This window comes from Phocoena sinus, chromosome 8, assembly GCF_008692025.1.
Source record: "Phocoena sinus isolate mPhoSin1 chromosome 8, mPhoSin1.pri, whole genome shotgun sequence".
Lineage (NCBI taxonomy): Eukaryota > Metazoa > Chordata > Mammalia > Artiodactyla > Phocoenidae > Phocoena > Phocoena sinus.
In genome coordinates, this window is record NC_045770.1 from 100,313,039 (window position 1) to 100,438,821 (window position 125,783).

Sequence of the window (125,783 nt, forward strand, 5' to 3'; positions counted from 1 at the left end):
GTGAGCTCTTCCTACCCAATGCCCCAGGTCTTCCCAATGTCACTTATACCCTATCTAGCTGCACAATCTTTTTAAATCATAAATTTGATCACAACCCTCCCTTGCTTCAAACCTTTCATTAATGCTTTGCAATTGCACTTGGAATAAGACATTATATCCTTGGTGTGGCTTCAAGGCCCTGCATGCTCTGGTCCCCATGGACCTTCCCTGTGTCACCTTAATCCCTCTTACCCTGAGCTCCCACCTCCCTGGCCTTCGCCCACCTCCACAAATACCCAAGTTCTTCCCCACCTCCAGGCCTTTGCACACACTGTTCCCTTTGCTTGCTGTTCCCTTTTTCTTGACCTGCTAACTCCTAGCATCCTGCAGGTGTCAGCTTACACATCAATTCCCTGTGAAGCCCTCCCTGACCACCCTCTCATGGGGTGGCCCTGCTTTCCTTTATGGCACTGGGCACAGCTGGAGATGATGACTCAGTGGGAGTGTTTGTGTCAGATCCACCAAGGCAGAGACTGTGATCATTTAACTGTTGAAGCCCCAGCAGCAAGAGCGGGGCCTGGCACATTGGAGGTGCTCAATAGATATTTGCTGACTGAATGATGAATTCAAAAAAAAAATTTTTTTTTTGACCGCACCGCGCAGCTTGTGGGATCTTAGTTCCCTGACAAGGGATTGAACCTGTGCCCTCAGCAGTGAAAGCGTGGAGTCCTAACCACTGGACCTCCAGGGGATTCCCTCAAGATAATTTTTTAAAAGGAAACAACTAGGATAAGATGAAAGAGTGGATCTGATTTGAGAGAGGCCATGGTTAAGACCACAGATGGGGGACTTCCCTGGTGGCTCAGTGGTTAAGAACCCGCCTGCCAATGCAGCAGACACAGGTTGAAGCCCTGGTCTGGGAAGATTCCACATGCTTCAGAGCAACTAAGCCCGTGCACCACAACTACTGAAGCCCGCGCGCCTAGAGCCCGTGCTCCACAACAAGAGAAGCCACCACAATGAGAAGCCTGCACACCGCAACAAAGAGTAGCCCCTGGTCTCCGCAACTAGAGAAAAGCCCACGCGCAGCAACGAAGACCCAACGCAGCCAAAAATTAATTGATTGATTTTTTTTAAAAAAAGACCACAGATGGGTACACTGTCACCCCCACTCACATTCTGTCCTAGTCATACTTGGTCATGGGACCAGCAGGTGGATTCTCAGGCTTCTGGGGATGAATTCCATGATGTCCTGGCTCTTTGCTGTGTTTGTGTTTCTGCTGTTTCCCCGAGCACCTCCCGTGCCCCAGGCAGTATTCTAGGCTCCAGGGATGCACCATCCCCTCCCCCGACCCCGTGTTTCCCCCTTCTCAGCCCCTCAACCCTGGGATTCTTGGATCCAGACAGAATCTAAAAAGAATCCCCACTAGACAGCTCATTTATGCTAGAAAACTGCATGCTAACATATCTGATCTGACACTTTGCTCCACAAGATAAGGTGGATTCACATTCCTTCTCCACGGTCTCAGGCCTCTTCCCCACCCATCTTTCCCCCATTTCCTGAGGGCCTCAGGGGTCTAAGCTCAGTTCAATCCATCTTTTCCACTCATACTTGTCCAGGAGTCGGTTTAGTGTTTTTGGGGTTTTTTTGCTGCACCACACAGCTTGCAAGATCTTAGTTCCCCAACCAGGGATCGAACCCCGGCCCGCGGCAATGAAAGCGCCGAGTCCTAAGCACTGGACCGCCGGGGAATTCCCCAGGAGTGTTATTTTCTTTTGTGGGGGGGCGGGTACGCGGGCCTCTCACTGTCGTGGCCCCTCCCGTTGCGGAGCACAGGCTCCGGACGCGCAGGCTCAGCGGCCACGGCTCACGGGCCCAGCCGCTCCGCGGCACGTGGGATCTTCCCGGACCGGGGCACGAACCCGCGTCCCCTGCATCGGCAGGCGGACTCTCAACCACTGCGCCACCAGGGAAGCCCCCCAGGAGTGTTATTTTCATCTCATATGTCTCTGCTCTGATCTGTGGAACCCAGGCCCTCCCGAACATGGACTCTTGTACATCGCTGGAGGGGGCATCCATTGGTACAACCCCTAAGGAGCGCCATTTGGCACTATCCATCAAAACGAGAAATGTGTATACCTTTTGGCCCAGTAACTTCACTTCTGGGAATTTATCTTCAAGATAGACTTGCACACGTGCAAAATGGTGTAAGGCCGAGGTTACTCTTTGTAGCATCTTTTGTGAGAGCAAGATTTGAAATGACCCAAATGTCCGCCCCCAGGGGACGGTTAAATGACTTCTGCTGTGTGCACACAGGAGCCTCTGTGCAGTTGTAAAGAGCAAAGAAATGAAGATGCTCGCTAAGGACTGCGACAGAAAGATCTTGAGAAGAGACTGTTAGGTGTAAAACCACAAACTGAAAAACAGGTGATAACAGAGCCTATGCTATTTTATCTTTGAATTATAAAGAAAATAAGATTTGCCTGCACATACATAAAGAAACAGAGAAAGGGTACCCAAGAACCAGACACCACAAAAGTGGTGGGGAGGGAAGGGGGAGCCTTGGTGGATGTGGGGATGGGGAGACTCCTCACTAAAACAATTTTATATATCTTTATTTCTAGTGATGGGATGTACTACACATTCAAAATAAGTTAATGAAAGGCATTTTTAAACCTTTGAAAGTTTATCCTAACTTGAAACCTACTGTGGTTTGTCCTCAAGCCTGTTTATCTGATAAACTCCAAAAGCAGGTCTCTTGAACCGGGTCCGATCATTTGGCCCGTCGGGAATCTCCTAGGTCCCGTGAAACTGACCCTGTGGAACAGGCTCCAGCTCACCGTCCCCGTCCTCTACTGCAGGGGTCCCCAACCCCTGGACCACGGACCGTAGCGCACGGCAGGAGGCGAGCGGCAGGCAAGCAAGCAAAGCCTCATCTTCTGCTCCCCATCGCGCCCGTCACCGCCTGAACCAACCCTCCTCTACCCCGTGGAAAAACCGTCTTCCACGAAACCGGTCCCTGGTGCCAAACTGCTGGGGACCACTGCTCTCGTGCTTCCTAGAACCCGACATATGGACTCCTAGCTAGGGGGAAATGCAGGGTGTACTTCCCCAAGAACAAACACCCGGCACACACACACCTGCTTGTCGGAACCCAGGCTGCTAAGAATTCAGACCAGCTCATGCATTCGTTAAAAGCACTCTGTGCCCGGGAATTCCCTGGCGGTCCAGCGGTTAGGACGCGGTGCTTTCACTGCCATGAACCAGGATTCGATCCCTGGTCAGGGAACTAAGATCCCACAAGCCGAGTGGTGTGGAAAAAAAAAAAAAAAAAAGCACTCTGTGCCCATCTAGGGTCTTGAAGGTGGTCCTCTGGCCTCCTGGTGCCAGTCAGTGCTGGGCAGGGGGGCGTCACACTGGGGCTTATCACAGGCAGAACACGTTCTTACCAAGTTGGATCCCACCAAGGCCTCCCAACGTGTCACAATGGCACTGCCTACCCACAGGGTGGGGGGTCAGGGGGGTGGGGAGAGGGGCAGGAGGAGAGCTCCGAGCTCCCCTCAATGGTCCTGAGAAGGGCCTGCGGTGACCACGGTGTGGTGGTGAGAGCCCTGGCCCGGCCACGGGGTGCTCTGGAGGCAGCCCCTGCACCTCCTTTCCAACCCCATGCCCCAGGTCTTCTTATGCCCAGAGAGAGCAGACAGGAGGCAGGCACGATCCTTGGGTGAGGCCAGCTGGACATGCTGGAGAGCCGACAGGAGCCCATGAGCAAGAGAGGGACAAGAGTGGCGTCCTCAGGCCTTCGGGGGACAATTCCGAGGTGTGTGCCCCATGACCTCCCAGAGGGTCCGCAGGAGGAAGGGGTGCCAGTTGCCCGTGGCAGGGACCCACTCTTTAACCAAAGCTGATTGGTTTTCTTCCCTTCTCTGTCTCCCTTCGCCCTCCCTCACCGTGCTCTCTGGGTTCACCTTGCGGGGCAGCGACTCTCACCCAAATCTCTCTCTCCGGGTCTGCCCTTGGGGAGCCCAAACTAAGATACGGCGGTCTTGGCACCTTGAATAAACTGCAGCCATCAAGTGTCTCTCTGCAACTCCAACGGAACAAGCCAACCAAATGCGACTTGAAGGGGAGAAGCCCAGACCGGAAGTCCAAAGCCCAGAGCCCTCCTCCCAGATCAGCCTTCCTAGTCTGTGCAAACTTCGGACACTCTCCTGACCTCTCTGGGCTTCTGCGGTCTCAGCTGTAAGCGGGGGATGGGAGTGTCTCAGATAGTCATGTTTTTATACTTGGACCGACTTAAGGGAAGTGTCTACAGCTGTCCTCCCACCCCCCACCCCTCAGCCTCTTTTTTTTTTTTTTTTTTTTTATGGCCGCGCCGCGTTGCTTGCAGGATCTCGGTTCCCCGACCAGGGATTGAACCCAGGCTCTGGCAGTGAGAGTGCGGAGTCCTAATCACTAGGCCACCAGGGAACTCCCCACCCCAGCCTTTTATTTTTTTTAATGTTCAAAATGAACACATTTACCTGAGTTCTGTGGAGAGGGGAGACTAGTATTAAAACTTGAATTGCATCCTTTATTGAACAGAGGGATAGCGGTGAGAAAACTGGCACTGACTCTGAGCCTCTACCATGTTGAGAGCTGGCTTGTTTGAGGAGCAGAGCCAGTCAGTGTTCTACACTTTCATTCTGAAGCTAGATCCCAAGTGGCATCGTGAAGCTGGGCGGGCTGCACAAGGTCACAAGCACAAAGCCCCGAGGCTTATGGAGTCTGTATGATATGCTATCATCTCAACTCCATGAGGAAGGACCGTTGTGATCCCATTATACAGATGAGGGAACCAAGACCTAAGGTCTCACGGCTAGTCACAGCGGAGTAGGGCTCAAACATGGGTTTCATGGCACCACCCCAGCCCTCATTCAACCACACCCTTTGTGTCTTAACTGGTCTCTAAGTAAGATGGTCTCTAAGTCCTTTGCATCCCTAAAGTCTTTGGTTTTCATACTCCTAATTCCAAATTCATTATTCCTGCCATCCTGCTTGGATTAGGACCCCTCCCTACACTGACACCTGGGGCGGATAACCCAGATGGCCTTTGCAGCCAGTGCCCACTGGGGACACTCCCCGCCGGGATACATGGTGAGCATCAGGGCAGAGAAGAGGCAAGGGGAGGATGGCCTGGGCCAGGGTAGGCACAGGTTACTCTGCAGCCCCCTTGGGTTTCAGGGATAGCAAGTTGGTGACACGGTGACAGCATAGCTCTCTGCCTTCCACCGCCATCTCACTTTCCCCCATCAATGCTAGCACTGTCCTCTTTCCAGCTGTCATGGAAACTGGGCCACACCGTCCAGATGCCCCCTTCAGGATAGACGCATTTATTATTACCCCAGCCGCAGGGAAGGTTGTTGACTGACAGCTCTCAGCCACCAGCCCTCACAGGGAACTGCCTTGGCTGACACCCCTTTCCTGGGCCCGCTCCCCACAGACAGAATTACTGGCCAACATGGGGGCACAAAGCCCTGCCCCCTTGCCCCAACTCGGGCTGACTCTGAAGGCCAGCCCAGCCTCAGAGCTCCACAGGGGGTTGGCTGAGACCGTGCCACTGCCGGGCCTCACCCCTGCCTCCTGCTTGCCTCCCTTGGCCCACAAATGTTAAAGCTAAGCACAGGCCCTAAGACTCCACCTGCCTACTATTCCCTCCCAGGGAACCCAACCTGCAAAGGCCTCTCCAACCGTCTTTTCCGCCCCCTCACTTTAGAAGTCTCCTAGCATCAAAGGCCACCAGGTACTTACCTAAGATCCCTCCCAATCTAGCCCCAGGTCTGTGCAGGCTTTTATCCCGAGCTGGGGGTTGAGGTGGGCACTAGCTCATCACCTGTGGGCTTGCAGTGACGTTTTCCCACCTTCCCAAAGGCGAGAAGTGAATGAGCAGGGCAGCCTGGGGGAGACCGAGACAGATTTTAATCAGGAAACCTCGGGTGAGGACACATGACAGCTGGTGGCACAATCTCAGTGGAATCCCAGGCCCCTCGGACCCTCCTGCTCCAGAGGAGGGACTCAGCTGCCCCAACCTTTCTCAGAAGACAGGCGGCCCACGCAGTCCAGGGAGGATGCTGACGGTGGAGAACGTGTTGCTGGAGTCTCACAACACATCCCAGATGCTTCTTGGGAGCAAGGCTACATCGGGCCCTGAGGGTTTTCCGTCCCCGCCAGGGGTCCTGAAGGAGTCGGCAGCCTCACTGGCCCCCAGAGCCGCCCTGCGAGCTCCCAGGGCCTCTGGCAGAGCCTTCTCTGTCTGGCGTCTCCCGGGCACAGCCCTGCAACGGAGGCCTGCTTACACCGTGGACTCCTCCTGTGAGGGCCCCATGGTGGGCTCCTGGGGGCCAGGGCTGGCCGTGGCTGCAAGGGCTGCAGAGAGTCTGGAGGTGGCTGGAGAGAGTCTGCGAGGCCTGAGGATGGTGACGGGGGCCTCTGAGGGGCTGGGGCCCATCGTGGAAAGGGCTGAGGCTCTACGCCGGATGGTGGCAGGCAGAGAAGGCTGTCTGGATGCTGTGTGGGCCCCGGAGGCCGAGGACGAGGGCTCTGGAGTAACAGGAGGTGGCCCGGGAGCCCCGGGAGAGGCCGGAGGTAGAGAGGAGGCTCCTGGAGGGATTGAAGGCCCTGGTGAGGGCCGAGGGGGCTGGGAGGCCCCGGGCTCCCCTGGGAACATGCCCCCTGGCCCCAAAGGGGGTGAGGGTAAGGCCTGGGCTCCTGAGGGGCTCACGGGTATAGTCTGCATGTCAGACAGGTTCGTTCTCAGGAGGAGCTGGAGGAGCTGCAGCGCTGGCCTCCGAGGCAACACCGCTGGGGGCCCCGGGCAGGAGCTGCAGTTGGGCAGGGCCTTGGGGTCTCCACGGGGGGTCCGGGCCACTTTGCTGAGCTCAACGTCTCCACGAGGGGAGAGACCCCGGCTTTCTTCCAGGGAATCTAGAGAGGGGGCGGGGCAAGAAGATGCACAATGGTTCTCCCCTACGACTGAGGCAGGTCTGAGATGAGCTGCACCGAGAACAGTGCCCCAGCTCTGGCCCTTAAGGGTCCCTGTGCACCGGCCGTTGGGGTTGGGGGATCCCGCCGGCTCCTGCCTCCAGGAAAGGGAAGACCCAAGAGGAACCATGAGCAGAGAGGGACAGTTCACCAGGGCACTGGCTGTGTGACCTTGTGTGAGGCACGTAACTCCCCTGGGCCTCCATTTCCCCATCTGTAAAATGGGCATCACAATAACAGTGATGACCACATAGGCCACGCAATGAGGACTGAATGAAATGGAGCCTGAGAGGTCTCAGCCTAAACCCAAATGTAAACTCTGGACTTTGGGTGACAATCACGTGTCAGAGTAGGTTCATTGATTGTAGCAAATGTACCATCTGGTGGGGGATGTTGACAGCAGGGGGCGCTGTGCGTGGGGCGGGGGCAGGGGGATTCGGGGAGCTATCCGTACCTTCTGCTCGATTTTGCTGTGAACCTAAAAATGCTTTAAAAAAAAAAAAGTCTATTGAAAAAATTTGTTTTTAAGTCTCAGCCTGGAGGCCGGCGCATCATAAGGGCTTAATCCACGGCGGGAGAACAAGGGAAGGAAGGAAGAATATTGGAGAAAGGTATGATCAGGGAGGAGACGGAGGCTGGTAAACACATTACAAACTGGAATGATTACATTTTAAAAATCATCAAAAGATAACCTATAACTTTTTAAAAAATTGTGAATCACCCTGCTGTACACCTGAAAGTTATATAATATTGTACATCAAATATACCTCAATTGAAATATATATATAAACCATCAAAAGGATAATCACAAAAACCACTTTACCAAAAACCACTGAATTGTGTACTTTGAGCGTGTGACTTACAGGGTGGGTGGATTATATCTCAAGAAAGCTGTTCTTTTTTTTCTTTTAATTATCAAAAGGAAACAATTCACCTCGCATTTCAGTAAAAAGCATTTCTTCTTAAAACAAGTTCGCACATGGTGAACGCAGCTGAGGCAGGTGCCCCAGGAGAAGGAGGTGGGCTCTGCATCTCATCTCTTTGGGCCTCAGTTTCCCCATCAGGAGGCAGGAGAGCAGAATGGAAACGAGCATGGGGTGAGGAATCAGAGGGACCTGGTCCTGAGTCCGATGACACTACCACCTAGAACGTGGCCTTAAAGACAGAAACTTGGGAATTCCCTGGCGGCCCAGTGGTTAGGAATTGGCACTTCCACTGCATGGGGCCCGGGTTCCATCCCTGGTTGGGGAACTAAGATCCCATAAGCTGTGCGGCACGGCCAAAAAAATTTTTTAAATAAATAAATTCTTTTTAAAAAGACAGAAACTTAACTTCTCTGAGCCTCCATTTCCCCATCTGCAAAATGGAGACAATAAGAGCACCCATGCATAAACATTCCTGGGGCATTTAAATGAGACAATACAGGTAAAAGGCTCCATACACTGCCTGGCACCTTAGCTAACGATTAGTCTCTAGAAAGCAGGGGAATACTATCCATCAGCTTGCAGAGGGTTTTGTGCTGGTTAAGGTCGAATCTATAATCACTCCACAGTTCCCAACATAATGACTGTACGGGCTCAGGATGTTTCCAGCCCCAGCAGTCCTGACAGCCTCTCTCCACCCACAGAACTGAAGAGCTGCCCTAAATACAGGATGTCCTCTTCAAAAGGTCAAAGGAGTTAAAGAGGTATTTTATACAAGAGGAAATTCAGGCCACAAATCCGTGGAAAAATTCACTGTCTTCCTGGAAGTTTAAAAAATGTACAATAGCCACCGGTAAGGTACTTTATGGACATGTTAACCTGGAAAAATTAAATTCAAAACGCACAGTGTAGAGTTGGTGGCCATATGGGGCACCAGCTACGTCTCTGTAAGTTTCCCCTTTCTCTAGGACCCCATCTGGTAACCCGCTGTCATTCGCTAGGAGTCACCAAACCACTCCCGACACCCTGTGACCTAGTTACTGCACCTATTAACCACAGGGTCTGAATGCAACTCACAAAATTTGAAAACAAAAGTTGTCTGACCAAAGATTTTTCACAGTGGGTCCACTATGGATGGAAAAAAAAAAAAAAAGAAGAGGAAAAAAGAAACCACCTAAATGTCAACCAAAAAGGGAAGGGGTAAGCAAACCATAATATTTGGGAGCTTTTTTAAATGACCAGCTGTGGGCTACATCAATATTTTGAAACTGTGTGTTACAGTAGGTTGTCCATGTCCTGTTTATACCTCTGCAAAAAGATCCACATGAACAAACACTCACGATGGAGAAAGACAAACAGATGTGAATCATTTTCAGGAGTCAATGTAGCAGAGTAGCTAAAAGCATTGACTCTGGGCTCAAATCCTGGTTCTACTGCCAACCAGCTGTGTGACCTTGAGCACCTCACTTCACCTCTCTGTGCCTCAGTTTCCCCACCTGGAAAATGGGGATGCTAACAGTATCTATCACAAAGAGTTGCTGTGAAAATGAAATAAAACATATGAAAACAAACAGATGGCCAACGGGGACACGAAAAGATGCTCAACATCACTAATCATCACGGAAATGCAAATCAAAACCACAATGAGATACCACCTCACAGCCGTCAGAATGGCTATCATCACAAAGACAAGACACAGCAACTGTTGGTAAGGAAGTAGAGAAAAGGGAACCCTTGTGCACTGTTGGTGGGAATGTAAACTGGTGCAGCCACGGTGGAAAACAGTATGGAGGTTTCTCAAAAAACTAAAAATAGAACTACCATATGATCCAGCAATTCCACTACAGGGTATATATCCAAAAAAAAATGAAAATACTAATTCCAAAAGATATATGCACCCCAAGGTTCATTGCAGCATTATTTACGACAGCCATGACATGGGGAAAACCTAAGTGTCGATCGACAGATGAAGATGGATAAACATGCGGTGTGTGTATATATATGCAATGGAATGTTATCCAACCACAAAAAAGAATGAAACCTTACCGTTTGCGATAACGTGGATGGACCTAGAGGGTATTATGCTAAGTGAATAAATCAGAGGAAGATAAGTACCATATGATCTCACTTATATGTGGAATCGTTTTTTTTTAAAAAAAAAAAAAACTGAGCACACAGATATTGAGAACAGATTGGTGGTTGCCAGAGGTGGGAGGAGAGGGGTGGGCAAAATGGCTGAAGGGTCAAAAGGCACAAATTTTCAGTTACAGAATAAATAAGTCATTGGGATATAATGTACAGCATGGTGACTACTGTTAATGATACTGTATTGAAATACTATACCTGAAAGTTGCTAAGAGATTAGATCATAGAAGTTCTCATCACAGGAAAAAAATATTTTGTAACTATGTGGGGTGACAGATGTTAACTAGACTTACTGTGGTGATCATTTTGCAATATATACAAGTTTGAATCTTTATGTTGTACACCTGAAACCAATATAATGTTACATGTCAATTACACCACAATTAATGGATACTCAATACATATTAGCAATTATTCTTCTGCAAAGTTGATTCAGTTCCTAAATTCTAATTTTTAAAAAAGGAAGAAAGCAGAGGGAGAGATTCAGAAAGGAGGAAATGAAGAAGAAAAAGGAACAGTAAACAGACTCGTCAGACGGCACGGCGCATCGTGGCATAGCACTGACGAAGGTCAGCAAGCCCAGGCTTGGGCCTGGGCGCACCACGTGCTGGCTGTGTGACCTTGAGCAGGCCACGTGCCCTCTCTGAGCCTGGGTTTCTCACATCCAGCCCTGTACAAGTGCTGTGTTTCTGGGCAGAAAAGCAAAGTGGGAAAGGACGGTGGTGAGGCTCCAGGATGCAGAGGCCGCTTACCTGGACAGAAGGAGCAGCAGTCCCTGGGGGGCGTGAAGGGGTCCGAGCAGGCCTGCTGGCAGGGCATCTTCTCGCAGCTCACCTCTCCCAGCTGGGGAAGCAGAAGGAGACACGTGAGGAAGCCCGGAGCATCTCACCCCTCCCCAGCAGCGCCCTCAAGGACATATTACACCAGCAGTTGGACCCACGGAAAGATGTGGGGCAGAAGCTGCAGGGCCTGACCCTCACCTGAACAACAGGTGAAGCCAAACACAGTGGGGCTGCCTTAAGGAAACAACAAAGGTAGAGGACAGCATCAAATCCGAAGGTATCCCCGCAGGTAACTGAAGTTGAAGAATGGCAGGTGGAAGACGGGCGTACACTGGCTAAGGGGCTCCAAGTTTCACAAAGGGACAAAAGGCCAGAAGCAGCCCCTGGGTCGACAGGTCCAGGGTCCCCAGGCCCAGCTCACCTGGCATATGCACTGGGTACAGGGCTCATCGTCCAAGGTGAACACCTGGCCATTCCCCACCTTCCTCCCCTCGTAGTTGCAGTCTGCAGGGGCAGAGGAGACAGGGGCCGTGAGAGCCAAGGCCCACTCAGGAGCCTTGCACGAGGGGTGGCTGGTCCCACTCACCTCGGCACACTGGACAGCACTCCCCGTCAGGGTGGAAAGGGTAGGAGCAGGTGATGGGGCAGTCCACGGGCGAGCAGGCCACCGAACCCAGCTGCAGGACACAGAAAACACTGAAGGCCCTTTGTTCTGGGGGGCGGATGGGTCACTCGTGAAGGACACATCACATAGCCGCTGAGTGCCCATCGGAGCCATCAAGGTCAGGTGAGAGGTCCATGGTGAGGTAACAGACTGAGTTAGAGTCTGTCCTCCCACTAGAACGCAAGCCCCCCAGGCCCAGCCTTGTCCTCAGAGCTCAACTGTCAACAGCTACCTGTCAAACAAATCCATGAACTTCCCAGGAAAGCTGAGCACCAAAAACTTAGGGGGAAGGACCCAGAAGCCAAAGCTCCCCAAAGCACATGGCTGTGAACGAACAGGGCCACCCAGAGGCCAGAGATGTTCACCCCAAGCTGCTCGATCTTTCTGCAGACCCATCCCTTTTCACCCACCGCCAGCAAAGAAGCCCCCTAGGCATGAAACACTTCTAGCATGACAAGCAATAAGGACTTATTTTTTCCATTTTCCAAATACTAAATGATATTCCTGTCATTTAGACTGAGAGGCAGTATGGCTTAGGGGTAAAAGTGTGCCGTCTGAGGCAGACTCAGGATACTAGAATTGATTCTTGGCACTTCACTTGACTAGTTGCGGGGTCTCTGCGCCCGGCTGTCTCACCTAGCAGCTGGGGATGGAGGTACCCACCTCATAGGATTCCCCGTGAATTAACAGGTCCTGCTGAGATCAGGGACTGGCACATGGCAGGGGCTCGAGAACGTGAGCATATTAAAGATTCTGTACAGAGTCCTGGGTTTGTGTTCCTCACCTCCACTCTCAGGGAGAATCCCTGGGCCATATTTTATACCGTAAGGCCCCCAAGACCCTCCCTGGTCACCCAGAAGCAGAGGACTTTTGCCAGGCAGGGTTCAAAGTATTTCTCTGGCCCTGGGTAAAGAATCACCCCGGGGCAGGGCTGAAGGAAGCCGGCTTTCACCATGATCCAGAAGTGACCATTCTCTTGGAGGTCTCTGGATTTTGCCTGCAGGGTTCAGGAGCTGGTGGCTATTTCTGGGGAGTTTCCGCAGACAGGGGTCAGGTCTGGGTGGTCGTACCAGGCAGATGCAGCTCAGACACGGGTCCAGCACGGACGGGAAGGTCTGGTTATTGTAGAAGATTCTACCTGTGTAGGTGCAGCCTGCCAGAGAGAGCATGTGCTGAGGGCCAGCCAGGGGATGGCTGGCCTTTGCCAGGAAGAAAGTCCAAGGTGTTTCTAGGCAGCAAAGGTCAGGCGAATGGCCTCTCTAGACACTTGCCCGGGGGGCTGGGGAAGGGACAGAACATATGTCTGGATTGGGCACTGACTTTTTTCTCGCTGGATTCAGCAAAGGGATCATAGTGTCTTCACTTCGAGGTTCTCCCCCAGGGAAGGGAGCCGTTCCTCCTACCCCCTCACTTGGCAGGATCAGGATGAGGGACCCGGAGACTCAACCCGGGTGCCAAGCACCACGGCCATCCTCTCTGCTCCTCTCCACTCAGTCGAATCCCAAACCCCTCCTTCCAGGAGGCTCCCCTACAGCTCCGCTCTCTGCTTCCCGAAGCCCACAGAGGCCCCATCTGAGTGCTGCCACCTCGATGATATTTATCACATACTGGTACGTATAAAAGCAGGTGATGGTGGGCTTCCCTGGTGGAGCAGTGGTTAAGAATCCGCCTGCCAATGCAGGGGGCACAGGTTCAAGACCTGGTCCAGGAAGATCCCACATGCCGCGGAGCAACTAAGCCCGTGTGCCACGACTACTGAGCCTGCACTCTAGAGCCCGCGAGCCACAACTACTGAGCCCACATGCCACAACTACTGAAGCCCACGCACCTAGAGCCCATGCTCTACAACAAGAGAAGCCACCGCAATGAGAAGCCTGCGCACTGCAGTGAAGAGTGGCCCCCGCTCGCTGCAACTAGAGGAAGACCGCACACAGCAGCAAGGACCCAGTGCAGCTAAAATTAAAAAATAAATAAATAAATGTATTAAAAAAAAAAAAAAAAAAGCAGGTGATGGGAGAGTAGAGAAACATTTTATAAGAAAAAATATACAGGGAATTCCCTGGCAGTCCAGTGGTTAGGACTCCACACTTTCACTGCCAAGGGTGCGGGTTCCATCCCTAGTCAGGGAGCTAAGATCCCCCAAGCCGTGTGTCTCGGCCAAAAAAGAAGAAAAAAGATAATAACATACAACTATGATATGCTATATATCTATGACATGATAGATATATAGATATAGATGTATGTTACAGATATGCTATAGAGATAGACGTTATATCACAAAAAGAGACTAGGAAGATAAAACCATGAAGTTAACAGTGATAATGGGTCCTTTTTAATTTTTTTCTTTGCTTTCTGTATTTTCTAAATGTTCTATAATAAAATATCACTCTTGAAATAATGGAAAAGGTGAAAATTACTATTAAAACATAAAGGATCACTTTAATTTCCTCTCCCTGTTCTCTAATTGTCTCACAGGTATGTTCCTTTATCACCCCACCTAGGCTGCAAGCTCTGCATATCTTCATATCTGCTTCCAGCACCCAGACAGGGCCTCCCTTGAGCAAACTGCTTTCCGTCCCTGAGCCTCAGTTTCCTCATCTCTAAAACGGGGTTGCCCCATGGGGTTGTCGCGAGGATAAGCAGAGATGAAGCATGTGTGGTGCTTTGCACAGAGAAGCCTGATACAGGGTGACCCCAGATGTGGGGGCCAGGGGTGCTATGCCATCCCCGGCCCCCCAGGCAGGACCTTACCTGCCGAACAGTCAGGGCAGCACTGCCCGGGGATCCGAATCGGGTGAGGGCAGGAGTCCACACAGTCTGTCCTCTTGCAGCTCACTGAACCATCTGCCTGAAGGGAGGAAGAACTTCACCAAGACCCCACCTGCCATGCCAGTCCCCACCTCCCCACCCCACAGGCCCCCAAAAGAAAGGACGGTGCTGCAAACTGGCCGGAGCCTGCCCTAAGAGGTGCCATGATGCAGCTGGGAAGTGGCAGGGGTCCCCCCAAAGAGGACTGGCTACTTGGGAAAGGGGGTGTGAGCCTTCCAGAAAAAAGCCTTCCCATATCCCAGAGCTGGGGTTTTGGTCTCCTCGGCTTCCCGTCCCTTCCCCGCAGCAGCCAAGGCTGCACCACAACCTCATCCAAACTCTTCTCAGAGTTTCCCTGAAACCCTGGCTCACCCCAAATCTATGGAGTCCAATAAAATCCTATTTTTATAGAAAGCCTATTCCACCGGAAATGTCTTTCAGAAGATGAAAGCGCATATACAGTTTCTCTTTTTTTTTTTTTTGTAAGAAGCTGAAGTTTTGTGTTATTTTCTTGTAATATGAGTGCCCTAGATCAGTCCTGAAGGAGAAAAAAGGCAGCGGATGTACTCTGCTCCGCACTCTAATTCCAATGAAAACGTTTCCAAGTTTCTAAGGGTCTAAGGCTTTTTAACAAATGGTGCATCGAAGGGACTTGAAGGTCGCGCTTCTCACGCGCTCTTGTGCACGCAAGTCACCAGGGGATCACAATGCAGGTTCTGCGTCCGAGCCCTGGGCAGCCCTTCAGGTTCTACCTAGGCTCCCCTGGTGATGCCAATGAGGTTCCAGTGCAGGAACCTCATTCTGAGAAATAAAGCTCTAAGCTCAAGCGACTAAAAACTCTCTTAAAGTAGAAAGGAAAGCCAACCGTACTTAAACATGAGCTAAAACGATCACGTTTCTTGGTAAATAGCTGTGCTTGCACGTCTGTCAATCTGACTCTCAAAACTCAGGCACCCTCACCCACTTCTGATGAGGTGAGGTCACGTGACTCACATTAATGGAGGAAGCCTCGCAACTTCACAGAAAAGGCCTTAACTACTAGGCCTCGGGCTGCCCAGCTCCCTCTGTTACCCGTGCCCCGCGAAAACCTGCTCCTGGGAATCCTGTTTCCGGCTCCTTAGGCCAGCAGCTCCCCGCACACGCACAGTGGGTCACACAGCACTCTTACGACAGACAGACTGCCAAGCTCTGTCATCCTGAAAATCTACCGAGGACAGAAGAACCTGGATCCCAGCCCCTTCTGTAAAAACGGGATGTGATAGCATGCAAGCGAGGCTGGGACAGGCCTGAGGTGGCCCCGCTTCTGCAGGGGCAGGGGTGCCCGGCCCGGGACGCGGAAGGGCGGGGGAAGCAGCTGAAGGCGCGCAGGTTGTCATTCACCTGGCAGATGCATAACTCACAGGGGTCACCGGGAGACCAGATCTGTCCGACCGGAAACTCAACCCCGTTGTCGTCCAGAGAGCAGCCTGGCCAGGGGACAGCGGGGGAGAAAGGACGAGTGGGCAGAAGTGCCGAGGAGGGTCCTGAATGCCCGCGGGACCTACAGCGCCACCCAGCAAGGACAGACAGACACCTCTGCTCACTCACACTGAGTCCACGCAGCCACCCACTGGGCCCAGAGCTGCCTGCGGCTGCCGCCTGGCTCCCTCAGGTAGTGAATTTCCCTGCCTAACAAGAGCCTGGTACACACAGGCACGCTCACACAAACGTCCACGTCCACACAAGCACAGCCATTCACACACACAGAAACCATTCCCACACAGACACACGCACACAGATACAACAGACACACAACAGAAACACACGGACACACTCAAAAACACACACACAGACACGTGTACACAAACTCACACACAGATGTCACTCACATACAAACTTAAAACACACCAACAGACACACACACAGACACAACACACATAGAGACCACTCACGCACACACACACAGAGTCTCAGCGGGTGAAGCTCAGCCTCCCCCAGCTCGGGCATCCAGGCCTGGTGCTGGGTGCAGCCTGGGATGCAGGGCTAAGCGGCCTCACCTGTCGTGGGTGCGGGTTCCCTGCAGGTGAAGCAGCACTGCCCAGGGCCCAGCCACCACTCCTCGCGGGGGCAATCCAGTTCTGGACATGGCGTGAAGGAACATTCCACCTCCCCGTTCTGGAAGAGAGCCAGGGGGCACAAACCAGTGAGGGCCAAAGAGGAGGCTGGCAGGCTGCCATCACCCCCCTAAAAGTGACAGATCTCGGGCTTCCCTGGTGGCGCAGTGGTTGAGAGTCCGCCGGCCGATGCAGGGCACACGGGTTCGTGCCCCGGTCCGGGAAGATCCCACATGCCGCGGAGCGGCTGGGCCCGTGAGCCATGGCCGCTGAGCCTGCGCGTCCGGAGCCTGTGCTCCGCAACGGGAGAGGCCGCAACAGTGAGAGGCCCGCGTACAGCAAAAAAAAAAAAAAAAAAAGTGACAGATTTCCAGGGAGCAAGAGTGGAAGGAACGGTGAGTCCTTCCCTGGGGGCTGGGGTGAGGCTGGGAGAGGGTCCCAGGAATACGGTGGCTGCGTGGCTGCTGGGTCCCCGGCTGCCCTAGCTTAAGCCTCCAGAATCTCTTCCTCTCACCTCTGCAACAGCTTTCTGCTCTCGCTGCAGTCCACTGTCACCTGCAGCCAGAGAACTTTCTCAGGCACCAGTCCGATCACAACACTCCACCACTTCAAACCCTGGGCAGCTCGCCAAGTCCAAACCCTCTGCCTGGCTGGCAAAGCCCTTCGTGACTGAGACTGACGCACAGGTTGCCGCCGCCCCCTCGCAGACCCCTTCCCCTAAGCACGGCCCCTTGGCTGATGAGGGTCACGTCCTCCAGGTGCCTGGATGGTTCGTTCACCCCCACTCCCCGGGGAGCAAGGAAGTACCTACAACCACCTGATGCTGGGGGCAGAAGAGCCCAGCTCCCTGGCCTCTGGACACACCCACCTCTGCGGTGCAACTCACACTGCAGAGCTCCCCATGGCATCAGCCCGAGACCCCTCTTCTCGTGGCCCCTCCCCCTGCCTGACCTGCTTCCCCAGCCAGTCTCTCCTGAGAGCACTCCTTCAGAAAACCACTTACACGAGAAGCCCACCCCAGGCCCTGTTCTTGGAACTCAGCCCAAACAGGATCCCCGCCTCAGCCGCATTTCCAGTCCCTCTCGCGGTCTGGGCTCCAGCCGGAATGCACACCCCAGGCCTTAGAACATGCCCTGCTCTCTCCCGCCTCCCGCCTTCTGTTCACGCAGTGCCTTCTGCCGGGAACATCTGTCTCAGCTCCTCACCGGGTTGTCCTAGTTATCCTTCAGGTCTCAGCTTAGCATCCCTCCCTCCAATTAGGCTTCCCTGAAGCCCACAATCTGGTTAAGAGCCCCGCTCCCCTGTCCATTGCCCACCTAGCTGTGGGCCCCTGACAGAGGGGGCTGGGGCTGTCTTGTGCTCAACTGTGTCCCCAGCACCCAGCATTGTCCCAGGCACACAGTAGGTGCTCTATAAATAGCAATGCTGAAGGACGAACTTCAAGGAGACTGTGGGAAGGCCTTGGTGAATGCTAAGGCCCCTTTAGTCTCTTTCTCGCCTCAGTTTCCCTTTTGCTGCATGGCAGCTCCTTTTCTCCTGGTCAAGGCATCCTGAGAGTGTCGTGTGCCCTGCCCCTCCCCAGCACCCACCCACTCAGCCCCCTACCTGGCAGACACAGGTGGTACACTCATCACCACCACCACTGAACACAGCCCCGTCTGCATACCACTGGCCATGGAAATAGCATCTCACTGCGGAGGAGAAAGGAAGAGGCAGCTCAAGGTCTTTGGGCAGCTAAAGAAAAGGGGGAGCAAATGGGTGGGGGGGTCTCTGGGAAGAAAACACACCCCCACAATACTCCACGGCACACCCACACCCAACAGCCCAATCGCTGCTCCCCTCCAAACCCTCACCTAAAGGTACACCAGTAGTTAAAAACTGACAGAGAGGGACTTCTCTGGCCGTCCAGTGGTTAAGACTCTGAGCTCCCAATGCAGGAGGAACGGGTTCAATCCCTGCTCAGGGAACTAAGATCCCACATGCCTAACGGTGCGGCCAAAAAAAAAAAGAAAAAGAGAAAAAAAAAAAAACTGACAGAGAATGAACCACATGCAAAATAAGGTCCTTAACCAAGAAGGATGGGAAGCCCAGAATAACTAAAGAGTAAGAGAAAAGAAGAAATGAAAAATGATGGCCCCAGACACCTACGGGAAGGTCTGGGAAAGCTGCCAGCCCCTGGAGGCAGGGAGGATTCAGTGAGAGCCTCTCATCTGAAGATTCCCCCATCCCTGCTGGCAAAAACAACCTTAAAAACCTGCCGGGGGCTTCCCTGGTGGCGCACTGGTTGAGAGTCCACCTGCCGATGCAGGGGACACGGGTTCGTGCCCCGGTCCGGGAGGATCCCACATGCCGCGGAGCAGCTGGGCCCGTGAGCCATGGCCGCTGAGCCTGCGCGTCCGGAGCCTGTGCTCCGCAACGGGAGAGGCCACAGCAGCGAGAGGCCCGCGTACCGCAAAAAAAAAAAAAAAACCTGCCGGGGCCCACCTAACTTTAATCAGAGAGCACTGGGTTCAAATCCCAGCCACACAACTCACTACGGGCAAGATACTTAAACTCTCCTAAGCCTCAGTTTTCTCATCTGTAGAATGGGATTAACAATTCCTACCTCACAGGGAGTATATTGCCTGTTCAAAAAATGTTTTAACTAAAACTAGTATAACATTCGGGACTTCCCTGGTGGTCCAGTGGTTAAGACTCTGCGCTTCCAATGCATGGGCGCAGGTTCGATCCCTGGTCGGGGAACTAAGATCTCACATGCCGTGCAGCGTGGCAAAAATAAATAAATAAATAAAATTAAAATAGCATTCAAAAGTCAGGGAAAAATAGTATTTATAGAACACTAGCTTTGAAATCAGATAAGCTTGAGTTCAAGCTCTGCTCCTTTACTCACTGGTGTGTGTCTTTGGCAGTGATGACCTCTCTGAGCCTCAGTTTCCTCATCTATAAAATGGGGCTATGATAGTACTCCCTCAGGGCTGCACCACACAGATTCAGTGAGATCAGGACTGGCAAGGGCCCCACAGAACAACGGCCCAGAGCCAGCAGTGACGGCCGTGAGGTCATCTCAGGAAAGAGAACCACATTTTAACAAAAGACTAACTCATTAGTGGGGCAGGGGAGACACCCTCCCAGTCTCGGGACAGAGCCACGCCAAGGGTGGACCCAAATCCCTTCCTGTCTGTGTTAAAAGGCACCAACCCTGCAGGGGGCAGGCTGGGCTGTGAGCCCAATCTAGCACCCAAACCACTATGCACACAGTAGGTGCTCAATTAAAACGGGCACTTTGAAATGCTTCATTTGATCTGAGTTTTCTAAAGCAGAAATCAACCTCCTTCCTCTCTCCTCCACTCACCACCCCCCCAAAAAAAAACATACTCGAAAGGAACACCGCTCCACCCCCGTCATTTTTTACGAAAAAGCTAAATTCACCCTGTGCGCTCCCCACAAAGAGTCCCTTACCTGGCACACAAGTACAGCAATCCGACTTCAGGGAGGCCTACAGGGGCCGGGAGGACACTCGGGGGGAGATGCAGGACACATTTCCAGCCTGAGGAGGTGAGAGGTGGTGCAGGTGGGGGAGGGTAGACCGTCAGGACCGTCAGGCCCAACAGAACCAGCTTGTTCCCTATTTCACACCACCCTCAGGATTCCTGTCCCACATGAAAAGCCTCCTAAAGGAAGCTATCCTGGGACTTCCCTGGTGTCCAGTGGTTAAGACTCCACACTCCCAATGCAGGGGGCCCCAGTTCGATCCCTGGTCAGGGCTATATCCCGCATGCCACAACGAAGATCCCGCATGGCACAAGTAAGACCCGGCGCAGCCAAATAAATAAATAAATAAATATTTTTTTTAAAAAAATAAAAGGGAAGCCATTCAAGACCTTTAAATGCCACCATGGTCACACAAGGATACGGTGCTGGGGCCCAGTACCTGGGTGTATTATGGTGTAGTTTTCCAACATCCCCTTTCCAAGACGAGGGGCAGACCAGAGAGGCAGAGGCACGCTGCCTTCCTCATGAAAATGGAACGAGCCTAGCCTCCCATGGCACTGCCCCCCATGGCATTGCCCCCACCATGGCATTCCCTCCCATGGCAGACAGAAGCTCCGGAAGGATGCTGAGAAGTGGAGAACGGAGGTTCCTCCACCAGAGGCACCTTCCCGTGCATCTGAGTTTTGAACCAAGTGACTAATACCGGCCAAGGAGTTAAATTTAAAACTCAATTTTTAAAAATTGAAGTTAAGACAAAAAAGCCCCCAGCTTTGGAGTCAGCCAGACCTGAGGTCCAGGGTCTGCCCCTCCAAGTCGTGTGACTTTGGGCAAAGTATGTCACCTCTCTGAGCCTCCGTCTCCCTATCTGTGAGATGAGCTGGAAAGGGCACCTCTGCTGGGGTTGCCGAGGATTGAGTGAAATGTGAACAGGCACGAAAACGCTTGGCCACTTCACAAGTGTGGCGCACAGGAAGGGCTCAATAATGGTGGCGGTAGCGATCTACATGCCCCCGCCCCTTTACATTGCAGCTTCCGCCATCACTGCCAGACCAGGGCTGCTTTTAAAGATGAGAGGCAGTGAGGGTTGGTGGGCAGAGCCTGGGCTTTGGATGCAGAAAGGCCACGGCTCAAATCCCAGCTCTGCCACCTCAAATCCCAGCTCTGCCACCTCCCAGCCTCAGTCTTTTCACCTGTAGAATGGGGACTGTAAAGCCGACCCGGAAGAGCCACCAGGAGCCTCGGGTGAGGAACTAGATGGAAAATACCAAGCCCCTGCCTGGTATGCACCGGGTGCTCACGACCCAATCCAAGGGACAGCCTCTGGCTGGGTCTGGCACATGGTAGGAACTTAATAACTATTCTTGGAGGAGTGAATTTGCCTCAAGCAAAATACTCTTAACAAGCTGAGTCTGGTAATGAGCCTTCTCCCTCCCAACGCGGCTACCTTTATTGTGCCGGCAAATATTTTGCCTGGAGAGAAAAACGGCCTCCCTGGTAGGAAGTTTCCGAGGGAGTTGCATCCCCTCCCCTTCCTAGACAGATGGACCCTGTTTGCATGTTGGCTCTTTTCTGCTCAGCAAAACCTCCCTGACTCCACACACTACAGGCTTCCCACCCCCCACGCTTTTAAATTCCACAGCTTGCGACCAAAATCCACAACCTGAGAACTCTCCTCCATTCAACGAGCTCACCTTTAACATCCGTCTTTCCCCCTTCCTCTAAAAGCCCCAACGGTTAAGAAAACACCCACGAGGCTTCAGGGATCTTGTGATGCTCACCAGACAGACACAGACAGTGCAGTTCTGGTTGGGAGGTGAAAACACGTCCCCTTCAGCCCGGATGACGCCACTGTGAAAACAGCCTTTGAAAGACAAACAGGAGTGGAGACATCAGACCTCTTAAAGTAGAGGAAGCTTGAGGTCTCATTACTTTTCCAGGCATAATGTACCTGGAACCTTCTCTCACTGGCTCGGATGCCCCAGGAGTGACAGATCTAGGTACTCAGAACGGTGTGGTCCCAAGACCCCTGGAGAACTACAGGAGACACCCACACAGGGTGCCCTGGGAGGGTCCCATTTATGTCTGATAAACCCAGAACTGTGTTGAAAGCATGGCATTTTATTGCCATAAGGCAGGAAAGGCAGCCAGACAGCCCCAGGTTCCAAACCTGGCCTGTCACCTGAGTGGCTTTGGACCCAGATGTGTCACTCAACCTCTCTGGGACTCAGCTGTCTTTACTGTAAAATGGAAATACCACCACATGCCCTGCAGGGGACTTGGAAGGATGTACAACCTCAGACGGAATGTACCCAGCAAGTTACACTCAGGGCTTAGTACACAGTAGGGACACAGTAAAAAATCACAATTATCATTAAGAAAATCAGCAAGTTGCCTTTTCATTCTAACCCTTAGGAAGATTTTTTCACTGCTGCTTGGAGTGCAGCAACCTCAACACCTTTACCACCAGGAGCTTCATAGAAATGCAGCCGCTCAGGCCCCTCCCCACAGCTACCGGATGAGAACGTGCATTTTAACAGGACTCCCAGCGACTCGCGCGCAGGGTGAGTGTGACGGAGCTCTGCTGAAGGACTGGGTAAGATTTGAGGTCTTTATCCTGACAGCAATGGGAAGCAGATGAAAAATTGTCAGCAGATTGTGGGAGGGAATCAGAACAGGGGTAGAATTTATAAACGATTACTCCTGCAGTAGGAGGGGGACAGGGGCAGGGGAGGGGACTGCAGAGTGGGTCTGGAGAAACTTGCTGAATGAAGGAATAAGTGAAAGAACGAAGCTCAAAAAGGATCCCCGGAAGGTCAAAAGTTCCCCTTGAGAGCACAGACCAGTGGTTCTCAAAGTGTGGTCCCCGAAGCAGCAGCGTCAACATCACCTGGGAACTTGTTAGAAATGCAAATTCCCGGGCCTTACCCAGCACCTGCTAAATCAGAAGCTCTGGGGGCTAGGCCCAGGGATCACCCTTCAGGTGACACACGGAAGTTGGAGAACAGCCTTTCAGCTGCAGAAAGGCTAGGAAAGGGAAGAGGCAGTACCATGTGAGAAACTCACAGCCTTCCCCAGACCAGCTCCCACCTGTACACAATGGGCAGCATCCCCCATCTCCGGAGGGAATCGGGTGAGAACAAGCAGCTTCACACGTCACCTTTTCACAGGTCACCTCCCCATCCTAGAAGCAGAAACTGGAGTTCCAGCCACCACAATGCCCCAGACACCAGACCAGGGAAGCCCGGGGGGACCCCTCACACCCACCTCGCACCAGCACTGGGAACAGCCAGGCTCTGTCCAGCGGCTCCCGGACTCATGCATGGCTCCCAGGTGCCAACAGGCAGAGGGCCCTGGTGCCAGCTGCGTGGCCTCAGGGCCCCTGGGCAAGGAAGGGGTCACCACCACCTTCTCCTGGATTCGTGAGGGAGGTCTGAGGGTCCCCAACGGAGAGGGACTAGGCACTGGGGTGGCCATTGGGGCGGACAGCAGCTGCGTCAGGGCAGAAGCAGAGGACGTGGGTAGTGCAGGTGTGGGAGATGGCAGTCGTGTGGTCCTGACTCCAGTTGGGGGCCCTGGAGCCCCAGAAGGAGGGCTGTGCCCTGGGGAGAGGGCGGGCCGGCCTGCCTCCGGAAGCAGCAGTAGCATCTTAGGGGGGTGCTGCAGGGGCCGCAGGATGGCAGATGGGGCCAGCACGGCTTTGGGGAAAGCTGAAACGGAAACACAGAGGTGTCTGCAGGGAGGCAGCGGGGGCAGGAGGCGAGATTCGAGGGGCGTGGACTCAGGCGCACCACCACAAATCACTGAATGTGTCTGGGCCAGTTTCTTCAACAACATGATAGATCTAATATCACCAGTTCAACCTCAAACTAATGGGGCTGCGGTGACGATCGGGGAAGAAGATTGATGAAAAAGTACCACGAGCAGCCCGAAGTTACACGCTGGCGATGCGGGAGGCCCAGCCGCTTCTCGTGCAGCAAAATCCCTTCCCTCCCTCGCCGGCCGCAAAGGAGACTCGGGCTTTCCTGAACCACGCAGACCTTCTCTAAGCCCTCAGGGATCCGACCTGGGAGTGTCAGGAGTGTGTCCCCGACCCTCCCATCCAGCTGTGGCTTCCCAGGAGGAGATGCAGAGGCTCAGGGGGAGGAAGGGCCCAGGGTCCTCTCTGGGCCCATGGCAGACAGGCCAGCTTCCAAGAGGATGCCTCCCCTGAGACACACACACACACTCAAACACACACACACTTAGGAACAGTGCACATTTTCCCTGCAGATGGACAGCAACTGCCCAACAGTGTGAAAGACAGAAAGACAAGAGGGCGGGGTTTCCCTGGTGGCGCAGCGGTTGAGAGTCCGCCTGCCGATGCAGGGGACACGGGTTCGTTCCCTGGTCCGGGAAGATCCCACATGCCGCGGAGCGGCTGGGCCCGTGAGCCATGGCCGCTGAGCCTGCGCGTCCGGAGCCTGTGCTCCGCAACGGGAGAGGCCACAACAGTCAGAGGCCCGCGTACCGCAAAAAAAAGAAAAAAAAAAAAGAATGGGAAAAGAAGTGGAAGGAGACAGAAAGGATGAAAGGGGGATGTTGGAAATAACAAACGAGATGAACTGAAAAAAAATTCAGGGGGAAGGAAGAGGGCCCGGTCCGGGAGGGTGGGGCCTGGGGCCCAGAGGCGGGGCCCAGCGCCGGGTGGCGGGGCCCAGCGCTCACCTTCACACGACACTCGGTCAGCTCGGAGCCTGAAGCCAGGTCGGCAGGTGCACAGGAAGCTGCCCACGGTGTTATGGCAAGAATGGTGACAGACTCGCCTCTCCAGTGGCCTCCGACACTCGTTTACATCTGCGGGAGAGCCTCGCTACCGACGGCTGCCTTATCGGGGCTACCGAGTCCTTCTTCCCCCATCCCTCACCCCAAAAGGCTGGGGGAGTCTCCCTGCCATGTTCTTATGGGGTCCTTCCCTGCCCCAGGGTGCCAGTGTGACTCAGATGTCTGGGAGTGGGGCTGAAGTCTAGTGCTAGTCTCCTTAATGAAGGCACCAGTGACTCATACCCCAGCACTGTGCAGCAATGATTAAGTGCTGGCTGGTGGGGATGGGCCCCACTGGGAATCTCACCTCCAAACCTTCCACCAACCCACTGTTGGGCATCAGGTGCTATGGGCCCTTCTGAAAAAAGAGTCTCAAAAATCACCACACTGCTCAGGGCAGGCTTCAGGACAAACACCCAACTCTGCTAGAACAAGGTCTTTTTTCAGGCCCATGGGACCCCACCTTCAACCCATGAGCCAAGCTCAAGCCAAACATGCCAATCCCTTTCTGGAAATTTCTGCAATGGGCTGGGAAAACAGGGGTCTCCTTCTAAACCAGAGGAACCAAGACATAACGTGCTTTATTTACCAAGGGGAGCTAAGGCAGCCAAGAAAATGGGTGAGCAGAGAGGAATCCTTGGGGTGTATCTGGGAGAGGGTGGAAGAGAAACATAACAGGATGAAAGTGGCACGTGGCCAGGAAAAGTCCAAGACGGGGTCTTCCATTAGGAGCCACGCCAACCCCAGGGAAAGGCAGGCTCTGAGCAAAGGCTCAAGCACTTGCGGGCTCCAGGGAACCAGGAGGTCCAGACTGTTGACCTTTCCCTGTCCCTGGGCTCGCCCTGTCCGTCCTCCTGATTGGCAGCCTAAGTGTGAAGACAACAGGGTCCCCTGCCTTACCTACACAGGAGTGCCGGTTGCCGTGCAGATGGAAGCCAGTTCTACAGGAACACCTGTAGCTGCCAATGCTGTTTTTACATCTCTGCTGGCAGGGGGTCCCAAGGCATTCATCAGTGTCTGGAAGGGAACAGGACACAGCTGGAGCTCATTTCCGCGTGGAGTTTTGGAAATAGGTGGCCCTCTCTTCCTACCTCTCTCATCACTATCTCCTACCCGACTCGTAACCCCTCTCCTTCTCACCACCCACATTCAGTCTATCAACTCCTAAGTCCTCCCTGGACCAGCCCACTTCTCTCCACCCTCATTGCCATACCCTAGCCCAGATGCCCTGGGCTTTGTCTCTGGCCTGGAGGATAACAGCCTTGTGTGTCTCTCTGCCCCTCCTGTGCTCCTCCCAAGCCACCCTCTACAGAGCCCCCAGGATGTTCTGACCAAAGGGCACCTCTGATCAGGCCACTTTCTGCTTAAAATCCCTCCAAGGCTCCCACAAGCACCAGTGCAGCACCACGAGTCCTGGGCTGCCTTTCCCACCTCTCTCCTTGCCTCTCACCTTTACTCTGGCCCAAATTCTTGCCATCTTCCAAAGGCACCATACTCTTGTGGCCCTCCCCCTTTGCCCATGTTCTCCTATCTGCTTGGAATACCTTCCCATCTTGTCTGGCTGGAAAACTCCTACTCATACCTCAAAACTCAGCTTCTATACTACCTCCTCTGTCAAAGCTTCCCCAAGCCATTGTTTGAAATTGGGAAAAAGCTGGAAATGATCTGCATGTTCATCAGTAAGAGAAGAGTGAGTAAACTACGGGATATCTGCACTGCGAAGTACCAGGTAGTAGCTGAAAAGGATAAAGCAAGTCTATTGACCCTGATGTGAAGAGGTTTTCATGACAGATTGTTGAAGGGAAAAAAGCAGGCAGAAGAATGACTGGGTTCACATTGAAGCCCTAATGTGATCTTGCGAAAGTTAACTTCTTTAAGCCTCAGTACTCCTACCAGGAAAATGGAAATAAACAGTACCAACTTCATAGGACAATTTTGAGGACAAAATTGAGAAAATGCATGTTAAATGCTTAGCATGGTGCCAGGAATACAGGAGTTCAACAACTGTAAGCCACCCATCTCTTATCGTCATATCTCTGTAAGTGCACATGTGTGTACGTACACGTACTGGGGAGAGGCAGACAGGGCACTCATCAGATTGATAACTTAGTGCTATGGATGAACTGCATTCCCTCCAAATTCATAAATGGAAGCCCTAACCCCCAATGTGATGACATTAGGAGGTGGGGCCTTTGGGACATAATTAGGTTTGGATGAGGTCTTGAGGGTGGGGCTCTCATGATGGGATTACTGCCCTTAGAAGAAGAGCCATGAGAGAGCTTGCTCTCTCTCTGCCTTGTGAGGACACAAAGAGAAGGTAGCTGTCTGCAAGGCAGGAAGACAGCCCTCACCAGTAACTGAGTGGGCCAACACTGTGATCTTGTACTTCCCAGCCTCCAGAACTGTGAGAATAAATTTTTGTTGTTTAAGCCACCCAGTTTGTGCTATTTTGTTATAGCAGCCCAAGCAGATACTAAGACACCAGGGCTATTCTCTAGGGAGCACGGAGGTTGGGCGTGGGAGAGATGGCCTGGGGCTAGGGCCATGACTTTTAAAACTTTTAAAGAGCTTCCCTCGTGGCACAGTGGTTGAGAGTCCACCTGCCGATGCAGGGGATGCGGGTTCGTGCCCCGGTCCGGGAGGATCCCACGTGCCGCGAAGTGGCTGGGCCCGTGAGCCACGGCCGCTGAGCCTGCGCGTCCGGAGCCCGTGCTCCGCAACGGGAGAGGCCACAGCAGTGAGAGGCCCGCGTATCGAAGAAAAAAAAAAACTTTTAAAATAATTTATGAAAATTTCAAACACCCAGAAAATGATACCACAGTATCAAGGGGAGCTTCTGTCTTAGTTGCCTTGTTAAAGAGAGAATGTTTCCTGACATAATTTCTGTAAATAAAAATCATTTTTAAGGAATGAGTCATTATTTGAAAAGGTCTCGCTCATCCTGTTCACTTTGGAGAAAAGATTCCTTCTCTCCCCTGGGCTCCCACAGCACTTAGCCCCTCGACCCGACCGTATTGTTCTTCCCCTCCCACCAGACCGGGGGTGGGGGGAGTGGGGAGGTCGCTGGGGGGCAGGATGTTTTCTTCCTGGCCGTGTGTCTCCAGAGCCCGGCCCAGCACCCCGGCAGGTGGCTGAGGTGACTGTCGCAGCACGGCTCTCCCACAGAGCCCCCGAGACGTGTCAGCCGCCCCCTCAGCCTTCCCCCAGCTCAGTGGCCTCCTCCTTCTGGTGAGTCTCGGCCGCTCCCTCGCCCCCACCACCCCCCTACCCTACAGTGATGGCAGCAGCAGCTTCTACTGAGTCGTGGTCCAGAGCAAAGGCCCTGGCGTCAGACACACCCGCATACAAGCCGACTCCTTCTGCCCCTACTGACAGAAGGGCCTTGGGCAAGCCTCATCCAGAAAGTGAGGATGAGAACAGCATCTCCCTCAGAGGACCGTGGTGAAGCTGAAACGCAATCATGCCTGGAGAGCACGCGTTGGGCCTGGCAGGGCCGTGAGTTCAGCATCAGAGCCTAGCGGCGGTGGCAACGACACCATCATTACCCCTTGCAGAGCCACTCACCTTGGCAGCTGTGGCGGTCAGCAGACAGCTGCAGGCCCGGCCCACACTCGCACACGAACCCGCCTTCTGTGTTCACGCAGTGGCCCTCACAAGAGGAGCTTAAACATTCATCGATGTCTGAGGAGCGAGGAAACACTCTTGCATAGCTCACGCTGAACGTGGTTCGGGTGTGGGGAGAATATGCACCCCACGAGGACCCTGTGCCCACACGGGGCCTGCCCTCAGCAGGGTGGAACCCACCCCCACCCCAGGAAGAAAGAAGGCACCAGGTAAGTCATACAGCTTTAGGGATGCCCCCAGAAAGAAGAGGCCGAGGGGCCAGGTCTCTTTTTGACCCACGCAGAACAGACACGGAGAGGCTGGCTGAGACAGAACTATTTCCAGTGGTCCCACCTGCAGGGCAACCCCAAAAGGGCAGGGGGAATGGGCAGGAAGGCTGATTAAATTCCCTTAAATGCTTATTGAGCACCGCCTGCGTGCAGCAGACCTGGAAGGGGGCTGCCGAGGACACAAATGTCACTAAGACACAGTGCTGACTCTCCAGATGGCTGCAGCCTGAGAACGTAGGAGCCACAACATACAACCACGACACACACCCACGAGAGGCCGGCGTGCGGCCGGCGGTATGCGCCCTACCAGGGACCGCCCGGCCACGGCAGGTGTGTGCTGGAAGGGAGGTGGACTGAGAGGACCAAGAGGCATCAGGAGGGGGGCCCATAGAGCACAGAGTGTCCGAGAAGCTTCTGGGAAGCACAGGGACCGCCGGGAGCCCAGTCTGGCTGAAGCTCAGGTTCCCGCCGGGGCAGCGTGAGGCCGAGCTGGAGAGGTGGTGGGTAAAGGCTCAGCGATAGAGCGCAAAGGAGTCCCGAAGCTTCTGCCCGGGGTGGGGTGACTGGATCCAAGTAGTGCTTCAGGCCTGAGGGGGGAGGGGGCTGGGAGACAGATCTCCCCAGCCCCGCTTCAAGGCAGCCCTTCCTATCTCAGAACCATGAGAACCTATGAGGTCAGCTCCGCCCACTCCAGTCTACTCTGCCCACTTGAGCCTCCCTCCCACCCCCTGGCCCCCATGCCTGCTGGTCACCTCCGTTCTTTCTTGCTCTTCCCACAGCAGGTACTTTTGGGACCACACCCACCGCTTCTAAGAAGCCCACCTTGATTCACCCGATCCCACTGGGCCCCTTGTGATGGTGGCCAGGGCCCCACTTCCCTGCACTTGCTTTGACGTTGGTCTCTGGCTTTTCCTTGGTCCAGTTTGCCTCTGCAATGAGAAGTGTGTCTGGAAAGTACTTCAACCTTCTGGAAGGGGTGCGGTGGGGGGGGGGGCGAGCACCAAAACTCCTTCATGGGACCCTTGACCCAATAGTTCTCTTTCTGGGAATAGTCAGAGGGGCTGACAAAAGCCTCTTTATCGCAGCATTATTTGTAGCAGTGAAACACTGCAGACAAGCTAAGGATGGATAGCACAGAACTGGGTACTTAGATTATAGCAGCTACATCTGCATGTAGATGAAGGAGTTCCATGAAGGAGTTCAAAATGATGTTGTAGGCTGAGCAGCAGGGACCGTCATCCTGCCCTGCCACTACCCCCGGGCTTCCATCCCCACCCCGGGCCCAACTACCCTTCCTGCCCGACCAGATGCAGCCGCAGGTCCCACCACTCCATTACCAAGAGCTCATGCCACCCAGCTCCTGCATGCTGGAGGAGCCCAAGCCAAAGAGGGGGAGAAGGTCGTGGCCCCGGAAAAGTTCTCATTTCAAGGCACACCTGCGAACCCACACAGGTGAGAAACCTTACCACTGTGACTGGGACGGCCGTGGGTGGAAATCTGCCCGCTCAGATGAACTGACCAGGCACTACGGCAAACACACTGGGCACCGCCCCTTCCAGTGCCATTAGTGCGACCGGGCATTTTCGAGGTCGGACCACCTCGCCTTACACATGAAGAGGCACTTTAAAATCCCCAAACAGTGGATATGACCCACCCTGGCAGACGAGAATTCAGTATTTTTTACCTTTCACACTGTCTTCCCGGTGAGGGGAGGAACCCAGTTGGAAAGCACTACAATCATGGTCAAGTTCCCAACAAGTCAACTTGTGAATGGATAATCAGGAGACATGAGGAAACCAAATGACAAAGAACAGATGGGGTCTGTGACTGGATCTTCTATCGTTCCAATTCTAAATCCAACTTGAATATATATTCCTGGACTTACAAAACGCCAAGGGGGTGACTGGAAGTTGTGGATATCAGGGTATAAATTAGATCCCTGAGCTGGGGGGAGGGAAGACCAGAATCCCCTGAATTGTTTCGATGCAATGTAAGCATAAAGATCACCTTGTATTCTCTTTGCCTTCTAAAAGCCATTATTACGATCTTAGAAGAAGAAGAAATTCAGGTACAGAAAATGTGTTTTAATAGCCTAAACGATGGCGCTTGGTGAGCCTTGGTTCTAAAGGTACCAAATGAGGCCAAAGTTCTCAAACTGCTGCATACTTTGACAAGGAAAATCTATTTTTGTCTTCCGATCTACATTTATGACCTAAGTCAGGTAAATACACATGGTTTACTTTAACCTTTTTATGCAGACGGTCTGTTATGCACTGTGGTTTCAGATGTGCAATAATTTGTACAATGGTTTATTCCCAAGTGTGCCTTAAGCAGAACAAATGTTTTTTTCTATATAGTTCCTTGCCTTAATAAATACGTAATATAGGGCTTCCCTGGTGGCGCAGTGGTTGAGAGTCCGCCTGCCGATGCAGGGGACGCGGGTTCGTGCCCCGGTCCGGGAGGATCCCACATGCCGCGGAGCGGCTGGGCCCGTGAGCCATGGCCGCGGAGCCTGCGCGTCCGGAGCCTGTGCTCCGCAACGGGAGAGGCCACAACAGTGAGAGGCCCGCGTACAGCAAAAAAAAAAAAAAAAAAATAAAATAAATACGTAATATAAATTTAAGCAAACATCTGTTTTGCATATTTGTAAACTACAAAGTAAAAAAGTGAACATTTTGTGGAGTTTGTATTTTGCATACTCAAGGTGAGAATTAAGTTTTAAATAAACCTATAATATTTTATCTGAAAAAAAATGATGCTGTAAGGACTATTTCCTACTCGCAAGACAAAGTTAAGTGAGAAAAATAATGAAGGAAAACTATAGATAAGGTATGATCCCAATTTTATAAAACAGACAGATGGGCACGCCTGACACACATATACCCACAGTCATACACACTCACAAACACCTACACACCCAGGGGACAGGGCAGGGAAAAAAATAACTTCATTTTCTAACAAACATCTCTGGGTAGGGACTTCTGGGACAGGTTTATTTTCACCTTTCTACCCTTCTTTTACTTTCCAGATGTTCCAAAAGAAGTTATTTTTTACTTTTATATTCAGGGGAAGAAAGGTTATTTTTACAAAATCCAAATTAAAAAAATTAAAAAGGGCTTTCAAGCTCTCCGGAAAGATAGGTAAGAAACTGGTCACGGTGGCTGCCTCTGGGGACAGTAACAGACTGTGCACGGGGAATTTTTTAAATGCTGAACCAATAATACTTTTACAGAATAACTACTGAGTTTCTCTTGGCTCATCTTTCAAATGTCACTTTCCTGAGGGAGGCTTTTTGCGGTCATGCCCACCTCCAGTCCGGTTCCCTGTGCCCCTGTGGGCCCTGGCACTGTGCACTCCACAGGTGATGGCCCCATTATGGGGGGGGGACTGTCATTGTCCTTACTTGTCTCCCTGCCTCACATTCTGAAGCAACATAAGAGCAGGGATGGCCCTCGTAACCCCAGCCCCAGCTCAGTCCCCGGTCCACGAGGTGTGCTCAATAAGTATTCGTGAGATAGCAGAAGGGGCATATTTCTTGTGTTTGCCTGCCTGCCTGCTCACTCTTAAACTTCAGAGCTGCTCGTGGCTCAGCTTTGCTCTGGCATCTCTCCGGAGACCGTCCTGGGGGGACAGGGAAGGGACCTCATTCCCGCCCGCCCCCTCCCCGCTGCTCCCACGCCTCTCACCAGTACACCTGATGCCGATAGCTGTCTCTGTCATCGAGAAGCCCACGGGACACACTCGGGCCACCTCCTGACAGCCACCATGGTTACAGGTGAGGTCACAGCCGTACTCCCCACAGGGTCCGTGGGCTTCTGAAACAGGCACCGCACCTGTGAGCACGTACCACTTCACAGTCCCAGCCGCCCCGCCTTCCCCGGCTCCTCCTAAATTCTGCTGGGAAGGGGGCTCTGGAGGCAAACAGGCCTGCGTTTAAATTCAGCTCTGCCACTTACTGGCCGTGTAACCCTGGGTGAGACACTAGCTTCCGTGCCTCAGTTTCATCACCTATACAATGAGAATGCCTACCTAATAGGGTTGTTTGAGAATGATATGCTAGGGCACAACTGCCCAGTGCCTGGTACATTCTCAGCGTAAATAGAGTTCTTCCCATCAGCCATTGCCCGCCCCCAGTTACCTGGGCAGGTGGGCCCTTGCTCTCCATCCTGGCAGGAGCAGACATTGGGAGCGATGCAGATGCCACTCCCGCAGCCAAAGGAGCAGAGGGCTGAGAGGATAAAGACAGGTGAGGGATTGGGGACTGGGGCCCCCAATCTGTCCCTCAGGCAAGCCCAGGGAATGAGCGCCCTGCTGTGGAGGATGTTTGGGGCATGGGGACAGGCACTTACGAAGGGTGCAGTGTCCACTGCCCATGGAGGGCGCCCAGCCAGGGCAGCAGCCACTCCCGAACCCCGAGAGGCAGACGTGGGGGCCCAGCCGGCGTCTGCAAGAGAGGAGAGAGCACCTTCCACATTCTGTACCAAGGGGAGGATTCATCTACTAGGCAGTGAAAGCCTCCCAGCCAGTCAGTACGTCAGTCAACAAACAGTTCTGGAGACCTCCTCCACCCCCACTCCTCGGGAGGACAATGGGAAGTTTCCATAGAAAAATGACTCAGACGGTCAGTCCCTTCTGGAGGCAGGACAAAGACAAAGGTATAAGAGAACAGACACTAGTCTCCTACAGATGCCTGCCACGTGGACACAGAGCAAAGAGGGTCTAAGAGCTGAGGACAGAAGACCGCAATGGATGAAGAGCCGCAGGGATGGCTACCTCAGGGTCTTTGCACTTGCAGTCCCCTCTGTCAGGAACGTTCTTCCCCAGACACACACAGCTCCCCCACTCCTGTAAAAGGTCTCTCTGCTTATGTCACCTTCTCAGAGAGGCCCTGCTTGTCCACCCGTGCCTTGTTTTATTCTGCTTCATAACACTTACTTCCTGGGACATTAAATTACTTATTAGTTTGTTGATTCGTTCATTGCCTGGCTCCCCTACCACTCCCTGAGGACAGGGGCTTCATCTTTCTTCTTCAACTCCGCAGCAAGGGCAGCGCCTGGCACATCATAGGTGCTTAATAAATGGCTGTTGAGGGAAAGGTTGAGAAGGGAAGCCAACAGTAAAGAGAAAGGGGGGAACTGGAGAGAAGTCATTCCCCAGGTGACATCTCTGAGACGGGGGAGGGGGCATCAGTGAGCTGCCCAAAGGAGTGAAGGGGAATCCAGTGTGCTCGAGGCTGGGTGAGGCAGTCCAGCCACGAACAAGCCACTTTCCCCACCTTCAAGGGGCGGACAAGGAACCAGGTATAACAACATAGCAGGACAAGTGCCGGAACATTACAGGCTATGGAGGCCCAAGGAGCTCAGGGGAGGTTTCCTAGGCTGAGGCTGGAGAGAGAGTAGGAGCAGCCAGTGAGAATGGAGGAATGTTCTAGACAGGAGCTGCATGTGCACGGGCCTGGAGGGGGACAGAGACGATGACTAGAACTGGTTCTGGGATGGGATGGGCAGAGGATGATGAAGTCCAGCCTAGTTTGAACTGGGAATCCTGCTGCAAAAGACTAGGGACAAGAAAACCCTTCCCAGGGACTTCCGTGGTGGCACAGTGGTTAAGAATCCACCTGCCCATGCAGGGGATGCGGGTTCGTGCCCTGGTCCGGGAAGATCCCACATGCCGCGGAGCAACCAAGCCTGTGGGCCACAACTACTGAGCCTGCGCTCTAGAGCCTGCGCGCCACAACTACTGAGCCCGTGTGCCACAACTACTGAAGCCCAAGCACCTTGAGCCAGTGCTCTGCAACAAGAGAAGCCACCGCAGTGAGAAGCCCGCGCACCGCAACGAAGAGTAGCCCCCGCTCACCACAACTAGAGAAAGCCCGTGCACAGCAACAAAGACCCAACGCAGCCAAAAATTAATTAATTAATTAATTAATTAATTAATTAAAAAGAAAACCCGGGCTTCCCTGGTGGCGCAGTGGTTGAGAGTCCGCTTGCCGATGCAGGGGACGCGGGTTCGTGCCCCGGTCCGGGAGGATCCCACGTGCCGCGGAGCGGCTGGGCTCGTGAGCCATGGCCGCTGAGCCTGCGCTCCGCGGCGCGAAGGCCACAGCAGTGAGAGGTCCGCAAAAAAAAGGAAAACCCTTCCCAACTGTGTTCTATAGAGCACCCATGATGTGCCAGGCACGGCAGCAGGCACTGGGGACGTGAATGGAAAGACCCAGTCTGCTCTGCGGGAGAATAATCTGTGTCAAAAGTGACAAATATTCTAGAAAGGGAAACTCAGGGCACATGGCAAAACAGAAACGTCTGCAGAAAACTGTCCCTGGAGCCTCCAAGAGCCTTTTCGCTCTCTGAAGTCATCACAGAAGAAGGGGCCCTGGAAGTGGGTGGGGGATGCAGCAGGGATGTCTCACCCGCCGCCCTCGCTGGAGCGATTAGGGCAGCAGCTTGGGAAGGAGAAGCCGGCAGCTCCTGCTCCTCAGATGGGGCTCTCAAAGGGACAGGGGTGCCACCAAAGCGGCAGATGGAAGGATTCCCGGGAGGCTGGTGGAGCCTCACCCTCAGGTGGGCAGGGGCCGAGCGCCCGCCAGAGCGCCCCAAGGAACCTAGGACGGGCGGTGACGGGGAGACAGGTGGCAGGCAGGAAGGCTCTGACACGCCGCGGAGCCGGGCCGATCTGAGCAGGAACTGGCGGTGGCTGCGGAACACACGTGCGAGTTGCGAGCCTGGCGGGGCCGCCCCCCCCGCGCGCCCCCGAGGCCGTGGCCGCGGGCCAGGCCGCCCGCTGACACCGTGTTCCCTAGCTCGGAGCATCACGCACACACGCGCTCGGCCCGCGGCGGCCCGGCCTCCGCCGGGAGGAGACGCTAGGGGAGGGCGACATCAATCGGGAAAGCAAAGGGGCAAAACACCCAACCCCCTCCCGCGCGCACACACAGGCGGAAACCGAAACATAACCCAAAGAGACCCCGGCGGCTACAAGGTCCACGGCGTGCGCAGAGCGTGGACACAGGGAATGCCCCCAGCCTCAGAGCGGCCAGAGCCGCGGGGCAGGCCAGGCACTGCCTAGGCAGAGCCACGGGCACGTTCGGGAGCGAAAGCCAGACAGTCCGGAGACCAGGTTGCACGTCCCGGGGTCCCTTCGCCAGGGGTCGGGGCTCCACGGGACTCAGTGCGGCTCACCTAGCGCCTGGATCTCCGTTCCCCCCGCCAGATTCCAATCAGGACAGCCCCGGCCAGGGGCGCAGAACGGGCACCCGCCCAGAGCACAAGCTGCTGTCCCTTTGTCCGGACCTCCTGGGCTGCGCCCGCGTGCGAACAGTGGCCCAGGGGGGCGCCCCGACCCACAGCTCCGGGACGCCCCTCCGCGCCTCCCCGCACCGCGCCGGTAGCGCTCCCGCGGAGGGGCAGGGGAAGGGCGCGGGGCGCTTACCTCTCGGCCCCGAAGTGCCCGGGCGTCTTCCTCCCGGTGTAGCCACGGGCCGAGGTCCCCGGTAGCAGGAGCGCGACGCAGGCCGCCCGGAGGAGCAATCCGGCCCACATGACCGGCGGCGGCGGGTCCCCCCGGCTCGGCTAGGCTCCGGCGCCGAGCGCGGGGGAGGGGGCTGCCGGCCCTCGCCCCTCCTCCTGGCGCCGCGGGGAGCGAACCAGCGAGCCCCGAGCTGGCACGCGGAGCCGAGCAGGGGGGCTGGGGACTCCGAGAGGAGGGGCACGGGGCCGCGAGGAGACTCGGCGGACGACTGCGCGGGGGGTCTCTGGCACCTCGGAACGAAACACACAAAAGGCAAAGGCGCCCGCCCGCCGGTGGCCATCAGGGGAGGCGCGGAGCCCGGGGCGGGGGCAAAGATCACGGACCCCTGGGGGCGGGGTTTCGTCCTCGGCCCACACCCCCGGCCCGGGTTTGGGAGTCGGCTTCCTGCGAAGGGCTATGGGCGTCAGACTGAGGCCCGGGGAGGAAAGAGACTCCGGGAACAAGGCTGGAGCAGGAGGCTGCGCGCCCCGGGCATTGCTGGTCTAGGTGGATCCCGAGATGGCTGTGTCGTACAAGGTGGGACGGTGGGTCGTTTCGCTGCTGAGCACTTCTAGGCCGGCCCCGAGCCTGCCAACAGGTCTGCACCCTAACCCTGGGTGCGCCGGTCAGTGGGTCCACCTGCTCCCTGGTCAGGGGGCACTAGACAGTCTTGAACCCACAGATTCCTCTTTGTCCCCTTCTGCAGCTGCCTCAGGCCACAGTCAGAAATGGTAGGCAGGGAAGTGGTGAGCGGGTGGCGGATGGAAATCAGGACCATCCAGCTGGGAGAAAGCTGAAAGGTTGACTAAATCCTACCTTCAGCTCTGTGCAGGAACCTTCCCTAGCCGCCCAGACCCCATCAGTCAAGCTTTGGCTTAAACACTTCCAGGGACGAAGACCTATCAAAAGGCAGCCCAATCCAATTTTGAGTAACTCCACTTGTTAGGAAGTGTTTTTTCTTCCCAGTTCAATAACCCCAGTTCCTTTGGTTCTACCTCTGCAGTTCCCACTGGGTACCTCAGCCTGTCACTAAAGTCCTTAACACTGGTGGCCACAAATGAACATGGTGTGCCAACAGTGGTCTGGACTCTTGCCTCCTTCCTTCCAGATGCCACACTTCTATCAACACAGTCGAATATTACCTGGCAACCCCATGATGCTGTTAGTTCATAACAAAGTTTACAGTAAAGGGAAGCCTCAGATGCTTTTTGGTGTCATGTCTTTTGTTATTAAACACAAGCTACTAAACCGATTTCCTTACCTGAACCTGTGTGGTTGAGTTTTTGCAGATGTTCGCTTTAGGGCTGTTATCTCACCTTGTTAGTTTTGACCCATCTAAGTAACACATTGTCAACAAGGAGGCTGCCAAAATACTCTGTATCGTGAGACGAATGCTACTTCCATAGTTATGTCCATTCTGAGTCCTAAGGACCCTTTGGCCGTCTTTCCTTTTTGTCTCAAACATCCAAAGGTGCACTTTCCCCCTCTGCCGTTCAGACTGCATTCCTCACTGTCACTTACAAAGTACTTCAATGCCCACCTTCAAGGTCCAGAGTCAGAAATCTAGCCCTGAATTATTCAATAGGGATAAACAAAGCCCTTCCTTCACTCGAGCCCGCAAAATCTATCGCACCACCGCCCTTATCATTCCTACCTAGACCACCACTCAATGTCAAATAAGTGCTCACTCTTCCTGGCCCTAAAAGCTACCCACAAGTTCTTAACACATTTACACAGGACAAGGCTCCTTTTACACACCTGTCACTCCTTGCGCCATCTTCTCTCACACTTCCGCACACCTCGGCTTTCTCCATTCTGAACTCGACTACTTTAGGGTGCCCCAACCCCTCCATAGCTCATCCCTGCAACTCTGGCAGGCTTTGCTCCATATCGGTCAGTGGGCAGCTGCAATGACCGAGATGCGAGTTTGTGCTTAAAGAAAATCTTCATCTACCCTCAGCAGGAGGAGCTCGGGACATTTAAGACTAAATTCCTACCAGTGAATTTTGAAAGAAACTTCCTAAACAGCCCCTGACATTTCTTTCATTTCCCATTTCTTTGACCGTACGGCATTCACCTTGCTCCTCACACCGTTTGCGTCTTTAGTTTGGTTTTCACCGTTTTCTGCTTTTCTTGTCTTTTGGTTTGTTTGCCCTTGAGGCTTCTCAAAGTTTGGACCCTGAGAGTCGCTCACTTAATATCATTCATCTTCAAGGACCAGTTTGGGCACTTATTAGTTCCTCAGTGTTTCCTCCCCAGTTCTGTGGCTTGTGGCTTCTCAGTTACAAAAGGGACCCTCCACCGAGGGCGGAGGATTCAAGTTGTTGTTGGCTGTAGAAAGAAGGCCTCTGGCTTGTGACCCTTCCAAATGGTCATGTGATGAGTCAGTGTTTCTATTATTCTCCCAAAGGTCCATTCGTGCAGAGGCCTGGAGTGAGGCGAGCTCATCAGCGCCTACATGGAAAGGAGCCATTCCAGCTGGCTGTAGCAAAGCTCCGAAGGCAACCTTTCACCCTGGGAGAGGTGATTAATGGTCTTAAGAGGGATGTGGGAGTGTGGCAGTAGAGCATCAGTTTCCGAAGGACTGCTGGAATTCAGTCCGGAGTGAATATACCCAGGATTGTAGGAAACAAAAAACTACAAGGACTCCAGTTTCCAGAGTCAAGACTGAAGCCACTGGTTAAGTAATAACCTTCTACTGAACGTAGCAGGTCTCCGTGGCTGCAGGTCAGACCACTGAAAAGCATCAGAACCATAATCCCACCACATTCTGTTTTTCTGACCTTGGCACCTTAGAGTCAATCCTCCCATCTAGGATTAAATTTTTTAAATCACCACAATCTGGAGGCCGTTGCTTGCCTGCCTCACTCAAGCTGGTCTCTGGCATGGGGGCAGCCTTTTCAATTCAAACCATGACTTGAAGAATTCAAATCACAGTGTTGAGTTTCAAGTTCAAACTGTGGTTTTTGAGAGATGATTATTTTTTCCCCTAAGACCCTTATCCTCCACCCTCAGAAACCCCAGGAGAGTAAGGGGAAAAGAACCGTAAAGAAACACAAGGAATGCTTCCAGGGAAGGAAACTTACTCCGGAAGACCCCCAAAGCAGAGATGCTTCCTTGCTCTTTTCCTTTTAAGCTAGAATCTCTCAAAACCACAGTTTGAACTTGAAACCACAATTTTCCTGACACAGAATCAAAGGCTGGTCTTAAAGGAGCCAGCCAATATGCCTGGGATCAACCCTGCTCCACTGTTGGGACAGAGCAGCCTTTATTCCCACTGGATCACTGGTGGAAATATGGGCCCAGACACTCTGACCCACTGAGCTGATAGAAGACAGGCTCTGTGTGCTGGATAGAAGGGTGAACCCCAAATGTGCCCTTCTCCTGTATTTTCAAACCTAAGGCACCAAAGGTTTACTCAATTAAACCAGGAGAAATAAAATCAGAATCCAAAGCCCATGTGGCAACAGGAAGCTGGGCAGTGCGTGAGGAGCAGTGCCTGGGGGGCTAATTGGCTGAATGTTCCATATACAACTGGCTGTAAAATGACATAAGGAAAGGCAGGCCTAGCAACCCCCAGGCCCCGCACATTACTAACACAGGCACCTGGGAATCAAACGATGACTACAGAGTCAAGGGCAACCAAAGACCACTGAATTTCAAAAACCTGACATCCATCATCCTTGGGATCCCACCAAGAGCAATCACCTGACAAAGGAGATGTACAGACGACAGTTCACTACTTGAAAGGAACGTTCCAGCAGCAAGGACAAGGGACTGCTGCAGTGGCTGTGAAGGAGAGAATGGAGCTTGCAGTAAACTGGGCACAGAGTGACTGGGACGCTGGAGAGCCGAGCAGGGGAAGAAAAAGCAGAAACAAATGGATCCTTCTTCTTAGACTCTACTTTATTAGGTAAAACTCAGAAACTAACCACCAATTCACGTCCCCCCACCTCCTTCCCTCTGAAGAAGGCAGTTCCCCAGAGACAAAAAGGCTGTGGCTTGGAGATCATCCACCATCTGCAGGTTTTCTACTCAAGCAGCCCACTGTCTGGTGGTCAGCCCTCCAGACCAAAGCTCTCAGAGGCAAGAGAAGAAAGCAAAGGAAGCTCTCATTTCAAAGACGACGAACCCCTCCCGCCCCTCCTCCCTGCTACCCACAACCTCCCCACACCCCCAACCTAAATAAAAAGATAGTGAGGACAATGCATGAGTGTGGGAGACACACACACACACACACACACACACACACACACACACACACACACACACACACAGCTTCCTTTCAGCCAAAGAGCTGCAAAATTGCTCCCTGGAAGGAGGACAACTGGCTACACCAATCAAGGCTTGGTGGCCCAAGGTGATGGCTGGAATCATGTGAGACTGGTAAAAATCCAGGGAGAAAATATTTCACCTTCAGTCCTTTCCCAGGTCTCCAGCGAACTGGTTTTAGTTCTACAAAATCCCTGTTTCCACACAGGTAGGCCGTGGATTCTAGGGCAGCTGGCCTAGGGAAAGATTTCCCATAGCCAAGAGACAACAGCAGGGGAGGAGGAGGAGAGCAGGAGGGCAAAGCCTTCAGAGAGGGCCTGGGAAAGGGGATTCCTGCCCTCGGCTAATGGATCCGAGTTAACTCCTCCACAACCTTGATCAGGTCATCCGCAGTGGCTTCTCGCTTCATTCCACTGCCATCGTCATACTGCAACGAGGAAGGGGCAGGAGGAGAGGCTGTGAGGGCTGAGAGGGTGCTCTCCCTCCCCTGAGGAAGGGGATGCCCACCACAAGGGAGGCGCCCCATTCCACCACTGTCATGGCAGGGAGGAAGGACTCACAGTCAAAGCCCACACCTCTCCTTGGGGGTTCAGGTCAGCAAGGTCTGTTGACAGCAAAGCTGCCCGGAGCCTGCCACCCAGTATATACTTCCCCAGAGGCACCATGTCCAGTGAGCAATGCCCCGAACCCAAGCGCCATGGAAACTTCTCTTCCCTACAGGATCCCGACCCTGCCCCCTTCCTACGGGTCTGCCAGAGATCCCAGACATGCCCAAATGTGCCCTCATTGCTCAAGTTACAGTGTTTGCTGCCTGACGGGGGAACCCACGAGCCTCAGCTTTATCTCCTTGCCCTTGGACCCCACCTTCCCGCGTGAGTAGAAGAAAACTTGAAAAGGGCCGTTAGCACGTGGGGACCGAGGGAGGGGAGGCCCCGGAGTTCTGCCGGCCTCCTGGTATGCCCGGCCCTGCAAGGGACTTGAGAAACTGGCCCAGGGCTAAACCCTGAGCAGCTCACCTGCAGGTTTGCCACAACCTCCTGCATCTTGGGCCGGCTGATGTCCAGGAAACTCTCAATCAAGTCCCCATCAATGAAGCCTGTGGCTGGTTCTGTCTTCCGTTCAGTATGAAAGGATCTCCAGGTGGACAGGTGAGTTAAGGAAAGTGCCAATTATCTGGAAATAAGTACCCTTACTATGAGTCACCCCCACCTCTGCACAAGACCACAATCTAAAACTATCACCAGGATAAACAGGAGAGAACATTTTCAACTAAAAATCACATGGCCTTTGGGACAGTTTTAGAATTTCAAAGACCTATAAGCTATTACCTCATCCAATGGTTCTTAACTGGAGTAATCGTCAAAATAACATTAAAAAAATACAGGGAATTCCCTGGTGGTCCAGTGGTTAGGACTCTGCACTTTCAATGCCAAGGGCATGTGTTCGATCCCTGGTTGGGGAACTAAGATCCCGCAAGCCGTGCAGCGAGGCCAAAACAAATTTAAAAATAAAAAAATACAGATTAAAACAAAATACAGATATGACTCTTAGTTCAGAGCCTGGACGTGTATGGATGTTTTTTTCTTTTTTTCTTTTTTTTTTTTACAAGTGCTCCATGTGAACTGGATGCTTGCCTGGGAAGAACCACTCTTTAAGTCTAGCCTTGACCTTCACAGATTAATAAACTGAAGCTCGGGACTTCCCTGGTGGCGCGGTGGTTAAGAATCCTCCTGCCAATGCAGGGGACATGGGTTCAAGCTCTGGTCCGGGAAGATCCCACATGCTACGGAGCAACTACGCCTGTGCGCCACAACTACTAAGCCTGCGCTCTACAGTCCACAAGCCACAACTACTGAGCCTGCGAGCCACAACTACTGAAGCCCACGTGCCTAGAGCCCGTGCTCTGCAACGAGAAGCCACCGCAATGAGAAGCCCGTGCACCGCAACAAAGAGTAGCCCCCGCTCGCCACAACTAGAGAAAGCTCGTGCACAGCAACGAAGACCCAATGCAGCCAAAAATAAACAAACAGAGGCTCAGTAAGACGAGATGTGCCGAAAGTCCTGCGGGTTGTGGCAAAAACCAACCCATCAGCCTCCCTCCTCCCTCACGGACTCATAGCAGGAGCCCCTCGCCCCTCGCCCCTCCCGCCTCCCACCCCCCGCCTCCCTCAGGCTCCTTGTCTCTCTCCCATAATAAACAAACTTCCAGCAGTACTTGGATCCTAAGTGTCCCACGGGGGCTGATCCTTGGGCTTCTGGAGTTTGCACATTCTTTGCTTTTCCCCTCTTCCGTTAGCCTCTCTAGTGAGGGTCCTCAGACACTACTGCCTCCAACAAGATCTCTGAAAGGACGTTCTGAAGTTGTGATCTAAACTTACGTTTGACAAGCAACACCAGAAAGGCCAGAGGCAGACACATTTCAGGAACAAAAATGTACATTTTCAAGATGAACCAGTGAAGCTGGGTGATAAGTACATGGGAGTTCACTACACTGTTCTCTCCACTACTGTGTGTTTGAAATTTTCCATAAGGTTTTTTAAAAGCCTGTTCCCCACGGGAACCTAGTCAAGACATTTCCTAAACGGACAGCAGTTTCCAGAGGCTGCTTAGGGTAATGTAGCTCTCTGCCTGGGTCAGGACGTGCCTCCTAGCAAGGGGGCACCTCTGGGAAAGATATAAGGAGTGTTCAATCTTGCCCACACTTTTGATGACTTTATTGAGTCGATTCTGCATATCCAACAAGAGGTTGTACCAGCTCTCTGACAGTGAGGTCACCAGGCCTGAGGAAGCAAAGGGAACAGGGAGCTGCAAGGCGGGCACTGCGCGCCAAGGGCAGCCCAGGCAGCAGCACGAGACGAGGAAGGAAGAGCTGGCCACAGGCTCCTCCGCGAAACCCTGCTCTCCCTCGTCCCCCAAAGCGGGAACGCTGCTCTCAGGAAGGAGGCCTGCACGGGGTGCGCCCCACAGAGGTCACCCTTACCAATCATGCCGTTGACCGTGCCGAAGAGCACCGAGCCCTGGGTAGGGGTGGAGGTCTCGCCCAGATTCTGCATGACCAGAGAGCCGTGGCAAAAGACGTTGACAAACTCGCCCAAGTGGAAGAGCCCAACCTCCTGGAGGTGCTGCCGCTCCTCGTCAGTGGTGGCAGCGCTGCGAGGCAATGCAAGAAACTCACTACCCAGACTTCTGTCCCCGCGACGGGGCCCCGACAAGGGCTGTGTGCAGCGGACAGATTCCCCGGTGAGCCCACCCGCTCCACAGCAGAGGATCCAGCTTGAAGAGCTCATCTCTGTGGCCTGCCTGCCTCATGGAAACCCTAACCCTCTGTGAAGAGGAGCACCGGAGCCTGAGAGAGGAGCCAGCGTCCTCATTCCCCGCAGACCATACCCACAGCTGGTCACTCACCTATCCTTCTGACACACAAACAAGTTAAAGGCATTTTCAGCCCCCAGGAAATTGTCATCATCCAAGATTTCCACAGCACTCATCCAGTTGGGGTTAAAGTCTCGAGCAATCTTTAAAAAGACAAGGTACAAAAGGAAACACAATCAGCAGTTTGCATGGAAGCCACTGCTGAGACCTGGCCAAGAGCCTGCCCTGCCCCGTGTTTAACCACCACCCCTTCAGAGATTCTCCCCACAGTCTGGCCAACTCAGCCCAGAAATGGAGCCTACGCAGAGCTGTTGGGCCTTTCTAAGAACACTTAATGGATGCAGAATGTAGGCTCCAGGGACGACATTTCTGCCCTCACTGGGCTTGATTATCCCTCACCACCAAGAAACACCCGCGGGGTCGCAGCTTAAGGGAACAGTCTGCCCCTGCCCCACTACCTCTTCGAAGTTGCCCTCCATTGGCTTGTAGGCCAGCAGCAGCACCGAGCGCATCAGGTCGCCCACCAGGATGAAGTCGCCCTTGGTCTTCAGGTACAGGGCCATGATGTTGTTGTAGTGGTTGCACTCGGTGCGGAGCTCCTTCTCCGTCGTCCACTCGTAAAGCCGCACCTGGCACGGGCGTTGCACTTCTGTCAACTCGAGGGGCCCGAACCCTCCTTAAGCCTCCATCTGCAGCATCATTTACCCAAGTGCAATGTGGGGTGTGAAGTGCTTTGGTGTGGAACTTGCATGAACGTTTTTAATTTCAGTATTATGTATTTATGAAAAATGAAAATAGAATGAGCCCATGAAACTAATAATACAAAGTTTTCCTTTATATAAGAAAATGAGTCAGGGTAAAGAAAAACATTAAGTAAACATTAATGCAAGTAATACTATGCATGTGACAAGAGATGGTTTTGTGACTGAAGTTTGGTAACTGACCTACAGAAATCGCTCTGGAAAAAGAGGATCCATCTCCAATTTCCTGATCAGAAAGGAACAAGATCACCTCCCAACCAACTGCCTCTTCTAACCCCTCCTCAAAACTCATACATTCCTTGCACCTTTTGACGTGAACCCAATGAGCAAAGAAAATAGCATGGCAAAGTCCAACAGAAGCTAAAGGACTCTAAAGCACTAGAGTCTGTGGCCACCCCTCCACCCAAAGGGAAAAAAATACCCCTTTTTTCTTCTCCACTGCAGTGTTTCTTCAGTTACAACTACAGCTCCAAAAGAATGAAGATGCTTTAGAATCAGCAGATAGATGAACAGATACTCGGCACAGCCCAGCCCTGGCAGACCCTTCAGGGTCCAGGCAGCCCCACCCATGGCCTCTGCACATGCAGACACTCTGGACAGAATATATTAAGCCACGATTTCTCGAGATGTGTCCAAAGGACCCTAGCTCCACAGGTATGCACTCCAAGAGTCATTCGTAATAATTACAAGGGCTACCACACCTCCATCGGCAGGGTCAAGGGAGCCCAGAACACCCCAGACTGGGGTAAGCCCAGCCTGACTGGGCCTCCAGTCCTCCAAGAGTCGAGTAAAGTAGAGGCCAAGAGCTCCACACGCTCCTGGGAACACACCCGACACGCCCCTCTTCATACTCCCAGCCTCCCTTTCTGCCGTGGAGATAGTCAGGACCAAGGTCAGACACCACCAAAATCCAAGACTCCCACTCTCAACCCAACAGGTCCTAGATCCCCACTGTCCAATATGGTAGCCACTAGCCACATGGCTACAAATACCTGAAATGTGGCAAGCCCAAATTGAGATGTGCTTTAAGTGTAAACCACACACGAGATGTGGAAGTCTTGGTATGAAAAAAATGTAAAATTATCTCACTAATAATTTTTTATATTGATTACATGTTGAAATAATACTTTAGATGTACTGGGTTAAATAAAATACATTACTAAAATTAATTTCACCTACTTTGAACTTTTATTCATGTGGCTACTAGGCAGTTTAAAATTACACATGTGGCTCCTGTATTTCTATTACACAGCAACGGACGTCTTATAATCTGACCCCTCCCAATTCCTGCATCTGTTCACTGTACCCTCTGGAATACATGGTCACTAGTCACAGGCAGCCTGCTCTCTAGCCGATCCCTTGTCAGTCTAACTGAAATGTGGATCTTTCAAAAGGGCTCTGTGGCCCTCTCAACTTGGCTATTCTCTCTCCCACTGTCCCTCGTACCACTGGGACTACAGGGAGGACAGCCTTCCATGCATCCTGCCTGCCTCCTAAACATACCAGTTCTCAAGTTCACACCACCAGACAACTACCCCACTGTCACATCTCCACCCCCACGCCATCACTCTCTCCTAACATAACACCCCAGTAATTCTTGGTGACTTTAATATTCACAGAGAAGATCCTTCCAATACCCTGATCTCTGTCCTTTTCTGACCCCCCTCTTCCCCACGTATCTTGTCCATTCCTATGGTCACCCCTTAAGAGCCTGTCATTAAAAATAACTCCAGAATCTTTTGTCCCCAGTTTCACTGCTTCTCAGATGCCCAGAGCCCATCACCACAATCCTTGTCTTACGGATTCTCCACTCCCTTGCCCCTCTCTCCCTCGATCGTGCTCACCCAACAAAAACAGACTTTGGTAAAATTAATTTTCAACTAAAAGCTGAGGAAAAACCACCAACCAGCATGACCGGTCTCATTTTAAATTCATACTCCTCCACTCTCCTCAAAACTCTAATACCATGGGCTTCCCTGGTGGTGCAGTGGTTAAGAATCCACCTGCGATTGCAGGGGACACAAGTTCAAGCCCTGGTCCGGGAAGATCCCACAGACGGTGGTGCAACTAAGCCCGTGTGCCACAACTGCTGAGCCTGAGCTCTAGAGCCCACGAGCCACAACTACTGAAGCCCGGGCACCTAGAGCCCATGTTCCGCAACAAGAGAAGCCACCGCAATGAGAAGCCCACGCGCCGCAACGAAGAGTAGACCTCGCTCGCCACAACTAGAGAAAGCCCACGCGTAGCAATGAAGACCCAACACAGCCAAAACTAACTAACTAACTAAATAAAAACTCTAATACCTCCTCTTCCAGCCTTCCTCTCAGCTACTTCACAGAAGATGGACACAACCAAAGGAGGATTTCCACCTGCTTCCACCACCTGAAGCCAACACTGTGCATTAGAGCCCCCTTAGCTACTCAACACATGGCTCCAGCAACTCTCCTTTAATGGACCATTGCCATCAGCTAGAAATGTGCAGCAGTATTTCCTAACTTAAAAAATTAAAAACTCTCCTGTGCTGACATTCCCCTGTAACTACCCCATTACGCTCCTCTTTACTGCAAAACTCCTGGGAAGGGTTTCCTGATCCTAGTCGTCCTTGCCTCCTCGCCCTGGTTGAACCCTCTCCAGTCAGGTTCCATCCCCACCACTCAACAAAAAGAGCTAAACCAACGGCCATTTCTCGATCCTTACGTTATCTGACCCACCAACAGCACTTGCAGTTTATCACTTCCCTCCTGCTTCAAATACTTTCTTTCCATGGCTTCCAGAACACTTTTCTTGGCTCCTCTCCTACTTCACTAGGCACCTCCTCTCTGTTTAGCTGGATCTTCCTTCTCGTCCCAACTTTGAAAGGCTGGAGGGCCCCAGGGCTCAGTCTTCAGATCTCTCCTCTACCCACTCTCAGCAGGTAGGTGATCTCAGGTGATCTCCACCACTCTCAGCTTTACATGCCACCTAATAACTGCCACACTAGTATCTTCAATCTGCTTCTTGCTAGAACCCATACCTCTCTCATCCACCTACCTACCTGACATCTCCACTGAGATGACTACTGAAACTTAGCATTTTCAAAACCAAACCTCTGGTTTCCCCACTGCAACGTAAGAAGAAATATACATTTGGTCTCTGCCCCCGGTTCCTGACATAAAGCTCCTAAAACCTTTGTAATTTCCTAATAGGAATGTTTTACACAGAGCTCCTAAATCCTTTGGAATTTCCTAGGTGATAGGAGTCTTTCGTTCTAATGATGCAATTCTTGGTGGTTCCTGGATAGCTACAGGATGGGGGCTGGTCACCAGAAAGACCAAGCCATGAACAGAAGCTTGGAACTTTCAGCCCCACCCCCATTCTCCAGGGAAGAAAGAGGGGCTGGAGACTGATTTAATGATGGATCGTGCCTATATACAGAAGCCTCTATAAAAATCTCTAAACTATGGGGTTCAGAGAGTTCTTGGGTTGGTGAATACAGCCACATACTGGGAGGGTAGTGCATTCCAACTCCACGAAGACAGAAGTTCCTGCCCGCAGGACTCTTTTGGACCTTGCCTTACGCACCTCTCCATCTGGCTATTAATTTGTATCCTTTATAAAATCCTTTGTAATATGCCACCAAATATAAGTAAACGTTTCAAATTCTGTGAGCCCTTCCAACAAATTATCAAACCTAAGGGGGGTGGGGAATTTGGGGAACCCCTGACTTTGTACCAAGTCAGACAGAAGTTTGGGGACCACTACTTGGGACTGGGGTTTGAAGTAAGGACAGTCTTGTGGGACTGAGCCCTTAAACCTGTGAGGTCTGACACTAACTCTGGGTGGCTAATGTCAGAATTCAATTAAATTATAGGACGCCTGGTTGGAAAACTGGATGGTATAGGGATTAAAAACCCCATACATATGGGGTCAGAAGTGTTGTGAGTAAAGAACAGTTTTCCTTTCCCCTCCAAACCTGCTCCACTCACAATCTCCCCCCATCAGTACAGAGCAACACCATCCTTGTTACTCAGGCCAAAACTCTTGGCCCTTTATTCCCTTCTCACGCCTCATCTTCAATCCATCACCAGAGCCCCTCAATACTAACATCTGCAGAATCTGACTACCCTTCACCTCCTCTATCAGCACCCTGCCCCCAGCAACCATCAACTGCTATCTGGATCATCACCAGAGCCTCCTAACTGATCTCACTGCCTCTACTCTTGGTCCCCTACGACCTTTCCCAGGATGCGCAATGAGCTTTTCGAAATATAACTACAGTCATGTCACTCATTCGCTCGAACCCTCTAGAGGTCTCCATCACCCTCAGAGTAAAACCCAAAGTCCTTACACACTCGGCCTATCAGGTTCTGCAAGTGCTGGCCCTCCGCTGCCTCTCCGACTCATCTCCCAGCACCCAGCAGCGCCCACCCGTGCAGAGTGCAGGCAGGCTGGCCCCAGACTCCTGGCACTTGTCTTCTCCCAGACCGAAGCATGGCTTGCTCCCTCCCTTCCTTTAGGAACCTGCCCGAATGCCACTGTATAAACAAGACCCTCCTGAACACGTGACAAAACAGCGCCACCTCCCATGCTTGCTCTGGTACTCCTTCAGCTTTTTGTCCCGTTTTTATTTCTCACCATGTATTTCTCATCGTCCTGGGTACACATATGTATTCTATTTGCTCACTGGCCCCAGAAGGCTAGCTCTTTGTCCATTTCATCTACTGCTACATCCCAACTACCAAAACAGTGCCTGGTATACTGCAAGTGTTCAGTTAATTTTTCTTGAATGAATGTCCACTTAAAGTATTTAAATAATGTCTCTCTACTCTTGATCTTCTCAGAACCTTTAATATGATAAGATGCACCGTGAAGCTTCTAAGAAGAGGATACAGGATACAGCAGTTCCCAAATGTATCTGACCATGAAACTCATTTTTTTTTTGCAAGGGAGGAGGTGGGGTCATGCCAGAAGCGAAGTGGCATATTTCACAGGCCTAGTATTTCAGGGATGTACTCAGGATAATGCGGTTTGGCTCATTTTGTTCCACACAGATGAAATATTCTCACATCACGAGACATTCTAAGCGCAGGGACCACAGCTCTTACCCCTTTCTCAATTCCCGCAGCACTTAGGATGATGTGATTGGGCTCCACATAACCAAATGTGCCGTCCGGTCCAACCCCAGCTCCCCATGCTCCCAACTCCAACCTCCATACTCACTACTTTGTTATCCTTAAAATCGTGATACACGTGCACCTTCAGGAAATACAAGGGAAACATGTTCTGTGGACAATGGTGTGAGGCCTAAGGCATGACACCAGTGGGAGGAGCCTCACCGTGCTGTTGATGCTGGCTAACAACTTCCCGTTAAATTCCACCATAGAGTACACAGCCCCTTTCACCTCCTTTTCAGCCACAGTCTGTAGTTTTCCTAGGGGAAAAAAGATACTCTTAAGTCTCCTTTATGAGCCCAAACTTTAACTAATCAAAAGAATCCCATGCTTCCCCTCTGGCTCTAATTCCTGCCCCCAAAACCACTCATCTGATAGCAGGAAATACAGAGTCAGTACACACTGGGGTTAACCACCACTGGAAGTGTGAACCCCAGATGTGCAGTGATTCTACACAGCATTCAGGATGTGTCTCCCACCCTGAGACTCCAGATCTCTCTCTCAAGATGGAGACCAAATTCCATCTCAGCCATCTATTCTGAGATTTCGGGGCTGACAGCTAGTCTTTAGAACCATCTTGAGTAGGGGAGATGGGAAAAGATGTTGAAATGAACTCAAAGTGCTGACGCTGGGAAGAGGACCTTAAAGGCTGAGCAGCCAAGTGGGAAACACACCTAGGATTCCTACTAGGATTCCTAACTCTCGTTCTGGTCGGCAGGCTCTCTTCCTCATAGTTCACCTCTCCCCGTTTTTCCTTCCTTTCAAAGAGTGAAAAAGGAAGAAACACGTGCTAGATTTTGTTTGTGCCTCTGCTCACGTACTCCAAAACTCATTCAGATTAGCAAGAGCTTAAGAGAAACATCATGAGTCTCACGTCCCAGCAATTAACCCAAGTTCTTCTGCGTAACTGAGACTGAAACCTAAGAGAGTCTGCTTACTTTCCCAGTTCCAAATCTCTCAAAAGCCGGAGACTGCGTCCGCTTACCATCTGAATACTGAAAGACCACAATACGACCCTGCTTGGGCTCTGCCTCTTCAGGGTACACCATGGCCGTGCCCACGATGAAGTGCGTGTTGGGGTCTTTGCCCAGCCTGCAAGAGACCAGGCTGAGGGCGTACTCGTTCTGCAGGAACTGGTGGGCGTGGAGCACTGGAAGGGAGGAGAAGAGACGCGACTGGCTGACAACCCCCACGCAAGCACGCTTCTGTACTTGTGAGGCCCACAGCTCAGCTCGAAGTAGATCTGCCTCCTGCTATTCCTGTCTCCTCACCAACCTATTCTGACCTGAGGAGGCCCAGCACTCTGGACTCACGGCCGACTCAGAGGCCCCACCCCTCTCTGCTCCTTCTAGGATGGTCTGCCAGTGTCCATCAAATTCTGGAATACAGCAGAACCCAGAAGAGCCTAGCTTAGGGAGGACGTAGGTACAAAATGACAAAAAGAGCTCATCTGCACCTTCAAAGGTGTGCTGGTCAATGATAAGGAGGTTATGCACCTCCACCTCTTCTCCAAAGGAGGTCTCGTGAGGGGCTGTGCTGCTGGAGAACAGCTTGCTGGAGCTGACGCTGCTGGACAGGGCCTGGGAACAGAGAGAACACACATCACCCCTCTCAAAAGCAGAACGGGTGCTGGGAACAACAGTGTGAGCATCAGGCAGGATCAGGGAACAGTGGCTGAGTCTGAACGAGGAAACCTTAAGGCTGGCCGCTTGCATGGAGCCTAAAGAACAGAGGGCTTCAAAGAGGACTCAGGGACCAAGGCTAAGGATCCAAATTCCATATGGTATTGACACAGCAATACAAAACACCGCCAGAATCTAAGGGCATTAAAGAGCACTAAAACAGTGATGCTACGACAATCAAGAAAGCTAACGAGAAACTCAGGCGACCTAGTAAAGTGACAGGCTTCCACCTCTCTCAATGGGAGGAGCAGGAGAGCACTGCAAATAAAAAGAAAAATGTAAAGACCTTCTACTTTGGATTAAGGGAAGAAGCCATACCACAGATGTCTGCGAGCAAGGAAGGCAGAGAATACGTGGAATAAAACGATCAGCTAACATCTCCATTGGGTCTGTGATGTGCGGCTCCATATTGTCCCACTATTATCATTTTGCAGATGAGAAAACTGAAGTTGCCCAAGGTCACGCAGCTAGCAATATAAACTTTGGAGTCAGTTCTGTCAGACTCCAAATCCCATGCTCTTACCTATTATACTGCACTGTTACCCATATCCTACACAAAGCACCCAAACTGATGTTAAGAGAAAAGGAATTATTCATCAGGCAAGGCTACCAAGTAGCAAAATCACTGACAGCCACGCTTACTCAAAGGTCTTCTCAAGCCTCTAATGAGGGGGCCAAATCCAGCTCACTGCCTGTTTTTATAAAGTTTTATTGGGGATTTCCCTGGTGGTGCAGTGGTTAAGACTCCGTGCTCCCAATGCAGGGGGCCTGGGTTTGATCCCTGATCAGGGAACTAGATCCTACACGCATGCCTCAACTAAGGAGCCCGCAAGCCGCAACCAAAGGAGCTCTCAAACCGCAACTAAGGAGCCTGCCTGCCACAACTAAGACCCAGGGTAACCAAATAAATAATTTTTTTTTTTTTAAATAAAGTTTTGGGACTTCCCTCGTGACACAGTGGTTAAGAATCTGCCTGACAATGCAGGGGACACGGGTTTGATCCCTGGTCCGGGAAGATCTCACATGCCGCGGAACAACTAAGCCCGTGCGCCACAACTACTGAGCCTGCGCTCTAGAGTCTATGCTCCGCAACAAAAGAAGCCACTGCAATGAGAAGCCCGTGCACTGCAACGAAGAGTAGTCCCCGTTCACCTCAGCTAAAGAAAGCCCGCACACAGCAGTGAAGACCCAATGCAGCCAAAAATAAATTAATTTAAAATTTTTCTTAAATAAATAATAAAGTTTTATTGGAACCCAGCTATGCCCACCTGTTGTCTATGGCTGCCTTTGTAATGGCAGACAGACTTGAGTAGTTGTGACTGAGATCATATGACCTGCAAAGCCAGAACTATTTACTAGCTGCGCCTTTACAGAACAGTTTGCCCCGCTCTCACACCATCTTTCTTTGTCCACTGCCCTCACCTGGGTGCTGGCGCTGGGCCTCAGAGCAGTTGTGCCCCCACTCGTGTCCTGGACTTCAATACGGCTGGAGAGGACCCCAAAGCACTGGGACACCTCCTGGTAGCAAATCTTCCTGTAGAACAAGTACAGAGCAACAGGGCCCCCTCAGGAGAAGTCTGAGGCACTCCACACCAACCCCCAGGGCACCCTGCCCCTGCAGCTCCCTTACCCTACCCTCACCTGGGAGATTCATAGAGGGGAACCGTACGAATGTGCAGCTTCTGTATCTCGTCAATGGTGCCAATGGTGAGGGTGCTGTTGTTGGCCAGTGCCAGGCTGGAAAGAAGGTTCTGGGTTTAGACTGAGTAGACCCAAGGAAGGAAAGGATTCTACGAGGCAACTCCACAAGGGGAAGGAGAACAAGGCAGAATTACACTAGCTTACCCCAGGGTAGTGGTTCTCAACTGACTCTATGCTAAATCACACCTGGGAAACATGCCTGGTCCCGCCCCTGAGATTTTCCTACTTAATTGGTCTGGTTGGGCCTAGGCTGAGATTTTTAACAACTAACTATTTAATACTAAAGCATTCGAATGCAGAACAGTGATGCTCAAACTATCAAACCATGCTGGCATCAGAATCATCTGGGAGGCTTGTTAAACTAGACTGCTGGGTCCAACCCTGGAGTTTCTGATTCTCAGGGTGAGGCCTGAGAATTTACATTCCTAATGCGTTCCCAGGTAGTGCTGTGGCTGCTATGAGGAGCCACACTTTGAGAATCGCTGCTCCAGGGGAATACATAAAGATCTCTGCATCAGAGGTTCCGAAACTTGACTAATCATTTGAATCGCCTACGAGGTTTTCTAAAAATATAGATTCAGATCTAGGGCTCAACCCTAGATCTACCAAATCAAACTCTAAGAAGGATTCAAAAACAATTCTGTACATTTAAAAAGGCTTCCAAGGTGTTTCTACTGCATAGCCGAGATTTGCAAACCTCTGCTCTATACTCCCATCTCAGCCGGTCACGGACTTTGTCATTAGGAAAAGGCTGGAGGGGAGGGTCTGAGGAAAACAACACGATGTCCTCACTCCTGGCTCTCGCTGAGAAAAGAAAAAGAGGCTCACCTGTCAGGGTAGCCATCTGAGTTGAGGGGACACATGTAGTTCACCTCCTTGAGGTTGACGTTGGAGAAGACCAATTTGTGGTTGCTGCTGTAGATGACAGTGGGGCGGTCAGAGCAAGCAAAGACGTTGGTGGTAGAAAGAGAACGGAAAGTCCTCAATACGGTGGGCTGGGTGCCCAGAGTCACCTTCTTACGGTCGCTCAACAGGCCTACAGAAAGAACGGCATCCAGAGAAAAAAGGAAAGAAACGAAACAGGACACACAGCTGGATTGTGAAGCTTCAAAAGCAGCACCCTGAGGCTAAGAACTCTGCCAACTCCAATACTCCAGATTTTCCGAAGAGCCCCTCACTCGAGGTGCTAGTCTCACCTGTCTCGATGTTGAGCCCAAAGTAGAAAAGCGCCCCATCTCCCAAGGCACAAAGGAGGTAGTGGCTACTCTCAAAGGTGGTCATCAGGATAGAACGAGGAATGATCTCTGTGGGAAAGAGGTACATTAAGTTCTTGTTCCAAATTCTGATTCTGATCCCAACCCAGGTCCTTAAAAGAAACACACCTCCACCCAGCATCTCTTTGTGCAGTAGCTCAAAAGAGGGCAGCTTCGCGATTCGGGCCGAGATGTCTGTCCAGAGACCAATAGCACAAAGAGGGGACATTCCACTGCTGTCCCCTAAAGGGGTGATGTCCAAGCAGGCCACTTCGTGTTCCATCTCTGTGTGGCTGAACAAGGAAGAATATGTCAGAGGAAGGAATCCAAGGATCAAAGAAGTCCCAGAGAACAGGGAGGGCAAAAAGAGCAGACAGATAAACACACACCTGATCTGTCGGAGCTCCTGAGGATGGATCTGCAGGTAGTAGAGAGCCCTTCCCACGGCTACTACTACCTGGCTGCTATTGCAGGAGGCCACACTGATGTTCTTGCCCTGAGGCTCCTTCCACTCACTGACGAGAGCTTTGGGGTCTTGAGAGACCAACCTCACAGATGCTGAAGTGATCTAGAGAAAGAAGAGCAATGTCTCCAAGCCCCCGCAGGGATCTAAACAGGGGTGAGAAGGTGGTAAATGCTGCTCTGGTGGAACCCTAAGAAGAAGCTCCTCTGCCACATAGATATATTTTTCCAAAGTTCTGCAATGATTAATTACATGAAGATGTCATTTTTAGCTGAAGCCCTGAAGAAGACTGGCTTCAAGCAGCTTACAGCTTACATACCTACAGGCAGAAAAGGAGAAGGCCTGTTTCACTCTGAGTAAGGCTTGGGTAACACAACCTATGGAAAGGTACCGATGGAGTAAATAAGACCTGCAACTACAAGTCTAGCTGTTTTTCTCAACCCAAAAATCAGGTCTCTAAAATATCCAAGTTCTGGGAATTCCCCGGCGGCCCAGTGGTTAGGGCTGCGTGCTTTCGCTGCCGAGGGCACAGGTTCAATCCCTGGTCAGGGAACTAAGATCCTGCCAGCCACGCGGCACAGCCAAAAAATAAATGAATAAAATATCCAAAATATACAAGCTCTTTACTATGTATGAATACATTTTATACATTTATTTCATTATTGAAATAAAACAAAAAGCGGGTTGATAACACTATTATGTATCAATACACCTTACTTATCAAAATTGAGTTTCTACTTAAAGAGGAAAGCCCTTTAGAATTATAAACACTATGGGGGATGCAGAAACACTACAAGCTGTTATTCATACTAATGAACTACAATGGGATTACATAATACCTCAAAGGGTTATTAGTCTTTCCATTTGGTAAAGAAGCCCATCATTGTACAGAACAAACGTCTGGACACCAAGGGGGGAAAGTGGCAGGGGGTGGGTGGTGGTGGGATGAATTCGGAGATCTGGATTGACATATATACAACAATATGTATAAAATAGATAACTAATAAGAACCTGCTGTATAAAAAAATAAATAAAATAAAATTCAAAAAAAAGACATCACTATAAAATTAAAAACAAGCCTCAAAAAAAAAAAGTATATGAGAAGGCGCATTTAGAGGGTTAGAAAGAAAGTTAGAAAAGAGGGAAGTGGACAGCTCAGGAAGGACACATCTCAAGAAAGAGGCACCAGCTACTGGAATGTGCGCCCAATTTAGTAGAAGGGGTCATATCAGGCAGCCTGCAGTGAAGATAGGAGAAGGAAAACAGCCAGTATAGACAGACTTTTTTGATTCCAGAATCTAGATGAAGACGGAGATAGGGCAATAGCTGGAGGGAAGTTCTGGGGTCTAGAAGGTATTTTTTTAAGGCCAGCAAGGTTTACGTGTAATTCAAAGCTAGAGGAGCCAAAGGGGGAGGGGTGATTGTCTTCAAGCCCCAGTGCAGGGTCTAGAGGACCAAGGACAGGGTGTGATGCCAAGCTGAGGCTGCAGGATCACAGCTCTGAGAAAGGAAAGGCTCTAGTTTGGGAGAGATCAGAAAGCAGAACTCTGGTTTCATACACAGAAAATGTGGTCCTTTTGATGGCTGAACAAAGGTGTTTCAGAAGCTTCAATGGGGAAGACTAAAGATTTTAATAAAAAACCTAATACTGCCCTTGAAAAAAAAGAGAAGAAATCCATCATTAGTAATAATCGGGCTGGTATAAAATAGGAAATCAGCTTTTGAAGGGTCTGGTCGAGTGTAAATTACAAAACCAGGGCAGCAGCATAATTCTGAAAATAAAAAAAAAAAAAAAAAAAAACAGGAAAGCCCTTTAACAAGAGATATGTGAGCTGGGGCCAGTATTCAGGCCACCAGTTAGAAAACACTGACAAAGCGATGAGTCAGTAACTGGGCACTTCCCACATTTGTTCAACAAACAGAAGCTTCCCTCTGGTTTTTACCAAACTCACCACTGCCTGTTGCCTAAAAGGAAGACCAAGAGGATAAAAAGATAGAGACAGTTCAATAGTCCTCAGGCCCTCAAGTGCTATACCTGCCACAGGCAAATCACTGACTCTGCTCAGTGTGGAGAACGGCTCAAAAGGTGAGGAGGGTGTGCAAAAAACCAAGAGCATCACGGTCACTCCAAACTTAAAAAACTGCCCGGCATTGAGAGGTGCGAAGAAATCAGGCTCTCACAGCTAACAAAAGTGCCAAAAGGCTATATGCCCCCCATATCACAGAAAGATTTAAGATAAGGATCTGAACAGAGTTAGAACTCTGGTTATAATAATTAGCACCCTGAAAGTGCTGCCAAAAGTCATGTATGGATGGTAGCCTATGACTAGTTTTTTTTCTTCTTTGTGCTTTTCAGTATTCTCCAAATAAGTATATACTACTATTATAACACGGGGGAAAAATGTGTCTCAGAAGACAGGATATAATTAGTGTGAAAACAATATCCCCCTGCCCGCCCTCAAAAATATATATATGTAATGATCCCATCCATAAAAGAAAATGTGAATAAACACAATATACAGTCATCCCTCAGTATCTGCAGGGGACTGGTACCAGAATCCCCCAGCCGATACCAAAATCCGCAGATGCTCAATCAAGTCCCCTATATAAAATGGAACAATAATTGCTTATAAACTACTCACATCCTTAAGTGTATTTTAAATCATCTCTAGATTATAATACCTAATATAATGTAAACGCTATGTAAATAATTGTAAACACAGTGTAAATGATACGTAAATAGCTGCTGGTACACAGCAAATTCAAGTTTTGCTTTTTGAACTTTCTGAAGTTTTTTTCCCCATTTTATTTTTTCAGCCATGCCACTTTGCTTGCAGGATCTTACTTCCCTAACCAGGGATGGAAGTGAAAATGCCAAGTCCTAACCACTGGACCACCAGGGAATTCCCATCCCAAATATTTCTGATCCAAACCCACAGATACAAAGGGCCGACCATATATACATTTGCAAAGAAAAATTAAAGCTAAAAGGAACAACTCCAAAGTTAAGAGTTAATTAAGCTGCTCTCAGTAGTGGGTGATTAGGTAATTTCAGTTTTTTCCCTAGCCTTTTTACATTACTTTTAGAGCCATAAAAACTGACTTCCAAAAATCCGGTAGTGCTCTGTACTGCACTCTAGGTCAAATTCAAGTGTAAACGAGGCCCGCCCTTTTCTCCGTTACTACCTGGATGAGTTGCTGATGAGCCACATTGCCACAGAAGAAAGTCTGCTGATCGTCCACAAAACCCATCAGTTCAGTTTCTTCCACTTCCTCTCCGTTTAACATGAGAACTCTGCAGCAGAATGAAAGGCCAGGGTCAGCCAGACCAGCTGCCCCACCTTGCAACCTTCACATGAGCACCTGGAGCTGGCACCAGACTCATCTTACCTTGTTTGGCCCACAAAAGAGAGCACCAAAGTGTCATCAGTCTCCCGATTAGGATCAGACCGCAGGGGCCATAAGCCTGGAACAAAGATCAAAGATTAAGAGGCACAGCATAGACCAACACTCCGCTCCCACAATCTAAGGAAGGAGCAGCCTAACCCCACGGGAAGAGCAAGAAATTTGGTGTCAGTCCTGAGATAAAATACCCACTCTGTTCCTCCCTAGCTTTAAGACTCCGAAGAAGTTAGATATTTTTAAAGCTGCTTGAGCCTGATATTTTTCAGTTTTTCGTTTGATTTTGGATGGGATAATTCATCTCCATGACTCAAAGTCAAAATTTGTTTTTTATTTTTAAATTTTTTTTTAATTTATTTTACTTTTGGCTGTGTTGGGTCTTCGTTGCTGCACATGGGCTTTCTCTAGTTGCGGCTAGCAGGGGCTACTCTTTGTTGCGGTGCACGGGCTTCTCACTGCGGTGGCTTCTCTTGTTGCAGAGCTTGGGCTCTAGGCGCAGGGGCTTCAGTAGTTGTGGCACATGGGCTCAGTAGTTGTGGCTCGCGGGCTCTAGAGTGCAGGCTCAGTAGCTGTGGTACATGGGTTTAGTTGCTCCACAGCATGTGGGATCTTCCCAGACCAGGGCTCGAACCTGTGTCCCCTGTATTGGCAGGCAGATTCTTAACCACTGAACCACCAGGGAAGTCCCAAAATTTATTTTTTAAATATTTAACACCTTATACCTCTCCTTCCAACCTAGCCCCCAAATAAGTAAACAATAATAGTTTATCCTTCCAATTCTTTTTAATTTAGGAAAATAGGTAAACACTGTGTTGCAAGCCAATATATACAATAGCCTATCACAAACTGTCTGCACCTTGTTTTTTCATCTAATATATGCCCGGGCCTTTACCATAACAGAATAGTTTCTTGTTTTTGACATCTGCACAGTATTTAATTGTATGGATGTAACAGTTTATTAGTTAGTTCTCACTGATGGACCCTTTTTCAGTATATTGCCACAATATACAACGCCACAATGAGTAATCTTGTATTTATGTCACTTTATACATATAAAAGTCTATGGGCTAGATGCCCAGAATTGGGCTTGCGGGGCAAATCACTAGATGCAGTTGTAGTTTCCGTAGACATTTTCAGTGAGCACGCTCATTTTCTCACAGCCTCACCAACACAATGTGTTGTCAAACTTCAACTTTGGCATCTGGTAAAGTATAGAATCGCTATTTTGTTTTGATTTGCACTTCTCTTATTATAAGTTAGGCTTGTTACCTGTCCATCTATGTACTTTGCTAATTTGGGGGCAGGAAATTTCGTGGTCTTTCTAGAAATTTTTTATGAATTAAGAGAGATTAGGTCTTTGCCTATAAGATGAACTACAAACGTTTTTATCCAATTTGCCATTTCTTCTAACTTAGCTTACAGTGTTTTGTTTTTGCCATGCAGAAGTATTTTTATGCTGATAGTTTATTAATCTTTCTTTTTGGCTTCTGTACTTTTGAGTCATTGTTTGACTATCCTCACTCCAAAATTAGAAAAGAATTCACCACCTTTTTCTTTTAGTTTTTGTATGGCTTCACATTTTTACATTAAGTCTTTGATCCATTCAGATCCTAGCAAGGTATACACTGAGCAGTATGGATCCAAACTTATCTTTTCCCAAATGACTCCAGTTATCCCAACACCATTTATTCAAAAGAATTATCTTTACCTCACTGACCTGAGATACCACCACTATTGTACACTAAAGTCCCACATACAGTTGTGTCTATTTCAGGACATTTGAGTCTGCCCATGGGACTCCTGCCTATTCGTGCACCAAAACCAAACTTTTAATTTCTAAGGTTTAATAGTACGTTTTTATATCTGGTAACTAGGCCCATCTCATTGCTCTTTAAGTTTTCCTAGCTTGTCTGTCTTTCTTTTTTTTTTTTTGCGGTACGCGGGCCTCTCACTGTCGTGGCCTCTCCCGTTACTCCGGACGCACAGGCTCAGCGGCCACGGCTCACGGGCCCAGCCGCTCCGCGGCATGTGGGATCTTCCCGGACCGAGGCACGAACCCATGTCCCCTGCATCAGCAGGCGGACTCTCAACCACTGTGCCACCAGGGAAGCCCTTCCTAGCTTTCCTTGCTGCTTCTGTTTCCCATTTGGACTTTGACTTGCCCAGGCCAAAGAAAAAAAACCTATTGATACTTTTATTGAAATACATTAAATATAAAAATCAGAGAGAAAAAGCTTTATAATGTTAACTTGTAAGACCTTGGCATGCCTTTTTCATTTGATCAATCTACCCTTTTAATCCTTTAAGAGTATCTTAAAGTTTTCCTTACATAGATTTTGCACAATTCTTGTTAAACTTATTTCTTGGTATTTTATCTTTTTATTCCTATTGTAAATTGTCTCTTTCCCTCTACTATACCTTCTAATTGTGTTTTTACATGAAAACTACTGATTTCAGAACATTAATTTTATATCCTACCTTAATGAATTCTTATTGCCTGTTAGCTTTTCCGTTGATTCTCTTGAGTTTTGTAGTTTTATGATCTCTTCCTAATTCATAAACCTCTATTTTTTTATTAATATGTTTTCATCCTCTTACTTTTTTATATTCTGAATTACTTTTTTTTAAGATGTGCCTCCTATATACTACTTTGAATTAATTTTTGCCTTATGATCCAATCTGATCATCTTTTTCTTATAACAGGTGAGTTTAGCCCATTTGTTTACTGGTACCAGATATCTGATATATGAGGTACTCACACAGATGTTTGATATCGGTTCTGCTATATTATTTTAGGTTACGTTTACTGTTTGTATATTATAAAAGTCTTTCACTATGTAGTCTTTCTTTGATCTTTTTGATTATTATAGTTCTCTTGGAATTTACAAAGATCTGTACTTTTGTTCTAGAAGTTACCTTTACATGTACATCTTTCTATGAAATTCTCAGTCTCCTCTCTCTTTACGGATTCTATCAGTTCCCTTATATAAACAACATTAAATTTCACTTGTAATCTTTCTTCCACCATTCCTCTACTCGATTATCCAAGTTTTTTTTTTTTTTTCTTTGCGGTACGCGGGCCTCTCACTGTTGTGGCCTCTCCCATTGCGGAGCACAGGCTCCGGACGCGCAGGCTCAGCGGCCATGGCTCACGGGCCCAGCCGCTCCGCGGCATGTGGGATCCTCCTGGACCGGGGCACGAACCTGTGTCCCCTGCATCAGCAGGCGGACTCTCAACCACTGTACCACCAGGGAAGCCCCATTATCCAATTTTGGTCAATATTCTCTTTAAGTTTACTTTGGAACTTTTCAATATATTTAAGCTTCTACCGCTTATTTGGCATTATGAATTTTTTTACTCTTCATTTGATCTGCTCCCCCCCAGAAGTGTCTTCATGACATGTAATGAGGCCAAAGTCACTCAAGTAAGATCTGCATCCTATGTCCACCAAAAGGATACCTTTGATGCCTGGCAAGTCAATGCTGGCATGCTCGTGGATTCCAATTCCATTCCGGATGATCCGCAAAGAGCCTTCCTTGAAAGCCCCAGAGCAAGTGACCAGCTGCAAGTAGAGAAAAGGTTTCTAAATAACCCGCTCCAGACTGGGGCAACTAGACTGATGCTCAGAAAGTAAACAAGCTATACCTAAAACCAAGGACCCTTTGTTGTGGAGCTAGGTTTGAGGATGCAGACTTAGCAGAGGGTGATCTCCAAAGTCTCTCAAATTTATCAAGCAGACACGATATCCTAGTCCAAGAAGCAAAAGGTTCCTACCACTATTCCTAGCAAGCTTGTTTCCACCCTGGGAACCTAGTTTACTGGAAAGAGCACAGGATCTGAAGGCAGACACACCTGCCATTTAGTAGTTATGTAACCTTGGACAAGTTGCTTAATCCTTCTCAGCCTTAAGTTTCCTCACTTCTGAAATGGCCAAGAATCCCTATCTAACACAGTGCTTGTGTGATTATAGATAATGTATGTAAACTGCCTGGCAGACCAAGATAGGCACTCAATAAATGGTAGTTATCCTCACATCATTGGAAATTAGTGAGTGAGGCTCTTAAAAGTTATCTGCAGTGCACACTCCCCATTCTAGCTAAGCAGACCCAGGAGGACACCGTTTGAGTGGGCATACCAACTACCCCTTTCCAGGATGACCCCCTTACCTGTCCCTGCCCCTGCCTCTCCAGGTCCACCACACACATGTCCACAATGGGTCCTAAATTGGTAAAGGTTTCCATGGCCACTACATAGGAGCCTTGTTCATTGCTGTCAACATTGAGCTGAAAAAGAAAGAACAATGCTAGTCCTAGAATGCTCCAGACCCACCCTAAAGAGAGAGTTATCATCCAAAAGAAACTCAACTCTACTAGATCTTCTCATGCTCTAAGAAGATCTTATGCTCTTACGGATGCTTCTTATGCTCTACTGGATGCTTCTAGAAGGGAACTGCTAAGGAACATGGTTATCCTACAGGTGACCCACTAACCAGCCAGGGATTTCTAATCTGGCAACCCATGGATGGATTTCAGAGGAACAGCTAGAAATTAATGTAAAATGTTTGCATGCATTCTTCTGCAGAGAAGGTTCAAATTCTCATATTCTAGAGGGGATCAAATACATTAGACTATGACCTATTTGAAGGTAGAAGCTAGTTCTTGTTCATCATTGTACCCACAGTACCTAGCACCTTGCCTGGCACATTTGTTGAATGAACATTTAGGACAAAGAGCTAGTCGGGGTAGGATGCTAAATCAACCAAGTAGAAACGTGGATAGCAGGCATATGGATGAACTGAAGAAACTCTGAGAGGTACTAAACACAGAAAGAACTTAATGAAGAAGCAGTGAAGACTGCAAAAAAGAAGCCAGAAAGAAGAAAATGTCTTCTCACCTTCACAAGCTGGGAGTCACCAAGGCGAGACCCGACAAACACAACACCGTTATCAAGGTATGTCAAGCACTCAGCAATAGAGGTCTAAAAGAAAATCAAGGGCATGAAAGACCTGAGAATGGACTTCATGTGGGATCCAGACACCATCCTACCCACCTCTCAGACATGTGCTGAGAAAAATCACACCTGCAGTCATGATTCCCAAAACAATTCTCCATTTCAAATCCCCAGGTCACACTCAACAATCATTCCTAAATCTCTGAAGTTTGTGACTCTTCATTTATCACATCCCTATAGTCAGAAAAATCAATGATTTCTCTTGCAGGTGCCTGCTCCAAATGATCATTGTAATCCCAACAGCTCCAGTCTCCTCAAAATAGCTAGAGACCTCTAGAATTTGCTGCATTGTTCTTAACAATACCTTTGTAGAACGTCCTCCCATAACTGAGTATCAGCCTTAGATTAACCTTTAATTCTACAGTGTATCCTTTTTGTTTCTCTTTTTTTTTAATACTTGAGGTAGTACCCCACTGCCTGTGAGATTCTCTAGAATCTACTCATTCAAAAACCAACTTCCACAGCAGGACTGAGCATTTGTTGTTGGATGTTAAGTAATATAATTCCCAGGTGCACTTTGGGACCACACATCTGGGGTCACTAGGCACCTAGGAGAAATGTAGAAGAGTAGGGACAGGGCCTACCTCCCCAAGGAGTTCCACTCGGAGATCCTTGAGGGTAACGGTGCCATCCATCTGTTCCTCCTTCTCCAAAAGCAGCATGAAGAGCCGTCCTTCCATGTCTCCCAGCAGATAACGGGAGCCATTGGGGTCCACGCGATTGTGACACACAATTGTGCTTTGCTGCCAAGAGGGAGGACACAGTCATTAGAGATAAAGCATCCTCCACAACCAGAGAATAAACCCTAGCAGACCATTCCCTTTACCAAACCCAGCCACTTCATGAGCAAGGAATCCACTCAGCTCACATTACATGTGTGATCAAAAGTGAGAACATTTTATTTATTTTTTTTTTTTGGAGGATGTTTTATTTTGAAGACAATGTTCTGAGGAGCTCAACATACTTTAAATGTTTACTCACATATTATTTTACTGGAAAACAAATACATAAAAGAGGAGGCAGCTATAAGTATTGACTGGACTATGCATGCTACCACAGATTTTGTTATTTAACCTCGCTAATACTCATTACCTCCTACCATGAATGCTACCACAGATTTTGTTATTTATCCTCAAAAAAAAATAAAATTAAGCTTTTAAGCCTTCATTTCTATGACTTGAAATTTGAAGGTGAAATTTTTTGTGACTAATTTTTTAAGTCTATATATAGTATTCACTATATTATTTTACCTGATTTGAGCTCTAAAAACATTAACATTCATTAGAATTCCTGAAATTTTTCCTTTCTTCAAATTGCCCCAGTGAATGGAAAGGATAAACCAAATTTTGATTATTTCTCTCCCTTAGTTAGCAAGCAAGCTCTTTGAAAGCAACACCAAGCCAATCTCTTTGTATTCCCAATGACCAACACAACATCTTATATACATAGTGAATAATGTGACATACCTCTGAACCCCCTTCTGACAAATGGTGGGGAAAAGAAGGGGGGGAACAAACAGAAGGAAGAAAAAGGGAAAAGAATGCTGCTCACCTTAATGATGGGAGGGGCAATCGCCAGGTATTTGTCACCGTTGTGATAGGTGATTGATTCCTGTCCAATGATGATGGCGCCTCCAAAAGGCTCTGGGACTGCAGGAGAAAGAGTAGCATTAAAATGCTCAGCATTTGGGACCTGCCAAACCCTGAGGCAGCAAGGGCACTGATCCAGTTATCTCTGAGGCAAACTTGAAGATAATCATTTTTTAGACATCAAAGTCCATGGAATATGATAAGCTTTTTCTGAGATTACTGTCTTAGAAATTGTAGGCTGCCCACTCTTTACTCCTGGTCGTACTTTTATTGCCACTCTTTCGGAGTTTCTGAGATTTTTTTCCTTGTTCCTTAGCTTCATTTCCCCCATTATCAGGGCTACCATATAGAAGAGCCAATTTGCACTTAAGAGTTTTTAAACTTCTCTACTAGGTGAAGCACACAACAGTGCTGAAGAGTTTTTAAACTTCTCTACTAGGTGAAGCACACAACAGTGCTGGGGGAAGAATATAGGATAAAGAGCAAAGATGCCTGGATTCCAGCCTAGGCTTTGTCAGTGAGGCACAGGCATGGGCAAGTCCCTCGGCCTTGTTTCCTCATCTATGAAATAAAGGAGCCAGATAAAATAAGCTCTATTGGTCCCCTTCAGTTTTTTTTAATTTTTGCCCAACAATAAAATAATGAGACTAACTTCCATATGCCACTCTGCAAATCAATCTCATTGTTTTAGTTAACCCCACCACCCCAAATAAAGGAAAGTTATACTTTTGGGGGAAGGGTAAAAAACAAGACAATCCCAAAGACAAAAATGCAAAATAACAAAGGGAAGCACATTTTCTACAGATAGGAGACATAAGGGAGAGCTGAACAATGCATGTGCTCAACAGCACTGGAGTGCTGAGATGAAGGGCAGAGAAGGTGAGGAAGGAGCAACAGGGAACTGGCCCAGAAGTGGGGCAGAGGCAAATTTCCTAAATCCCCCAACAAACCTGCAATCACCATGGAAGCTTCAGCTTCTACGTTTTCCTGTTTCCAAGGGCCCTTATTGAACTCCTTCTCTCGGAGAGACACCTCATAGGTTTTTACGTGCCGCCCCTGAGGGTCCTAGGTGAGGAAAGGTAGAACCGTTAGTCCCTACGAAGGGTGCCCTGGGCTGGAGAGGGGCCCTGAAAGCAACAGCATCTGACACTCCTGTCACGCCAGCCTTCCCAACATTATCCATCAGCATGCTAACGGCCACCAGCTGAGCTTCTGATAGTCTGGGCAGACTGTGACTGAGGCTAACTGTTTCTAACAACTGAACCAACAAAGAGATATTTTAAAAATTAGAAAAATGAACTTGTCATGCTGTACTAACCACTACAGAGATATAACGTACATATGCGTACATTTGTGAATGTATGTGTACATACAGTAGAAACTAACACAACATTGTAAAGCAACTATACTCCAACAAAAAATTTTTTTAATAAAATAAAAATCAATTGCAGTCTAAAACAAAGCTCCGTTTGATACAATTCTCAGATGCATTCTGATAGGGTGACGGTAAAGAACAGAGTGTGCTGCTCCTCTAAAGTTAGTCGAAACCTCCAATCCGGACATTGTCAACACCATCTTCCCCTCCTTTTTTGGAATCATGACTCACTTCAGACCTGGAGCTATCAAAGACACCTTTAAGAGACTAAAAGAGCCGGCATGGGGCCAGTGGAGGATGGCCTCATCAAAGGCCAGACCAAGCTCTAAGAAGTTATGGAAGGAATCCAACAGTATGTTCAGGGAAGGGCCCACATCTTCATCATTGTTACAGCTCCTGAAGCACTCTGCATGACTACCTTTCACATGGATTTTCCTTTTTTTTTTTTTTTTTTTTTTTTTTAATTTTGGCCATACCACGTGGCTTGACGGATCTCAGTTCCCCTACCAGGGATTGAACCTGGGCCACAGCAGTGAAAGCACTGAATCCTAACCACTAGACCACCAAGGAGCTCCCTCACGTGGTATTTTTCAAATTGACCTTTGGGCACAAAACAGGAGAAAAAATCATTTTTAGTTGATGAAAAGATTTTCCCATCAATGATTAAGGGTAAGACTCAACTTCATGATAAATTCAAGCTGGGGTTTGGATTTGGGCCTCTGAGACACACATATGGAAATGAAGCTCATTCACAACCCACAGCCCTGAGGCTGCACAGAGTCAGCCTTGAATAACCAACATCAATGTTTTAATGACCTGATATTTACAAAACTAAAGAAGTGAGAGAGATTCCAAGTTATTATTTCAGACCTGATATTTAATGTATTGTAAATAAGATTAAACAAAATCTCCTAAGCTGGTTTCAACCTATTCAAATGAACTTTATATCAACCAGCCTCAAAACTACAGCACTTACTGTGACACTAAGAAATATACAAAAATACATCAGTATTTCCAATACTTAACACAGTGTTTAAAAAGTGTTTACATGCCCACACACAGTACTTAAAAGACTTGGACTAAGCTTTCTTCCATCATTTATTCAACCACATGCTAGTGAAATAACCTCATACTGTATGGCCCTTTGTTAAAAGGCTGAGATATTACCAAGATACAAGCATATTAGTCTGGTGCTCTGCCACCCTGCCCCCACCCCACACCCCCTCAACAGATCTAGCCCAGAGAACAGCTGCCCAGGATCAGCTCTACACAAGTTTTAGGCACAGACTAAAATAGAAGTCAAGAGCCAGCGGTCACCAGAAAGTGAGTGCTGATCAAAATGCACCTCTTCTTGGAAGACACATAAAGCATCCCCAAGACATTTTCGCAATGCTTGTAAGGGAATTTCCAGATCATTTCTTTAGAGCTAAGTTTTAATAATCCCCTGGCATGCCAGTAGGAGACAAAGTATAAACTGGGTCACCCTATAAAATCTCCAAGGCCCACAACCAGAGTGTAATCTCAGGATTAAAGCCTGCTACAGGCCCCAGACTGCTTCCTGCCTCCACGATAAGTACTTCTTCTCTCAAGGTGCAACCAAAACCTGACACATATTAATTATATCATTCAAACCATTTCAGGACAAATACATTAAACACTTCTACCTGCCCTACCATGACGTCCAGACATCCTGACTGGCAAAAATGGACTCCCACTGTGCCAAACCATACAGCTTCTCCCTCTCTCCTCCTGCTCCAGTACCTGGTAGACAAAGCAGATGGTAGGTGCTTGGCAACCATATAGGAACTTGACATCAATAACATGCAACTCCTCCAGGCGGATGTTAAAGGCCTTGAGCTCTTTATTGTCCCGGTCTAGTGGAATAACCTTGAAAAGGCCATCATAGAGTCGCAGGCCAATCATTCGGCACTCAGGGTCAATGATGCCAATAATGCCCGTCTCTGAGGGGCGGCCAATTCGGTCCTGAGAAATAAAACTGGGGTTAGGAAAGAACCTCAAACACCTAGAGTAACAGAAAACGCTGGGCACCACCTTCCCAGGATGATTTTAAGAGCGGCAGTAAAACTAGTGGCGTCTTCTTGACATGTCAGGATGCCCAAATGTCAGTGTACGCCTTTTTGCAAAACACTGAATCTCAGTGAATTATGACCCTCTCCCTTGGTCTCTGAGTAAACTACAGAAGTCCTTAGTGTTTTCTCCTTGTTTCTCTGATCACACAGAGAGAGAGCTGCCCCAGCAGTACAATTTTCTTCACCAAATCATGACAACCCTACCTGGAAAACTCTCATCAGCCTGAAGCAGCCACCTCACCTGGACATTGCCATGAGCTCGCGTTATGATGTCAATGCTCTCGCCACTCTGCTTATACTCCAAGATGCAGGCATTGTACTTAGCTGTCAGGATAAACAGTAGGTCCTTGCTCTCCCCCTGGAAACCAACATCATACTATCAAAAGAGGTTTCTTTTGAAAACAGGAATACTTGTCAGGCCTTTACTCATCCTTTAAGCATATTAAATTCTTCAAGAATTGTCTTTTCTCCCTGAAAAAACCCACGGTAAGTATGTAACACACATTAGTTACGCACACACCCTAAGGGTGTGTACAGAAAGGCCAGGACTGAAGCTGGTAAACATCTAGTCCACTTTCATGATTCTTCATCTCTGCTCTACATATAACGTATCCATCTAGTTCCACGTCAGCTAATCTCAATTACTCCATTCAAATTCTGAAAGATGAATGTAACGCCTCCTCTAATCCCCTCCAAGTACTTGGACAAAGACAAAAAAATGTGAACAAAGGAAGCTGAAGTGCACCTATAAAGTCTCTCTTACTTATTAACACAGACCCCAACAAAGTGAGTATTTTGTCCAAAGGGTTATAATTTAAAATTTGAACCCACTGCTTCCCCATCAGATTCACTTACAGATAGAAACGGTCAAATTATAATAACAGTAATAATTGGGTGATGTGTTGACAGTGAATGCTTGTTATGTGCTACGTCCTGTTATTAAATCACTGAATCCTGACAATGACCCAGAGGACTGGATACTGTCATCCCCATTTTGCAGATGGGGAAACAAGGCTCTGAAAGGTTAGATGACAACCAAAATTAGATTTAATAAGGAATAAAGCCAGTACTGCCCTAACTCTAGAGCCTACTCTCTGAATCACTATGATGACCCACAGGATGGTGACCCACATTTGAAACTGCTTTAATATTCCCTTCTAAAAAGTCAACTTGATAAAAAAAAAAAAAGTCAACTTGGTAAATTTTTCCCTAGCAAATCTCTCCAAGAATATAAATTGAAATCTGCCATTCAAAAAGAGAAGAGTTTCTCTCCTAAGTCTTATTGCACCCATCCTAAGCAAGCAGTGACATCAAACAACGTAAACCCGACTACAACTACTAGTTCTCCCTTTGTTGCTGGACCCAACCAACCCAGAGCACTTACCTTGGGCCTGAAAAGCTCCATGACAGCAATCTTCCCATACATGCCCACCTCTTTGACGGGTCGAAGTCCCTCAGCAGTGACCACATAGATCTCTAATCTCGTATTTTTGGCAATCAACAGGTTCAAGTCTTCAGCTGAAGTAAAGTGTCCTGAAAGAACAGATCCTCTAATTTTTGAAGCCAAAGCACTATCTAAGTGATCCTATCACTTCTACCTAAAACCTCCTGAATTCTCGATTTACTGCACATATCTCTCCGGTTCCCTCCATTCACTCCCTTCTCACCAAATCCTCAGAGTCTCACTTCACACATTCGAGAATGCTACTTCCCTCATCAGATTAAGAAACTGGATCGGGCCTAAGAGCAGCATGTCCTTCAACTGCCAATGACTGTGAAAACCCTTCAGATGGCTCTGTGCCCTCCAATTTCACTTTTCCTATCGCAGTCGGCGACTCATACTCTAATTAAGGGATGCTGGAGAAAGTGTTTCTCCCTATTCAGTCCAAATTCGAATTTTCACAAAATCTTTACCAAACAGACTAGATCAAACGAAGAGAATTCTCAGAGCTTTACCTTAAAACCTTGTTTTGTTTGCACCTCTTGCCCTCCCAGCAGTCTACCAAAACCCCATCCACACTCCTTCACAGCCTCCAACTCTCCAACAACAGTTTTCCTTCGGGATCATGATTCGGATTTACATAAAAATACGAGTTTGAGAGCTTCATATTCTGTTGAGAACTTGGTTCAAGATGATTATTGCTGGGTTCTGGACATCTGCGTCCTTAACAATTCTTGCATAAACAAACAAGGCAAACCCAGCACTGGGCTGGGCCATTCCAAACCCTCTTCTCCAACAGCTCCCTCTTGTAAACAACAGCCCCAGGCAAAGCGGACTCCTCTCTTTCGGGTGAGTACGGACATTCCTCACATCCCTCCACCTCCTGCACCTCCCAGGCTCTTGCCCCAAAGTCGCCATCATCACCGCCCCTTCCCCCCTAACCACACGCGGCCAATCTCGCGGCCCAAGCAACACCGCACAAACAACTCACATTCCACTCTCTGTCCCACTGGGCGCGTCCTGTCCTCGAGGCCAAGTGACCTCCGAGAACGAAAGGGGACCCTCAAGAGCAGCTTTTACTCCCCCAAAGGCGTGTGTTGAGGCTGCTTCTTTTAAGCCGTCGGCTGTGGGAGGTCCCTCGGCCGCCAGCGCCTTCCATTCCCTGGGCCCGGTCCTGGCGGCAACCCGGGGGCCGCGGGCTTCCCTAGGCCTCAGTTCCCCCCAGCTCCCTCCCTCACCGGGGTCTCCTGCCCTGGCAGCCTCACCGGTCACGCAGCCGTTCACGGCGGTGGGCTTCTGTGCCGTTACCACGTAGTTGTACGACATGTCGAGGCCTGGGGCAGCCCAGCGGGACTCAGGCGAAACGAAAAAAAGACGGACACCAGCAAAGAGACAGGGAGCCCCCACCCGCGCGCGGCGAACTCCACTGCCGCTGTCTCCGCCCCAGAGACACGTTGCAGGCCAGAGCGGCCGGGGCGCGGGGCATCACGGGACGGGCTCACCTGGCCTCTTGGAGGACTCAAGGCGCCGAGGCGGCCAACCAAGGGAGGCCCCGCCCCCAGAGGCCCCGCCCATCTCCTACCGCCCGAGCTTGGAGTACCCGGATGAGGGCACCCTGTCGGGTCTTTGGGAAGCAGCGGCGGTTCCCGAGGCGGTGGACGCTGGGGAGAGCTGGTTGCGGAGGTGCACCGACGCCTCCTCCTCCTCCTCCTCCGGAGCCGACCCGCCAACCTCATCCCTAGTCCGCGCCCCTCGCCCTTTCCCAGACCCCGTCCACTCCATCTTCCTTGCTCCAGGAGCCCTCGGGGTTGTTACCCCTTCTGGAACCGGAAGGTACTGCAGAGGCCTAGAGAGGGGAGGAAGGTGACATAAATTTGTGCACCTCCCAGACTAGAACCGAGGTCTGTACCTCCCTTCCCCTAGCTTTCCCAGTACCTCTAAACCCAGCCCTGCCCTGACCCTAGATTGACCGATCACTCCGCTTCACCTGGCATGCGCGGGGGGGAGGCACTTAGGCTCTCCCCTTTCCCCTTTGAACTTTGTGTTTGTGTTTGAGACTTTGTGTTTCAAGGGCCAAGCAGGCCACTTGCCCAGCACAGTTAGTCCCCCCGTGGCTGTGCAAATTCTGACCTCAAACACAAAACCAAAAATTCCCTGGTGAGAACCTTAGGGACCCAGGAAAGCAGTCAGCCCTGCAACTTCCAGGCCACTCCACATCAGACAGGCCCTGCAAGGAATAGGAGGAGAGCCACGTGGTGTGAAGCACCTGCTGCAAGGCCACAGAGGAGGCAGCCCCATTTTACAGATGAGGAAGCTGAGCCTCAGGGGAACTGGTTTACCCAAGATCCCCCAGTAAGAGACAGAGCTAGGTGCCAAGGCAGGTGTGGATTCTTTCCACTGCAGACACATGCAGTGAGCCCAAGACCCTGGATGACTCCAAGACACCTCTGAACCTGACTGAACCGAAAGGAGCTAAAACGTCGTTGTGGTTTACTGTGTGGTTTTACGCATCTGGGACTTTCTGCCTTGCTTTAGAGGCATTGAATTATCAGTAGAAAGAACACGGGATTTGTAGAAAAACTAAACATAGGTTTGAGTCCTGGCTCCTAACAGTATGACCTTGGACATATCACCAGAGCTCTCTGGGTCGGTTTCCCAAAAGCAAAATGGAGTCAGACTCAGCCGTCACCTTCCTGGTGTGGTCCCAACACTGACAAGAGCAAGCGTGTGAAGATCTTTATGAATGTATTCACTGCATGCGAGGCCTGTGTAATAGATAAGTTACTCTGTGGGTAACTTTGCCCCTTGGTGATAAGGTGGGCACCACTCGTGAGCGTAAGGCAGCTGTGTGCCCAACGTGGATCAGTCAGTGTTCTGGCAGCCAGGTGCAGGCATGAACCTTGGTCAGCCCCATGCTCTTCTCCATCCCCAGCTCACATTCTAGAGTTTGGACTTGGGTCAAAGTCTGGGGCAGCTCCCTAATTACTAGGGCCCTGAAAGCACGATTGTGCCAGTAGGCTGCAAGTACCTGCAGCAGCTCACGTTGTTACCCCCTCTTGCAGATACTGCTTGTCACCTTCACTGTGCTCAGGCCCGGTGGCACCCACGGGATTGCCCATCCTCCGGCAGCTCAGTGCAAAGGTGTGAACTCAACTTCCTTCAGAGCCTCCCCACCATGGTGAGTCCCCTGAGGGCCAGGGCAGAGGAAGGGCACTCTGGTCTTGGGGCAGTAGGGGTGCCAGCCCTGGGAATGTTGGAGTTCCTTGCTCCCTGACCAAGAGATGCTACTGCCTCCTGAGGTTAAGAGAGAGGGTCATCCTCCGTCTCAGGGCCTGACTTCCCTTCATTTCCCAGCTGGGCCCAGCCAGGCCTGTGGCTGCAGCCTCTGAGTCCCTCCAGGGCCCATCTGCCCCTGGTCTGGGTCATGCCTTTAGATTAGAACATTAACAGTTGCCTACTCTGTAATAGACAGTACCAGTCACAGGAGTCGTGAAGAAGGACCTGGTGCCTCTTCCAGAGCCTTGGGCATGTGTGGGCTTGTGGGATCTACACTCACTGCAGGAGGCTCAGCATGCCCCTGGGCATGCCCCAGGCCCATTCTAGAACTGATCTGGAGGAAAACAGGCCTGGGCAGACCTGGGTTCAAATTTCAGCCTACCACCAACCAGCTATGTGACGTTCTACCAAAGACTTGACCTCTCTGAGCCTCTTTCCTCATCTGCATTTTAAAAGGTGAGATGTTGATCAGAACAGCGTCCTAGGGGCCTCCCATAGTTGCCTGGTCGACTTTTCTTTCTTTTTCCATCCCCTCAGGCCACTGGGAACCAAGGATGGCACTGGACCCCAAGCCCTCCTCTAGCTCTGGTTCGGGAATGGTTGCAAATCCCAGGCAGGATAGACTGTCAGGGATGGCAAGGGAGCACGTTCTTGGAGGGTGGTGGTGCTGGAGACTGGGCTTGGAATTGAGACCCACTCTCAACTTCATTGCGTATTCCAGTCCCTGGCAGGCTCTGAGAGCCACAAGCCTGTGCCCTTCCTAGGACAGGACCTCTGCCACTCTCAGCCTCCCTTCAGCCCCTGGGGAGAGCAGCATGATAAGGCCAAAATGGAACCAGCTTTGGGGCCAGGTGGACCGGGTCACTTGCTGGCTGTGTGACCTTGGGCAAAGTCATGTAAATCTGCCTGTTTCTTCACTGGGCTAATTTTCCTCCATAGGGTTGTTGGAAGATTAAACGAGATGTGCTTAAAAGCACTTAGAACAAGGTGTGGCTCACAGTCACTGCTCTGGCCCCCCGCCGGACCCAGGAAAGGCCAACGTTTGCATGAAGGAATGGAGTTCTGGCAGGCTTGGGGAAGGGGCCTCCGGGAAAGCTCAGCTGCAGGCTTCCCCCAGGCCACCAGGCGATGCTGGTAGCCTGGCCCTCTCTGACCCTATTGGGCACCAGTTTCGCTGTTTGGGACAAAGGCGGGAGCTGCACACAGTCTACGGACTTCATTCAGCTAGCTCCAGCTTTTCAGAGCTGGTTGAAGAAGGGAGTAGCTCCTTTGCATTCAGTTTTTTGCTATATAGCGGGCATATACTCTAGTTATTAAATCCCTATTTTGAAGAGGAAGCAGATGGGTGTGGGCCCTGTCTGGCCCCCTCCCCTGGCACAGGAGCACCAACCTGGGGCTTCTCCTCCTTTGACAGAAGGCTGTTGGGCCCCAGTTTTAAATTTTATTTTACTTTATTTATTTTATTTTATGTTTTTGCCGCCCCGTGCGGCATGCAGGATCTTAGTTCCCTGACCAGGGATTGAACCCACGTCCCCTGCAGTGGAAGCTCGGAGTCTTACCCACTGGACCGCCAGGGAAGTCCCCCAACTTCATTAATTTTTTTATACTCGGAACTCCAGTTACCCCATTTTCTTTGTATCAAAGTCATTCTGCAGGATAAATTTAAGCCATGAATTAGTTACTGAATAAGAAGTTGCAAAATAAGAAATCATGGGAACATCCACCTTATAAAAAGATGCCTAATTCAAGGAACCACTGTTGCCTGGAGTTGCTGGGTGGGTGTGGGCTGGGGTGTGAGTCATAGCGACGTGGCTGGGCCCGATGGGGCTGCCCTGCCAACTCTACCAGAACCTCGTCCCGCTCCTCTCCCACAGACCTCCAAGAAGCTAGTGAACTCGGTGGCAGGCTGTGCCGATGACGCCCTTGCTGGCCTGGTGGCCTGCAACCCCAACCTGCAGCTCCTGCAAGGCCACCGTGTGGCCCTCCGCTCTGACCTGGATAGTCTCAAGGGCCAGGTGGCACTACTGTCGGGTGGGGGCTCTGGCCATGAGCCCGCCCATGCCGGTGAGCACCCTGGGCCAGAGGTGGCAGTGGGCTCTGGGCAGAGTGGACGGGGGGCTCCTGGGAGATCTTTGGTTCTGTTAGGTTCAGGACAGAGCCTGGCCCAGAGTCAGGAGCCCAGTCCTGGCTCTGGCTCGCCCACTCCCTTGAGCTGTGATCTGGGGCCAGTCGTGGCCTCTCTCTGTGCCTCAGTCTCTACATCTGTAAAAGCACAAGGTGGGGCCAAATGACCTCTCAGGCCTTTCCAGCTCTGATAGTCAGTGATTCCGTGAATCCTCCTGGCCTCCCAGGCCCAGCTGACCTGCCGTCCCCTTCTCCATGAAGCCTGCCTGACTTTTCCAGCCTAGCGCAGTATTCCTCTTCCCACCGTACATTTTCACATTCAACATGGACAGTCCTGGATTGTTTCATGTTTGGTGCCAGGCATGTGAACTCTCCATGAGAGCTTGGGGATGGGGGCATGGGGAGGAGTAGGGACCAGGCTTTGTATCCTCTGTATGCTCTCCTGTTTCTCTCTGGCAAATTCATCCATCCACTCAGCAAACATTCAAGAGCATCTGTTGTGTGCCTGGCACTGTCTGGCCACTAGGGGCGCAAAAGTGACCCAGACAGACAAGGCGCCTGCCCTCATGGAGCTTCTATTCTCCTTTGGGGAGAAGAAACCAGGTAAACACATAAGTGAAAGAGATCATTCCAGAGCATGTAAGTGAGGTAGTGAAGACAGGAGAGCAGGCTAAAGGGACAGCGAGTAGCTGGACATGGGTGAGTGACTACTTCAGTTGGGAGGTCGGGGAAGGCCTCTCCAAGGAGGTGATAGATCTGGGGAGAGCAGCGCAGGTACTCTTCTGCACCAAGTGCACAGTAGGGCTCACCAAACCATGAAGCCCAGGAGCGTGGGGAGCCCCAGGGATTGCAGGCACAGGTCCCCACCCAACATCCTCTCCCCACCTCTCTGTCTCAGGTTTCATAGGGAAGGGGATGCTGACAGGGGTCATTGCGGGAGCCGTGTTCACCTCCCCAGCAGTGGGCAGCATCCTGGCGGCCATCAGGGCAGTGGCCCAGGTGGGCACAGGTAAGCCTGGCATGCGGGAGGGGCCGCTGTGGGGAGCGCGAGTGCTGATGGGGCCCTACCGACTACTCCTGCAGTGGGGACCCTCCTCATCGTGAAGAACTACACTGGGGATCGGCTCAACTTTGGCCTGGCCCGGGAGCAGGCCCGGGCGGAGGGCATCCCTGTGGAGATGGTGGTCATCGGGGATGACAGCGCCTTCACCGTCCTGAAGAAGGCAGGCAAGCGTGGGCTCTGTGGCACAGTGCTCATACACAAGGTGAGGGTCCCCTCCTGGGACACCACTGGCCAGCCCGTCCCAGCCCTCTCTCTCCAGACAGCACCTGGTGCTGGACCTTTCCAGCCATCTATCCCACCCCCCCAGGAAGCCACTCCTTCCCCAGCGCTCCCTGATCCAGGAGGGCCCCACCGTCCCCAAAACCACGTCCACCCGGATCCAGGCATTCATCGTCCCGGCCCCTTCCCTGCCCTTCCCCACCTGCAACCATCGCCCCGTCCTGGTGACCCTGCTCCCCAGCGCCTCCAAACACACATCCTCCTCCAAGCCCTGCCCTTCCTGTCTCAGCCTCGCTTCAGTGCTCACCTGCTCGCGCCCAGGTGGCTGCAGCTGCCTCCTCAGCCGGCTCCCCTGCCTGCTTCCTGCCCGCCCCCCGTCTCTTCCCCACACCACCCCACAGGTGTCTTTCAAAAATGTGTATCTGACCAGGTTGTTCCCCTACAGAAAGCCCCCCAGGGTTCCCAGAGTCAACCCAGGCTCCTCGGTCAGGCGCCCACCACACTCGTGCCCCTCCTCCCTCAAGTTCCTCTCCCATCATCCCTGTGCTCCCCTCATGCTCCATTAACACCAGTTCTCTGTACCACTGGGCTATGGCTCACCTCTGGGGCCTTGCTGCTGCTGAGTCGTTGGCCTCGAAAATCCTTTCCCTGTCCAACCCCCCTTTGGCCTGGCTGTGTCCTACTATTCTGTGGAGGCCCACCTCTGACGTCTCTCTCTCTGGGAGGTTTTCCCTCCCACCACACCAAGCACGCTATGGCCCCCCCTCAGTGTTCCCATAACACCTGTCCATCATCCGATTTGCCACCTCACATGAAATGCTCAGTTTGTGTTGTCTCTTTCCCCAACCCCTTCCCAGACCGAGTTCCTTCAAGGTAGGGACTGTGACTTAGACACCTTTGTTCCCCTTTTCAGCATATACTAGACACTTGGCAAAAAAGTGGGTAGGTGGGTAAAGTGAGCCACGGTGTATATGCCATGGAGAAAAAACTGTAGGCTAGGAATTGGGAAACTAGCCACCAACTGACTGTGTGACACTGGACAAATCATCTCCCCTCTCTGGGCCCATCTCTCCATTTGTAAAGTTCCTCTGGCTCTGGGATTCTTGAATATTCCTGGCAGGTGCCCTAAGTGTGGCGGGCCAGGTTGATGTGGCAGGACGAAGAGATTCCCTCTTCCCAAATAGAAGTTCAGCCCCAGCCAGTCTTCTGCCCTCTAGTGGTACAGTGACTCCTTTCCCGTCGGGGGCCTATCTCTGTGTGGGTGCAGGTGGCGGGCGCCCTGGCTGAGGCAGGTGCGGGGCTGGAGGAGATCACAGATCGGGTGAGCGAGGTCGCCAAGGCCATGGGTGAGTGCCGGCCCAGGGCTCGGGGAGGAGGCGGGGGAGGTCGAGGCCCCCCCTTGGACCAGGAGCAGGTTCCCGGCAGCAGCACAGGAGGCCTCCCAAGCCACACCCCAGGGGCTGAGGGAGGGTCTCCCTGCGGGAGCTCCTGAGAACAGCAGCCTTGGGTCCCCAGAGCCAGGTTTCTCTTCCATCACTGAGATGAAGAGTCTGACAGCTTGTCTCGGTGAAGAGGCTCCCGAGGCACTGCTGCTGCCTGACGCCGAGAGCACAGCGGTCGTCCCTTTCATACCTCATTTATCTTAGGAACCCTGGGAGTGAGCTTGTCCTCCTGCAGTGTGCCGGGTTCCAAACCCACCTTTGAGCTCTCAGCCGATGAGGTGGAGCTGGGCCTGGGTAAGCTTGTGACCTCCGCCCCCTCCCCGGTCTAGCCATGCCTGCTCCCTGGGTTTTTCCCTGTCTTCTGCCCTGGGAACCATGTACCTGGTCCTTCTGCTCACGTGGAGCTGTGCCCTAGGGGGTCTTAGTATTTTTAAGTGGGTGCATGAGGCCCTTCTGGCCCAACGTGCCTGATTTCTACCAGCTTTGCCCTCCACACGCAGGGCTGTGGCCACAGGGGCTCTGTGCCTTGCCCACCTCCTTGCCTGCACTCCCACCATTCTCAGGTACCCCTGCCCCTGCCAAGATGCAACCCCTCTTTCAAGAGCCGTTCAGAGGCCACCCCAGCTGCAAAACCTTCCCTCTTCCTCTGCTGTGCTTCCCAAGTGATGGGCAGAGGCCTTAGCTGGCCTCTGTGACTGCCTGTAGTTCAGCTACTTAACTAGTTAAAAGTTAAGGGGACTTCCCTGGCGGTCCAGTGGTTAGCGCTCCACGCTTCCAATGCAGGGGGCGCGGGTTCGATCCCTGGTCGGGGAACTAGGATCCCACATGCTGCACGGGGCAGCAAAAAAAAAAAAAAAAAAAAAAATTAGAAAAAAAAAAAGTAAAGTTCTGGCTCTCTCCACCACCAAGCCAGAGATGGTGTATTTTTCATTATTTTGTCAGTTTCCCCCCAGCCCACACTCCCCACGTCCACGTGCCTAGCCTGGTACTGAGCACTTAGAAAATCCTTGACCAGACCATACTGAGCGAATCCCCAGGCCCCGAGCAGGTCAGCAGTGCTTGCATCTATCCACAGGGATCCACGGGGAGGCTGGCGTGCACCGGATAAAGGTATGTGGACTTCCCGGCGAAGGTTGGCCCAAGACCAAGGCCCCCAACGCAGCTCACTCCCGGCTCCCTCTGCCAGATGGCGACCGCCGACGAGATTGTGGCGCTCATGCTGGACCACATGACGAGCTCCTCCAACGTGTCCCACGTGCCTGTGCGGTCCGGTGAGGGGGCTGTCACACTGTCTCCCAGCCTTTCCTCCCCCTCTGGGAATGGGGCCCAGAGAGTCTCACCTAGGTGTCGTGTCTGCCCACAGGCTCCTCAGTGGTGCTGATGGTCAACAACCTGGGTGGCCTGTCATTCCTGGAACTGGGCATCATAGCCGAAGCCGCCGTCCGCTCTCTGGGTGAGCCCCACACTGAAGGGGACCTCCTGACCCCCAGAGCTTCTTCCTTCCAACCCTTTGAAGCTGGATGTAAGAAAAGCAGCTGAGATAGGGTCTTGCAATGGTCCAGAGCATGGGCTGTACGCGTTTGTCAAGCCCGAGTTAGACAACGGTCCCTCTGCCGCTTACTTGCTGGGTGCCTTGAGCCTGTTTCCTTGTCTGTAGAGAGTGGGTAATAATAGTACCTGCCTTATAGGGTTGTTGTGCGGATGAAATGGGATTAAACGTTATGTAACACACTTAACACAGCACTTGGGACGTGGTAAGAACGCGGTAACTGAGACTACTTATCTGCCGCTGTAGAAGGGACACCTCCAGGGAATGTGTCATTCAGGGCATCACTGAGGGATGCCCCAAGGAAATCTGACCGGCTCCCTGCTGACCTCAGAGCCCCAACTCCCAAAGTTCTTGTTTTTCTCCTACTCTATTTCTTTCTCTGACGCTCTGGGGGTGAGTGCCCGTCCTTCCCTCCTTTTCTCACACACTCCCACGCTCTGGTACTGCAGAGGGCTTCTCTGACGCTCTGGGGGTGAGTGCCCGTCCTTCCCTCCTTTTCTCACACACTCCCACGCTCTGGTACTGCAGAGGGCTTCTCTGACGCTCTGGGGGTGAGTGCCCGTCCTTCCCTCCTTTTCTCACACACTCCCACGCTCTGGCACTGCAGAGGGCTTCTCTGACGCTCTGGGGGTGAGTGCCCGTCCTTCCCTCCTTTTCTCACACACTCCCACGCTCTGGCACTGCAGAGGGCCGAGGGGTGAAGATTGCTCGCGCCCTGGTGGGCACCTTCATGTCGGCCCTGGATATGCCTGGCATTTCTCTCACTCTTCTGCTGGTGGATGAGCCCCTGCTGAAACTGATAGGTGAGACCTGGAAGCTGGGGTCAGCGAAGCCAGGGGCCCCTGGAGCTGCAAGGAGCCAAGGGGACTTGGAGAGACCCCCTCAGGGCTGACCATGACAATCAGGACCCTGTGGGGAGGCCCTTTCTGGCTTCCCCAGCCTTCTCCAGCTCTCACTTGACTGTGAAGGAGTGGGTATTAGGATCCTCCCCCCGGGACCCTCCCCTTTCCCTTGTACACAGTAGGCACTCAGTACTTGCTTGTTGCGGTGGAGGGGACTGGGCCACCAGGTGGGGGGTCCAGGCCCCACTCGATCCCTGGCCGGCCAGCCTGTCTCTAAGAGAGTCATCCTGCTGTCCCTAGATGCTGAGACCACCGCCTCGGCCTGGCCTAACGTGGCCAAGGTCTCGGTGACTGGGCGGAAGCGGTGCCGGGCTGCCCCCGCCAAGCCCCTGGAGGCCCCTGATTCCACTGCTGCAGGAGGTACAAGCCATGCTGTTGGGGAAGGTGGCCCCGGGCTTTGGCCTGAGGCCTAAAGGGTGCAGGGAGTGCAGAGGGGCGTGGAGGGGCCCTGGCACCCATACCTCCCACATGGGTCACGTTTGGCTGTGAGAAGGGCCAGGCAGGCCTCCTTCCCACTGTCCTCCGTCTCCAGGCGCAGCCTCGAAGCAGATGGTGCTTGTGTTGGAGCGGGTGTGCGCCACCCTTCTGGGCCTGGAGGAACGTCTGAACGCCCTGGACCGCGCTGCCGGCGACGGGGACTGTGGCACCACCCACAGCTGCGCTGCCAGAGGTTGGTGCCAGGACCCACCTGCGGCAGCAGAGGGGGTGGTGTGGCACACTGATGGTGACATTTTGGCATTTCACGAACCAGAAGGATTTCAAAAACATCTGGAGTGCTCACGTGGGGTTGGCAACTTTTATTTTGCCAAGAGAGGTCGTTCACAAAACGTAGCATCCCTTTCACCTGTTTTCATAAAGGGACACTTCTAACACTACAAATGTAGGAAGGTTGTTATCGCAGAATAAAACGTAATATTTTACAGTGAATACAAACTTTAGATTATTCTAAAGGGAAACTCATTCTGTTCTTATTTTTCTCAGCCGAACCAGACTAGGGAAAAGTTCTTAATTATCCAGCAGCGTTGAATCAAGAAAAAAGTATTTAGTGCCAACCACAGGTCAGGTGCTGCCCTCGACTCTATGGATAAAATAGCGAGCAAAGCAGATTAAAATCACTGCCCTCGTGGCTTATGTTGTGGTAGGAGAGACAAACCATGATCAAGGTAAATCAGTAAAAGACAAAAAAAAAAAAAAAAAAAGAAGCAGGAACGCGAGGAAGCATCATCACCTGCTGGGTGACCGTCGAGGTCCCTGTCCCTGACCTGTTCCCAGCCCTCTCCAGACTGCAGCGGGATATAGAGGGAGCCTGGGAGTCTCTTCATGTTGGTTCCCTCAGCCCCTCCCAGCACCCATTCCTTCCGGCTGGCAGCGAGGCCTGGGTACTTGGTTGGAATCCAGGCAGATGGCAGGGTGGGTCTCTGAATTCCTCACCATCCCTCTCTGCCTTCAGCGATTCAGGGGTGGCTGAAGGAGGGCCCACCCCCTGCCAGCCCTGCCCAGCTACTCTCCAAATTGGCCCTCCTGCTACTGGAGAAGATGGGAGGCTCATCCGGGGCGGTGAGTGCCGGCAGCCCCCGGGGGCAGAGGGCTGACATGGACGGGTCCTGGGTTGGCCGAGGCCTGGGCCAGCCCCGTGTGCTCAGCATCCTGGCCCTCCCCAGCTCTATGGCCTTTTCCTGACTGCAGCGGCCCAGCCGCTCAAGGCCAAGACTGACCTTCCAGCCTGGTCCGCTGCCATGGATGCCGGCCTGGAGGCCATGCAGAAGTGAGCCAGGGACCTGGGCCTTAGACGGGGGTGGGCTGGGGGAGGTGGTTGATGCCACCCACCCCCAAAGTGATTCCCTGCAGGGAGCCTCATTTGTTCTCTTCCCTGCCAGGTATGGAAAGGCTGCCCCAGGGGATAGGACTATGGTATGTATCTGGCCCAGCCCTTCCCCCTTTTGAGCGTAGAAGCCCTGAAGGCTACCCTCAGTGGCAGGGCCTGTCCTCAGCCCCTCTCCTTCACCTTGTCCAGCTGGATTCTCTGTGGGCAGCAGGACAGGAGCTCCAAGCCTGGAAGAGCCCAGGGGCTAATCTCCAAATCCTGAGCAAGGCAGTCAAGGTGAGTGAGGCTGGGCCCAGCCACCCAGGGAGGCAGACTGAGAACCACCAGGCTCCCATCTCCATGTGGCCTTGAACAAGTTGACATCCTTTCTGTACCTCAGTTTTCTTCTTTACAAATGGAGGAGAGCACCTGCCTCAGAGGGTTGCTGTGGGACTGAAAAGATATGTAGGGCGCCCACACAGGGTCTGGGACATAGCAGGCCCTGGGTGAATGGTGGCCCCTTGCCTTGCTAGCAGTGTGTGGGATGTGACCTCTCCACCCTGGTGTCAGTGCTGGGACAGAAGGGGCCGGGGTCCATGGCAGGAGGGAAGCCTGGTGGCTGCTTCTTGAACCTGCTCCACACCCCCACCCCTCAGAGTGCGGAAGCCGCCGCCGAGGCCACCAGGAACATGGAAGCTGGAGCTGGACGAGCCAGTTACCTCAGCTCTGCGCGCCTGGATCAGCCAGACCCCGGGGCGGTGGCGGCCGCGGCCATTCTCCGTGCTGTCCTGGAGGTCTTGCAGAGCCAGGATGCATGAACGCCTTGCCGGGCCTCAGGGCCTCACTCACTGCTCTGCCCAGCCGCTGCTGTCACTTACTTGTACCTTAGAACTGTCGCCCTCCCACGCCTCTCGCCCTCGGGCCCTGTCTTCTGAGTTCAGTAGGAATTCCTCAACCAGCCTGCAGAATTCCTCCACTGTAGAAACTGCAGGCCCAGAGTGGGTCACTGACCTCTCCCTCTTCAGGGAAGGGGGAGTCCTAGGGTCACCCGGCTCTGCCCCCAGCCAGTTCTGAGCTTCGATGATAAGGCTTTTCCCTAGGTGGCGGCACAACCTTTAACTGGCAACTCTCATTTGGTTTTAAGACTCCCTGTGAAAGGTCTTCTGCTCCTGAACTGAGTGTGAAAAAGCAAGCCAGTAAACCACATTGAAGCAAAAGAGCTGCTGCTTCCTCTAAGGGACCTTTATCCAAGCGTGTGAACAAGTGGGCCCACTACCGCCCCCGACTAAGACCTCACCCCACCACTGAAATGCTCATCTCCCATCTCCTCCTGCCTGAGACCCAAAGGCAGGGTCTGTGCAGCTGGGCCAAGTCCACTGGGATCCCCATTCCTGTGCTTCCCGTGCACACACACCACACCTGATGGGTGTGCTTTTCTCAGCACTAAACTAACAGAATTCACTGATTCTTCAGGAATCAAATGGGCAAGTGGGTCTCCAAAAGGAAAAGAAATCACCATATTCTAAGGCTCAGCGGTAGAACAGAAACTGCCCAGGCCAGCCCATGGGTCTCTCTAGAGCCATCACTGACGGCCCCTGGGAGAGCAGGAGGGGCTGCTGAGTCTATGTGGTGTGTGGTGGAGACCGCACAGCGCACACCTGGCCCATACTTGGCGCAGGGGGGCAGTTAAAGGCACTGGCATGGATTCACTTTAGACATAGATGTGACTTTGAATCCTGGTTCTGCTTCAGACTAGCTACATAAACTCAGGCCTATTATTTAGCCTCTTAGAATCTGTAAAATCCGAACGGTGCCCACCTCATGGGCACGTGGAAAGGATTCAAATGAACTGGTGAAGATAATGGCCTCAGCAGCCCAGGGGCTTACTCACTGGGAGTTACCAGTATCACCGATACATGCATCCAACTCCTTGAGTCGTCTGCTCTACCACCAGGTGGCCTCAGCTCATCACACTTGGAAGGGGGCCACCCCTTACTTTGCCCAAACTTGGCTGCAGGCTTCCTCAGCCCCTCGGCTTCCCTTTCTCTGCCCAGGGTCCCCTGTCCATCAGCCACACCACAGGTCCCTGACCACAAGGCACAGTTACCAGTGTGCACAGATGTACACACCCAGCAGCTGGGAAGGAAACTGGCATCAGACACCTGGGCTGTGGATCCCAACTCTGCCACTTCCTGGCTGGGTGACCTTGGGACAAGTCACTTACCCTTTTTGAGTGTTGTGTTTCAGACTATGAAGTAGGAAACATCTCCTTCCTTGTAAGATAATCAAGTGCTCAAGGGCCATTCACTAGTAAAGACACGCTCACGAACCAGGAGTCACATGTGATCCTAAGAAGACAGTCATGTGGTTCTCTGGTGTCTTCAGGTCTGCCCATTTCCGGGTCTGAGGGTCAGAACTAGCCCGAGGCTTTCGCAAGTTGCCCAGAGCTCACTTAACCACAGTATCATTTCAGCACAGAAGGCTTTGATTCTTAAAAACACATTTAATGAAAATCAAGCTTCACAAGTGAAATGCCTACCCATGTGCAAAGAGGGGGAGCTGGTCCTATGACCAAGGTGCCTGGCAGTCATCCCAGTGGCTTCTGAGGGCTTCAGCCACTTGAGAAGTTCTGTCATGGTCCTCCTGCCAGCATCTGGCCACGTGGGGTGGGGTGGACAGTCAGCCTCATGGCCCCTGCCAGGGGGTAAGGCCCACTCGGGACCCCAGGTGTCGCCATGCTGCTTGTCACCTAAGCACAGCAGTATGGAGCCTGGGACCTGGCAGGGCCTGTTTGGAGAAGGCAGTGCCAACACTTAGGAGAGGAGCAAGACGTCACCACAGTCTCGTTGGAAGAGCGGCGGCACACTCTGGCATCACACCCGAGACTGGGTGTGCCACGCACGTAGCTATCGTGGGGGCAAGTGAGGCACTTGGACGCTCAATGAGGAACGCCTCTGGAGGTGGCCTAGCTCCCAGGGCTCTGCTGGGTACAATGCACCATGACTTTGGCCCGTTTCATGGCAAGCTGGAGAGTGAAAATAGCTGAGCAAGTGCCCTGCCGAGAGAGCAAGGTTGAACCTGCCCGGGGACAGGCAGGCAAGCCTGGACCCGATGAGGGAAAGGAAAGGAAGCTCGAGGCACCCCTGCTACTCCTCCGTGGGACAGGCTGTTCTTGGGAGAGCAGGTTACCAGGGCTCATAAGGCTGTCCGACAGCACATCAGTCATAGGGAAGGGCCAGGATCCAGGCCCCAGTTGCAGCAGCAGCTAGAAGGGCACATACAACGCACGCAGACACAATGCAGCGACGGGAAACAACAGCAACGGGCAGCCAGCTCCTCAGCTTCTCCTCTGCAGAAGCAGCTCTGCCATTCTCCCCTGTCCTTCCATCGCGTCACCGTGTTCCCGCCCAGCCTCGTGTCCAGATGGGCTGGATGGAGGTAACGGAGCAGATGAAGCCTGGCCCGGCGCAGCGGCCTAAACTTCAAGGGAAAGCTGAGGAAGCATCGGCTCCCTCACTTTCCACGGTACGGACTGCACTTGATTCCCAGGTCACCTGAGCTCTCAGGGTTCTCTGCCACATCCCTAGGGGTATGAGGGGAAATGAGCCTGACTTCACGCGAGCAGGAGCGGCGTGAGCAGCCAGGGCAAGGAGGGCCTGGGGTAAACGAACGACCTGAGAAGTCAATGCCAGGAAGAGGTGGAGAAGCCAAAGCCACCGAGGAAAGCATGTGGGCAGCAAGCTGTGGAGAGAGCAGGTCCACCACGGAGACGAGGGGAGACTGGACGAGAGTCCCGGGGAGAGCAGAGCTTCTGAAGGAGTCCAGACCGCACCACCAACCGCTCCTGGCAGCGCCTTCCTTGTTCACTCCCCGCCGTGCAACAGGGCCTGGAAAGACAGGCAGATGCACTCAGGTTAATGGCATAACGTCAAAATGGCCCCTGACCTGTAGGAGTCACGCCAGGCCTGAGATGCTCAGACCCCAACCTGCAAGGCGAGTCCCAGCCCATGCCACCACACCTTTCAGAGAAGCTCCAAAGCCCCTCAGCCAATACACACCCCATCTCACCATGTCCCTCAGGTGCCTGCGTGGCCAAGAACAGGCAAAACGTGCTGCAAGCACTCAAACCGTCACCAAGCACCCGCTAGATACGCTCCCGTCCCACTAGATGAGCCCTAAAGCCGAAGAAGTACGCTCCCGTCCCACTAGATGAGCCCTAAAGCCGAAGAAGTGTAGATACGCTCCCATCCCACTAGATGAGCCCTAAAGCCGAAGAAGTGTAGATACGCTCCCGTCCCACTAGATGAGCCCTAAAGCCGAAGAAGTGTAGATACGCTCCCGTCCCACTAGATGAGCCCTAAAGCCGAAGAAGTGTAGATACGCTCCCGTCCCACTAGATGAGCCCTAAAGCCGAAGAAGTGTAGATACGCTCCCGTCCCACTAGATGAGCCCTAAAGCCGAAGAGGTGTAGATACGCTCCCATACCACTAGATGAGCCCTAAAGCCGAAGAAGTACGCTCCCGTCCCACTAGATGAGCCCTAAAGCCGAAGAAGTGTAGATACGCTCCCATCCCACTAGATGAGCCCTAAAGCCGAAGAAGTGTAGATACGCTCCCATCCCACTAGATGAGCCCTAAAGCCGAAGAAGTGTAGATACGCTCCCATCCCACTAGATGAACCCTAAAGCCGAAGAAGTGTAGATACGCTCCCATCCCACTAGATGAACCCTAAAGCCGAAGAAGTATAGATATGCTCCCATCCCACTAGATGAGCCCTAAAGCTGAAGAAGTATAGATACGCTCCCGTCCCACTAGATGAGCCCTAAAGCCGAAGAAGTATAGATAAGCTCCCATCCCACTAGATGAGCCCTAAAGCCGAAGAAGTGTAGATACGCTTCCATCCCACTAGATGAACCCTAAAGCCGAAGAAGTACGCTCCCATCCCACTAGATGAGCCCTAAAGCCGAAGAAGTGTAGATACGCTCCCATCCCACTAGATGAGCCCTAAAGCCGAAGAAGTACGCTCCCGTCCCACTAGATGAGCCCTAAAGCCAAAGAAGTGTAGATACGCTCCCATCCCACTAGATGAGCCCTAAAGCCGAAGAAGTGTAGATACGCTCCCATCCCACTAGATGAGCCCTAAAGCCGAAGAAGTGTAGATACGCTCCCATCCCACTAGATGAGCCCTAAAGCCGAAGAAGTACGCTCCCGTCCCACTAGATGAGCCCTAAAGCCGAAGAAGCGTAGATACGCTCCCGTCCCACTAGATGAGCCCTAAAGCCGAAGAAGTATAGATACGCTCCCGTCCCACTAGATGAGCCCTAAAGCCGAAGAAGTATGCTCCCATCCCACTAGATGAGCCCTAAAGCCGAAGAAGTGTAGATACGCTCCCGTCCCACTAGATGAGCCCTAAAGCCGAAGAAGTATAGATACGCTCCCGTCCCACTAGATGAGCCCTAAAGCCGAAGAAGTGTAGATACGCTCCCATCCCACTAGATGAGCCCTAAAGCCGAAGAAGTGTAGATACGCTCCCATCCCACTAGATGAGCCCTAAAGCCGAAGAAGTACGCTCCCATCTCACTAGATGAGCCCTAAAGCCGAAGAAGTATAGATATGCTCCCATCCCACTAGATGAGCCCTAAAGCCGAAGAAGTGTAGATACGCTCCCATCCCACTAGATGAGCCCTAAAGCCGAAGAAGTACGCTCCCATCTCACTAGATGAGCCCTAAAGCCGAAGAAGTATAGATATGCTCCCATCACACTAGATGAGCCCTAAAGCTGAAGAAGTATAGATACGCTCCCATCCCACTAGATGAGCCCTAAAGCCGAAGAAGTGTAGATACGCTCCCGTCCCACTAGATGAGCCCTAAAGCCGAAGAAGTGTAGATATGCTCCCGTCCCACTAGATGAGCCCTAAAGCCGAAGAAGTATAGATATGCTCCCATCACACTAGATGAGCCCTAAAGCCGAAGAAGTATAGATACGCTCCCGTCCCACTAGATGAGCCCTAAAGCCGAAGAAGTATAGATACACTCCCGTCCCACTAGATGAGCCCTAAAGCCGAAGAAGTATAGATACGCTCCCGTCCCACTAGATGAACCCTAAAGCCGAAGAAGTACGCTCCCATCTCACTAGATGAGCCCTAAAGCCGAAGAAGTATAGATAAGCTCCCATCCCACTAGATGAACCCTAAAGCCGAAGAAGTACGCTCCCATCCCACTAGATGAGCCCTAAAGCTGAAGAAGTATAGATACGCTCCCATCTCACTAGATGAACCCTAAAGCCGAAGAAGTATAGATACGCTCCCATCCCACTAGATGAACCCTAAAGCCGAAGAAGTATAGATACGCTCTCATCACACTAGATGAACCCTAAAGCCGAAGAAGTACGCTCCCATCTCACTAGATGAACCCTAAAGCCGAAGAAGTATAGATAAGCTCCCATCCCACTAGATGAACCCTAAAGCCGAAGAAGGAGAAATTACCGTACACCCCTCATTACGCGCAAGCCCGTCCTTGGAGAAGACAAGGCTACACTTCCACTCGTGAAACCACAGCAATCTGGGGAGGCGAGTAACACCCACCCTCTCCCAGCGGACAGGCCCCCAGGAGCCTGAGCCCGAGCAGCTGCGCTTGCTGCAACGGCCAGGAGGTGCTGGGCTGCCACTGGTGCGCCCCGTCAGCCAGCGTAACCCCACCTTCAAGCACCTTGGTTTCCCACCACGTTACTGGGTTGGTCTTCCCGGCAAAGCCCAAGTCTTTACTGGGTGACCCTTCCCTAGACCCGGCCCTACCCCAACCTGGAATGGGAGACCAAAACCCCATACCTGTCTTTCGGCCTGCATCCCCAGCTCTGGGCGTTTCCAAGACGAAGCCAGCAGGATATAGAGCACCAGCAGCCCGAAGACCACCACCAGCATCCCAGAGCAGTTGGCAAAGACAGCCTCACTGGGCAGGCTGGAGTACGAGTTGGTGCCATTTTTCCTGAGGATGACAAAACAATGTGGGCGCTCAAGAAACTTTTCTACCTGTTTTTGCCCAATGTGAGACTCAGTGCCACTAACAGAGGATAAGAAAAGCTTCCCAGGACCTGCTGTGACCTGGAATATTAACATACTTTCCAAGTCTCTGCCATGACAAGTGTCTGCAGAATGCTTTTTCCCTGTGAGGAAGCTAAAGCTCCCAGACGTGAAATGAACTTTTCCAGTTACATAACTAGGAAATGGCACAGCCAAGATCTATACCCAGGTCTGACCTCAAATCTTGTTTGCTTTTCACTGCACCCCCACTACTTCAAAGAACGGAGAATGGGAGTGGTTAGGCATGCAGCCTCTAGTCCTAACACAAAGCTCCGCCACTTACTGGCTGTGTGCCCTTAGGTGCATTACTAAACCTCTCTGTGCCTCTGTTCCCTAATGTATAAGTGGCAATGACAACAAATGTTGTAGGGCAGTTAGAGGATTAAATTTAAGATGTTTAGAATAGTTTCTGCCACAGAGTAGGTTCTAAATCGCTTTGATGCTGGGTATTTGCTGACCAGTGTACCAATCTCAGCCTAAAGAAAGACCAATTCCATTAACCTTCCAGATCAGGAACGAGCCCCATCCCAAAAGCTTCCCTCCCTTGGATGGGTCCTATGATCATCGAGTGCATCTTCTGAAGACCCTGTTCCTTCCCCTCCACCTTAGAGTTGGGGGCGCCGTCCCACTCACAGACTGGAGAAAAGCTTCTCATTAATGCCGGAAATGACAGATGCAATGGCCAGAGAGAGAACGGAGGCTCCAAAGAAGACGTGGAAGGGTTTAAGGAGGCTGCGCAGCTGCACGGACGCCCAGGGCAGCAGGAAGACCGCAAAGCCCAAGAACCACTGTGGACACAGGAAGTACTTGATTGTACTGTGTGTGACCAAAGGCACACCAGGTCATCCCACTCACCAGTGCCTCCTACCCATCAGTGAACCCTTGCCCTTATCTCCCAGCTCAAACCTCCCACCAGGCATTGCCCCAGCACCACACCTAGCCTCCTCACTGGGGTCTGTTTGTCTTACACAAAGGAATGTAGGAATGTTACCTACATGAAATGCTTAGCTATCCCCAGTCTCCTGCAAACCCAGCCATCCTTGTTTGTCTCTGCTTCCTTCCTGTCCTGGCTCACAAAACACATTTGTACAGGGCTGACATCAGAATACGGATACTACTTCTAGAATTGCTTCTAGTTCACAGAAAGGGGGGAGAGAAGAGGGCAGAAAAGATGATTTAGAGTCAGTGTGGTGCGTGCTGTGACAGAGTTAGCTTAGAGCGCTCCAGCACCACAGGTGGGCCGTGTGAGGGGTAAGAGCTGGAACAGGGTGAATTCGGGAACCACCAATCTCCCACAGCCCTTCAAACTGCCGATTCTACAGGATGTGCCCTGCAAGGCCGTCTCCAGGCAGTAAGCAGAAGGGATATTTGGTGCTGATGCAAGTGAAGCCCCAACGAGAGCTGGCAGCTGTGGGAATCCAAAGGAGAACAGAGAGTACCCACCTGACAGGCGAAGAGGAAGACGGTGGTGATGCCCAGCCAGCTGTGCAGGGAGTAGAGATTGGGGATCTTTCTATGGCTGTGAAAGTCAAAGACGGCATGCAGCCCCAGTACAGTCAGGATGAAGGCCAGCAGGTGCATGGCTGCGTGGCCGAATTTCCAGGGCAGCTTGGGCCCTACCCACGACTGGGGCAGGCGGTAGACCAGTGATGCTGTAGGAGAGAGAGCAGTCCCTGGGCTCGGCCTCTTCCCCTGTGCTCACCCGTGCATTAGGGGAATTACCCTGACGTGATCCCAGACAGCCTCCCAACAAAATAAGGAAATGCTAGGACATCAGTATCAACTCCTCAGCATCTTCCATCCTTGCATCATTTCTGGTATAGCCATCAACCATGAAGCGGGGAGACAAGGACCATGACAAAAGGGAGGAGCCGGAAGAGGGACAAGCTAGGAGTCTGGGATCAGCAGATACGAACTACTCTACGTAAAATAAACAGTGTGTCCCTACTGCAGAGCACAGGGAGCCATATTCAGTATCTTGTAATAAGCTATACTGGAAAGAAATCTGAAAATATATACATATATATGTGTATATACATATACACACACACACACACATATATATATATATCTGAATCACTTTGCTGTACACCAGAAAACACAACTCTGTAAATCAACTACACTTCAATTTAAGAAAGGGAGGGGTGGGTAGAACAGGTTTCATGGACTTGCCATTCTGTCATAACAATAATAAATGCCACTTGTATGCAGTTTTACAGGTTGAAAAGCAACGTCACATCCATTATTTCATCTAACTGAATGAATTCTCACAACTGAAGTGAGTTGTCGAGGACACAGGCTTTAAGGTTAGATAACCGAGGTCCAGATCCAGGTTCTTCCTCTCAGCTATTTGGCATATTCCTAAATCTCAGTTTCCTCATCTGTAAAATAGAGGCAACAACAGAGCCTCACAAGCGTCCCGTAAGAACAAAAGTGGGAGGATGTATCCAAAGTGCACGGGGTAAGCTGCTATTATCAACATCATTATTCCCATTTTACAAGTGGCGAAAATGAGACTCACCTGGGCCCCAAGGCCTGCCTCTGAATGCACGGGGCAAGGATGGGTCTGGCAGGACTAAGGGGACCCCTCAGGTACGGCCCCGACTGTGCCACGGAGGCTCCAGGCCCCGCTCCCTAGAGCAAGGGCTGGCAGGCTGCCGCGCACAGGCCAGGTGCAGCCAGCTGCCGATTTTCGTGAATAAAGTGTTTTTACTCCATATGGCTAAACGTCATTTATTGAAAAGAACATCTTGTCCCACAGCTCTGCAGAGCCACCTTTCCTCACTTGTCTATTCACTTATCACTACCACACTTTTTTTTTAATTGGAATACAGTTGATTTACAATGTTGTATTAGTTCCAGGTGTACAGCGAAGTGAGTCAGTTATACATTTATATATATCCACTCTTTTTTAGATTCTTTTCCCATATAGGCCATTACAGAGTATTGAGCAAAGTTCCCTGTGCTATACAGTAGGTCCCACGCTGTCTTAATTACAGTAGCTTTATAATAAACCTGAATAGACGGGAGAGTAAGCCCTCCAACTTTGCTCTTTTTCAAAACCACCTTGACTAATCTTGGCCCTTTGCATTTCAAGATAATTCAGTCTGATTGTCAATTTTCACAAAAATAAGCACTGAGACCTTGGGGTTGAAATTAACCTACAAAACGATTTCAGGAGAATTTACATCTTTACAACGTTTAGTCTTCCAATCCACTTACACAGTAGTATATCCCTCCATTTATTTAGGGCTTCTTTAATTTCAATACAGTTTTATATTTTTCTCTGTAGAAACATTATATGGCTTTTGTCAGATTTATGCCTAGGTAATTAATGCTTATGGATGCTATTATCAAATTATATTTGATATTAAATAATAATTAACATAATTAATAATAATTAAATAACATTAATTTTAAAATTTGTACTTATTTTTTCCGTTTTATTGAGATATAACTGACATACAGCACTGCATAAGTTTGTGTAGAACATAATGGTCTGCCTTACATACATCATGGAATGATTACCACAATAAGTTTAGTGAACATCCATCTTCTGATATAGATACAAAATTTTAAAAATAGACAAAAACTTTTTTCTTGTGATGACAACTCTTTGATTTACTCTCTTAACAGCTTTCATATATAACATACAGCAGGGTTAACTGTATTTATCATGTTGTACATTGCATCCCTAGTACTTATTTATCTTAAAACTGGAGGTTGGTACCTTTTGACTGCCTTCATCCAATTCCCCCTCCCCCCACCCCTGGTAACCATAAATCTGCTGTCTTTTACTATGAGTTTGTTTGTTTTTGGAGTATAATTGACCTACAGCACTATGTTACTTCCTGTTACAAAACACAGTCATTCAATATTTCTGTACATTTCAAAATGATCCCCATGATAGGTCTAGCTATGATCATCACCATACAAAGATATTACATAATTACTGGCCACATTCCCTACACTGTACCTGTGCTTCATTTGTTTTGCAGCTGGAAGTCCATACCTCTTGCTCTCCCTCACCTATTTCTCTCCCCACCCCCACCACTATAAATAAAGTTTTATCAGAACACAGCTACACGTTTCCGTGTTGTCTCTGGCTGCTCTCACAACACAGTAGCAGAGCTGAGTAGGTGCAACATAGATCATAGGGCTTGCAAAGCCTAAACTATTTACTGTCTGGCCTTTAACAGAAAAAGTTCGCCAACCCCCGTCCAAGAGTATCCATGCAGCTACCCTTCTCAGATGCTCCCGTTCGCACGACTTCTTCCTCCACATGACACCTGGGCCCAAAAACAGCCCAGCCCACCCCACCCCTATAGCCCTGAACCCGACAGTAACGAAGGCCAGGATGGAGAGGGACAGCGCTGCCCTGTACGAGCCCGGGCCACACCATGTCTCCTCTGCTGACCTGTACTCACCAGCACTGTAGAACACCACCATGCCCGTAACCATGAGCACCGGGTGCCAGTTGAACATGAGCATGGTGCCATCCCAGGCAAAGCCACCTTGCCAGTACCATATCCAATAGATGGTGGAGAGGATGCACATCGAGCCCAGGGAGCACAGCGCCAAGACGGACAGATAAAACCATCCCACAGCCATTCCGATCAAGCACTCCTAGAGAAAGCGGAAACCACACGTCCCTGTTGGCTCAGGCGCACTCCACACGCAGGCTAAAGGAGGTAACACTGACCTTGCTCTTGGCCGGAAGGGTGGTTCCCCTGCTATCAGCCTGGGCACTGTCCCATGAAGCCTTGACGGCTGGGTGAACCCAATCTCTGGTTACGAACAGTGAGTGAGGCCCCGCCCCAGCACCTGGCAGCATACGGCGCAGCCAGCCTGGGCCTAGGGCTGGCCCTGGAGAGAGGCCTCCCCCGCTGCGGCTCGACGCCAAGGCTCTAGATCCAGGGCCCTAGGATGCGCCTCCCCTCACAGGACCAGAAGGTAAAGAATTATAACCCCACTCCCCATGAAAAGAAAGGACAGAAATCAAAATCCAGGCGAGATCACACAAATGCCCAGGGCTTCAGTTCTAACGTAAGGAGGCAAAACTCACAATCTTCACACTACCATTAGGCCACTTGAGAGAGAGTGCTATAGGATCCCACTTCTGCAGCAAAGTTCTTCCCCAGACTGTGACCTCTATGGGCTAATCCTCCCATTGGGAGGTAACGTGGGGTCTTCAGAGTCCCCATTCGCCACACCTTTAATTGAGCAAAAGCCCCCAGCTGTCTCCAGACCTGAAACTTCTGCTTTCTCTTCTCTGGGGAAAGTCCAGAGGAGAAAAGAGGAAGCAAGAACTCGTGATCTAGAAAGCAAGAGTTTATCTTGAGGGTCCCACGTGTACCTGATAAACTCAGAAACCAACCCTGGTTTCAGGCATGGTGAATGCCTAGCCCCCTAAGCAGCTGCTCTGAAATTTTATTTATTTATTTTTGGCTGTTTTGGGTCTTCGTTTCTGTGCGGGGGCTTTCTCCAGTTACGGCAAGCGGGGGCCACTCTTCATCACGGTGCGCGGGCCTCTTACTATCACGGCCTCTCCAGAGGCACAGGCTCAGTGGTTGTGGCTCACAGGCCCAGTTGCTCCGCAGCATGTGGGATCTTCCCAGACCAGGGCTCGAACCCGTGTCCCCCCGCACTGGCAGGCAGATTCTCAACCACTGCGCCACCAGGGAAACCCAGCAGCTGCTCTTAAAAGCCAGGCAGGGCTTCCCTGGTGGCGCAGTGGTTGAGAGTCCGCCTGCAGATGCAGGGGACGCAGGTTCGTGCCCCGGTCCGGGAAGATCCCACATGCCGCGGAGCGGCTGGGCCCGTAAGTCATGGCCGCTGAGCCTGCGCATCTGGAGCCTGTGCTCCGCAACGGGAGAGGCCACAGCAGTGAGAGGCCCGCCTACAGCAAAAAAAAAAAAAAAAGCCAGGCAAGTGGGCGTGAGTTGGCAGGCAGTCTGCAAAGCCACAGGACACCCCTGCTTTCAGCATGGGCACAGCTCTCAAGGCAGGCACACTGCCCCGTGGACTCAGGCCAAGAAGCTGACACAGTGGCTTCCTGCAGTTGAGGTCCCTCAATCTGAACCAGCTAACAGAGAAGAGGCCCCTAAAATCAAGAACTCCCAAGGAGATAAAACACTTGACCCTCACCTTTATACCTAGTGGCAGGCTGACAGAGTGGTGGCCTGGACTCCAATTCTTATGCTCTGAGGCTCCTTAAGCAACTCACTTAACATTTGTAGGACTCAGTCTTCTCATCTGAAAGAAAGCCATGGCAATAGGATATAACTTACTGAAAGGCAGCTACGAGCAGACACCACACCAGAACCTTACACACATGATCCCATCTACTCATCTTCACAACCCCATGTGGAGTTATCCCCATTTTATAGATGAGGAAACTAAGGCTCAGACAGACTAAATAGGACCCAGTAAGTGGGCAGGGAGTTTCAAACCCTTGTCTATTCGGTTTCAAAGCCCATGTTTTTAATTTGACCACAGGTTGTCAGAGAGTCAAGAAAATGTATGTAAGGACATCGTGAGAGGACAGTATTATCATTTTCTTAGTATTGTTACAGCATTTCATCCTAACGACTAAAAAAACCTCAAGCTCATGGCCCCCATGGCTGCCCAGGCCTCTCAGTGGCCCCAATTCCATGTCGTGCCAGCTCTCTCCATGCCAGGTGTCTACCTAACTACAAACAGATGCTAAGCTCTCACAAAGAGATCCAAGGTGGCAGTAATCTCTGAGAAAGTAAGATCTGAGGTCTGGGGGAAAAAATAAGCTTCCAGGAGGCTGGAGAGAGAAAACCATGCCACCTGATTTCTGGAAGCTTTCTACCTTAGCTACTGAGCTCAGAGATTTGCTACCCAGCCTCAAGAGTTATCCCCTTAGTTCCTGTAAGGGCAGTAGAAGTTTCAGGTCACCAGAGGTTCAATCATACCCCCAGTGAAGTGTCAGCACAAAGGAGCTCTTGGTCAGCAGGCTCCATCCACTGAATAATATCTACTTTTTTTTCCCCCTCCCTTTGTAAGAGGAAAAAAGAAAATATAATCCAAAAGGGACCACATCTACGCCCCTAGAAGAGGTCCTGGATTACTGCTCTGGGACAGACTTGGAAAAGACAATGGGGACACTTCCCTAACAGATGGCTGGAATGTTTTACCAACAGTACACAGACAAGCCCTCCCTCTGCTCAAAATAGAGAGCAAAAGGAGAGAAAAAGAAAGAATGCAGTGAAAATTGCAATCCAAATGCTAAGAATATCCTCTCATTTATTCCAAGAGAACAGGATGTGCTAAGATTTCAGGATGTGCCCACCAGTCCTATTCTGCCCTCACTTGTAGAGACGCATTCTAAGACAAAAGTCGGCAAACTCCTGTAAAGGGCCAGAATGGTAAATATTTTAGATTTTGCAGGCCATACGGTTTGTCACAACTATGTCATCAACTCTGCTGATGTACTGCAAGAGCAATCATAAATAATACCTTCACAGATGAACATGAGCTATGTTCAGAAAAACTTTATTTATGGACAAAGAAATTTCAGTTTTTATATCATTTCCACATGTCACAAAATATCATTTTCTTTTTTTTTTTCAATCATTGAAAAACGTAAAAGCCATTTAGGCCAGCCAGATTTGGCCTGTGGGTCATGTTTGTTGACCCTGATCTAAGGCGTCTACTCTCCAACCTAATATACTTCTCAATCCCATAGCAAAAAGGATTCTCCCAGGCTGCACTAAAACAGATCAGGCCCTGGTGTAGGAAATGGGTATATCCTACTTGGCCCTAGCCTTAGGAAAAGGCTCTATTCCAAACCCATTCACAATTATTTAGAAGTGCAAATAGATGAAGGAACAGGAAGTCTGTTTGTTGCTCCACTTCTCAGATGAATGGTGCGGGCTTCAGGAATCCTGAGAACCAGATTTAGGGCTCAAGTCCTGAACTCTTATCTTACGGATCAAAAATATTCGGGCCCAAAGAAGGAAAGTGACTTGGCCACGGTGAGTGGGCGAGCTGGTACAAGGCTCCAGGTTCACTCCCCCTGTGCTCCAAGGACTCCTCACTTCCAAACGCAGCTTCGTAGTCAGAGACTCAGGAGTGAGGGGCCCTAAATTCCACTCAGGAGGTAGATAAGCAAGGCCCTCCTTAGCACCTGCGTGATTACAGTCCCGCCCTTCGTACTGCCTCTGGTCGGCCTCAGGTGTCCAGAGTAGGTTTCCAGGAACCCGGGGACCGATCCCTGACTCCTCCGCCGGGACCAAGATCCCTTGGTCCCAGCTAACCTTGGGTGCAAATTAAGGCAAGGGGCTCCACCTGCTGACTGCGACTTCCGAAGAGCTTCTGTGCTTTCCAAAGAGCTTCCTTCCACCACCTGTGTAAGTAAGGGCACAGAGAACGATGTCCATTTCGTAAAAGAGAAAACTGAGGCCGAGCGAGGGGTCGCGACAGCGCGAAGCGAGGCAGTAGGAGAGCCAGCACTCGAACCCAGGTCCCTGAACTCCCAGCCCGGGATCTTTCTCACCCCCGAACCACAGTGGAACGCAGGGGTGCTGGGGTCTCCGAGACCCGCCTCTTGCCACCCGGCGCCGGACCGGCAGTTCCCGAGGCTCCTGGGAGATGGAGTGTGAGACTCTCAGGAACGCCCTCTATCACCAGTCACAGCCGCTCTACAGCCAACTGGCGGGGCCGCTCTGTCACCTTATAGGCTTGTAGCACTTCCGGTCGCGCGCGCTTTCCCGCGCGCGGCCACCTGGGAAATGAAGTCCAGAGCCGCGGGGTGGCCGTCAGACAAGGGGCTGACACTAACTCCAGTTCCTCCACAGGCGTTTCTTCCCCAAGCCCGGGCTTCCAGGGACCAGGAACGCCGTCACGGATCGGTCCTGTCCCTCACCCCCACCCCCACCCCCTCGATTCCGTGGAAGCGGAAATGTTCGGGCCGACGCGAAGCCTCTGGCCAGGGGCTGGCCCTCGGCAAGGCCGAACGCGGGGTAGGCGGGAGGCCTTGGCCCGCAGCTGGGAGCCCTGGAACAGGGCGCAGCGACGTTGAGAGAGGGGCGGGCCCAGGAATGCGGGGGCCCAAACATGGCGACCGAGCGGGCCAAAGAGCGGGGAGAAAAAGCCGAGGACAAGCGGGTAGCACGGCGCAGACGGAGCCGCGTCACCCATCTACTTCCGGAATTTAAAACCGGTTTCCGGAAGCCAGGACGGTGTCCCCGTGACAACCGACGTTGGGCCTTCTAGCTGAGAACGCTGAGGAGGAGTGGGTAAAGTGGCCGGAAGTCGGAATTTTGTTAATTGCTTTGGTTTTGGTTTTTTGCTAAGGCAAGCCCTATTTTAAAGTGGATTAGGAAGGGTGAGGAAAATTACTCAGGGGACAGAGAGAACGCGGCAGACAGCGGTGGACAAACTGCGAAGACCGCTTCATTACCTTGGGAATCACCGCTGCCCTAACCTGACGTGATGGTCATCCTTCCCGTAGAGATGGCGGTGGGCGGCTCTATATAACGGATCCTCACAGCAGCCTTCTGTGGTGGCCTGTGAAGTAGTAGTTAAGAGCACAGGCTTTGTTTTCACACCTAGTTGTGAATCCTGGCTCTGCTCACCTGCAACACGGAGGAACGACTTGAACTCTGACCCTGTGTCCTTGCCTGTAGAATGAGGATAATTCTTGCCCACCTTGCAGAGTAGTTGAGAGGATTAAAGGAAATTGTCTTGGTTGACAAATTTATCATGGTGTCGGTATGTAGCTGGTAGCTATCGATATTATTTGATGAATAAGGAGACTCGGTTCAGAGAAAAGCACCTTCGTACATCCACTAAAGTGGGACTTCTCCATCAGGTGAGGCGGACGAGGTTCCGCAGCTTCGCAGAGCCTCTGTGTAAAGTGGGGTAATAAGCGTAAGGACTGCTGCTTCTCAAGATGGGTGTGGGATTAAATAAGGAAATGAATATGAAGAGTTTGTAAACTGTAACATTTTACCGATATGAATTTAATCGTTCTGTAACACTTGGAAGCATTTTGAAATTTGTTCATAGATTTGATCCAGCTGGAGGGGGTCACAGGACACCCCCAAAGCAGCTTCTGGGTCTTGGAATAAATGAAAATAAAAGCCCAGCTCCCTTTACCTGGTGCCACTGTGTTGCTACCATAATCGTAAACGTTAGGAGAGCACTATTTCCTCTCCCACCTAGTTACATATAAACCCGTCAGTTATGTAAGAGGCAGCTTTGTACGGCAGTTAAGAGCACAGACTCTGGACCAAGACTGCTTAGATCTGAATGCTAGCTCTGCCACTTATTAGCAATGTGAACTTGGACAAATTATTTTACCTCCCTGGGCCTCGATTGTCCCCTCTGTAAAATGGGGAGAGTAATAGTGTGTCTTCTACCTCAAGGGTTATTGAGAGATTTAAGTGATGTGGGCGCTTTGAATTGTAAGCGATATTGTAGGTGACATGCAAAGGTTTTGCTGCTGCGGTTGGTAATAGATTAGTATTGTTGCGTGACCAGACAGTCACTGTGTGTAGGATCCCTAGATTCCTTTGGACTCAAAAGTGTTTAGAAAGAGCTCGACATCTAGAGGGTTCCAGCCATGGAAAAAGGTTTGAGGGTGAGGGTCCCTGGAAGGAGTGACTAGTTGGGGTTTTTCTGTTGTTGTTGGTTTTGTTCGTTGATGTATCCCAAGCACCTAGAATGGTGCCTGGTACATAATAAGTCCTCGGTGAATATGTATTAATGAATTTCTAACCTCCTTTTTTTTTTTTTTTTGCATCAGTAGGCCCTTGTCTGAGAGCAAGGGAAACAGCTCTGATTCTGAGGAACTATAGCTTCTCCCTCAGTGCCTGGGAGAGTACTAGGACTGCTTTCTGGGAACTGTGGAATGTGCCCTTGGGGGCCCAAGATAGCAGAAGGAAGATGCTCCAGACCAGTAACTATAGCCTGGTGCTCTCCCTGCAGTTCCTGCTGCTGTCCTATGACCTCTTTGTCAATTCCTTCTCGGAGCTACTCCGAATGGCTCCCGTCATACAGCTGGTGCTCTTCATGTAAGTTCAGTGGGTGGGACAGCTCAACCCAAGCAGTCTGAAGTCCCTGACAATCATAATTTAGCATTTTAAAGTTATTAATAGAGAAATATCAGGGAGAATAAAATTGCACTTTGTCCTGGGGGTACTCCATGGTCCATAGACATGTCATGGTCCATAGACATGGGCCTGTTTTGGTATACTTCCTCTAACAAGGGTTTGGGACACAGGGAGCAGTGCACATTGAAAATGAGGGCCAGATTGCTGACACTGTCATTTTCTCTATCTTCGAGTAGAAATACTGTCTTACAGTGCCATGAAAGAGGGTTACAAAATGTCAAGTAGGGCTTCCCTGGTGGCGCAGTGGTTGAGAGTCCGCCTGCTGATGCAGGGGACGTGGGTTCGTGCTCCGGTCCGGGAAGATCCCACATGCCGCAGAGCGGCTGGGCCCGTGAGCCATGGCCACTGAGCCTGCGCGTCCGGAGCCTGTGCTCCACAACGGGAGAGACCACAATAGTGAGAGGTCCGCGTACCGCAAAAAAAAAAAAAAAAAAAAAAGGTAATTTCAAATAGTAATAAATGTTATACAATGGATATAAAGTACCTGGGGTGGGGAGGTAAAGGCTACTTTAGGTAGTGGGGTGAAAGAAAAGTCTTTTTGAAGAGGGGACATTTGCACTGAGACGTGAATGGCACTAAGGCAGCCAGGCGTGCACAGATGAGGGAAAGTGCATTGCTGTCTTGCTAGAGGAAAACGTCTGACAGGACCAGGTTATGTGACAGACAGGGCTGGCATTTTCTGGATACAGGGAGGAAACTAGCTGCTTCTCACAGGTGCCTGGGAGCTTTGTTGAGTGGGGAGTGCCAGCAGGAAAGCCTTGTCCATAGACTGCCACTCAACTGATGGGGCCAGTGGGTAGTTTTAGCTTCGTGTCATTTGGGGTCCAAAACCCAAACTACCTCTGGGGGGGTTTCAGAGGACTATATATACCAAGGAAGGACAGACTCCATGGTGTCCCTTAGGACTCGGGGCTGGCTCTTGTGTCCTCCCCAGGCCTCCATTTGGCCGTCCTTTTGTTTTCTGTGTCTGCAGCATCCAGGATATTGCAGTCCTCTTCAACATCATCATCATTTTCCTCATGTTCTTCAACACCTTCGTCTTCCAGGCTGGCCTCGTCAACCTCCTCTTCCATAAGTTCAAAGGGACCATCATCCTGACAGCTGTGTACTTCACCCTCAGCATCTCCCTTCATGTCTGGGTCATGGTAAGAGTGAGGCTCTGAATCCTTAAAGGGCTAGGAATGTTTTTCTGTGGGAACCCAGAATCTCTGGATGTTTATATCTCACAGAGTCCTTGATAAGAAACAGATGAAATGAATGTGGTCCAGCCTAAAGCTAGACACATGAGAATTTCATAAGGCACTTTTATCTAACCTTATATGTTGAAGAACAGCCTTATCCAAGAGTCCAGGGACACTTCTGGAACATTCAATTCACTTTTGCCCCAAAAGGCCTGCCAGGGCTAAAACAGGAAGTTGAATCTGTTTCATCGTTAGCTGGTTGGTACAGCATATTCTTAGGCATCAGTGTCCCACGGGAAATAGGCAGGAGTGCCGCTGGCCCTTCAGTGCTGCATGCCGTCTGATGCATCCCCATCACTTCCACTAGGAAAACCGACCCCCAAGATGCCTCCCTTTGGTTCTAACATAGGCCTCAGAGCAGATCTAGTTTTCATGGTTTCGGATTTGTTTTTTTGTTGTTGTTGTTTTGGCCACGTGGTGTGGCTTGGTGGGATCTTAGTTCCCTGAGCAGGGATTGAACCCCTGCCCCCTGCAGTGGAAGCACGGAGTCCTAACCACTGGACCGCCAGGGAATTCCCTCAGATTTCTTCTGCTTCACAAATTCTTCCATCCCTTTGGGTATTTCATGTGCTTCTCATGTACTCATTTTATGGAACATATTAAAACCTCAGGGTTCTCTAGTCATTTCTTTACTAAATGTGCCTTCTCAGACCAAACGTCCCGTTAGGTTGCCCTTGTGATTCCACAGAGAGAACTAGAGCTCACAGGGAAGAAGCAGAGCAGTGCCGAAATCTCAAGGTGCTTCCCGGAGAGGATTGTCTCTGCTCTGGTTCCTGGAGCCAAAATAGTCCTGGCTTTGAACTGTGAAGCTGTTAATCTGATTAAACCCTGAGTGTACCAAGCCTTTATCTGACAGGAACTGAGCCTGAGATTTCCAAGGCAAGACAGTGACCATGCTGAACTCCTGAGATGATGTGTATCATTTCTCCTCGGCAAAGGCTACGGGATGAAATGGAATAAATGGCTTAGTTCCAACTTCCTCCCTCAGAGTTACAAGAATTTTCCCTCTGTAGCAAAAAAAAAAGGGAACTTGAGGTTCCTTTGAAAAGCACTCCTCGGGCTTGTGGAAAGAAAGAACGGGGGTGCATTAGCCTGCTATTAAACCAGGTGGCATCTCTGCAGCTAACCAAGTTGGAGATGCGAGGGCCTCATCTAGCCGTTCACATTTCTCTGTGTACTCATATCTCCTTTAGAACTTACGCTGGAAAAACTCCAACCACTTTGTCTGGACGGATGGACTTCAAACGTTATTTGTATTCCAGAGGCTAGGTAAGGACCAGAGCATCCTCAGGCCTCACTTTGGTCCCACCGGTGGCTCTGACAGCCAGGGCCTTGATCCTGGCTTCCCAGCCCATCACAGGCAGCGTGGGATGAGCGGGACAGCCACACCAAGAACAGGAGAGACCACTGCCCTCTGCCTTTTCTGGGAGTCACTGGGAAATCATGAAGCAGGGCCCCTCAGCCTCGTCCGGTTATGTTCTTACCCTGAAAGAAATACTCAGGAGCATCCCTGAGGCTTCTCTTCTGTTTATTATCCACAGCGGCAGTGTTATACTGTTACTTCTACAAACAGACGGCTGTGAGACTGGGTGATCCTCGCTTCTATCAGGACTCCTTATGGCTGCGCAAGGAGTTCATGCAAGTCCAAAGGTGACCACTTCTTGTCACACTGATGGATGCCTTTCCTTCCTGACAGAAGCCACATTTGGGGCTCTGCAGAGGGGATGGTCAGCCCTGTGCACTAGGAAGCAGCTTGACATTTCTAGGACAGGCCCAGGCCAGTTGTGTTCAGCAGTTGAGAAGGAAGATCCTCCCTCTAGCAAATGAAAGTGTTCCCTAATACAGACTCCCGTACATCATCCCTTCCCGGCCTCCTGCCGCAGTTCTGCCCCCTTTCCTTTCCTGTTCTCTACCCCTCTTCCTCACAGAGGGCTCTGTGGCTTTATCCTGGGGAAACTTTCCACTGAGCCCAGTAGAGGAGGAACTCCCAGCCCCTGTTCCGTTTGCACTACACACTGATGACTGAAGGATGCGAAGAGTGACTTTTCTGGGCTCCTGACTGATCACACCTCAGGCATTTAGATTTTATACCCAAGGTACTTTTTCTACATTTTATAAATAGGAAGTAAATTCTTTACCATAAATGATGGAGTCTCTGCCTCGCTAGATCTCTTCGTGGTTAAGAGACATGCCAAGTCCTAGCCTTAGCATCTACTCGGTCCAGTGGCAGATTGAACCACAGAGCAAATACGGATATTTACTGAATCCCACTGTGAGGACAAGATGAAATTCAGGATGTAATTTGATGCCTCACCCCCATCCCTGGAGTTCCAGACTTCTGTGTTTTATTCAGTCCCTCCCCCTGTCAGAGCCCTAAATTGCCTTCAGAAGAGTAAAAAGGTTCCCTAGACTCTTGGCAAAAGAAAAGTTTGTGTGCCCATAGTATCAGTTTTCTACTGCCAGAATAATGTTGTGTAACAGACCCAGCACCAAACTTCAGTGGCATATAACAATAAACAGTTCCGTGGCTCTTGAGTCTTGAGGTTCAGCTGATCTGTCTGGGTTTGGGTAATTTTTGCTGGGCTTGCACATGTGTCTGTGGTCAGCTGTGGGTCAGCCAGGCAGGTGTGATGATCTTGAGATCCTTGATTCTTGGCTAACTTAGGCTGGCCTCAGCTGGAATGACTCTGCTTCACATGACTTATCCTCCAGCAGACTTGCCTGGGTCTGTTTATAGACAGTGGCAGGGGAGCAGGAGAACAAGCCCTAGGGTGCAATCCCATTTCAGGCCTCTACTTGTATTGTGTTTCCAGACTCCCATAGGTCAAAGCAAGTCATGTGACTGAGCCCAGTGTCTGGGAAAGTGCTACAAAGTTTCCTGGCAAAAGACATGGATACAAAAAAAAAAAAAAAAAGGACATGGATACAGAGAGGGCCATTAATTCAGTCAGTCTACCCACCCACCCAGAAAGTTGCTCTGTGAAACTCATTATTTGGAGATACTCTAGCCCAGGAGTTAGCAAACTTTCTGTAAAAGGCCAAATAGTAAATATTTTAGATTTTGAGGGCTGTGTGGCCTCTGTTGCAATTACTCAACTCCGACATTTTGTAGCATGAAAGCAGCCAGAGATGATACATAAATGAATGACCTATGTCACAAAATATTTTTCTTTTGGTTTTTTTTTCAACCATGTGAAAATGTAAATTTAATCTTAACTTGAGGACCGTATAAAACAGGCTAGATTTGCCCGCAGGCCATAGTATGCTGACCCCTGGTTTAGAAGGCTAGAATGAAGTTCTGGGGGAAGAGACTAGTTGATCAGCCATGCTGTCCAGATTTATCAGATATTTTTTTCAAAAGGTACAGTGTTCAAAGAAAATACCTAAGATCCCATATCCTATAATTGGAAGAAGCAATCTAAAACGTCCTAACAAAGCTACTGTCTATACTTACTATACCTTCATCTGTACAAAAAAATGACAATAGCCCAATTTTTAAAATATTTTCATAAAAGCTCTTAATAGGAATATTATAATCCCCTTTGTTCATCACAGTCCCTGAAAGGCAATTTTCTACGTCCCAAAAGGAATCAGGGCTAGGCCGTTCCCTGTAGTGTGCAGCTAGTGAGTACAAGCAAATGCCTGTTTCCTCACTCACGGTATAAATGGAACTTTGTGGCCCTAGGAGTCTCGGGGCAGGGGTGGTGTTCCTTCCTTCCTCCCTCCTCCCTCCCTCTCTTCCTTTCTTTCTTTTCCTTAATAGTTAATACATTCATGTGATACAAAATTCAAGTTATAAAAAGTTTTATGCAGTTATTCTTCCCACGGCTATATCTCAACCACCGAGTTCCTTCTCCCTCCCCTCCTTGACAATCTGCATTTATTTAACATACCTCTTATAGACAACAGAACATTTCAGAAACATTTTTACAAAAGGAAAAAATTGCCATATCCAACCCCAGTTATTTATTTCAAATCTTTGACAGTATGTATTCATATTTTATACACAGTTGTGATTATGGGGAATAAGCCATAACATAGTTTGCCTTTTTTTTTCACTTAGCAGTAGGAATATATTTTTAAGTTGTGATATAAATTGACTGCTTGGGGATAGTCAGTTTTCAAAGATCAGAGGAAGAAAATACACACTTTAAAAGTGCTTAGAGACTTTTAGTAGCATGGAGTTGCTTCTGGCTGCCCAATGCTCTACTCAAGAACTAGAAAAACCCGATAAAATATAAAAATTGTCTTTATAAAAGGCCTTAGAGAATTGCTGAAGGAAAGAGGATTAAAGGGCCTAAAATTTTGAAGTAGAGCGAATCATAGAGACGTGAGCTGACAGTTTGCAGCACATTTTCCTGTGGGAGCATTTGCTGACTCGGGGTTTGAGCAAGAGGCTGAGAATCCAAGCATGGCCCAGACAAGAGGGTTGCAGCCGGGGACCAGAGAAGCCAGCTGAGCTTAGTGCTCTCGTGACACTGGAGGAGCAAAGCGGGGGACTGGAAGAGCCTTAAAAACAACACATTTTCTGTTCAAGATACTTACCAAATTCTGAAGCTGTGTAGAGCCAGAGGCTATGGAAAGCTAAGCCTCAAACCTCTGAAAAGCAGAATCGAATTTTTGGCACACTTATTGTGCTGGTGATTAGAATTCAGGACCCACCGGGGGAGGGGACTGGTGAACACACAGGGCTTTCAGTTGCAAGCTCAGAGGGGCTCCTTACTAGGAACAAGGTGAAACAGGTAGACTGAGGCTTATCATACTCACAGTGTAGCCACAGACCATGTAGTCCCTGAGTGGATTAAGGTGATCGGCCCCCATTCCATTTGCGTAGCAGAGGAAAGAGTAGAAGAAAAAACATCTAGAGATGCTCTAATTTTTTTATACACAATTTCTGGATCTAATAAAAATTACTAGCAAGTCAAGAGATATTATTTAAAACCATAGCAAAAGTAGAAAATAGAAACAGGTGAGCCAAATATTGGAGAAAGTTGACAAGGAGTTTAAACTATGATTGATATGCTCAAGAAATAGAGGGAAATATGAAGGAAATAGATTAAATATTTAAACTACACCTAGGGACTTCTAATAATGGCTAAGATGCTTGGGAATGACCCCTCCACAAACAACAACTGTAAAACCTGGACATAATACGAAAAACAGCTACTTGAAGACACTGGAAAATGAAGGGAAGTGGAAAGTCTGGTGGGGAGTCCACACTCGGAAGAGGATTGTGCAGAGAAAGCTCCCTGTTTTTGCTGCTTGTAACTTAGCAGCTGACAAAGTGGTAGGTACAATATGCTGGTGGGAAATCACAGTACGAGTACTGAGCCAGGGCAGCTGAAGCCCCTGGAGGGAAAGACGGGAGTCTCAGAAGGGAAGAGCCAGAGAGAGGGGAATCCCCAAGTTCTGTCTGCCCACATCTCTGCCCAGACTCTGGACCACAAATGTGCCAATCAGACTCAAGGCAGCTCAGCTAAAGACTGAACATCTAAACTAAGATTGGAGCTGCCACCCCATAAGTGTGATTTGCACTGTATATCCACCCAAGCTAATTGCCTAATAAAAGAACCATCACTCTTTGGAGACAAATAATAGAAACCAGAGTCTCCACAGTTTAACATTGAAAACTGACACCAACACTGAGGTGATCCAGATACTGGAATTAACATACCAGGTTATTAAAGCAGCCATGGAAGTATGTTCTCAGTGAATAAGGAGATAGGCAAGCTACCTACCTGAGCATAGAAACAAATGACTTGAAAAATAGAAACGCTGGAAATAAAAGTCACAGTAACTGAAAATTTTTAAATTAAATGGATGGATTTAACAGCAAAAGAGGTGATTACAGAATGGGTCAATGAACTAGGAGATAAACCAATAGAAATTACCCATGCTGTAGGACAAAGGAAAAAAGGATTTTTAAAAAAGACTCACAGACCAGTTAGATAAGGTCAAACAGTCTGACAGATATGTGATTGGAGTCCTAGGAAGAGAGCAGAAAAAAATATTTAAAAAACAGTCAAAAATTTCCCAAATTTGATGAAAGAAATTTACAGATTTTAGATACTCCACAAAGCCACCTTGAATAACACCGAAAGGCCACATCTAGGAACGTGATACTCAAAATTACTGAAAGCTAAAGATGAAGAGCAAATCTTGAAAGCAAGAGAAAAACAACACACCACATACAGAGGAACAACAACAGCTGCCTTCTCACCGGGGTGGTTCAGTCGAAGTCCAATCAGGAGATAGAACCACCCAGTAATTTAAACATGGCAGGGTTAATATATAGAATCATTAAATTATAAGAGGAGAACTATAAAGATGTAAAGAGAGCTCTAAAAGGGTTCCTGAGGGCTGAGGACAAACCATAGGTCCCCCACCCCCAAGGCTGGGGTTCAGACCTCATGGCAGCCTACTGGGTGGTGGACAGGTTCACTGGTTTGCCCAGGCCAGAGCTGGTTCACGGTTGCCAGGCAAGAAACAACCCTCGAGGACACAGGCAAGCTGAGGCTGATGGGCAGGCGCACAGGGAACGTAGGGACACAACCTATAGGCACCAAGCCCAGAGCACACAGTTTCCACATAGGGAGGATCCCAGGAAACAACCCTCCAGGGCACAGATGAGCCAAGGCTGTTGGGCAGGTGCACCAGAAGAGTTGGAGTGCCCTGTGTGCTCAAGGCCTGGAGTGTATGATGTCCACGCAGGGCATGGAGGACCATGAGAGTCTACCCTCTGGGGAGAAAAGCCAAGGTTGGTGAGCAGACACATGGAACTGGGGCACCGCTGTGCATACACGCTGTCCATGCCTGGAGGGCTTTGGGAAGAACAATCCAGGGCATAGATAAACAAGGCTGAGGGGGCAAGTGCACAGAGTTAGGGAGTTGCCACGGGTGCAAGGCCTGGAACATGCAGTATCCTTGACAGGAGGGCCACAGCAAAGTGGTCACCGGGTGTGGACCAGGTTTGCGAGGTTGCCGAGGGAGCGCCTCTCTTGGCATGTGGCTGGAGGAGAGCACCACCCGATATTCTAGATGTCCCCTTACACAGTGCACTTGCACCCCTACTAGACCACAGCGCGTGAGCAAGGAAAAGCACACCAGAGCTCACTGGAGCCAGGAAGACAAGCCCTTTCGTTCCTTCAGTATCCCTCCAGCACCCTCTACTGATAGAGAGTGCTCACTGTAAGGGAGAAATGCTGATTCCAGTACCGCTATCGCAGGACAGGTTCTGCAGGTGAATGTGGAACTAGTGTCCATCTTTTTTCATGCACCATTCTACACATATTTGAACTTCTGTATTAATTACTGTGTTAATTACTCCACAAACTTTGTCGTGGTCCCACTAAATGTTCTATTACCTAAAGATTAAATTATAAAGTTGGGGCTTCCTTGGTAGCGCAGTGGTTAAGAATCCGCCGGCCAATGCAGGGGACACGGGTTCGAGCCCTGGTCTGGGAAGATCCCACATGCCACAGAGCAACTAAGCCCATGCGCCACACCTACTGAGCCTGCACTCTAGAGCCCGTGAGCCACAACTATTGAGCCCATATGCCACAACTGCTGAGCCCATGTGCCACAACTGCTGAAGCCCGTGTGCCTAGAGCCTGTGCTCCACAACAAGAGAAGCCACTGCAATGAGAAGCCTGCACACCGCGACGAAGAGTAGCCCCAGCTCTCCACAACTAGAGAAAGCCTACATGCAGCAGTGAAGACCCAACGCAGCCAAATATACATAAGTAAAATATAAATAAATTTATTTTTAAAAAATTACAAAGTTGACCTCCAACAAATTGTAAATAGAGAGGTAAAAAGAAAATGGCCAGTATATACAAATAAACACATGCATACAAGAAGCAAAGAAACATACACAAAGCTACCACAGCCCTCGTTTTTGTAATTGGTCATTTTTGTAACCGTTCACGAGGTCATAGTTAATATCCACGGCTTTCTTCTTCAGTTGCCCATTCCATATTTCCTTTGCCCTCAGCTAGAGCTTCTGCTGCTGCTCCGGGATCTTTAACTGGTAGAGTGACCCAAACCCCCATTCCTAAGTGATCTGAGTCCTACTTCTGGGGGCGGCCATGGATTTACTAATAGGTGCCCCAGAGAATCCTCTGGGTTCCAGACGGTCCTCCTTGCCTCCATTGTGTAGCAGCAGCCCAGTTTCCCCTTGGGACTCAGATCAGTCATTCCAACCAGTAGGTTGGAACACCCTCCCCTTTTTTTGGGGGGGGGGCATTGGTTTAGTGGCATAAGGACCCCAAATTGGCCAGGTGGCAATGGTACCATTGTTGTGTCCCCTTATGGAGTATTACTCACTTGGGAACTAAGATCTCCAAATCAGCAGGCTCAGATTTCTCAAGCTAAGAGGCAAAAACTCTGTGGGTGCATTATTAGGTATAATAGTGAGAGGAGTCATTCCTCTCCCACCCCTTGACTCCTGGACCCATGTGTGCTGGCCAGGGGGTTGACAGTACCATATAATAGTCTCTGATTCGAAGACATACTTCATTCTGTAAATTAGAAGCCCCATCCTTTCAGGGTGTTGTCTCCCAGCTGGTGCCATAACTGAGTCTTCAGTAAACCATTCTACTTTTCAATTAAACCACCTTATTCCAGGTGAGGTATAAGTCCATTGCCACACTTCCTTTGCTGTGAAATGAGGATCTTGATCAGATGCAATGCTGTGCAGAATGCCCTGAGGAGCACACCATGTCTCTGTTGGGAGGACCCCAGGAAACTTTACTTTTACGAAGTGACCCAAGGCTGGTGGGCGGGTTACAGAGGAACTGGGGCACTGCCGCAGAGGCAGAGTCTGGAGAGTGTGGTGTCCACGCCAGAAAATCCCTGGGAAACAACCCTTTGGGGTGCAGCTGGTGGGCAGGGGTACATAGGGGATCAGGATGCTGCTGCAGGTGTGAGGCAGAGGCAAGGTGATCACCTAAGAGACCAGTGAGCCCCACACCCCCTTGGCATGCAGCTGGGGCAGAGCACCAGTGGAAGTCCCCACGCACATGCACCTCTGATAGACTGTGCAGCAGGAGCAAGAAAAATCAAAACACAGCACGCTGGAACCAGGAAGAAAAGCCCCTTTCTTCCTGCAGTGTTCGTCCAGTGCCCTTACTGACAGAGCCTAACATTGTGCTCGCTGTAACGGAGAAACGCTTCCAGTCTAGTCCATTAGCACAGAATAGGTGCGGAAGTGTTTATCCGGAGCCGAGGAGCAATACGTTGGTAACTGCCACACTAGGAAACCATTACATACTTACAAGTTAAATAATATGCTTGTAAATAACCATCGATCAAAGAAGAAACCATAAGAGAAATTAGGAAGTACTTTGAACTACATCGTGATGAAATACATTTTAAATGCATATGACGCAGCTTTCATTAGAAAAGAAGAAAGATCTAAAACCAACGGTCTAAGTTTTCACATTAAACTAGAAAAAGAGCAAATTAAGCCCAACGTAAGTAGAAAGAAAGAAGGCTAAATGTACAACCAGAAGAAAACAAAGCATGGGTAAATAATAGAGAAAAATATACGAAACTAAAAGTTAATTCTTTGAAAAGTTAGTTGATTAATCTTCAGCTAGACTGACCAAGTGGAGTTTATCCCAGGAATGTAAGGTTGGTTTAACGTCTAAAAATCAGGGACTTCCCTGGCGGTCCAGTGGTTAAGACTGCTTCCACCGCAGGGGGCACGGGTTCCATCCCTGGTCGGGGAACTAAGATCCCCCATGCTGCAGCAAAAAAAAAAAAAAAAAACCCTAAAAATCAATGAGTGAAATTCACCAAATCAGTAGAATAAAGGGGAAAAAACATTTGATCGTAAATTAGCTGTATCTGTGACAAAATTCAACACTCATTCATGATAAAAATTCTCTGCAAACTAAGAATAGTTAGCATGTACCAAAATTCCAGACTTCAGAAGGAAGCAGGTGTTCCGCATAAACCACATAGTTTGTACTAACATTTTAGAGACAGTGAGCCACTTGGGATTGGTGGAAACCCTTCTGAAATACAAGTTCCCAGACACCAGGCAAAGGCCAACCTTGCAAGTAGGACTGTCTAAGGATAGCAGTCTCAGGCCTGCTATGTCAACTCTTTTCTGTTCAATATCACAACCATATTGGTTTTTTCCGGGAAGGTAAGGTTGATTATACCTTTGCAAATCAATGTAATTCATAACATTAGCAGAATAAAGGGAGGAAAGCATATGATCACGAAGACCCAACGCAGCCAAAAATAAAATAAATTTATTAAATAAATAAATACTTTCCCCTGATGTAAGGAGTAAGACAAGAATATCCATTATCACCACTTCTATTCAACATTATACTGAAGGTCCTGGCCAGTGCAATAAGGTAATAAAAAGAAATTGAAGGTACAGGGATTGAAAAGGAAGAAGTAAAACTATACTTTCTGATAATGTGATATTATGTACATTAAAACCCAAAAGAATCACAAAAGCCTACTAGAAATAATTGATTTACCAAGGGCACTGGATGTTGGGAGAGGCAGCCTGCCTTGGGGCCTAGATCCCTGCACACGTTTTGGGTTTTTTTAACAAATTTATTTATTTATTTTTGGCTGCGTTGGGTCTTCGTTGCTGCGTGTGGGCTTTCTCTAGTTGCAGCGAGTGGGGGCTACTCTTCATTGTGGTGTGCGGGCTTCTCATTGCAGTGGCTTCTCTTGTTGTGGAGCACGGGCTCTAGGCATGCGGGCTTCAGTAGTTGTAGCACATGGGCTCAGTAGTTGTGGCTTGTGGGCTCTAGAGCACAGGCTCAGTAGTTGTGGCGCATGGGCTTAGATGCTCCACGGCATGTGGAATCTTCCTGGACCAGGGCTCAAACCCGTGTCCCCTACATTGGCAGGCGGATTCTTAACCACTGCACCACCAGGGAAGCCCTTGCATGTTGTTTTTTTTGTTTTTTTGTTTTTAACTTTTTATTTTATATTGGAGTATAGGTGATTAACAATGTTGCATTAGTTTCAGGTGTACAGTAAAGTGATTCAGTTATACATATACATGTAGCTATTCTTTTTCAAATTATTTTCCCATTTAGGTTGTTACGTAACATTGAGCAGAGTTCCCTGTGCTATACAGTAGATCCTTGTTGGTTATCCATTTTATTTTATTTTTTTATTTTTTCAACTTTCTCTATAGTTTACTAATAAGTCAAAAGAAAACTTTTTTTTTAAACATCTTTATTGGGGTAAAATTGCTTTACAATGGTGTGTTAGTTTCTGCTTTATAACAAAGTGAATCAGTTATACATATACATATGTTCCCATATCTCTTCCCTCTTGCATCTCCCTCCCTCCCACCCTCCCTATCCCACCCCTCCAGGCGGTCACAAAGCACTGAGCTGATATCCCTGTGCTACGGAGCTGCTTCCCACTAGCCATCTACCTTACGTTTGGTAGTGTATATATGTCCATGCCTCTCTCTCGCTTTGTCACAGCTCACCCTTCCCCCTCCCCATATCCTCAAGTCCGTTCTCCAGTAGGTCTGTGTCTTTATTCCTGTCTTACCCCTAGGTTCTTCATGACATTTTTTTTTCTTAAATTCCATATATATGTGTTAGCATACGGTATTTGTCTTTCTCTTTCTGACTTACTTCACTCTGTATGACAGACTCTAGGTCCATGCACCTCATTACAAATAGCTCAATTTCGTTTCTTTTTATGGCTGAGTAATATTCCATTGTATACATGTGCCACATCTTCTTTATCCATTCATCCGATCATGGGCACTTAGGTTGTTTCCATCTCCGGGCTATTGTAAATAGAGCTGCAATGAACATTTTGGTACCTGACTCTTTTTGAATTTTGGTTTTCTCAGGGTATATGCCCAGTAGTGGGATTGCTGGGTCACTTTTTTTTTTTTTTTAATAGAAGCGTCATAAACCTTTTCCTTCTCCGAGTTCCTGGGTCTTTTTTTTTTTTCACACACACACTGTATTTTATTTTTACAAGAGATAGACTGACACCAAGCCTTGTAAATGGATGGCCACAACAAAAGCAACAATGATCTGCACGTTGTTTTTGCTGAAAACTCCAGAATGAAAGGCCTGTCTCCTGACACTGAGCACACAGGCAAGGAGGTAGGCCAAGGCCACCACAGTGTGACTACAGTGTGATTGTTCCCTCCCCCAGAGTAGGGGGAGCCTGGCTTATTTGCTGCTTGCTAAAAAAGGTTCTGAGCCCTTGGCCCTGGGCTCCTCAGACGCGGCATAACCTGCTGCGTGCACCGCCATTGGGGCTCACTGTGTCATTCGTAGGACTTGGGTACTGGGGAAACAGGCTGCCATGACGATGCTCCTGCTGTTGGCTGTGCTATGAGTAGTTCAATCTTATTGCCTACTTGTAGCACCTGTGGAGTTGTGGCATGTTAATCCTCGCCATCCTCTATGACAGGGGTCAGCAAAGTTTTTCTTAAAGGGCCAGATCATAAGTATTTAAGCCCATGGGCCATATAGTCTCTGTGGCAACTATTTAACTTAGCATGAAAGCCTGTAGCATGAATGCAGCTGTATACAAAATGTAAATCTGTGGGTGTGCCTGTGTTCCCCCAAAAAACTTTACTTACAAAAACAAACAGCTGGCCCACGTTCCTTTTAGAGTTGGACATCTGAGGTTCACAGAAGGAACTTGCCTAACTCCTGTCTAGCAGGCAGTGGAGGCGGATGTGCTGGCTCCGGAGCCCTTTCCACCCCTCCCAGCCTTGCTGTGTGCCTTGCTCCGCTGACACTAAAGAAAGACCCCAGGCTTGCAGTTCAGTTCCAAGGGGAGGCACAAGCGGAGATCAGAGCGCAGAGGAGAGGGAAGGGGAAGAGCTCAGATATAAATTCACCAGTTTTTCAGACTTTCACAGCTCTTGGTGGGACTTCTCCATGAATATTACTCTCTCCAGTTTCAGGGAATTGCTTCTGCTGCTTCTCCTTTCAGCCCAGAAAAAACAATTACTGACCCACGCCTCCACCCCAACTAGCTATGAGTACAACACTGTCTGAAAGGTTAGTCACTCAGAATGCAAATCAAAACCACAATGAGATGTCACCTCACAGCTGTCAGAATGGCTATTATCAAAAAGACAACAGGGACTTCCCTGGTGGTCCAGTGGTTAAGAATCCACATTCCAATGCAGGAGGTGCAGGTTCGATCCCTGGTCAGGGAACTAAGATCCCACATGCCACGGGGCAACTAAGCCCGTGTGCTGCAACTGGAAGATCCTGCATGCCGCAACGAAGATCCTGCAACAAAGACCTGATGCTGCCAAAAAAAAAAAAAAAAAAAGACAACAAATAACGAGCAATGTTGAGGATGTGGAGAAAAGGGAACCCTCCTGCACTGTTGGTGGCAATGTAAATTGGTGCAGCTGTTACCAACTTGAGTCCTTGAACTCCTTAATCAACAGAAATTGGTAAGAGGCCAGATGAGGAATTTAGGTAAAGCTTTACTGGAACTCATGCTGCAGCATGAGGGAGTGAGAACAAGAAAAAGGTGCCCTTGCTCACTCCCCAAAGAGGGGGCGGGAGTGAGCTGGGTCCTTAAATAGGGTGAGGGTAGGGGTGGGTCAGGCCGGAGGGGTGGCTTTGGTAGTCTGCCCACCCCCTCGGTGGTGCTGTGTGCAGGCATCATGCGCGATCATGCCTGCTTCCGCACCCCCCCCCCAAAAAAAAGCAGCAGTTGGGTTTTGGCCTTTTTGTATCTTATTGGTCATAATTTGTCCAAACCATGCATGCATGCAGTTATTTTCAGTCCCTTATAATTTCTTTGTATTCTTTTGCTCCGGGACATGTTTGTCCAGGTGCAAGCACTGCAGCAAAGGATCCCAGGTCCAAACCACAGTGAGATATCACTTCACACCTACTAGGATAGTGATAATAACAATTTTAAAAACTGAAAATAAAAGGTGTTGATGAGGACGCAGAGAAATTGGGACCCTTGTACAGTGCTGGTAGAATCTAAAATGGTTACAGACACCGTGGAAAATAGTTTGATGGTTCCTCAAAAAGTTAAACATACAATTACCAAAAAACTAATTCCACTCCTAGATATATATTCAAAGGAACTGAAAACAGAGGCTTCCACAGATACTTCTATAATGATGTTCACTGCAACATTTTTCTAGCCCAAAGACGGAAATCCGTGTCCACTCCTCAACAGATGGATAAACAAAATGTGATATACACACACACACACACACACACACGAATATTATTCAGCCATAAAAAGGAATGAAGTTCTGATATACGCTACAACATGAATGAAACTTGAAAACACGCTAAATGGAATTACGCCAGACACAAAAGGACAAGTGTGATTCCACTTATATAAAATATAAAGAATAGGCAAATTCATAGACATAAAAAGTAGATTAGGGCTTCCCTGGTGGCGCAGTGGTTGAGAGTCCGCCTGCCGATGCAGGGGACACGGGTTCGTGCCCCGGTCCGGGAGGATCCCACATGCCGTGGAGCGGCTGGGCCCGTCAACCATGGCCACTGAGCCTGCGCATCCGGAGCCTGTGCTCCGCAACGGGAGACGCCACAACAGTGAGAGGCCCGCGTACCGCAAAAAAAAAAAAAAAAAAAAAAAAAGTAGATTAAATGTTAGCAGGGGCTGGGGGGAGTGGGTGCTTAACGGTTACAGAGTTTCTGTTTGGGATGATGAAAAGGCTTTGTCAATGATGGTGATGGTTACCCAACATTGTGAATGTAATTAATGCCACTGAATTGTACACTTCAAAAAAAATTAGTCGGGGTTGGGGGCGGTGCGGGGGAATTAGTTGGGGCTTCCCTGGTGGTGCAGTGGTTAAGAATCTGCCTGCCAAAGCAAGGGACACGGATTCAAGCCCTGGCCCGGTAAGATCCCACATGCTGTGGAGCAACTAAGCCTGTGCACAACAACTACTGAGCCTGCGTTCTAGAGCCTGCAAGCCACAACTACTGAGCCCACGTGCCACGACTACTAAAGCCTGCGCGCCTAGAACCCATGCTCCACAAGAGAAGCCACGACAATGAGTAGTCTCTGCACGCCTGAGCACAGCAATGAAGACCCAACACAGCCAAAAATAAAAAAATAAATTTAGTTTTAAAAAAATTAGTCACTCTACTCAAATTACCTGGTTTGACTGTGCCATGTTTCCTGTCCTACCCTTACTGACAGTGACTAACAGTCAAGTTAACCTGAGTCCACTTCAAAACCCTTCTTTTGGGCTTCCCTGGTGGCGCAGTGGTTGAGAGTCCGCCTGCCGATGCAGGGTACACGGGTTCGTGCCCCGGTCCAGGAGGATCCCGCATGCCGCGGAGCGGCTGGGCCCGTGAGCCATGGCCGCTGAGCCTGCGCGTCCGGAGCCTGTGCTCCGCAACGGGAGAGGCCACAACGGTGAGAGGCCCGCGTACCGCCAAAACAGAAACAAAAACAAACCTTCTTTCTACTCCTCTGAAAATGGTAACACACTTTTACTGCTCCACATCATAAGCAGGCTTCAAGGCCCAGTTTACAGACCATCTCTTGTAAACTTTTCTCAATTCCCACCGCGAGTACTTTGTCTTCTCAACTCCCATACACGTCTCGGGTCACCTGGTGATCATGTTTCATCTTCCTGTCTCACTTATGCTCCTTGAAAGGAGCCTCTAGTTCCGATTAATTCTGGGGTCTTCTAACTACCTGGTTCATAAATCGGAGGCACAAAACCCCCTACTACCCTTCCCCCCCAAAAAAAAGGCTGCTTGCTAGACAAAAGACCCCAAACCCCACCGTGTCGTGCACACCGTTTCTCATATTCAGACCGTTGTTAGTAAAGAGAATCTTGGGGCCGGGGCCTATTTGCCAATCCTGCGGTCACATTACCACTACTGGCTACACCCAGACGACTCATTGTAAACCTGGGATGGGGAAGCCCAAGAGCCGCTCCCGCCTCCGGGGTCCTGAGGACAACTGCTCGGTGGGCGGCCACTGTTCTCTCTCAGGTCGGCAGCCGAAACCCCAGCGAAAGCAATTTGCTGGCACGCGCGGACTGCACCGAGACATCCCGGGCACCACGTAACCATAGAGTGAGTTAGGCGGGTAGAGAGGCCAGAATAGAGGGCCGCTCCGTCCCCAGCTTCCGGCAACGCCTCGCTGCTCCAGGAGTAGCTGTAGCCGCGTATGCAGTTTCCATGGGGACTGAAGATGGCGCCGCGAGGTGAGATTCAGGAGGTGTGTGAGTCGCTGGTCCCGCTCTCCTCAGTACCCAGCCACCCCCAACCTTCTCTCCCAGTGCTCGACCTAAACCCTTCCTTCTCGGGTGTTAGGGACATCACTCCTCACTTGTCCAAAGCAGGGTTTGGCGGACTCACCCACCCTGAGTGCCCGAAGGTCTCGAGGTGCGGGTCTCAGATACCCCCAAATCCTTGGCTGGGCCTCTTCTAGGCCAGCTCAGTTGCGAATTTGCAGCGTGACTTCAAACAGGCCAGTGCTGGTCTCTGAGCCCCAATTTCCCTTCCCAAATAGTGACGAGGTTAGATCTTAGGCTTTGACTTTCACCCCCAAAGCCGAAGGAGTCGAGTTTGACGGTATTCCGGAAAGAAGAGGATTGAAGGAAACCCCCCTCCACACCGTATATACACACGTACTCCTTATCAGCAATCAGAAGTGCCCCCAAGTGGCCCTTTCCACTAGCTGCGGCCTCGTGTTTCCTCCAAGTTAGACACAGAACCATTGAAATAACTGAGGCTGAGCTGCCCTCCAGCCCATCTCTTTTCTCTGTGCTCATATTTTCAGGTAAACGGTTGTCCTCCACCCCCTTGGAAATCCTGTTCTTTCTGAACGGGTGGTATTATGCTACCTGTTTCCTGCTGGAACTCTTCGTATTTCTGTATAAAGGTAAGGCCTGGGATTTGACTCCCCTTGCCCCAACATCCCTTCCCCACTTCAGCCCAGAGCCAGCTGCCACCAAAAGCCTTCTTGTTTTTCATTCTTTTCTGCCCCCTGGGGCTCCTCTTCGTTGCATGGTGGAAGTCTCTTCATCAGGTGACTTCCCTGAGAATGATTTAGTAAGAAGCCCCTCGGCAAGATTTTCTTGAGTTTGGGAAATGTGGACTTCTCCATTCTGACTCTCCCCCATCACCTCTTTGCTGAACTCCACTTTAAGCCCATTGGTGACCTTCATTTCAGCAGCCTATGTACCCATGTACGTCTGATTACTGTGGAGAGCAGAGTCCCCATAGACTCTCCAAGTTAGGAGTAAAACCCCGTAATAACGAGCCTGCCTCTAACAGACGTAGCCGCACCAGGAGTTAACAGATCCTGCCCACATCTCACTAAGTAGTTCATGGAACGCTGATAAGACTCGTGCTCTCTTTATTCCCAGGTGTGTGGGAGTTCTTGTGTGTACTGTTCTATGTTGTTTGCAAGCTCTGACTTTTGTATTGGCAGGTCTCCTGCTACCATATCCAACAGCCAATCTAGTACTGGATGTGGCAATGCTCTTCCTTTATCTTGGAATTGAAGTAATTCGACTGTTTTTTGGTGAGTGTTGTCCAGAGAATATTTCCGTTCCTTATGAGACGAGCTGGTATCTGTAACCTGATTAACAAGGAAAAGTTTCAATACATAACCTAGGCTCACCATAAGAGATTGGATCTGGTGGTATATCCTGTTACCCCCTCTCTGAAGTTTCAAGCTGCTTCATATTTTGGGTCAGGATTTATCTGTTGCTCTGCAGGACCAGAAGTAGGTGGTGACATGAGATATTAGATAATTCCTTCCCAGTTGTCTAACTGCTACAAGAGTTCCTGGTTCCTCTCACTGGTTTGCTTGGGAGAATAGATTCAGTTGTAACTCCATGTCCAGGGCAGTAGACACCTATCCAGGGCAGTAGACGCCTGCACAGGTCAGCACTAAGATCCCCTCCACTTCTCTGAATAAGGATTTCTCTAGAACAAGTTTTATATCCCCAGAAATACAGAGCAAGCCCTTATTAATTAGAATATCTCATCCTTGAAAACAGTGTTAAAACACACACTGAGGGGAAAAAAATAGTTTCAACACATATAACGAAGGATAAAGAAGGCTCACATAAAGTGCTAAGAAAAAAACCTAGTTTTAAAAATTAGCAAGGGGATTGACATATATACACTATTGGTACTATGTATAAAATAGATAACTAATGAGAACCTACTGTATAGCACAGGGAACTCTACTCAATGCTCTGTGGTGACCTAAATGGGAAGAAGATCCAAAAAAGAGGCGATATATGTATACATACAGCTGATTCACTTTGCTGTGCAGGAGAAACTAACACAACATTATAAAGTAACTACACTCCAATAAAAATTAAAAAAAAAATTATCCCTAGCAAAAAAAAGAAAAAATTAGCAAGGGACGCTAAAGGGCAATTCACATAAGAATAATTACAAGGACCAAAAATATGCAAGATAAAATGCCCAGACTCACTAACAAGAAGCAAGTTGAAAAGACAAGGTAACATTTTCACCCATCAGATTACAAAGGTTTCCAAATTCCCAGTATTCGAGTGGCTGTGAGGAACAGGTCCCTATGGTCTCACACTCTTGTGGGTATTTATATTCCCACACCCTCTGGGAATATAAATTAGTACAACCTTTTTGCTAATAGTTTTACCAGGTAAAATTCATATTCTTAGACCTAACAATTTCCCTTCCAAAACGGTTGAAAGAGACAGATACTTCTACAGATACGCTAAGATATCTGTATGAGAACGTTTATTGCCATGTATATTTTTTTTATAAATTATTTTTTAAATTTTATTTATTTTTGGCTGTGTTGGGTCTTCGTTGCTGCGCGCGGGCCTTCTCCAGTTGTGGTGAGCGGGGGCTACTCTGCGTCATGGTGCGTGGGCTTCTCATTGTGGTGGCTTCTCTTGTTGCGGAGCACAGGCTCTAGTTGCGCGGGCTTCAGTAGTTGTGGTTCACGGGCTCTAGAGCACAGGCTCAGTAGTTGTGGCGCATGGGGTTAGTTGCTCCACGGCATGTGGGATCTTCCCAGACCAGGGCTCAAACCCGTGTCCCCTGCATTGGCAGGCGGATTCTTAACCACTGTGCCACCAGGGAAGCCCCTGCCATGTATTTTTTTTTTTTTTTTTTATAAATTTATTTATTTATTTTTGCTGTGTTGGGTCTTCGTTTCTGTGCGTGGGGTTTCTCTGGTTGCGGCGAGCAGGGGCCACTCTTCATCGCGGTGCGCGGGCCTCTCACTGTCGCGAACTTCTCTTGTTGCGGAGCACAGGCTCCAGACGCGCAGGCTCAGTAGCTGTGGTGCACGGGCTTAGTTGCTCCGCGGCATGTGGGATCTTCCCAGACCAGGGCTCGAACCCGCGTCCCCTGCATTGGCAGGCAGATTCTCAACCACTGCGCCACCAGGGAAGCCCTGCCATGTATTTTTTAACATCAAAACATTAGAAACAACCTAAACATCTATCAGTACAGGATTAGTTAAATAAGTTATGGCATTGGTTCAGTGAAATTGTTCATAGCCATTAAAAAAGAGTAAGGTAGTTTATGTGTGGAAAGATGTCTAACTATGTTAAGTGGTTAAATAAGTTGCAAAACAGTATGCAGGGTATGATTCTATTTTTAGAATAATAAATAGTAATATGTGACCATACACATAAAAGAGTCTGAAACAGTATACATCATTCTGTAATAATGGCTATCTCTAAGGGCTGAGTCATGTGGTCTTTTAGTTTCTATATTTTCTAAAATTATTTTTTATATATTTTTTTCTATTTTTTGGCTGCCCCGTACGGCATGTGGGATCTTAGTTCCCCAACCAGGGATCAAACCCATGCTCCCTGCAGTGGAAGCCTGGAATCTTAACCACTGGACTGCCAGGGAACTCTGTATTTTCTATATTAACTGAAAAGTTTTCAATGATTATATATTATTTTTATGATTTACAAAATTTTTTCTCAAATAAAGAGCCCATTGTCCCTTGACTGGGAGCCAGAATGGAAGCAGGACCTTTCGGTGAATGACTGCAATCCTATAGCTGCTCCAAAGCCTCTACTTTTTGTTGTTGTTTGTTTGTTTGTTTTGCGGTACGCAGGCCTCTCACTGTTGTGGCCTCTCCCATTGCGGAGCACAGGCTCAGCGGCCATGGCTCACGGGCCCAGCCGCTCCGTGGCACGTGGGATCCTCCCGGACCGGGGCACGAACCCGTGTGCCCTGCATCGGCAGGCGGACTCTCAACCACTGCGCCACCAGGGAAGCCCAAGCCTCTAGTTTTTAATACAGTGGGACCGCATTTATAAACCTGCACATCCCCATTCAGGAGCGTTTTCCTCTGCTTGCCAGTCCATCCCATCCTGCCCGCCTTTCCTCTGAGGCCAGGGAAGACAGGCCACTTGGAGGTGATTCCATGGGCTGTGTCTGACAGGTACAAAGGGAAACCTCTGCCAACGAAAGATGCCGCTTGGTATTAGCATGGCCTTGACCTTCCCATCTGCCATGATGGCCTCCTATTACCTGCTGCTGCAGACCTACGTGCTCCGCCTGGAAGCCATCATGAACGGCATCTTGCTCTTCTTCTGTGGCTCAGAGCTGCTGCTTGAGGTGCTCACCCTGGCTGCCTTCTCCAGGTACTGCTGCCGAGGGACCGTTTCCTACCACCTGAGGGTTGGATTCCCATCCCGGGGGTGGGGGGGGGATTCATTGTTTGTCTAAAGCCTGAGGGGTCTAGAAGATTTTTAAGGGCAAATAGGGTTGTCTGTGGGACTGCCTTTCCCACTTAGGGTAGACATTCTCCTTGTTCTTTGGGGCCGAGAGGCTTGGAATATAGAACAGTTCCAGCCAGCTGCTCTTATTCACTGGTCTTTTAACATTTTGTTTCTTTCTTTCTTTCTGCCATCAGTATGGACAGGATTTGAAGTACAAAAATTTCAGCCAGCAGCCCTCACAGGCTGAGACCACACATACCTCTGGTACTTTAGCCATACCAGTGAGAAATGGTGGGTCAAATTGTCCTGGGAAAGGTTGCAGCTTTTCCTCAGCACAGACACCTTGGGGAACAAACCAAGCATAAGCCCACCGGGCACCATCTTCTAAACCAGGATCATCAGTTCAAGAGACTCTTCTACACTCCAGTATAGGGAGGGGCAAGGCTGTCGCCATCCTGGCCCTTCTCAGAACCAATTAATTCCCTTCTGACCTCAAGTTTTCCTCTTTGATCATCGTGGCCAAAGCATCTTGTGTGGATCGTGTAGGCTCCTTGGGCTTCCAGCAGGACCTGAGCTGCACACTTCCTGTGTGTGCTGCGCCCCACGTCCTGCAGGAGCACGGGGCACCTCAGGAGGGTGTGCTCCCAGAGTGATGCAAAAGCCGCTCATCCCATTTCTCAGAGACTGAGCTCCAGAACTTTCTCTGGAGCTCATAGTGTTATTTTTCTACTCTCATCATGAAACAAAACATTATTTTATAATAAAGATGTATTTTCTGTGGCGGAGGTTGTAGTAGCCTTTTCCTCACGGCACCCGTCCCTAGAATTTCTTCCACTTTAAGAGAAGGTAGAGACTATCCCAGCGGTTTGTTCTCGGCTGCGCTTGGTGGTTCAGTGTGGACACAGAGGCAGTGATGAAGGTGTCCCACTGAGTTTCTTCCCACAGCTCCAGCCTCAATTAATCCCTAAAGGCCCTGCCAGCTTCTGTGTCTTCTTCAGATCTGTCATCCTGCCTGCTCACATTCTTCACCTCTGCCCCAAAGCCAGCATCTTGTCTCTCATTCCTCTTACAGATAATTGTCATCTTTCCAGGGTGAGGCATGAGTAATTGGAAGAAACATATTCTAAACTTACCAATATTTTTTGGTCATTTGTTTTAAAATTTCAAGTTAATATAAAAGGAACACATACTTTTATTCTTTTTTTTTTTTTTTTGCGGTACGCGGGCCTCTCACTGTTGTGGCCTCTCCCGTTGTGGAGCACAGGCTCCGGACGCGCAGGCTCAGCGGCCATGGCTCACGGGCCCAGCCGCTCCGCGGCATGTGGGATCCTCCCGGACCGGGGCAGGAACCCGTGTCCCCTGCATCGGCAGGCGGACTCCCAACCACTGCGCCACCAGGGAAGTCCCTATTTTTATTCTTTAAGCTGGAGGCGTGTTGCCCTAAATGAGTGAATCATTCCCTTCTCCAAGAAACCGTCTTTAAAACTATTTCTCATCTTGCATGATAGCAGCCATTTCTTCAGCCCCAAGAAGCCATCAAAGAAGCCACTTTAGGAAACCCTGAGCCATATGGCCCATCTGCTATCAGGTGAACCCTAGAATATCTGCTCTTCCTCAGAGTAAAAAGTGATTGGCCTTTAAGAATGTCCTGCTGGTTGTTAACTGCTTATTTCCCGTGATCAGGCTCGTTCTCATCCTATGTAGGTCTCCACTTTCCAAAGCACTGATGCTTTTTCTTATTTCCTAACCCTCCGTGTCCTTGCCTGAGAGCTGCCTTTGGGGTCCATCCAAAGACTATTAATAGGTCTGATTAAGCATGAAACAGTAACAAAAAACCCAATAGGAACTTCCCTGACATTTCAATCACATATCCCACTAATACCTTAATTTTCTGCTGCTTCTCACACTGCTTGTCTAGCCCCGCTTTGAAGAAATCGCTGGCATCAAACTGGAGAACTCATTCTCCATGGCCTCTCTATTTCATTTAGAGTTTCACTGGTTAAGGTCCCCCTCCCAGCAACACAGAAAAATGAATGGGAGGCTCAGTTGAAAGTTTAGAGGTGGCTTATAATTCAAAGGGGCTTTAGAGATCAACTTAATCTCATCCCCAGCTTGGCAGGTTTAAAGATGAGGAAGTAACACAGCCAAGCATCATACAACTGGTTACTAATTTGTTAGAGACTTTGTCTTACGTGTCTCAATCTGGATCAAGTAAATTCCATTCCTGAACAGGTACCACGTGAGTATAAGAATGAATGAGTGAAAATGGAGCTTAGAACAGGAAGTCTTCACATGTTCTCATGGGTATCTGGAAGCTTAGCGTGTTGTGTTTCCCAGGCGTGGCTCCATAGATGCTCATTCTTCTTATTTTGATTATTTTTTTGGCCGCGCCATGCAGCTTGCAGGATCTTGGTTCCTGACCAGGGATTGAACCCGTGCCCCCTGCAGTGGAAGCGCAGAGTCTTAACCACTGGACTGCCAGGGAAGTCCCATAAATGCTCATTCTTCTTGATGCTTGTTGGGGCCAGCTGTGTGGATGCAGTCAGTCACACCAGAGTAGAACATCATACAACAGAAACTGAGGCAGTGGGGGATGGGAATCAGCACAGCTAGTCTTTCAGGGTTAACGTGTCAGAGGCTGTACTCACTGTAGTGTCAAGGGAAGCCACTATACCCCATACACACCTGAAGGACTAACATTCTGGGACAGTGAGAGGACTGGGCCAAGGAGCAGGCCCTGGTCACAAGAGCTGGCAGAGGCCTGCTAGGATATCCACACTCATGCCTAGAACTGACATGTCACACCTGACATGCCTAGTCAGGTGACCGCAGTGGTGGTCTCTAGGGGCTGAGGTCTGGCTCATTTCAGGAAGCACTCAGGAACACAGAGGTGACCCAAAGGTCATCCCCTTCCTATACTGCCATGGTAACCCCTAGGAGAAACTGAAGAACGCACTTGCTTCTCTAAACTAGCAGCCCTCATGCTTTAGTTTATGTAAGTCACCTGGAGCATAAAAAGTAGATTCTAGACTCCAGAGACTGACGCAGCCAGGAAGGCATTTTAGCAAGCACGGCGCGTAACTGAAATGCAGGCAACCGTGGAACTCAACTTGAGAACCCTGGTTTAAGTTCTGAGAGGCATTCCCACTATTTTTTTTCCTTCAAGTTTTATAACATCATAGACCCTCAAGGAATTTCCCTTCTACTAAGGGTTCCTTGCTTTTATACTGCTCTTGCCTTTACTGGTCTCAGCAACACATTATATGTCATCTGGTTGCTGGTTCATCTTTTACTATGCTAACTCTCCTCTTGTTCGCCCGACTTTTTAAAAAGCCTTTCAGGAATCCCAAGGATACCCCGCAGCACTTTGCCAAGCTTTCTAATCTGTACTCCCCTTATATTTAGATAGCACCGCAGTCTACGGAACACGTTCACATTTGTTATGATTCTTCAGACCTCCCAATGTGGAAGGCAGAACAGCTATCATTTTCATCTTACAAACGAAAGAGACTGAGGTTGTGCTGCTCGTCCGTGGTTAGACAGATTTAGATGTGAAGGAGGCACTAGCCAGCATATCTTCTAAC

The 125,783-nt window shown here is 50.1% G+C and overlaps 6 protein-coding genes across 21 annotated transcripts; 3 read left to right on the forward strand and 3 right to left on the reverse strand.

The window, feature by feature from the left end:
- Positions 1-6,311: 6,311 nt before the first annotated feature.
- On the reverse strand, positions 6,312-36,138 carry VWCE (von Willebrand factor C and EGF domains). The gene is given in 20 exon segments (XM_032639671.1): positions 6,312-6,943; positions 10,821-10,911; positions 11,272-11,354; positions 11,437-11,527; positions 12,585-12,667; positions 14,266-14,362; positions 15,703-15,788; positions 16,359-16,476; positions 18,021-18,106; positions 19,875-19,962; positions 21,686-21,768; positions 22,995-23,088; positions 23,172-23,614; positions 24,612-24,740; positions 25,608-25,724; positions 28,272-28,388; positions 32,287-32,415; positions 32,739-32,828; positions 32,950-33,044; positions 36,029-36,138. Coding segments are annotated over 20 exon segments (2,862 nt in total).
- Positions 36,139-39,991: 3,853 nt separating this feature from the next.
- DDB1 (damage specific DNA binding protein 1) lies at positions 39,992-71,135 on the reverse strand. 3 transcript variants are annotated; one of them, XM_032639668.1, is made up of 27 exons: positions 70,907-71,135; positions 69,612-69,760; positions 68,469-68,585; positions 67,899-68,120; positions 65,713-65,827; positions 64,725-64,822; positions 63,758-63,916; positions 63,057-63,140; positions 62,330-62,446; positions 61,623-61,725; positions 58,151-58,226; positions 57,947-58,055; positions 54,687-54,865; positions 54,427-54,590; positions 54,241-54,348; positions 53,873-54,080; positions 52,985-53,080; positions 52,766-52,877; positions 51,118-51,241; positions 50,647-50,811; positions 49,827-49,921; positions 44,209-44,379; positions 43,784-43,893; positions 43,359-43,528; positions 43,056-43,158; positions 41,395-41,518; positions 39,992-40,805 (listed from the first exon to the last, which is right to left on the reverse strand). In XM_032639668.1, exons 1-27 carry the CDS (start codon positions 70,992-70,994, stop codon positions 40,722-40,724), a joined length of 3,450 nt encoding a protein of 1,149 aa, XP_032495559.1. In that variant the 5' UTR covers positions 70,995-71,135; the 3' UTR covers positions 39,992-40,721. The 3 variants fall into 3 exon arrangements, with proteins under 3 accessions (XP_032495559.1, XP_032495560.1, XP_032495561.1); XM_032639669.1 differs by having other exon boundaries at positions 70,934-71,134; XM_032639670.1 differs by lacking the exon at positions 50,647-50,811 and having other exon boundaries at positions 70,934-71,134.
- A 128-nt stretch (positions 71,136-71,263) lies between these two features.
- Positions 71,264-83,282, forward strand: TKFC (triokinase and FMN cyclase). Of its 4 annotated transcripts, XM_032639811.1 has the most exons (19): positions 71,264-71,569; positions 72,731-72,846; positions 73,261-73,400; positions 74,819-75,008; positions 75,967-76,077; positions 76,152-76,333; positions 77,618-77,696; positions 77,997-78,086; positions 78,868-78,902; positions 78,979-79,063; positions 79,156-79,245; positions 80,028-80,144; positions 80,484-80,603; positions 80,776-80,913; positions 81,694-81,800; positions 81,905-82,008; positions 82,121-82,154; positions 82,258-82,344; positions 82,704-83,282. In XM_032639811.1, exons 5-19 carry the CDS (start codon positions 75,984-75,986, stop codon positions 82,863-82,865), a joined length of 1,524 nt encoding a protein of 507 aa, XP_032495702.1. In that variant the 5' UTR covers positions 71,264-71,569; positions 72,731-72,846; positions 73,261-73,400; positions 74,819-75,008; positions 75,967-75,983; the 3' UTR covers positions 82,866-83,282. The 4 variants fall into 4 exon arrangements, with proteins under 4 accessions (XP_032495702.1, XP_032495700.1, XP_032495699.1 ...); XM_032639809.1 differs by lacking the exon at positions 73,261-73,400 and having other exon boundaries at positions 71,264-71,501; XM_032639808.1 differs by lacking the exon at positions 73,261-73,400 and having other exon boundaries at positions 82,704-83,261.
- A 1,248-nt stretch (positions 83,283-84,530) lies between these two features.
- Positions 84,531-97,881, reverse strand: LOC116757716 (cytochrome b ascorbate-dependent protein 3). Of its 4 annotated transcripts, XM_032639814.1 has the most exons (8): positions 97,650-97,881; positions 97,442-97,499; positions 95,273-95,380; positions 93,553-93,751; positions 90,569-90,777; positions 89,759-89,913; positions 88,874-89,030; positions 84,531-85,934 (listed from the first exon to the last, which is right to left on the reverse strand). In XM_032639814.1, exons 4-8 carry the CDS (start codon positions 93,734-93,736, stop codon positions 85,911-85,913), a joined length of 729 nt encoding a protein of 242 aa, XP_032495705.1. In that variant the 5' UTR covers positions 93,737-93,751; positions 95,273-95,380; positions 97,442-97,499; positions 97,650-97,881; the 3' UTR covers positions 84,531-85,910. The 4 variants fall into 4 exon arrangements, with proteins under 4 accessions (XP_032495705.1, XP_032495706.1, XP_032495704.1 ...); XM_032639815.1 differs by lacking the exon at positions 97,442-97,499 and having other exon boundaries at positions 97,650-97,797; XM_032639813.1 differs by lacking the exons at positions 95,273-95,380; positions 97,442-97,499; positions 97,650-97,881 and adding an exon at positions 94,205-94,598.
- A 442-nt stretch (positions 97,882-98,323) lies between these two features.
- Positions 98,324-104,046, forward strand: TMEM138 (transmembrane protein 138). Of its 7 annotated transcripts, none has more exons than XM_032639820.1 (5): positions 98,324-98,391; positions 99,906-100,170; positions 101,243-101,414; positions 102,704-102,779; positions 103,052-104,046. In XM_032639820.1, the coding sequence occupies exons 2-5, from the start codon at positions 100,043-100,045 to the stop codon at positions 103,162-103,164; spliced, it is 489 nt and encodes a 162-aa protein (XP_032495711.1). In that variant the 5' UTR covers positions 98,324-98,391; positions 99,906-100,042; the 3' UTR covers positions 103,165-104,046. The 7 variants fall into 7 exon arrangements, 6 of the variants coding, with proteins under 6 accessions (XP_032495711.1, XP_032495710.1, XP_032495712.1 ...); XM_032639819.1 differs by having other exon boundaries at positions 98,327-98,966; positions 99,903-100,170; XM_032639821.1 differs by having other exon boundaries at positions 98,327-98,391; positions 99,903-100,170.
- A 12,883-nt stretch (positions 104,047-116,929) lies between these two features.
- TMEM216 (transmembrane protein 216) lies at positions 116,930-123,000 on the forward strand. 2 transcript variants are annotated; one of them, XM_032638749.1, is made up of 5 exons: positions 116,930-117,708; positions 118,287-118,388; positions 118,941-119,033; positions 121,920-122,121; positions 122,394-123,000. In XM_032638749.1, exons 1-5 carry the CDS (start codon positions 117,672-117,674, stop codon positions 122,407-122,409), a joined length of 450 nt encoding a protein of 149 aa, XP_032494640.1. In that variant the 5' UTR covers positions 116,930-117,671; the 3' UTR covers positions 122,410-123,000. The 2 variants fall into 2 exon arrangements, with proteins under 2 accessions (XP_032494640.1, XP_032494641.1); XM_032638750.1 differs by having other exon boundaries at positions 116,930-117,722; positions 122,394-122,983.
- Positions 123,001-125,783: the final 2,783 nt, after the last annotated feature.

Excerpts from the sequence above, each read along its gene's own strand:
- DDB1 (XM_032639668.1), bottom strand. The coding sequence starts at position 70,994 with ATGTCGTACAACTACGTGGTAACGGCACAGAAGCCCACCGCCGTGAAC. Across the intron at positions 64,823-65,712 it reads AGCTTCCATGGTGATTGCAG|TCCCAGAGCCTTTTGGAGGC; the intron begins GTTTGTTGGGGG and ends TTTCTCCTGCAG. Across the intron at positions 43,159-43,358 it reads CACGGTCAACGGCATGATTG|GCCTGGTGACCTCACTGTCA; the intron begins GTAAGGGTGACC and ends TTGCTTCCTCAG.
- TKFC (XM_032639809.1), top strand. Across the intron at positions 76,078-76,151 it reads AGTGGCCCAGGTGGGCACAG|TGGGGACCCTCCTCATCGTG; the intron begins GTAAGCCTGGCA and ends CTACTCCTGCAG. Across the intron at positions 79,246-80,027 it reads AGCCGCCGTCCGCTCTCTGG|AGGGCCGAGGGGTGAAGATT; the intron begins GTGAGCCCCACA and ends CTGGCACTGCAG.
- LOC116757716 (XM_032639812.1), bottom strand. The coding sequence starts at position 93,959 with ATGCTGCCAGGTGCTGGGGCGGGGCCTCACTCACTGTTCGTAACCAGA. Across the intron at positions 93,752-93,827 it reads CCCTTCCGGCCAAGAGCAAG|GAGTGCTTGATCGGAATGGC; the intron begins GTCAGTGTTACC and ends CGCTTTCTCTAG. Across the intron at positions 89,914-90,568 it reads TCTTCCTCTTCGCCTGTCAG|TGGTTCTTGGGCTTTGCGGT; the intron begins GTGGGTACTCTC and ends CTGTGTCCACAG.
- TMEM138 (XM_032639817.1), top strand. The coding sequence starts at position 98,898 with ATGAATAAGGAGACTCGGTTCAGAGAAAAGCACCTTCGTACATCCACT. Across the intron at positions 100,171-101,242 it reads ATACAGCTGGTGCTCTTCAT|CATCCAGGATATTGCAGTCC; the intron begins GTAAGTTCAGTG and ends CTGTGTCTGCAG. Across the intron at positions 101,415-102,703 it reads CCCTTCATGTCTGGGTCATG|AACTTACGCTGGAAAAACTC; the intron begins GTAAGAGTGAGG and ends TATCTCCTTTAG.
- TMEM216 (XM_032638749.1), top strand. The coding sequence starts at position 117,672 with ATGCAGTTTCCATGGGGACTGAAGATGGCGCCGCGAG. Across the intron at positions 117,709-118,286 it reads ACTGAAGATGGCGCCGCGAG|GTAAACGGTTGTCCTCCACC; the intron begins GTGAGATTCAGG and ends TCATATTTTCAG. Across the intron at positions 118,389-118,940 it reads CTTCGTATTTCTGTATAAAG|GTCTCCTGCTACCATATCCA; the intron begins GTAAGGCCTGGG and ends TTGTATTGGCAG.